This window comes from Phragmites australis, chromosome 5 (assembly GCF_958298935.1).
Source record: "Phragmites australis chromosome 5, lpPhrAust1.1, whole genome shotgun sequence".
NCBI lineage: Eukaryota > Viridiplantae > Streptophyta > Magnoliopsida > Poales > Poaceae > Phragmites > Phragmites australis.
Window position 1 is genome coordinate 13,321,325 of NC_084925.1, and position 144,179 is coordinate 13,465,503.

The following is a 144,179-nucleotide window of genomic DNA, read 5'->3' on the forward strand; positions in this document are numbered from 1 at the left end:
CGGGGTCCCGACACCGTGCATGCCAGCTCCAACAGGCTCCGGAGCATATCGCCACCGCCAGTACACCATCAACCTTGGGCCTCGCCATCGACGCCCACGGTTCCCGACAAAAAAACTTCTTACGAACAGGGAATTGCCATCGGGCATCCTTGATACTATACCAGGTTGGAGTTGGTTTTCCTCTATATCATCTCCCCCTCCAAAACATCTGGGCCCGAGAATGAGGGGATACTGTTGGGGAAAAATAAACCAGCCTGAGGATAATGGTTGAAGATTACTATCTAGGTCCCTCCGGAGCTTTGATCTTCGGACCCTCAGCTAAAGGCTCGACCTCCGAAGGCATCAGGTTCCTTCGCGTCACCTCTTCGTACCTGCAAAGCCTTCCCTTGGCTTAACCAGCCTGGCCTCCCGAAGGCTCAGCCTTAGCCTCCCAAAGCCCGGCCTCCCGAAGCCTGGCCCCCCGAAACCTCAGTCCCCCGAAGCCTCAGCCTCTCGAAGCCTCGATCCCCCGAAGCTTCAGCCTCCCGAAGCCCCGGCCTTCCGGAGTCCTGCCTCCCGAAGCCTTCACCCCTCGCAGCCATGCCTCCCGAGGCCCCCGTCTCCAGCTGCTCGAGCCGGCTCCCCGGAGGCTACAGGGTGAGTCATCAGGCCTCAGGAAAGATCCGTCAGAAGGGGAGCACCGGTCATACTTTGCCTGCAATTAAGTGACCGGCATTAAATGCTTAGGCTGATGGACGCCGCTCTGACACCCCGGTGTAATAGAGGCTATCCTGACATCCCTGATAGTGCGGCGCCGGGCCGCAGTTGGCGACCGACACACCCCTCATGGTGCAGGCACCGCGATTGTTACTACGATAGATATTTATCTCCCATGTAGGGTAGAAAGTAGTTATTCGGGATAAGGCCTAGTAATTCGGTCAGATCCTAGATATTTGTGCATTGTGATAACTTGTACGGGCTAGAGGGGGCTATACGGCAGAAAGACATAGAGGTGAAAAAACACCAAGTCACGCTGTGATACTCCCCCCGAGATCGATCTATTTTTTTACTATCAATACATTCGTGGTGTTCCTTCCTCTTAAACTTCATCTCTAAGCTTGAGTCTCCTCCTTAGAAGAAACTCTCGCCATACTTGCTGGGACAAGGCGAACTCTTGCTCCAACAATATGGGTACTGCACTTAGCAAACAATATACATCATTGTTTAACATTGTGAGTCACAAAAATACTATAGTGGTGAAGGTAATAAGCACTATACAGCTTCATATATCCTTCTGTAGGTCGATTATAGGAGATAAACTTATAGCATGGTATAGCCTAGTAACCAACCTAGTTAATATACATTTGTCTAAAGAAAGGAATGCCTTTGGATAGAACCTACATACGAATAGACAATTCTCAGCTCAATGTATGTATCAACATATGGCTAGCAAAAGCATATCCTTTCCTAGTAATTTTTTGTGGCAATTAAAACTTTTATTGAAGATAAATATTTTTCTTTGGTATGTGAAGAGAGGTGTTATTCTGACCAAAGATAATTTAGCAGAACGCAATTGCCACAAGAATATCAAATATTCCTTTTGTAATCCAAATAAAAACATACAACACATGTTTTTTGATTGTCATTTCACTAAATCAATTTGCAGTGTTGTCAGAATTACTCTTGATATAAATACATATAGAAATATTATGCATCTGATAGGTGATTGACTTAGGGGTGTTGGGCAAAAGCATAATAATAAAATCTTTGTTGATGAAACAACTTTATATTAACCATACTGGCTCCAACATTAAAGTTTGTTATAGATAGAAGAAAGGGAAGATGAGCATAAGGTATGTCAAAGATTAAAGATGTTGCTATGTAAGTCTTCTCTAATAATAGGTGATGATTTGGTAGATAATATTTCAATTATTATGTAGTTTTTTTTATCTATTTCATATTCAAATATGGTTGCTTGCGTAGCAACTCTCCTTCATGTCCAAGTCTCGCAGTCCTATCCTTCGAAGGCGGTAAACATTCTGCTTTCATTCCAACTTTTCCAGCAGCTGTCCTGGAGCCTATTCCGTACGTAAAAAATGACCTCTCGTAGGTCCTACTCTGTCTATTGGTCTAAGCCGGCTGTGCTTTTCATTTTATTTTATCTTTCCGCGAGGGCCTCTGCTTTCCTCGAGGGAATACGACGAGCACTCATCTCCAGCATTCAGGTGGTCCTAATAATGAATTAAGCTATGTGCACCGTATTAAAGAACGTATTTTAAATCGTCGAAGCATTGCAGTCAACCCAAAGCATCTTGCCCTATTCCGAATTCCAAGCTTTTTCCGAATCCCTTTCTTACTTTACCCCACCCCACAATTCCCGTTCACATTCCCAGTTTCCCACCCCTAAAGTGGCAACACAAACCCTAGACCCGTCCCCCGCACAAACCCCAGCAGCCGGAGCGAGACACCTAGAGCGCGCCATCGAGCGAGCGAGGCGAGAGAGATGGGGCGGCCGTACGCAGTGAAGGGGCGGAAGAAGAAGCGCAAGCTCGACGATGCCGCAGCCTCCGACGCCGCCCCGCCCGCTGAAGAGGCGGAGGAGCTGCCACCGCCGGAGAAGGCCGACGAGGAGAAGGGGAAGGATCAGGAGGAGGTGGTGGAAGAGGAGGTCAGGGCGGCGGCGGAGGGGCTCCCGGTCGTGCCCCGGCCGGTGGACGGGAAGCGGCGGCCCGGCGCGATCTTCGTGCTCGAGAGGGCATGCCTCGAAGTCGGCAAAGTCGGCAAGGTTCGGTGGCTCGGCTGTAGCAATAAATTGCTCTGTTTCTTGTGCTCTTCTACAACGATTTTTTTGGGGCTATGTTAGATGTTTAGGTCCGATTTGGGTTCGGTCTTACGCCTAGAGTGAGGAAAGTTGTTAAGCAATTAGTTTCCTCATGCGTTCTAATACTGTTAAAATTGGGGAAAGCGGAGTAATTTTCGCCTATGAGTGAAATTGAAACGGTTTGTTCGGAGAACCGTATATGTTCGTCACGTGCAACTTGTTTTGCGGAAAAGAGCTCACTTTGATAATTTCGCTTTTCTTGCATGTGGAACTGCATTAGTTAATATTCGAATATTAGTGGAATACGTGTATGCTTTGTATCAGGAGTGCATCTTGTGATTGTGTAACAGTAGAAGATTTTTATAGTTGGACGAAAGAGATTCCTGTTAGGTGTTCGTGACTTGGTGTAGGTGTATTATCAAAAGTTTAATTTGGATTAGACCAATAGTTTTCCTCTGTTTGCAAGGCCCATATGATAGTGAGGCGTCCAGCTTTCTTTGGCATGTGATGGCATCACATCATTGTCGATTTTCGGCTATAAGTTGTGCAAATGTTTTCCCGGAAAAATGATTGATGCTTGCCCAATTAGAATGCCAATGTTAATTGTGTCTTTACCATTCACCTCAGTGTACACTTGGTGTGGTCCATTGTTGACAGATTATTTTATTATGTAAAAAGCATATCTGAACTTCCTGATTTGTTACTCTTGTTGAGCACTGCTAGTAACTTTTATCATTTCAAAGCTTCAGTTTCATTGGAAAAGAAAAGGGTCAAGCAAAACATCTGGATGCTTTCTTTCTAAGCAAATGGTTTTCATAAATGCGTAGTAGTTTTGACAATTCTCTTAACAGTGCAGACTATGCTAATCTTGAACTCAGATGATCATGCTAATTATTTGAGGAAGCAGGAACGCAATCCTGCTGATTACAGGCCTGATATCATTCATCAGGTAATGCAAATTTCTTGTTGTTTTAATGTTCTTGAAACTACTAGCATATGAACTGAAAGATGTCCACTTTATGTTCAATCCTCAAGTCATTGCTTGAAGTAAATGGAAATCTGACTTAATCTTCTGTATGAAATCATCTTGGGGTTTCTATTTACATTTTCCCATTGATCATCCCGTGTCATCTGTTTCTTCTTTTGGGGGGCTTGCCACAGTTCTCTGGGTATCTCATTGTTGTGGTGGCTCCATGGACATAAGTGTCTGAGTGAGGTTACTACACAGAGCTGCTCTTTATGTGATTGCAAAAATAAAAAAATAAAAAAATTGAGTGATCTAAAGGAAAACAGTTGATTATGCCTGCCCAACAATCATTCCTCTCATTCCTTTCGGACATCCTTCCCAACAAGTCTTACATAAGTTGATTTTGTTCAAAATATTGTGCAGGCTCTACTGGCAATATTTGATAGCCCTCTAACTAAGGCTGGAAGGTTACAAGCTGTTTATGTGAGGACTGAAAAGGGAGTGTTGTTTGAAATCAAACCTCATGTTCGCATGCCACGAACATTTAAACGTTTCTGTGGTTTGATGTGTAAGTTACTAATAAAACTCGTATGTCTTGTGTATCTTTTGTGTTTCTATTATTTTGATAATTGTGCTGATGTGCAAGTAACTATATAATATTTCAGCACAACTGTTGCAAAAGCTGAGCATTACAGCAGTTGGGAAGCGTGAGAAACTTCTTAATGTTATTAAAAATCCTGTTACCCGCTATCTCCCTGTTGGTGCACGGAAGATTGGTGAGTTTATTTTGTTCAGTAAAACATGTTTCCGTACCAGGGAGATATGCTAATTGATTTATTTTTTACACTTAGGACTTTCATATAGTGCGGAGAAATCAGTCAACTTGTTTGACTATGTTGCCAAAACCAGTGATGATGAAACCCTTGTGTTTGTGGTGAGTAAAAGCTGTGATAGTGATATTAAGCTAAACTGCTTTTGATCCCCTGCTACTTATGCCTAATCCCATGCTGTCTGCACATTGTTCCAGGTTGGTGCCATGGCCCACGGAAAGATCGACAAGGAATACTCAGATGATTACATACAAAGTAAGTAGCTATCTGCTTGAAACGATAAAAAATGATGAATGCTGAGAACTACTGACTGATCAGGGCAGTATTCCATATTTCTTGCGTTCACTGTGCTTGGTTGTTAATCATGTTAACACTTACCACATGCATATGTGCAGAATTATGCCAAAGGTTTCCTTGCAGCTTTACAATTTTACTGTATGGATAAAGAGGTCCAAAAATTGTCTAGCTCCTCAACTCAGTAGCTATTGGCTAGCAACTTGGAATTATGATTGGCTTGGATTAAATATTATTCCGCTTCTGGCTAGGTTTAAGGCTTTAAGCATGAGCCATTTTTTGCTGGTTCCAACATCTTTTTTTCTAGACGAGGAAACCAGCAAATCGATGTTCACAACCATACACTTCGAAGCTTACCTTGCTTGGACAAAAATATGTTTCTATTATCTTGACTCAAGATGTATTACTCTGTTTTGTTTTCCTTTTCTTCTGATTACAAGCAAACATCTTTTTTGTATATGCTTTTCTATGAACTATATTGACCACTTACCTTGTTCGTGCAGTTTGCAATTACCCTCTCAGTGCTGCCTGCTGTTTAAATCGGATATGCAGTGCCCTGGAGCAGAAGTGGAACATCCAATGAATTTTTCTTTTGAAACAAACAATAGGAACCTTGTTATGTACTCATTAGCTAGTAGCATTGTCCTTTTCTCCATCTTACATGTAATGCCTTATTTTTATCCATACCTCGAGCTCCGGCAGTAAACCGTATCAAAATCATATGTTTTAGTGTGACATTATATCGTGGTTTAGACATCAACTTTGGTATTTACTATTCTTGCCCTAAAGTTGGGCCGGTTTAGTAATTTTGGTGAAAGCTGAACGCTATTTGCTTGAACTTTGAAGCGATCAAAGTAGAACACTTTGAGTTGTGAAAAGTCACGCTTTAGCACCAAATTTTATTCCTGATAATGTTATGTTTGCTGCCTCATTTTACCAAACCAATGTTAAGCAGGTTTGCTTCCCTTTTTTTTCTTTACCTCCAGCCATCAGCTGGTTCTAGTTATAGTTTTTTTTACCAATATAATGGTGGGCGCTCAGGCGTTACCAACAGAAATGGCCACATACGTAAATAATCCAAAGATTTTTTTTACACTGAAATGACCTCCAGTAAGGAACAAGACCGTTTCCGCGGAAGTCTTGTTTCTCTTCCTTTTATTCCTTTTTGAAAACCAGGGAAACCATGTCACCTCATGCCTAAAAAACTTTGGGAATGCGTGCCAGAGTAGAAGACACAAAGGGCACTTCTAGGGTTTGTTACTGCTCTAATTTTAAGGTTCATATTGATTCTAAAGTTTGTATGATAAGATGAAGTTATATAATTTTTTTTATTTTTAATTTAAAATAAAAACTAAATGGTTTAACTAAATATTCTCAATCGTCACAACTTTAGTTCTAAGATTTTTTAGAGTTAAATTTAATTAGCTTAAAAAACTTTAGATCTAAAGCTATGCTAAACGAGACCTTTATCGAACTATGAGAAATTCATTATACAATGCAAAACCAAGCAAACGTTGCGCTTCTCAAAACTAGTCAGCTTTACCGTTTCCAATGTATTGCCTCCATTCTTTCTAACTTGTTGTTCACATAAGATTTATATTTGTCTCAAAGAAATGCTACAACTCCCAAAAAGAATTACACCGTTAAATTGTAATGAATTTTTTTAGATGTAGATTTAGAAAACAAATAAGGTAGATAAATGTGTGCATTGAGATCGGCTAATGTCTTCGACAAATAAAATAGAATGGAGGGGCAATAGGAAATCCCATCCCACCCAGCTGAACTCTACATTATTGTCACTTGTGAAGTTGCTAAATGCTGTATAAACCCACAAGCAAACTGCAAAACAGAAAACAACACATGAAATAACTATAGGCACAGGTCTCAACGAAGGTACACAGAACACAACTGAGATTTTTGACTGGACTGGGATCTTCCTTGTTATATTCACAAACTATTCATGAGAAATGTGAAGGTTTCGAACAACCCAAGCTCAATTTTGGAGTATAGACTGCTAAAAATATTTACAACTGGATGCAAACGAAAAACTACATCCGTAATTAAAACTTTCTAACTTGACAGCATGCTATCAAGGTGACTGTCCATGATCTTGATAAGGTCTCTAAGAACTTCTAGCTGGTTTCTGGAAGGACACCATCCTCTGCTTCCCCAATGAGGGCCTCAATTTCAGATTCTAGCTTCACAGTTTCCCTGCACATGATGCTGCCAATGTCGTAAGGAGTGAGGCCTCTCTATGCGCCCTTCTTCAGAAGCATAGTACTAACACGCAGAACACGAGCACACTGAGACAACTCCCACCCATGGAACTTGAGGATGGCACTGTCTTTTTCACCGTCGAGTGATCTGATGTATGCTACAGCTTCGGCACTGAAGGGCTCGCGGGCTTGGCGCCAATAGAGCCGCTCAAAGGTACAATCTTCAAACTATGTTGGATAAAGGCAGTAGAACTTTCTTTAATCCGATAAAAATGTATTGTTTTAAGTAAGCCAAGTTAACATAAAAAAGAACTAGGACGTCAACAATGCTCAGCTAACAATTTTTTTAACTGAGACTAAAATTAGGAAAGAATGAACAACAGAATCACAGTCGTCAGGGGTGGTATGCATATGAAAAAAAAAAGTACTACAGGCAGGCTAGATATTAGGATAGTAATCAAATGACGTCTAACAGGAAAGAAACATCCAGCACATAGGTAAATGAGTTGCAGATTAACAAATGAAACTGTTGTCTATACAGCTTGCTATGCTGAACAGGAGGAGAGCAGAGTATGGTTTGGTAATTCGAGCCAGAATAGCAAAACACATAAGATCAATGATCACCTACCTCCTCTGGGAAGCATTATCCATGATCAATTGGAACCAGCTCAGGTGATCTCCATCTTGGCACACTAGGATGTTCCCTGCAATTCGATCAACATTGGCTAACCTGATATCCACCAGGCAATTTTGTGAACCTCCTTGAAAAGCTTGAGAATCCACATCCTCACAGCTTCTATTATTCTTCACAAGTTTTGGCAAAAGCTACATGAGTCTATGGATACAAAGTTGAACTCCAATTTCGCCTACCACCCTCAAACCGATGGTCAAACTGAGAAAGTCAATCAGATATTGGAGGATATGTTACGAGCTTGTGCTCTAAGGTACGGTAAAAATTAGGATAAGAGTCTGTCGCAGAGTTCTCATACAACAATAGTTATCAGGCCAGTCTTCAAATGTCTCCGTTTGAAGCACTGTATGGAAAAAAAGTGCAAAACACCGCTATTCTGGAATGAGACCGGGGAAAGTCAAGTCTTTGGCCCAGAGGTTCTATGAAATGTAGAGAAGCAAGTTCAGATAATTCGGGAGAATCTAAGGATTGAACAATCAAGGCAGAAAAGTTACGCTGATAACAGACGAAGAGAATTGGTTTTTGAAATTAGAGATTTTGTTTATCTCAAAGTTTCACCACTCAAAGGTCTTCGAAGATTCAAAGTCAAAGGGAAGTTGTCACCAAGATTACCTTTCAAAATAATAGAGAAAAGAGGGGAAGTAGCTTATCAGCTAGAGTTACCACCTTAGATAGTAGATGTGCATGATGTCTTTCACATGTCTCAGTTGAAGAAGTGTCTTCGAGTGACTGAGAACAGTTGTCAATGGAAGAGCTAGATGTTTAGGAAGATCTCTCCTATACAGAGTATACTGTAAAGATTCTTGAGAGATTAGAAAGAGTGACTAAAACCAAAATAATACCAATGTGTAAAGTGCAATGGAGTCACCACTCGGAAGATGAGGCGACATGTGAAAGAGAAGAAGACCTGAAGACCGAGTTTCCTCATCTTTTCTCCAATCTGTCCGAATCTCAAAGGCGAGATTCATTTCAAGGGGCTAGGTTTGTAACACCCTAAATTTCCACTTTTGTAATTTCTTAAAATTTGCTAGAGTTTAAAATTGAGTTTAAATATTTGAAAAAGGCAAAACCCTATTTTATAAAAAGAAAAACTAATTTGACATAGGATATACTTGAATATTGTGCATCCATTCCTTAGGCATGTAGGGCTTTTCTTTGTGTGGTATAGTCTTTGTTTGAGTGAATTTGATTCAAATTTCAACTTCAAATGAATTTAGAAAATCAAATTAAAAAGGGAAAGACTAAACCTTACCTGGGCCGCCTCCTCTTCTTTCTGGCCCACCTCCAGCGCCAGCCCGCTCTTTCCCCTTTCCCTGGGCCGCGCCGCGCGCCTACGCTCCGTCGAAGACGCCTACACCAAAGCTGTCACCGCCCGAGCTGCTGCCAGTGGGACCCCCGCATCGGATTCATCGTCTCTAGTCCGGTCTCTCGCCGCCGAGTCCGAGTCCGAGTCCGAGTCGAGTACGCCGCCGCCCCTGAGAGACCCGAGCTGCCTATATATGTAGCCCCACCCCTCCTCGGTTTTTCCCCAAGCCAATTCGCCGAGTTCCATCGTATCTCGCTGAAACCCAAGCTCCCCGCCGCCATTAACGCCACCGCTCGATTGCCCTCGCCGCTACGCCGTTCCAGTGCCACTTTGCCTCCATCTAGCCGCCTCCGAGCAACACAGCCGCCCACCGGAGCTCAAGCCGCCATCACCCTCGCTGATTGGTCGCCAGAGCCGCCGCCCATCGAGCTCCAGAGCCACTCCGCTGTTTCTGCAGTCGCCGATGCCCTTCCCGAGTCAATCTATCCCCAGTAAGCCCCACACTGAGTTCCTGTAAGCTTGCAACCGTGTTCCACCGCTCACCGAAGTTCCTAGGTCACCGGAGCGTCGTCCGGCATGTTCTTCAGTCGTCCACAGCCGTGAGCCCCTCGGTCGCCGCCGAGAACCTCCCCCTCCGACCGTCGATCTCCTTTGAGCCGTCGGATCCAAAGCCAGCGGTCCATATTAGAACATCCCGTACCCCTTCAGCACCCAATCAAACATCCCCATGTGTCATATGCTTAAACCCAGTCAGTCGCCTTTGCCACGTCACCATGCCACCTCAGCTGCCACCTCAATCTTCTTGCCTATGTGTCAAGTCAGTCAGCAGCCACGTATTAAAAGAGATTTTTCAATCTAAAAATAATTCCAGATAATTCCTTTAATTGGTAACCGTCTAGCCCCTGAACTGTTCTATAATTACAAAAAGAACTCTATCTTTTTACACTTAGGTCCCTAAACTTTTCTAAAATTGTATATAGGTCCTTATATTTTTACAAAAAGGTCCCTAAACTTTCTGTTAATTACAATTAAGTCCTTTTCTTAATTAAAATAAACCCTAAACTTGTTTTTAGCATATCTTTTTCGTCGTAGCCCCGTTTTAAACGATTTTTGTACCGTTAGATTCGTTTTTCAGTACTCTTTCTTTCTAGATAGGTTTATCTTGTTGTTCTTTTATTTTGTTCTCTGTTCTTAGTGTATCTTGTTTGTATGTTTGCTAGTTATTGTACGATTAGTCGACAACGCCCCGGATCAATTTAGGAACATCAAGACCAGGAGCAAGAATACACTGTGCAGCAGCAAGGAGAAGGCAAGTGTCCTTGATCATATTGAACCTATGTTTTTAAATGTTTTATTTTTTACAAAATTGCATGCAGTGTCAATATAATGGTAGTCACCTATGTTAGGATTTTTCCTTATCATCCCTTGGAACCTAGATGGTTTACGGTTAGGTATTCTTGTTGGGTAGATTGCTTAGCCATGCTTTTTGGGATACTAGAAAGTGTCATAATCTTGACTAATGAACATATGCAACAATAGTGATTAATTTGTTAATGGTATAGCGACATGGAATCTTAGGCCTTGAGCAAAGTGGTTTTGATAGTTGTCATAGTTATGATGTTGGTTTAGTGTTTGCTCAAGTAACCTAAGTAAGGATCGGTTCGTGGAGCGACAACCTAAGAAGTAACGTACCAACCACGAGGCTGGTATAGGTAAGGTGTGACATACTAATTAGAGTCTATCCAGTGTGTGTTGTGTTAGCACAGAAGGGGGCTTCTGGGTAGGAGTTTAGCTTGCGTAAATCCTGGCGATGAAATCTAGTGGGCAGACACATACTGGATTAGTCTCTGGTTAGTGGCAGATGTCATTCAGTGATTCTTGGTGGCACACTACTGGCGTGTGTTAAGTGTTTCGCGAACACGGCAACATAGAATTCACTGACTCGTGGGGAAAGGTGGACAACCTCTGCAGAGTGTAAAACTATTATAACAGCCGTGCTCATGGTTATAAGAGACTTGGATCCTCACATGATTAGTGGGTTGTGGTTATGGTTCTGGTACAGGGAGTACTAGGTGGTTGTGGTTTTGGTTATAGTACAGGGAGTATTAGATGGTTATGGTATGCAAGGTGGGGAGCCTTGTATGCTGGGTGATGAACTATTTGGGTTACATTTACATAATAATTGTTTATTGCTATTGAGTTGAAATATGTTTTCCTTACTCGCGTTTAAGCAAATACACTATGTGTTAGCCTATTCTTGGTATAAGCCTGCATATCATTACTTTCCCACACTTGTTGAGTACTCTATGTGCTCACCTTTGCTATCTCTTACAAATCATATGCTGCCCAAAGGAAGACTTTGGAGATTTCCAAGATGACGACCTGGCGTTCTAGGAGCGTATCTTCCGGTCGATGCTTGTGGAGTGCTTGGTCGCCGATGCTTTCACCCCGCTGCCATCGTTTAGATGCTGTCATTTAGCTTTTGAAGTTGTTTAGGTGAAGTCTTTATTGTAAGAAGTGAACGATTATAAGTTAAAGTATTGCTTTTGTTACTTCACCTATGACGTCCTTATGTGTGTTAAACTTCCTGGGCACACATAAGCCGCACTTAGTTTTATCCGTTAAAACCTGGTGCGACAAAGGTGGTATCAGTGCCATACTGACTGTAGGATCGCAAGTCTAGATAGAATGGTTGTCCTAAGGATTTTCCTAGTACATCTAAACCCATTAGAGCCTTTCCATTAGTTCTCATACTTGTCTCTTGCTATCCATAAGTTTATTTCTTATATCCCATCTCTTCCTTTTTAGATGGTTCGTCAACTACTTACTGCCCGCAAGTCAACCGGAGGACGTCCACCCATTCTTCAACGTGTTCCAACTGAAGAGGAGATTGATGACCCCACTTTCCGGAGTATGGACCCCGTTCCCGACGTCTATGAAAGTGATGGTCTTCATGCTGGACACCTTCCTCGCTTACTGTGGGGGATACTTTCTGAACTTGGACATACACAGAAGCCAGTCTACAGGGGAGTTAAGAAACAACACTCTGGATATGTAGAATGGAAGTTGAAGTCACTATGTATGATTACGAGCAAATCCAAGATGAAGGTTTGGAGGTTCGTCGAGTGGTGGGCATTCACTTAGCAATGGTCCCAAGAGCAACTTTCACCGCCGGTGTTCGAGATGCAGCTCATCAAGCCATATCCCGTGTTCGAGATCAATATAACAGCAAGATGGACAACTCTCCTTATACATACTATTCCCGGAGAACTCGTGGAAGTAATGAACCGTTCGTGAAGAGTCCCTTTGGAGAAAACCCCAAGCTATGTGAACAAGTTTCCCTCACTATGGCCTTGGAAGATGAACTGCACTTTATGGGAGTTGGGAGAAGTTTGCCAATGCCTTGCCTTCGTCTCCACATTTCTTGAGGACGAACATGATGCCAACCAAAAAGGATCTGAAGATGACGAAGAAGACTTGTCTATCCCCTCACCCCCGTGCAAGAGGATCTGCCTCAACACCCCCGCCATATTTGAAGATGGATTAGTTGATTCCTCCCCCTCAGGGTCCCGTACTAGAGAGGAGTCCCAATAGTATGGTCTTTTTATAGATAGTCTTAGCGTTGTTAGAGTCGAGCGTCGATGTAATCGTTAAAGATGATAATATTGTTAGTGTGAGCTTTATTATGGTGCTAAGTGTGTAAGTTGGATCTTTTATTTGAGTGCCAATGTGAGCTGTGGAATGCTTTGGCACCTTGTCCATAGATGCATTTTTATTTCTATATAATATACTATAGATGGGTTTCCTTAGTTAAATTATTTCCAGACTTGCTTACCTACTCCTGTTCCCCTTTCCAACCCTAATCAGATGGTTAGCACAAGGAGGAGTATTAATACCCAAGAAGAGAACAACAATAACCAGAATCCACCCTCGCCCCCTCCAATGACCTTGGAACAACAAATGGCTATGCAAACTCAGATCTTGCAAGCTCTAGCCCAAACCATGGTGCAGATGCAGCAGCAGCAACCAAATCATGTTCCTCAACCGCGTCAACCATCAAGACTTGGAGAATTCAAAAGAACTCAACCCCTAGTCTTTAGCCATGCAGTGGAACCTATGGATGCAGACGATTGGTTGAAGGATATAGAAAGGAAGCTACAAGTTGCTCAGTGCAATGATAGAGAGATGGTTCTCTATGCCTCACATCAACTCACTGGTCAAGCCCTATACTGGTGGGAAACATACTGTGCTGCACATGAAAATCTAGTAGCTATCACTTGGATGGCGTTTAAATCCAGTTTCCGTACTCATCACCTGTCGTCAGGAGATGTCCGTCTGAAGAAGAAGGAGTTCATGAGCCTAAAGCAAGGACCAATGACTGTAAGGGAGTACGTGACCAAGTTTACTTAGCTATCTAGGTATGCTCCTAATGAAGTGGATACAAATGAGAAGAAGCAGGAACGTTTTCTGGAAGGTCTGAATGATGCCATAGAATATGCTCTACCTCCACAAGAGTTTCCCAATTTCCAAGCAATGGTAAACAAAGCTTTGATGGTTGAACACAAGCGCCGTCAGCTGGATGAGAAGAAGAGGAAGATGTCTTTCCAAGGACAAGGAAGCAACACACATTCCCGTGGGGCAACACAGATGTCTCCATAAGGCCCTATGTTCTGTTCCAACGTTCAGTACCGGACTCAATCGCAAATCCCTATTCAGCGCTCCAACTATCAGACACCCGATCAACTCCACCAGCTACTCCTCAAGTCAAGAACAGCCCAGCTACTCCTGGCTCAAACAAAGGATGTTTCTACTGTGGTGAGGAAGGGCACTATGTGAGTAAATGCCTTAAGAGGGTGCAGGATCAGGCCAAAACCCATAACACACCAAGGTCAACTCCAGCCCCAGCACAGTCATGCAGTGGGAGTCAGAACCTCGATCAGAACAACCGTGGACAACAGAATTACGTTCATGGGAAAGTCAACCATGTCACAGCAGAGGAAGCTCGCGATGCTCAGGATGTGGTGTGCGGTATGTTCCTCGTTAACTCCCGACCTGCATCTGTTTTGTTTGATTTTGGAGCTTCATATTCCTTTATAACTACTCAATATGTTGCAAAGCATGGTTTTTCTATGGTTATGATGAAGAATATTATGCTTATTAGCTCTCCTGGAGGAGGATTGAAGGCAAAGTATATATGCCTTAGGATAAGACTAAAATAAGAGGGGTAGACTTCCCAGCGAATCTCATAGTCTTAGAAACTAAGGGCATATATGTTATCCTTGGAATGGATTGGTTAGCCAAGTATGATGGAGTAATAGAGTGTGCCAGAAGGGCAGTTCGTCTAACAAATGGAGATGGAACCAAGGTCGAGTTCGTAGCTACCATACCAGCAATAGAGGATTGTTCTCTCAACCTACTGGAAGGAGCACCCATTGATCAGATCAAAGTGGTTTGCGAGTTTCCCGATGTTTTCCCTGATAAATTGCCAGGTATGCCACCAGATCGAGACATTGAATTTGTTATAGAATTGGTACCCGGTATGGCTTCTATAGCCAAAAGGCCATATAGAATGTCCGCTAATGACTTAGCTGAGTTAAAGAAACAAATTCAAGAACAATTAGATAAAGGTTTTATCAGACCAAGTGCGTCACCTTGGGGAGCCCCAGTTCTTTTCGTAGATAAGAAAGATGGTACCCGACGAATGTGTTAGATTATAGAGCACTCAATGACGTGACCATTAAGAACAAGTATCTGTTGCCCCGGATTGAGGATTTGTTTGATCAGATAAGAGGAGCCCGAGTGTTCTCCAAGATTGATCTAAGGTCTGGATACTATCAATTAAAGATTCGACCGTCAGATGTGCCCAAGACTGCCTTTAGTAATCGATATGGATTATATGAGTATACCATCATATCCTTTGGATTGACCAATGCACCAGCCTATTTCATGAACCTTATGAACAAAGTATTTATGGACTACTTGGATAAATTTGTGGTAGTATTTATTGATGACATTTTGGTATTCTCTAAGAGTGAGGAAGAACATGAAGAGCATTTGAGAATGGTGTTACAGACACTCAGGGAGCATGAGTTGTATGCTAAGCTTAGTAAGTGTGATTTTTGGTTAGATCAAGTTGGCTTCCTCGGACATATTATAATGGCTGGAGGTGTAGCAGTAGATCCAAGTAAAGTAAAGGATGTGTTGAATTAGTTACCACCTACCAATGTGTCAGAGATCAGGAGTTTTCTTGGATTAGCAAGATACTATCGCCGCTTTATAGAAGGGTTCTCTAAGATAGCTCAACCTCTTACCTCCCTACTTCAGAAAACTTGGTTTTTAAGTGGAGCCCTGCTTGTCAAGCAAGTTTTGAAGAGTTGAAGAATAGATTGACTACAGCCCCAGTGCTAGTTCTACCAGACATTAGCAAGAATTTCGATATCTACTGTGATGTTTCGCGATAAGGACTTGGAAGTGTTCTCATGCAAGAAGGTCGAGTCGTGGCCTATGCGTCAAGACAGTTAAGGAAGCATGAGGAACACTACCCTACGCATGATCTGGAATTAGCAGCTGTGGTTCATCCATTGAAGATTTGCAAACATCACCGAAGCTTTCGCCCCGCTACCATCGTTTAGATACTGTCGTTTAGCTTTTGAAGTTGTTTAGGTGAAGTCTTTATTGTAAGAAGTGAACGATTATAAGTTAAAGTATTGCTTTTGTTACTTCACCTATGACGTCCTTATGTGTGTTAAACTTCCTGGGCACACATAATCCGCACTTGGTTTTGTCCGTTAAAACCGGGTGTGAAAAATCACCTCCTCGAGAAACCACCACGCCTAATGACTCGGTAAGAGAGGTAACTCATAACAAGTTAGCCTCTTTACATTGGTCAATTCTTTGAGGATTTACTCGATAAGTCCATAATGATGATGAGTCATTGTGGGATAATTTTTTGCAGACAATGGCTTTCTTAACTTCTTCAAACTCCCAAGTTATCCCTTGAACACAACCAGCCCTAGCTATTGGCATGATGAAGAAGAAAGTCACCATTAAGAGCTAGAAGTCGAACATTGTTTCGCGTATCCCAATCGCCAAAAGGTTTTGCTCGAACTATTATATTGTCTTGCAGCCTTCCTTTTCCTTTCTCACCCTATTAATTGCAGGTCGTTCTCCCAACAGAAGCTAAAAGAACAGATGACAAGTGATCCAACCAACCAGCTAATTCTGTCTTCCCCAGTGACATTGCCTTCGCCTCCTCAAGTAGAGAAAACTCCCACAAACACACTTGATACAAGCCTACAAACTAAGAGAGTTGAGACCCCAACTGATAATCCTTGGACATAAATAGAGAATCTCTTCAAGATTGCAGGTGTTAAGATTGCTGGCGCTAAGGCTCGGTACTCGGAGACCGACCATAGCAATTGCTAGAAGGAACTGACTGCCAGCTAAGAAAGAATTGACCGTAAGTCTGTCCCTAGATCACTAGCTTATGATTTGATTATCGGACAACTAATAATTATTGATTGTTGCTTGCTTTTTCAGTTCTCAAGTCCTTTGTTAGAAAAAAATGAGGCTATCATCGATGAAGCAATGAAGACTATCAACAATAATTCCAAATATCAGGAAAAACTCATAGGCGACCTGAAGACAGCAAAAGTCGACCGAAAGGCCATGGCTGCCAACAAGACAGTATGGCTGCTAAACAGGACGCCATTACAAGTGCTCAAGATGCAATGGCTGCCAAGCGGGATGCCATTGTAGCCGCATGAGACGCTATGGAAGCCGAGCGAGACACCGCGGTCATCACGCTCCAAAAGCTGAAGGATTAGACCTTAGACCGCATGAACCAGTCGACCTTTGTAAGCGCTGAGACAATGCTTGGGCTCCTCAAAAGCTACAACCCCAACCTCGACATATCAGTTGTGATGTAGGGGTTTGATTGTTTAGAAGAGGTGGCAGCAAATTTCATCCAAAGCGTCAAGCCTCTGATCCCTGCCTTCGTCGAGTCCCTAGGGCTCAGCCTGCCTGATGAAGAAAGTGAGGGTAGTCTTTTTGGCTAATTATCCACAGTTCTCAACTCGAAACACTTGAAACTTGCTCCATGGGTTAGGGATATATGTAAACATCTTTATTATTTTGCTTGTCCAGTATGATCTTACCACTATTCCTTTGTTGATGAAATAGAGTTAGCATAAGTAGATGTAAAAACCGAATAGTACATGCTAAAACCATCCTCAAAACCTACTTATCAAATATCCGTTGATACATGAAAGCTCAATTGAACATTTTATTAAATGCATTGGACCTTGAGTGACCACTCGAAGTACCCTCAATAACAAGAAAAAGACTAGTATAAAACTAGAAAGAAAAGAAATAACATGATGGTTTTTGTAAACTTTTAGCCGATTCACGTATTTGACCAGTGGGTGAACATGAACTTGATAGAGAAGACATATGAAATCAACTAGAACTTCAGAACCTTGTTGGCCATTAAGCGTGACATGTCTGACAATCTCTTGTGTTGTTATGCCATATGAGGTATATTTGTTTGTCATCGACCCAACACATGCCTCTATTGATTCTATCCAATGCAGTCAACTCAGAGTGAATTCGAACAGTCGGGATGGTGAGAATTAAAAACTCACTCCTATTCGTGCTTGTTTTCACTGCAACCTATGATTTAACGTGACATAATGATGCAACATCCTTCTGCACAGAGACTGGACGCACCATAATTCCTTGATGATGTCTCGGCTTCTGTCCAACGTGTTAGCCTTGAATTACCATGCACTCGAGGTGGCCTCAGAAATTCAACTGTCATTATCGCATCTTGATGGCTCCAAACCTTTCTGTTTGACCCATTCCATGACTATAAATAGGGGGAACCTGAAGCCATTCATTTCCCAATGTACTTTCACTCTTCCTCGCACATTGCTCGGTAGCATTTGGTAGAACTTGAAACTATGGCCTCCACTCCACCGTCGTCTCTCGAGCAATATCTAGAAAATGAAGAAGTGGAATCTCTCACCCTAAAACCTCTCGCCATTATTCCAACAAAAGTCATCATTGTTTCTGTCACACCTGGTTTTATAAAGGGACAAAACCATATGTAAACCATATGTATGCCAGGATCAAGTTTCATATATGCAACAACTTCATCAGTGTATCATACATAGTGCCATTATTACAACGTTTAACTTAAATAAAATAGAAAGACCTCAAAGTCTTTAACTAAAACATAGTAGCAAAACACAGCGAAACTCCCATCTTCTACAGGCAAATGACCAAGGGTCCACCAACCTAGCAATCTTCATCTTCATTGATATAGTAGTCTGGTTCCCCTTCATTGTCTGAGCAATGTTTGATGTACATTTGGATGGAAATAGCAAGTGTGAGTACACGTCGTACTCCGCAAGTGTAGAAAGTAAATGACATACAAGCTTAAATAAAAAAACAGGCTATAACATGTTAAATTTGCATAAATACCAACTATGCTATCGTAGAGTTATAGAAGCATCATATTTAATTATGTGATTCATCACTAGACTTTCATCTCCTAAAAACAACTCCACATGTTTCCCAACTACCTAAAAATCACTTCAGGTTCCCAAACCATTTGACTTGATACCATCCACAGGCAACCAAGAATCATCCAACCAAACCACTAATCTGAACTAACTAATCATGTGAGGATCTAAGTCTCTCATGACCTTGAGAATGACTGATATATCAGATTTTACACTCTGCATAGGTTGTCCAGCTTTACCCACAAGTCGTGTTTTTCTTGTTGCCATGTCCACAAAACACTTAACACACGCCCATGGTGTGTCACTCGAAAAATCAATACAAGGTCATTACAAAGTTTCATCTAGTATGTACACGCCCGCTAGGTTTCACCACTGTCAAAGTGGTATTCATGCCACCCAAAAGCCCCATTTTGCACTTTGTAGCTCCAACAAGATTTCACTCTTCCCTTCCACTACACATCCCATACCATTAACCAAATGGTTCTGGCCTTAGCCATCCCCACACATCCACTCTTGCGGTTTGGCACGCACAACACTTAAATCCAATAATTAATAGGTCAAGCCTGGCCCATACCAGATCTCGTAGTTGGTATGATACTTTTTGGGTTGTCACTCCACGAACCGATCCTTACTTAGGTCACTTGAGAAATTTTCCAAACCAACAACATAACTATAACCAACATCACTAGCACCTCTTTGCTCAAGACCTAAGGTTCCATATTGCTATACCATTACCAAAATTTCCAAACTCATAGTTGCATAAATCATTAGTTATATTTAACTGACTACTCATCCATACCTTTGTGCAAAGCTAAGCATAAGCTATCCAACATAGCCACTACTGACAACTAGGTGATAAGGAATTTATGGAACATAGTACTATAAGTAAATAGGATTCAGAATTAACAGCATGTATGTTTAAAATAAAGAACAAATTTAAAAAGCTAGGATCAGAATGTTCAAGGACACTTGCATCTTCCAACTTGCTGCTCAGACTCTTCAAAGATTTGGTCATAGAGCTCAAACTACTCCTTGTCTGCTCTTGAAACACACCAGAAATACACACAATAAAACTAACTAAGAATAATACACCAAACAATAACTAACATCTATGAAAAAGGTACTAAAAGATAGTAAACGCCGCTGCAAACGCGAGAGCGTGAAAATCATCTAAATCGGTGCTAGAACGAGAAAGTTATGCTAAAAACAAGTTTATGGTTAAATCTGAAAAAAGGACTTGTTTTGGAAAACAAAAAGTTTAGGGGCTTTTTGGTAAAAATAGAGGGACCTATCTACAAATATGAGAAGTTTAGGGTCTAAGATGTAAAAAGATAGGGCTTTTAGGTAAATATAGGAAAGTCTAGGGGCTAAAGTGTAAAATTTGCCCCTGATGATGTGGCTTGACACGTCGGCTCATCTGCTGACGTGGCCGATGAAGTGGATGATGATGTGGTGATGATGTGGATGCTGACTGGGATTATGAAGGGGACAAGTGGCGTCAAGCGATTGGGTGGCGAAGGGGTATTCTAGATCTAATCTGGGTTATTCAACATGGGTCGGACGACTAAGATGTTTGGGAGGGGCTTAGCCCACCGACAATGAGGACAGACGGCGGCGGTGGCCAAGGCACGGCGGCAATCTCACTGAAACTCGATGAAAAGAATGTCGCCGGCTACGGATCACGACGACAAGCGGCAGAGCATGTAGAGGGAAGCACAATGAACTCACCTAGGGAGTCGGGTGGCTTTCGGAGGTGGCGAGATGTGCTGGCGGCGAGAAGGGCAGTGTTGGCTCTCGGTTCCTCATCAATGATGGCATTCCGGCTTCAGAGAGGCAACAATAAGCAACGGGATTGGCTCCTCATGAGCAAGCAGTCCCAAAGATGCGCTAAGATGCGGCAGAGAGGCGGTGAGAGCGACGACAACAATGGTGGGTGGCGGCGGATCTCGGGGCAGCTCGGTTTCAGGAGGGGGTGCATACTTACATAGGCAGGGAACAGATAAACACGGAGAGCAGCTCGGATTTGGTTGGAAGTTGTTGGGATTCGAGCTTGGTGAACGACGGCGGTGTCGTGCTCATCTTGGACTCTACCGATATGAGGGAGACATGCACTCGAAGGTGGGTTTCGGCTAGGGTGCCAGTAGAGAGGTGGGGAGGAGCGGGTTGCCTGCTTAGCCAGGCAATAGCCCATATGGGAGGCAGGGGAAGGAGGGGAGAGAAATGGGCTCAGCCCAGGAGGGAAAGAAGAGTGTGCTGCCGAAAGGAAGAGGAGAAAAAAAAAAGAAGAGGGAAGGGAGATTAGGTCCAAGGGAGGAAAAAGAAAATTTCTTTTTATGAAAACATTTTTCAAACTTTTTTCCGAAAATTCAAACGGCACGCCTCGATGTTTTAAAAAAATTCCTTTTTCACACAATAAAACCATAATGCTTCTATTCTCAGCATGAATGCACTTAAACCAAGATATAACCTATATCAATATTAAATTTATTTTAGAAAATAGGTTTTATCCTATTCTATTTATGTAAACCCTAATTAAATTCTAGAATTTTTTAAGAAATTATGAAATTAATAACCAAGGTGTTACAAACCTACCCCCCCCCCCCCCCTAAATGAATCTCGCTCTCAATAATTCGGAAGGTCAGAGAAGAGCTGCGGAAACTTGAGTTTCAGATCTGATTCTCTTTCCCATGTCGCTTCTTCTTTGGAATGGTGTCTCCACTGCACCTTGACCATATAGATTCTTCGGTTCTTGGTGATTCACTCTGACATCTCTAGAATCTTGATAGGATACTCTAGGTAGGTGAGATATTCTTCAACTTCTATTTCCTATAGGGGCATTTACTCTTCAGGGACTCGTAGGCATTTCTCCAACTGTGACATGTGGAAAACATCATGAACATCTGCTAGCTAAGGCAGTAGCTCCAATTGATGTGCTACTTCTCCATGTTTTTCCAATACCTTGAAAGGTCCTATAAACTTGGGTGCAAGTTTTCATTTGACTTTAAATCTATGAAAACCTCTGATCGGTGAAACTCATAGATATATGAAGTCACCTGCTTCAAAAGTCAATTCACGACGTTGATGATCAGCATAACTCTTCTGTCATGTTTGAGCTGTTCTCAAATTTTCCCTAATCTATTTTACTTGCCTTCCTGCTTCTCTCAGAATTTCTAGGCCAAACACTTTGTTTTCACCGATTTCATTCCAGTACAATGATGTCCTACATTTTCTTCCATACAAACCTTCAAATGGCAACATCTTCAAGCTAGCTTGATTACTATTATTGTAGGAGAACTCTACATAGGGAATATTTTTATCCCAACTAGTCTAGTTTTTCAAGGCACAAGCTCTCAACATATCTTCCAGAATTTGATTTACCCTCTCGGTCTGACCATCGGTCTGCGGATGATATGCCGAACTAAAGATTGACCTGGTATCCAATGATTCATGTAGCTTTTGCTAAAACCTGGAGGTAAACTGGCTTCCTCTATCAGACACTATCCTCTTGGTTACTCCATGCAAACATACAATTCAGGCTATATACAACTCAGCATTTTAGGTCCTAAGTATGTGGTCTTGACAGGAATAAAATGAGCAATTTTCATCAAGCGATTCACTATAACCCAAATAGAATCATATCCAGATTGAGTTCTGGGAAATCCAACAATTAAATCCATACTAATTTCTTCCTATTTCCATTCTGGTATCTTCAAAGGTCAAAGCAGTCCAGCAGGTCTCTGATGTTGAGCTTTGACTCTCTAACATATATCACATGATGCTACATACTCTGCAATCTATCTCTTCATACCATACCACCAATACCAATCTTTAAGATCTTGATACATCTTGGTGCTTCCAGGATGAATAGAATATGCATACTCATGCGCTTCTCGATGTATAGTTTCCTTGATAGGATTGATATCTGGGACGTAGATACACTTCTCAAACCACATCGTTCCATTCTCATCCTCTGGGAAGACATCTGGAAATTCACTGACCACTCTGTTATCTTTCATTGCATTGGCCTTGTTGAGACTAGCGTTGATAGCTGACTCTATCGTGGCTTAGAATTCCACCTTGGTTCCATCTATGTGTGTCAATGTACTGACTTTGTAGCACATCCAATGATTCCATTGTACTTGGTCAACCAGTCCATTCTCAATATGATATCAATTCCCTTGGAATCCAGAATGATGAGGTTGGCAAGAAAGTCTACCCCCTTATGCATATACTTATTTTAGGGCATACATACCTTGATTCTATTTCTCCTCCAGGAGAACTAACTAGCACCCGATTTTTCATTAATGCTCTAGGCAATTTATATGTATTCACAAACTGAGATGATATGAAAGAATACGAAGCTCTAGAATCGAATAAAACTGTAGCAGGGTGAGAGTTTGCAAAAAACATACCCAGCACTACATCAGGAGCATCATGGGCTTCTTCCATTGCGACGTGATTGACTCGACCATGCATCGCATTCTGCCGAGGCTGCTGCTGCTAATTGTAGTTGCCTTGGGCCTGTGTTTGGTCCTACTGCTTCTTGGGACACTTGTTGGCAAGGTGCCCGAAGTTGCCATAACTGAAACATGGGCTAATGTTGCCTGATCCTTGACTGGTGCGATTTTGCTACTGGGGCTGGTTGTTGTTGGGTCGCTGTTGCTGAAAGTTGGGGCGAGATTGTTGCTGTTACTGCTGCACTAGCTGCACTGGCGGCTTGTATGACCCTGCAACTTGATTAGGCATCTTCTATGGTGGCCTCTGTTGCTGATTCTGCCCTTCATGGCGGAATATTGAACCTGTGGCAGGAGGGTTGAAGCGGGGACGGGTGTTGCTGTCAAAAGACTGACCTTGCAGACTACGTTGGTGTTCTTCTCCCAGATTCTGGCGCTTCTTCTCCATGATGAAAGCTCTATCCACTAGCTTCTGGAAACTGGGGTACTCGTTGGCTGAGAGGGCATACTGTAAGCCAGTGTTGAGACCCTCCAGGAAATAATCTTGTTTCTTTTCATCAGTATCTACATCATTGGGGCGTAGCGAGAGAGCTAGGTGAACTTGGTGAGGTATTCCCTTACTGACATGGGTCCTTTTTTCAGACTAAGGAACTCCTACCTCTTCAGCTTCACTTCACCTGCGGGGACATGGTGTGCATGGATGCTATTCCGGAACTCTGCCCAAGTGATCTCCTGGGGATCCTTGTGGGCGGCAGTGTAAGTTGTTCACCATTCTTGAGTTGGACCAATCAATGATGAGATGCGAAAAGAACTTTCTCCCTTCCAGTACACTGAGCTATCTGCAACTTACTCTCTTTTATCTTCAGCCAATCATCAGCCTCCATTGTCTCAACTGCCTAAGAGAAGGTGGGTGGCTAAGTGCTCAAGAAAGTTCTGAGCCTGGACTGTGGCTATTGCGGCGGTGCTTGCTAGTCTTGGTGTTGCTGGTTGATAGGCTGGACTAAGTCTTGGAGAATGGTCATCACTTGATTGGCGTCCATCAGAGGGGGCAGGGGTGGAAGATTGCGTTGGTTGTTGGCTTTGTCGTTGATGTTGTCATTGACGTTGTTGTTGTTGCCATGCCTGGTGTTCACTATCTATTGGTAGCCAAGGTTCGAGCGAGGGACATAGGGGAAAAGCAAGGGCGGATAAACAAGACAAGAACAAAAAAGAATAGATAAGCACAAAAGAAAGAAAGAAAGAAAGGGACTCCCAATTATTATTATATTATTAACTGATGCAGTGTAGAGGGGGAAACCCTCATATTACACCAACACTCATGCAGAGATCCAACTCAAAACAAGGTTCATACTACAGACACAAGCACAAACAACACAAGACAACTAGAACACATGAGACTAAACAATTTATTCAGCTAGGGACATCCTCCTAGCTCAACTCTACTCCTCGCCTGCTACATTTGCCAAACGAAGCCATCAAATGAGGTCGTCGTCCTTCCTCAGTGCTGATATGCTAATCATCGGAGCCCCACGCCCACTGTAGCGACGACTCCGTCTCCTCCGGCCATGCGCTACCGCACCTGATCTCCGCCACCAACGTCGCTCCTTCTCCGGCCAAGCTGAGGCCACCTTCGGCTTCATGCACTACTATAGGCTAGTGGATGAGGCTACACCTGGGCATGTCGCATCCCTGCTGTACCGCTGCCTCGCTGCCATGCATCGCCGGCAGCCGCGCGCAAACCACGGCCTCGTGCCGCTGCGTGTTGCACGCCCTGCCGTCCGATGCCGCCCTTCGGAGGAGATCGCCAAGGAAATCACCGCCGAGCCCCCCACCCCTCCTCTCTGCTGGTTGGCTGAAGCACCGCTGGCTGGAGCTCATCACTGCAGCCATGGCAGCATGCATGCTATGCGTGCATGTGTAATCTGAAGGTAGAAGAAAGGTATTTTCCAGCATAACCCCCTGCAAGTTGTTATGTACACAAAATAGCCCTCCCACCTCATGAAGTTTCTTAGAAAACCCCCTCTATTTTCTTTGTTTCTTATTTCCTTTGATTATTGCTTATCATTCTTTTAAGCTAGCCCCTACATTGTAGCTTTAATTCTGTTTCAGTCCAATCAGCATAAATACAACTTCACCTATTCAGATTATTTTCATCGAATTTTGATCCAAATTGCTATCTCATTCATTCATGCAACACTTATAGTTATCCCCTGAAATATTTATACTCCTAGTTGGTAGTTTTTGGCTATGCAATTGATAGGCATTGTCTAAATAAATAACTTCATATTTGATTGCCTTGACAGATAGGTCCACGTTTAAACCAAGCGGACCCACATGTCATTGCACAATATGAAATTATTGTATTAAAACATTGTATTAGGTTGCAGCCTAGCGTTTCTTTAGTTGATATCCTTTTGTGACATTTAGATCTCGCAAATGCTATGCATTGTTTTAGTAGTTAGACTCATGAGCATTGCCATGTAAGATAATAGCTCATGCTTTGAACCCATCTGCTCGTATTTGGGTCTTACGCGTCATGTCTCGATATGGATCTAAAATACTAAAATAAATAGTATCGTGAGATCATAGGTGTCATCAGTCAACCAGTCCTCCGTCGTTTCCCGTACAAGGGTCCAAATCAACCCCGTTCATCATGATTGACCTATTCTTACCAGCATTTCGTGTGAGTGATTATTCCTTTTCACTAGGTTCTTCTCCATGCAAACTCATCTACATTCATGTTATCCACAATATCCAGTCCTATATGTTCATTAGCATTTAGGCCCCTATAAAATTAAGATATTGTTTAACAACTGAATTCACATTAGCATGCAATGACATGTGGGCCACATGTCATCGCATAGCAAATTATGGATTCAATATATTGAACAATATTTTAGCTTTTGGATCTCATTCAACAGTCGATTTGTTAATCTTTTTATCATTGTATACGAACCCTAATTCTATCGCTTCATTCTTCCCTGTACGATTTCCAATCATTTCAATTCAAATACAAGTTATCATTTCAAATCTTGTTCAGTGAATTTCATTCAAATCCAAGCAGCACTCTGTGAATTCGTCTAATCTCGTATCCTATCGAACAACAGAGTTTTTATGGTGTGATGCCTCTATTTGATGTACTGTTCTTAGTTGTTTGTGTTTTCTCTTTTGTCGGTTGTTCCTGCGAGTAGACGACTATATTCCGAAGCAGTACGAGGATCTCCAAGAGCAACAATTCAAGGTTCGATGAGCTACAAGGTCGAGACTTGGAGATATGCCAGAACCGAGTTTACGAAGATAACTGAGCAGCAGTCATGCAAGTGTCCTTGCTTATTTTGCACCTAACTTAGAGTTTTATGATAGCTGTTTATCCTTCATTGCATGCTTGTCTAATATGGAATCCCATGATAGGGTTTACTAGCAATTGTCTGATTATCCTTGTCGCCGTTGATCAAATCATGAGAAATAAAGGGTAGATATGCTAGTCGCTGTCATAGTTGGATTATGAGTTAAACTTGACTAATGTTTATGCAACATGAATTGGATGTGGTATCTTTTATAGCAACATGGTATAGGGATCCTAACAAGATGGTTTGTTTGAGGATGGTGCAAGAAGACGTATGTGTTGTGCTACATGGTGGGAATATGTATGTTACTGTGTGGGGTCCTAAGGACCGGTTCTAGAAGCATGTAACCTGGCTAAATAGCGCAACCACGAGGCCTATATGAGTATGGCCTGACCAATTAATTAGCCACCCCTTTGATTCTGTTTGCACCAGTGGACGGTTGAGTGGCACAAGAGGGGGCTTCTGCAGCGATGGAATCGTCTGTTAGCGGTGAAACCTCACTGGGTGCCTACGGATCGGCGGGAGCTTTGTAAAGGCCTTGTAGTGATCTCCTGGAAGCGCATCATAGGAAGTGTGCAAGTGCTTGATCAACACGGCAACACGAAGACTGTCACCTGGTAATGCGGGTGATGAAATCACGACTCGTGGGTAAAGTGTGCAAACTCTGCAGAGTATCAAACTGATCAATCAGCCGTGCTCACGGTCAAGAATGGCTTGGACTTCTTCTTGAGTAGTTGGGATTAGGGTTCGGGTATGAATAGTCGAGTAGCCAAGTAATGGGATTACCTAGTGAGTTTTGGTAGCCGGATATGGAATATCTGGTGAGTTTGGTAGTCAGGTGGAATCCGATGAGTTGTTCCTCTTATTTAGGTTGTGTCTTCACACTTAGTAAATAGGATGCTTGTTTCTTGAAGTTATAAGGTTGCTTAGTGTAGTAAACTAATGTCTAACATTTTCTTGACGTAAGCCCTCATGTCATACTTTCCTACACTTGCAGAGTATGATATGTACTCACACTTGCTGTTTTCAATAATAAATATTGCTCTGTTGGAGAAGACTATGTGAAGATCAAGAAAGCTGAAGACTACAATGAAGACGGAGCGTCCAAGGTCGAGTTGCCCCCAGTCGATTGCATGTGGTGTGCCTTGAAGCTTTTGTTGGAGTTTCCTCTTATTCTTCCGCTGTTGTTTAAAAACTCTGGCATTTATTTCAATAAATTTGTTTTTGCTCGATATAGAATTGTATGTCATTGATTATATCACCGCATGTATCATAAAACTGATCCTGGCATATATGTGAAAAATGCACTTAGTTATTCTTTTAAAAAACCGGGTGTGACACTAAAACTAGGTTAAAAAAACCCTATAAAAAGATTTTACACGTCGCTATGAACATTTGAGCGTGAAAATCGCCTAAAACGAAGCTACGAGCAAAAAGTTATAAGCTTTTGAAGTTTTAGTGGCTAATCTACAAATTTTACCTGATTTTCGAGAATAAACTGAATTGATTTTATACCAAAGTTCTATTTATGACATCATGAAACAAAACCAATTTATTTTTTTCTATTCGAAAAGCGCATGAAAAAATGCCCATAGACCTGTGGACCACGGCCATAGGGTCGGTCCACAGTGGACCGAAATCATAAACGAAGGGGTATGCAATGGTAGCCGTCGGATCTTGATCGGGCAGCCAGGGATCAAAGGAACTCGGCCATGTGGCGCAAACATGACTGGTGGCCAAGCCAACGGCGGTAGGTGATCGGAACCTTGCCAGAGTGGTGCAAACGGCAATGGATCACGACGAAACAAAACGCAAAAGGAAGAGGAGCACTACACCTTCTTTCTCAAGCAAACCTCTACTCCTCCCATCTGTTCTTCGATTTCATCTGTTCTTCTCATCTATCTCTATGTTGTAGGCCTGGCAACGGGGCGGGTTGGGGCCCGGTGCAGCCAGAACGTACCCGACCCGAAACCCAAATAAAAAAACCCGACCCGAACCCGAATAACATGTCGGGTGCAAAAATGAACCTGACCCCGAACCCTGCGGGGACCCGAAACCCGACAGGGACCCAAAACCCGACGCGGACGTGACGCGGGCCGGGCGTGCAGGCCTGCAAGGCTGCAACGTAAATGGGCTGTCGGCTACCTCCACAGACGTGACGCGGTGACGGACCACATACTGCTTCGAGCCCCGTGGAAGCTCCACGGGTGATAATTTATCCTCGAACCCAACCCGAACCCATTTCAAGGACCCGACCCGCAACCCCCGACCCCCGCGGGTCCAATTTCGTCCCCGCCCTCGCCCCTGCCGGGTCTAAAACCCACGGGGCCCCAACCCAACCCGTTGCCGGGCCTACTATGTTGTGCTAACACACCCACCAGGTGGTCTAGTGGTGTTGCTAATGGACAGATCAGAGTAAAAACAAATACGAGAGGCACATCAAAATTAAAAAGAAAATAACAAGTTTTGGATTATTTTGAACCCTGTAAGCGCAGCCAAGCAGCTGCCAACAATTCTTTCGACGGATCAAAGAATCAAGACAAAGTGCTTGTGGCTAAATACAGGTGAAAATGAAATAACTCGAATACTTGTGCCAAAACATCCCAGTCATAGCCAGCCAACAGCAGGCAACAAATTTATACAATGCCATTTCACAGGTTTCTCTCTACAAAATCCCAGATCCTCTCCTCCATGTAGATCCGGTCACAGAGCCGGCGTGGCATATGCCTTTCGTCAGGGAAGAGGAGGATCTCATAGGGCTTGCCCCCCGCCATCAGCGAGTTGATGAGCCTCGCCGTGTGCCTAAAATGCACGTTCTCGTCGATCATCCCATGGATGAGGAGCAACTTCCCTTTCAGGGTTTTCACATGGTGCATGATCGACCCATATTCGTAGGCATCACCATGCTCCGAGGGCAGGCCCATGTACTTCTCAGTGTAAAAGGTATCGTACCCATCCCATGCTGTCACCGGAGCACCGGATACCGCACAGCAGAACATTTCAGGAAACCTTGCAAGGCACATTGCTGAGAGAAAGCCACCATAACTCCAGCCGTACAGGCCAATATGGCCAGGTTTTGCAAGGCCTTGCTTTATTAGCCAGTCGGCGCCCATTAATTGATCTTCCGCATCAACACGGCCAATATTATACTTCAGCTGTCCCTCAAAATGCATCCCTCGCCTTGCAGATCCTCGATTATCCATCTGCAAGAGAAAGAGTGTCAGCCAGGAAGTACTAAACAAACTTATTGCATGAACCCAGCATAAATCCAAATAAATGCCAGAACTCATGTTATATGTACCTAAAGTTTGCAAGATACATGTGAATTATGGCTGCACTACAACTGTGACCACTTGGCTTAGTTTGTTTAAACAGCTGCACCAACAAAGTTTTGACAGAATATGGAGTGCAACAGTAGAAAACAACTCAAACTATATTTGTTTTATACCCAACTGCTAGCCAGCTGAGTAAATTTCCTTTCTGTACAGGTACCAACAATCAGTTAACACAATATTTGTTTATTCCACACATGCATGTCAACCTGTAAAAAAATGTGTACTTTTAGCCTATGTTCGGGGTCCAACGTGGTACCGGCGTATCATGAAATGTAGTTCTCTTATTAAATCTTTGGGGTCCAATGTGGAAATGGTGTATCATGAATTTAAATTGCATATTTCTACATGCCCATATTCCATGATTTGTGGGTAATAAAATTCTATCAGCTCAGTGGAACTTGCGTTTCTAAGTCAAGATAACCTCTAGGAAATGTATTAACTCAAGATTAAGGGCATTTATCAACACATCGATTCATAGCCGACAATTTCCTTTGGATTGTCACTTGGGTCTAGTGCAATTCTTTTCATCCCTTCTAATACTATGGTCTATACACATTTCCACTCTAAGTAATGTGTTGGCACACAGTCCCATGAAGAAACATGATGCTCAACCCCCAAAAGAAGCAAGAGCAGAATATTTACCTTCCAAACTAATATACCCTTACTTCGTAGGTATTGAGCTCTCATGTCAACTGTACTTATCCATGAATCACTAACAAGCTGGACACTGGGGCCACCATAAACGTTAATAAGCGTTTTGTAGGGAGGTGGCCCATATTTTCTCTCATCAGGAAGGTAGAGAGTGCCATATAAAGCTGTCCCATCCATCGCTGTAATTTGGACTATCTCTGGAGACAGCTGCTGAAACTTTTTAAGTGGTGGAACTGTTAATGGCTGCTCAAACAGAGGCATAATTACACTTCCATCAAGCAAAGAACACAGCAAGATCACAGGTGGAGATTTTATCGAGTCATACACATCAATAAACCTTAGCAACTGATGATCAAGAATTACTGAATGCCGTCCAGTTCCATGAGTCAGCCTTTTAGGGGGTTGCAAGGGAAGGCTCCAATCTGGAAAGAGATTGCTGTGGTACAGATTTGTCTCCAATGGTCCATCCAGCGTACCAGTGAAATATATAAGACCAGAACTCTCATTGACACCAGCAATTTGCTCGACCATCCAATCACCTTGTGTAAGGGGTCCCAAGCACACGCCGTCCTTGTCATGAACATACAAGTGTCTAAATCCTGTCTTCTCACTGGCCCAAATAAAGCCACCTGGATGTTTACTATTCACTCTGTCTAGAGGGGTGAAACAATCATGCATTGTGATCCATATATCATGCTCTTCTTCTAGTAAGACTTCCCTTTTACCCGTGGCAATATCAAACTTAAGTAGTTTAAGTTTTGTGTGGGTTCTGTGGAGAACTTGAACGGCAAGAGCATTATTATGTATCCAGTTGACTCTAGCTAGGTATTCTTCGTCACCGTGGGCACCATTTGGGTCTCCACAAAGGAGATCCATCCAAGTTATTTCTCCTCCATGGGAAGGAACAACACCAAGTCGTACTTTAACATTAGTTGCTCCCGCAAAGGGGTATGCATGGTCTTCTTGAGCATCTGGATCAACAGAACTTTTGCCCTGATGCATAATTCTATATAGTGGAATATCAGATGAATCCACTTCAGTAAACGCAAGGTGTTTGCTATCAGGAGACCACCAGAATCCCATCTTCCTTTCCATCTCTTCCTAAAATGAGAAAATGCAAAATATTAGCTAGGAGCGGCCAAAATAACTTTCATACCAATGATAATGGACCATCATGAGCACCTGTGCAATATACTCGGCAAGCCCGTGGATCTGAAAAGATAAAATAAACATAATGTCAGGTTCTAAAGTAGCAAGAATAATATCATGTAATGCGAGCCTTTTTTAAATCACCAACTACTAAGTGCAACTCAGTTGTTCTGACTGTTATAGAAATAAATTGACATGAGAACATACATGTTACATAGCATAGGTAAGTTCAACAAAGAAAAAAAATTATTAGGAAGGGGTGATATAGGCCTATTTAGCAGCTTTTTGGATGTACTAACCTATTGGGCTCATAGCATAGATGGCTATAAGGCAGCTAGCTAGAAACCTAGAATAAACTCGAAAGCTGTTTCATACTGGTAAACCTTTACAGACTTTCTGAGCACCACAGGCCACCAACAGTAGATTCAGCTTCCCTATAGAAGGCAAGTTAAAGCTTTCAATTAAAAACAACATAATCCATCTGTTTGGATCTGGATTATGTTTATATTGGTGACTGAACAAAGATTAAATAGGGTCAACCAGGCCCTCAGTAGTTAGTACCAGTAGAATAGCTCACTTGGTGGTTTAATTCTGAAACACTACAGATGAAGTACAAAGAATCATGTGTTATGATAAAAAGACAAAATAAATTTGCAGTTTGAATGATAGCTATGTTGGATTAAATGCCAAAAACAAAGCATCCAGAAGCTTCTAGAAAGTCAACAAGATATGGAATTTTGCAACCTGCTGGCCAAAACATTATTATGAAATAACAATAGCAAATAACATTGTTTGATAAAGAATTGAAGATATTGTCAGCAAGACAGCAAAAAAACTACCTTCCCACTTTCTCTTGCACCATAGGTCAATTGCCTAGTTTCTCCATTAGAAAAACCCAAGGTATGCAGCTCATCGTCCCTAACATATGCAATCATGTCCCCATTTGGAGATAGATGAGGGTCAATGATTGGGGACGTGGGAGAATTTTGCAGCTTGAGTACCGGTTCGGACCCAGACAAATCCTGGAAGTAAACCTATTGAAAAAGGAAAAGTTATGTCAAATATCTCTGATGAAGTATAGCATATATGTGTTAATGGTATTATAGTCAAGGGTATTAGAGTAATCTCCTAGTCCTAGGGTTTCCCTCGTGTACTCTATATATTGCCCCCATGGGGCTATTATTCAATACAAGTTGCTATTCCTAACATGGTATTAGGGCTAGGTTTTCTTTTGAGACGCAACAACTCGTCCCAACCCTAGACCACCCGTTGTCGGTTTCTCTCCAGTCCGCCGACTTCTTCTCACCATCCGAGGAAGCCCTTGACAGAGAAGGTGTTCTCCGGGTCGAGCACAAACTGGTGCTTGGCGATCTTCCCCACGAGTCGCTCCCTAGACTTGGTGTAGGCGATGATGGAGTTGGTGGTGCCTGGTGTGCTAGGTTGTGCTTTGGTGCTATGAGTCCTTTTGTTTGAGTTTATCTTCAACTCCTCTTGCATCTAGCTTTAGTATTTGTTTTCCGTTGCGTCCACATCCAAGTCTCAGTCTCCTTGTCCTTAGCATGGACAACACTCAATATCTCGCAGCGGCGTCTATACCATGTGAGTCCATATATTCCTTCATTGGTCAGCTGATTTCTTTTCAGAAGTTTTTGTGGGAATTTTTTCTCCAGAGGACCTTAACAAGTCTGGGCAATAGTTAGTTACAGTACATTATCAAATTTCAGCCACTGACCCTAGCTAACTCAAAATAATACCCATGTTACAAACTGCCAAGTTCCCCCCACAAGGGACAACTGATAGCTATGCGAAACAAGGGGTGGTTGAGGCACTGTACCTCACCAGCTCTGTGAGGAAGGGAGAGGGAGAGAGAGGTCAAGGAAATAGATGGGTTCTTATTATTTGATTTCCAATCAAACAGATTATACCCTTTACATAGAGGTAACCTCCTAAAAAATTTTATCCGAACAAACCAAACTAATTGACAGGTAGCAATCTAATTTAAATGGAAACTTATCACCTAAGAAAATGTGACTCATGTGGGGGAAGCACTTTGGCTGGCCAGCCCTAGGCGTGCACCACAGCAAGCATATGTGCATTCCCACTTGCCACTGATATATTAACTGGAAGCGCTTAATGACACAATGTTCAGAGGTAAAGGGGCTTAACTGAACAAAGGCAAATAGTAGAGGACCACAAGTCAAAAAAACAACTTGATGGGCGATTGCACAAACAGAATAGTAAAGGGGCTCACATCAACAACTCCTGAGTCTACTGATTTCGTAAGCGTAATTACACATGTTGACATAGTTTAGGGGCTTATAGTGCAATTACCAGCTATATTTTCTACCACACACAGCAGACAAATGTACAAGTTATCAAGTTTGTTCTCCCCCTGAAATGTCGATCAAGAGAGCACTGTAAGAAAATTCAGACAAAAGCATCTAACTATTTTCTACACCCTGCTGGTATTTTTATAGTTGGACACATGAGCAAGCAATATGACCTTTGAAGCTTTGACGCCTTTTTCAATTTCTTAATCCACCAATACACGATGCAGTACTAATATACTTATAACATGAATGCAATAACACAGACACAAATCTGCAGACATCAGTTCACTTTACTTCATGTCAGTAGATACTAGAGAGCAAACCCTCACGGCTCATATCCCACAACATCAGAATATACACAATTAGGGATGGCACAGGGTGAGAACCACATTAAACCTCAAGGGCAGATTCACACAACGGAGAACTAACATTAAGAGCTTCTGAAGAATTTACTAACCCCGGAAAGGAGCGGCACGACAATGCCGGCGCGAGAAGAGGGCACACCAGAATGACGAGCGCGCCACTCGTAACGAGTGACCCCAAGGCCGCGCTCCCGAGCGCGCTCGCGCCTCAACCGCTCCTCGGCGGAGAGGTTGCCCTCTTCGAGCCCGCCGCCGTCGGGGGCCCCGAATAGCAGCTCTTGGCGGCGCTGCGCCGGGTCGAAGGTGAACACCTTCCGGTGGAGCGTGCCGTCGGGGCTGTACAGGTAGGCCACCCGCCGGTCGTCGGGGCTGAAGCTGAGCGCCACCGGCGCCCCGTAGCCCGGCAGCGGGTGCTGCACAATCTCCTCCACCGCCATGTTGGCGCACTCGACACCCGCCTCGCCCTCCGCACCACCGCCGCCGCTGCCGCCGGCCACCACGGCGTACGCGAGCGGCATCCCAGTCTCCAGGCGCGGCTTCTTGCGGTTGTGCTGATCCGACCTCTCCACCCCCGCCGCGTCGACCGATCGCATCGACCACGAAGCAGCCGCCGTTGCCTTTCTTGGGGGGCTGTCCTCTCCCGAAAACCAAGAAAGGCGCGATCTTTCCGCCGGAGACCGGGAAAGCCAGGATCTTTCGGCCTGAGGGCAGACCGGGTAGCGGCCCCGGGGGCCGTGAGGAGTGGCCGGAACGGCGTCGGAGGCGGGGGAAGAGATCGGAAGCCGCCGCTTCGTGAAGGGGATGGGGTGGGCTTGCGTTGGGGTTTGGTTGTTAATGGCCGTTTGTTTTAGCTTTAATCGTGAGAATGCAGTCTAATACGTAGAATTTATGAAAGTTTTTCTCATTAGATTATAAAGATCGTGAATTTTAATAGTACAACTTGATTTTTTAGGTAATGGATACAGTTCTGAATTTTTCATTTTTTGGCCAATATTCATTATTACATCGTTTCAAGAAAACAAGAGAAAAATAAAAAATACTATTAACCATATAGCCTTCATAATTTCTTCACTTTGTGTTTCCTTTTATAGCAACCTTTAGAAACACACCCAATAGATTTCTCTAAAAATTCGCTACATCAAAATCATAATAAGTTTTCTTGTTAAAATAATATTATTATGATAGAGCTATATAGACAAAAACAAATAGCAGCCGCCCCTACTAGAAGTCGTGATCTTAGTAGTAGCCCTTTTGTCATTAGCCAATTTCCCATTATATAGCACATATTATTAGTTTTTTATTTCTAAAGTAATAGTGATTATATGCTAAATAGATCTAGCAAAATGACATAAAAATAGATGCTACATGTTTTTTTTTATTTTACAAAAGCAACATTTTAAATTACTATTCTAATTTTTTTACCAAGTTATCCTTGATCAAAATAACACTCTACATAAGTACCATAAGAAAACTTTGATCTTAAGTAGAAGCTTAAGCTTCATAGACCTGCTACTGGGATAGATATAGGTTGTTTTACCATTTGGATGTATATAGAATGAACCGAAAATTTTGCATTCGCATGCAACCCCTAATTTGGACACCATATTATGCTAAGTAATTTGTTTATCCCTAATAATTGGTCTACATAATGAAAGGTTTAGCATTATGGATTTCATGATTTTGGTCATTGTGGTTTGTTTTCTTCTAACCACATTATACCATGATGGATACTATTCACTCAGAGTGGAATTACCCAACCAAGTATATTCTAGAATTTAGTCTAGCATCCATCCTTAATCTAGAAAGATCCTCATCTAAGGAATTCATATTTCACTTTCATGAGTCCAGACCAAAAGTGAGAATCTCCTGGTTTTCCCTTTACCTGTGTGAAAAATTTGTAGGTATTTATTTTAGAGCAGTTGTTGTCATACCCCATCCTCATTAAGCAGTCTATAAAGCCACTTACTGAGGAGGCAAATATTCTTAACTAAGAGATTAATAATACCTAATCCACTTGATCTTTTAGTTGGCATAGGATGTCCCATCGAGCTGGTCGATATTTCTTTTTATGGTTATTCCCTTATAAAAGAAACTTGGACCAAAGATAATCCAATTTTTTTAGCACACCCCTGAGGATTTCAAAGAAGAACATCATGAAAACAGAGAGACAACTTAGCACTGAGTTTATAAGTACCAATTGACATCTAGCAGATATAAGTTTCCCCTTCCAACGGCTCAGTTAACTCAAAATCTTTTCTTCAACCCCCTTCCAATCACTATTTGTTAGTTTCCTATGAATCATCAGAATGCCAAGATATATGAAGTGTAAAGACATAATATCACATCTAAATAATTATGTGTACTGGTCTTGACATGTTTCAGCAGTCCTATAGCAAAAGATTTCACTTTTATGAAAGTTAATCTTAAGCTCATATGGTTGTTCAAACACACATAGCAAGAGTTTCATATTTTTTGTTTGCTCAAGGTTATGATCCATGAAAATGATGGTGTCATCTACATATTACATAATAGATAAACTATCATATGCAAGGTGTGGAACAACTAAAGTGATTTTTCTATCCCTTTTTGCTCTAGATATCAGTACTGCAAGTATATCTGCTACAATATTGAAAAGGATGAGCGATGGGGGTCTCCTTGTCTCAATCCTTTTTGTGTTTAAAAATAAGGTCCAATTTCATCATTGACCTTCATTCCTACATATCCTATAGGCACAAAACTTTGGATCTAGTCACACACACACCATTGTGCTAAAAGTCCTTCTATTCTCAATATATGTTATAGAAAGAACCATTTAACCTTATCAGATGCTAGGCAACTCATGAATGGTCTCATGGAGTATTATCACTCCTTCCATTATGTTTCGACAAAACATGAATGCAGTTTGTGTAGAGCTAATTTTTTTTCAGCAACTGTACCTATACCTGTTCAAAGGCCGGGTCGGGCCAGACTTTGAAAAGGCCAACTGGGAAACCACAAATCTGATCCCGGCCTGACAACGGTTTTTTTGGCCGAACTCGTGCTTTTCCGAGATTTTTCGGGTTTTGGACCTATTTTTGAAGCATAAGCCTGGCCCTGTGCATTGGTCGGGTCCGGTTTACCGGGCTAGGCTACCCAGGAACAGGCCTAACTATACCGATCCAATTAGTGACAACTTTAGTAAAAATTTTAAAGCTAACATTAAGGAGCCATAGCAGACGATATTTTTTAATCTTTAATGCATTACTCTTTTTAGGAATATGGATAATGACACCAGAGTTCAGACTGGAAATAGGCAATTTCCCTTGGTGAAAGTCCTTGAATAAGGCCCTGAGATCGCCTCTGATGATTTCCTAGAACACTTGGTAAAATTCAGTAGGAAATCCATCGGGGTTTGGAGCTTTATTATGCTCCATTTGGAAAATTGCCCTCTTTACTTTCTCTACAAAATGGGCGGTAAGGATCTCATTTTTGCTTTCACTCACTTGAGGAGTATCACTAATTAATGGTTCATGCATCGCAAAATTATTATGCTTTAGTTTGCCAAATAGGCCTTTATAATACTTTGTGCTATATTTTTTAAGATTGGCCTCTCCGATTACAGGACTATCCTCTTGTTCCAACTTGTATATTCTTATCTTTCTATTTTTACCATTGGCCATTAGATGGAAATATTTGGTATTATTATCTCCCTCCAGTAGCAGTTTGGCTTTAACTCTTTTGTACCCTTTGAGCTCTTCTTCTCTTAGCATATGAGCTAAAATTTCATTAAGGTATTGCTTCAATGTTACCTCATTAGGCGTTAAAGGATTATTTTCTGCCCTTTTATCTAGCTCATCTATCATTATGGTGAGCTATTGATTTTCTTTCATGAGAATGCTAGAACTATGTTTGGTCCAATCTCTCAAGTACTATCGAAGGGTTTTAATTTTCTTTTGCCATTTTTCAATGGCATTATTCCCTCTATGCTCATTTTGCCATATGTTTGTCACAAGTCAACCACCCGAATTCGAATTTGAATAGGGATTGTGTACCATAATGAGGACAAGCCCCTGTGCTGAGGAATAAAGGGGTATGATCAAATCGGGACTAATCAAGTGCCTCAACCTTGAATTTTGGGTACTTGGATTCCCACTCAGTGCTCATAAGAACATAATCAGGTTTCTCAAAAGTTGGTGAATCCAGTTCATTTGCCCATGCATATTGTCTTCCAGTCATTTCAATCTCCTATAAATCCAACATGTCTATTATTACATTGATCAAAATTATCATTATTCTTGTTCTCAGGGCATCTCATAATGTTGAAATCCTCCTATGATCATTGGGTTGGTTTTCAAATTACATACATGAGCCATTTCAATGAGAAATTCCGCTTTAGATTCCTCTTGGACTCGTCCGTACACCGCATATAGTGCCCAAGTGAATCCATCTTCTCTGTTCTTTAAAAAGAATTTAGAGTAAAAATCCCCTTTAACTATGGAGCCAATGTCAAAAACAAAAGCATTAACACCAATAATCATTCCCCCCAATCTTCCTCACGGTGGCATAACATGCAACAGATAATCCAAACCACCATATAAGTGATTAAAAGTTCAAGCAGGAAAAGTGCTTTTACCTGTTTTCATAATATTGAGGAATTGAGATGTTGTTCTTTTACTATGTCTGAAATATAATTTTGTTTAGCCAAGTCTCCAAGATCTTTGTTATTTCAAAAGATACCTTTCATCAGATATGTATTTTGGACAGAGTATTTGGCTTCTTAGGTAGGTGAGGAACCTTACCTTTGTTCTTAGGGGAAGTAGACTTTTTCTTTCTAGGGACCATGTTTAGATTATCACAAATATGGTCCAAATCCTCATCATCGAGGACCTCAGTTAAATCACGGCATATATGACTGAGGGTAGCATCAAGTCCATCAATATCATCAACGTCCTCTAAATTATAAGGATCCGGAGTTTTGCTATCTTGTTTTATTCTACCTCTAGAACTAGGTGTTTTGGCTACCACCGATAAATGATCAATCTCTATGTTTTTAATAGAAATAATAGATTACTTAATAACCCCATCATCTCTACTCATGGACACACCTAAATTCTTAATATTTGAAGAAACAACATCATTAGATAAAGAAAGGAATGACGAATTATGTGCACCTCCATCTAGGTTGCGCTTTGCTACAAGTCGCTTCACCTTGGTCATTGAGTCTTCATCTCCCAGAGCTAGTAGCTTGCTACTGGTGGAATGCCGTGTGGCCATGGTAGCCCCTAGGACTGTGAATATATCCCCAGGGGCCACCCCTTCCTGAGCTGCTACGCCTATCTTGGCATATACATCCTCTAAGCCGTCCATCATTGGGAGCGCCACCAAAGCCTCAATCATCTCAATATTTCTCAAGTGGGCCCTCACCCCATTTTGCTTGCACAAATGCGATAGCTGTTGCCTTGAGAAAGTATTAAAAATAGCCCTCATGTGCATCATCTTATCAACGGTCGTATTATTATTAGTAGCTGATAATTTATTCTTGTCCTCTATCATTGTTTCTGCATCTTGCATGGGATCATGGTCAGCAAGTATGCATGATGCAGGAGTTGCAGGCTTGGGTCCAAGCATGTGGTCCCCCATTGTGACATTCTCACCATCGCTAGTAGTTACAGTTCCATGCACAATATCATGCGCTATAGGGTCATGCACAACCTGGAGGTGAGCATCAGTGGCCTCGTTAGCCATAGCTACGCGGTGAATGACTTGAAGTAGCATGCCCTAGACCACAGTTAGGCAAGACCATGCTCCTGAGGCTCGCGTCCTGACATCCAACGTGTCCACACTATCAGCATCTAGCTCGTCGCCTTGAGCGACCACACTGACATCCACCGACTCGCTGTGAGCGGAGTCCTTGGCGGCTAGCGACAACACACCATTAGTGACATCAATCGCCAGCTCTAGCACGTCATCAGCATCGTTAGCTAGGACACCATCAGCCTCTGGCGCTAGTGTATCACCAACCATGGCAACACCAACTGCTGGTTCATCATCTCCTCCCTTCGCCACTAGTTGTCATTGCGTGTTGTAGACCGTCATGACCCATTCCATCATCTGAGCCGCATCAGGGAGGATAGGGGTGACCTCGCATGCATTGCAAGCTGCAACTACAGGTGCATGTAGAGTGAACATTAGTGTAGCTCGTGGTCCTGTCTAGCGCTTCAAGTCGCCTCCACTCCATGTCCTGCTGTAGACCGTCATCGCCAAGCTGTTGCTACCGTTTTGGATGCTTGACAACCTGTCATGCGAGTTCACCGTCATTTGGTTGTCATGTTCCGCCGCTCGCTGGAGCTCCGCGATCACTTGCGTGCTGAACCACCACCACTCCGACCGTGTGCCACCATGCCCAGCTCACCGTGTGTGATATCCAAGACGGAGCCGAGCTAGGTTAACTCGCGTCGTTCGATCAACTTTGAGCGACTGCGATTGTAAGTTCTCATACCCCTTTGATGCATTAGATCTCTGTCATGCCAGGTTTTTCAAAAGAAAAACCCGGTGCATTCCACATGTATGCCAGGATCAGTTTCATCATATATGCGATGACATAACAAGTAATATACAGTTCTATATCAAACAAAATAACTTTATTGAAATAATTACCAGAGTTTTGAAGACAGCAACAGAAGAACACAAGAGGACTCCTAAGGATCTTCTGGGCACACCACAAGCAATCGACTGGGGGCAACGCGACCCAGAATGCTCCGTCTTTATATAGCCTTCAGCTTCATTGATCTTGGTGAGGTCTTCTCTAACTGATCAACATTTATTATCAGAAATAGCAAGTGTGAGTACTTATCGTACTCCACAAGTGTAGGAAAAATATGACATAAGGGCTTATGACAAGAAAAGGTTAGACACTGGTTTACTGCACTAAGCAACCTTAACATATGACTCCAGCAACAAGTATCCTGTTTACTAAGTGTGAAGACACAACTTAAATAAGAGGAACATCTCATCGGACCCCATCGGACTACCAAGCTCACCAGATATCCTATATCCGGCTACCAAAACTCACAAGATAATCTCATTACCTGGCTACCTGACCATCCAAACTAGGACCCTGATCCCAACTAATCAAGAGGAAGTCCAAGTTCGCTCTTGTCTGTGAGCATGGCTGATCGACCAGATTGAAACTGTACAGAGTCTGCATAGCTTTCCCCACGAGTCGTGATTCCTGTGTTGCTTCATACATCCGGGGTGTAGAGTCGGGGTCTCACTACAAGGCCTTTATAAAGCTCCCACCAACTTGCAGGCACCCACTGAGGTTTCACCGCTAACAGATGATTACATCGCTGTAGAAATATGTCCAACGGTGCTCATAGAGTCAGAGTGGTGACTAATTAGTTGGCTAGGTCGTACCCATATAGGCCTCGTGGTTGTGCGGATTAACTTGGTTACATGTTCAAGAACTGGTCCGTAGGATCCCACACAGGAACAACCACAAACCTGTCGTGCAGCACAATCTCAAACCAACCATCCTGTTAGGATCCCTATACCATGTGCTACAATTGATTACCACTCCCAATTCATGTTAAATAATCATTAGTCTAGTTTAACATTTACCCCAACCATGACAGCAACTAGCGTATGTACCCTTCCATTTCCCATGACTCATCAAGGATGACAAGGGTAATCATACAAAACCTAGTAAACCCTAATCATAGGCTTCCATTTTAGACAACTGCTGAGCCCCTGTGGGGACCACCGGCGAAGGACTTCTTAGGCCATCGGGGAACTGTGAGTGCTCAGGGGCTACTGGATTCAGAGCCCCGAGCACTCTCTCCCGGATATGCCCTTTCTTGGTCCTCAGGGAACTCAGGTGCTCAGGGACCACTATTCATGGCCCTGAGCGCCCTCTCCCGGAACTTGACTACTCGGGTCCTCGGGGAACTCAGGTGCTCGGGGACCACTATTCATGGCCCCGAGCACCCTCTCCCGAAACTGTGACTTCTCTTGTCATCGGGGAACTCGGGTGCTCGGGGACCACTATTCATGGTCCCGAGCACCCTCACCCGGAACTTGGCTTTCTTGCGTCGTCAGAGAAATAATCCCCGAGGGAGGGCGCCACATGGCACTCTGTTGTCCTAGCCTCGGGACTCGGGGACCCCTAGTTCCCATATCACCGATAATTTCCCTACTACCCTGACCGGTTTTGTTCGGTCTTGGTTGATGAATCTCCCCTGCGGGTCGGTTCACTCCTGGGAGGACATGTGCGAACAGTTTGTCACCAACTTCCAGGGAACCTACGCCCTACCAGGGGTCAAGGACGACCTATATCAAGTCTGACAGCGACAAGACAAGTCATTACAAGACTACATCTGACACTTCACTGAGCGCCGAAACACCATTCCAAGGATCATAGGAGAATCCTTGGTCATAGCGTTCAAGAGGGGGGGGGTCAAGGACCAGATAATGGTCGAGAAGCTGGCCACCCGGGTAATTCAAAACACTACTGAGCTCCTTGAGCTTGCGAACAAATTCGCATAGGCCATCAAGACCCGGAAGCGGCAGATCGACTCCAAGTCATGCCTGACATTCAACTGGCCTACCTCTTCCAAAGGAGCCAACCGGAAAAACAAGAAGAGCAAGCGGAAGGCCGAACCTCCAGAGGTCTTGGTAGTCGAAAAAGGGTCAGGGCTATTGCCCGATCCACCGTACAAATGCCCACGATCTAACCGAATGCAAGGTCGTACGAGGCATCATCGACCAGGAGCTCGGAGAGCACAAGAGCAAATGCGGCGACACTGATGATGACCAGCTGCCCCAACTAGTCGGCACTAGGGTACCAACAGGCCGATCACATGGTCCATCACATCTTTGGAGGGGCCGCGACATATTTATCTAATAGGAAATACAAGTTGGTGGTCCGGGAAGTGTGGGTAACCGCATCAGACCCGAGCTCATGCTTCAAGTGGTCAGAGGTCCTGCTCACCTTCAGCCAGGCCAACAATCCGGCATGCGTCAGATGCCCTGGTCGCTACCCCATCATAGTCAAACCCACAGTACAGAACATCCGGCTAGGCCGCATGCTCGTCAATGATGGGAGCTCGATCAACCTTCTCTTCACCAATGCACTGGACGCCCTGCAAATTCCAAGAACCTCATTAAAGCCATCCCCACCATTCTTCGGGATCACCTCAGACTCCTCGGCCAAGCCGCTAGGACAAACCGAGCTACCAATCACCTTCGGCTCGCCGGACAATTTCAGGACTAAAAAAGTCCTCTTCGTTGTGGCTGACTTCAGGACTGCGTATAACGCGATCCTCGGGCGACCGGCAATGGCCCAGTTCATGATCGTTGCTCACTACTCATACCAGGCAATCAAGATCCCTAGGCCAACAGGGGCCATCACCATTGCTGGCAACGCCAAGACAACCTTGCACTGCGACAAGAGGAGCCTCAACATGGTCAAGCTAACTCCCGGGTCACAGCCCGAGACCGCTGAACCCAGTTGACGGCCAGTAAAAGTCTAGGTCATCGGCAACCCAGACGATCGACTCAAAGCAGTAAGCTTGGACGACACCAACCCGACTAAGACAGTCCAGATTGGGGCCTCGCTGGACCCCAAATAGGAACTCACGCTCATCACCTTCCTTCGGGTGAACGCGGATGTCTTTTCATGTGGTCCGTCTGATATGCCCGAAGTCCCCAGGAATGTGATCAAGCATAAGCTGTCTATATGGTCAGATGCTTGACCCGTCAGGCAAAAGGTGCGTTGGCTCATGGCCGACCGGAAGGAAGCACTTCGACAAGAGATCGACAAGCTCCTGAAGGCAAGCTTTATCCGGGAGGTGCAGTACCCAGAATGGCTGGCTAACCCAGTCATGGTATTAAAGCACAATGGTAAATAGAGGATGTGCGTCGACTTCACCGACCTGAACAAGGCATGCTCGAAAGATCTTTTTCCCCTTCCCCAAATCGACCAACTGGTTGACTCAACTGCCGGCAGCAAGCTGTTATGCTTCTTAGATGCCTCATCGGGGTACCATCAGATTAGCATGTGTAGGGGGGATGAAGAAAAAACAGCTTTTGTTACACCCTTTGGGGTCTTTTGTTATGTAAAAATACCTTTTGGCCTGAAAAGCGCCAGCGCCACTTACCAACGGTGCATTCAACTCATTCTCCGATCACAGCTCAGGAGAAACGTCGAGGCATACGTGGACGATGTTGTCGTCAAAAGTCAGATCAAGACGGACATGGTCGCCAATCTCCAAGAAACATTTGATAATCTCCAGAAGTACTGCATGAAGCTGAACCCGAAGAAGTGTGCGTTCGGGGTTCCGTCAGGAAAGCTGCTGGGATTCCTCATATCTCATCGGGGGATTGAGGTGAACCCTGACAAAATCAGAGCCATTGACCAGATGCGGCTGCCGACTAGGTTAAAGGAAGTTCAGAAACTAACGGGATGCATTGCTGCTTTGAGCAGGTTCATCTCAAGGCTGAGGGAAAAGGGACTGCCACTCTTCAAACTCCTGAAGAAAAACGACCACTTCCTTTGGACAGCGGAGGTGAAAACAGCATTCCAAGAACTCAAAAGGTACCTCTCCACCCCCTCCCATACTAACCGCACCTCGGTCCAATGAGGAGCTCTTGCTCTATATTGTCGTGACACCATAGGTCGCAAGTGCGGTTCTGATCGCTAAGTGAGAGGGCCTCTAGCGACCAGTATACTATGTTAGCGAAGTCTTACATGACGCCAAGGCTTGGTACCCATAGGCTCAGAAACTGCTGTACGTCATAATGATAGCCTCTCGCAAGCTCAAACACTACTTCCAGGCTTACAAAATCAAGGTGATTTCCTCATTTCCAATTAGGGAAATTCTCCATAATAGAGATGCAACAGGGAGAACAGCAAAGTGAGCAGTAGAGCTCGAGGGATTCGACCTCCAGTTCGTCCCCCGAACTTCTATCAAGTTCCAAGCGCTGGCTGATTTTGTAGCCGAATGGTCGTCCTTAGAGCCCGAGCAGGTGCAGCGACCGGAGGCGAACGAGCATTGGACCATGCATTTCGACGGGTCATTCATGCTAAAGGGAGCCAGATCTGGTGTGGTTTTGACCTCACCCACTGGTGACATCCGCAGGTACGTCGTTCATATATATTTTCTAGCCACTAATAACACTGTTGAATAACCAGGTGCAAAAGGAGTTTTAGTGCTTTGACCCGACAATGGTGGCATACCTCACTGAAGTGAGAAAACTAGAGCGACGCTTCATCAGCTTTGAGGTCAAGCACGTCCCTCGCAAGGACAACTTACTAGCTAATGAGCTAGCCCATCTAGCTTCTCACATTCCACCTCCTTTCCGCCTCTACGTCTCTCCTCTAAGCCCAGATTGCCCATCTCCTCTCCCCGCCCTTCCTCTTTCTGGGCTATGTGAGCAGTGTTTGTCAAGGCAATGAGGTTAACACTGAGAAGAAAAAGCAATTTGGAAAGCGAGAAGAAAACTTGAAGATCAAGATCCTTTATCTCATTTTTCGATCTGCCCGAATCTCGGGGGCGAGATTCCTTTAAGGAGGTAGATTTGTAACACCTTGATTTTCAGATTTCTCAAATTTTTAAAATTTTCCAAGAGTATTGAATAGCTTCACTAGTAGTATAGGTTTAAAACCTATTTTCTTAATTAATCAATCAATATAGGTTATTATTTTCTGTGCATTGCATGCTGAGTTTTGTTAGAAACCAGGAAAATGCATTAGAGTTCTTCTTTTTCTTTCTCTTTGGTGTTTTGAGTGAAAAAGATTTCGAAAAGGTTTTTACAAAACTCAGTAGTGAATAAGTTAAGGATCTTAATGGTTGGAATTCAAAATCCTTGAATTCATCATCTATTCAATCCTTGACTATACCTGATCCTTCTCCAGGTCAATTCAAATCTTATCCAAATCTTTGTTTAAAGTCAATATCTCCACTTTCTCAAAATTCTACCCAAAATCTAAATTCAAATTCCTTATCTAGTCCTATTCTTGTTCAACCTCATCTTTTTTCGTTTCTCTTAAATTCACTCCGAACTCAATTCAAATTCAAACCCTATTCAAATTTCTCTGCAAAAGTTTTTTTTCTAAACCCTAGATATATCTAAAGTGTCTTTGGGCTCAATCTTGCTCAAGTCCAAACCCTTAGCCAAGTCATCTAGAAGGCCCAACAAAGGATCCACGAAATCTGTAAATTTTCGCGGAGTCCTAGACTGCCTCATCTTCTCATAATGTTTCGGAGTTCAAAACGGCCTCAAATGCAAATCTTGACAATACCAAAGTTGTAGGTCTTGTCTAGAGCTTCGATTTGAACCTATGGAAGTCCCATTTTGGATAATGAAGCTAGGAGTTATGGCCCCCGAAATCAGTGCAGCGCAGAGAAGTCCGAATTCAAACAGTTTATCTTGTGATGCATTTTTGGAAATCAAGATGACATTTTCAGAAGTTCCAATGACTACCAAAGTTAAGATCTTTTCGAGTACCACAATTTAGAATCAAGAAATGTCTAATTTGGAGTCCGGACGATGGAGATATCATCCTCGGAATACAGAGCTGCGAAAAAGTAAATCGTAACCGACTCAAACTCTAATCCAATTCGTCTTTGGTTTGGACTCTACCTCAACCAGCCACCCCTAGATCTATATATATCAGTTGCACGCCCTCTCCTACCTCTATTCCACACCCCCAAGCCCTAGAAGTTGTTGCTGCCCTGCCCGTGCGTCGCCGGAGCCGTCGCCACCACCGCCCGTGATGCGCTACGTTGTCTTCTCCGTGAATCCTTCTTCCTCGACCACCAAAGCAAAGTGAGGACCTCTTCTTCTCCTCCCTTACTACTATTTTAGAATCATACTAAGTCCCTAGCCCCGGCCAAAGCCCGATCTACGCCACCACAGTCATCACCGTCGCGGACAGCCGCAGGACAGCCGCGCTGTAGCTGATTGGCATCGATATTCTCGACCGACCAGAGGTCAAATCACCAAGTTCTTTCACCGGTGCATGCCCCATGATGTTCCCCACGCCCTCACCAACCAGGTCGGCCAGTAGATTAGCCAAACTATCGAAATCAAGGTCGACATACCCGCTGTCCGGTTTTTGGACGCATTCTGCGCGCGCACCAGATTTGCATTCGCGTTCCCCGTCAATCCGAAAGCCATATGGATGGACCAACCGTGTCATGGCGTGTCCCATGGAGTCTTCTACATGACCCTAGGAGCCCATCCCCGTTTGTGCAGCGACATGACCAGGACGCCATTGCCAACCACAGCACATCGCAGTCATCACCCATCTCATCTATGCTGATCATTCTTCCTCTCAGTGGATGATCTACCAAAAACTATGCCATAGCATTGTGTTCCCGGGTTATATGAACATCTTTGTTCAAACGGTTTCTCAAATTTGATAGCCAATCTCCTAGAACGTGAGTGTCTTCATTCCTACATTTGTTCGTGGTCACCACCAAACCTAGCATCAGTCATCGCTGTTTTGCCATTACCTCGGATGACCCCTTCAAAAACCAACCATACCGCTAAGTTAGTATTTCCGCGTTCTACGCTATGCTTCCCTCGTTTCACTGAAACACCACTGAAGCCGACATCGATATCTGTGGCCACATTCCCGGTCGCCATCTCCGACGAAACCCGAACCACCACCGCTACATAAAGTCACAAGTAGTATCCTTAACCTAGAAGCGCATCCTTCGCCCTTTTTTATCCATCATATGTGGTTGAGACTAGACCTTAGTGTATCCCTTCTTTAATCCCAGATGGTACTTGCATAGCATGCCAAGTCAGCGCCACATCATTCTTCTTAGCCTAGTCAGCGAAGTCTAGTCTGCCCTACACTTCTTGAATCTTGCGCAATAATATTGTCAAGCCTGACACAGTGATTGTGCAATAAACTAATCGCCAAAATCAGTATTTCCTTTTTAGTCTAATCCATCTCTCGAAAGCTCATTCTCTTTTCATCTTAACTCCGATTTCGGCGATTGATGCGTCTAAATATTTCTAAAATCATCCCTATCCAACCATAGTGTTTTAAAAGTGTTTTGATGATATTTGGTATGTTGTTCTTAGTGTTTTTCTTTGTGTTATTTATCGGTAGTTCTCGCGATTAGTTGATAACGTTCCACAGCAGTTCAAGACCAAGATTTCGACAATACTGAGCAGCATTGGGAAAAAGGCAAGTGTCCTTGATCATATTGAACCTATGTTTTTAAATATTTTATTTTACAAAATTGCATGCAGAGTCAATATGATGGGTAGTTACCAATGTTAGGGTTTTCCCTAGATTTTCCCTTATCATCCCTTGGAACCTAGATGGTTTATGGTTAGGTGTCATTTGTGGGTAGATTACTTAGCCATGCTTTTGGGATGTTAAGAAGTGTCATGATCTTGACTAATGAACATATACAACATTGATGGTTAATTTGTTAATGGTCTAGCAACATGGAACCTTAGGCCTTGAGCAAAGTAGTTTTGATGGTTGTCATGGTTATGATGTTGGTTTAGTGTTTGCTCAAGTAACCTAAGTAAGGACCGGTTCGTGGAGCGACAACCTAAGAAGTAACGTACCAACCATGAGGCTGATATGACTAAGGCGTGACATACTGATTAGAGTCTATCTAGTGTATGTTGGGTCAGCACAAAAGGGGGCTTCTGGGTAGGAGCTTTGCTTGCGTAAAGTTTGGCGGTGAAACCTAGTGGGCAAACACATACTGGATTAGTCTCTGGTTGGTGGCAAGTATCATACAGTGATTCTTGGTGGCACACAACTGGCGTGTGTTAAGTGTTTCGCCAACACGGCAACATGGAATTCACTGACTTGTGGGGAAAGCTGGATAACCTCTGCAGAGTGTAAAACTGTTATAACAGCCGTGCTCACAGATATGAGAGACTTGGATCCTCACATGATTAGTGGGTTGTGGTTATGGTTCTAGTACAGGGAGTACTAGATAGTTGTGGTTATAGTTCTGGTACAGGGAGTACTAGATAGTTATGGTTATAGTTCTAGTACAGGGAGTACTAGATGGTTGTGGTTTTGGTTATAGTATAGGGAGTACTAGACGGTTATGGTATGCAAGGTGGGGAGCCTTGTATGCTGTGTGTTGGACTATATGGGTTACATTCACTTAATAATTGTTTAATACTTTTGAGTCCAAATATGTTTTCATTACTCTTATTTACGCAAATATACCATGTGTTAGCCTATTCTTGATATAAGCCTGCATATCATTACTTTCCCCCACTTGCTGAGTACTCTATATGCTCACACTTGCTATTTTCCCTACACCATGCGACATGTATGCTGCTGCTCAGTGAGTGAAGATATTGAAGACTATCAAGACATGGTTGTGATGTTCTAGGCGCGTGTCTCCCGGTCAGTTGCCTGTGGTGTTGTTGGGCACCAGTGCTTCTATTCCGCTGCAGATATCTTCATAGAAGACAATATATGTCAATTGCTGTAAGAGTTTAACGTTATTTAATAAAAGTATTGCTTTTGTTACTTCACCTGTGACGTCCTTATGTGTGTTGAACATCCTGGACACACATAAGCTGCATCTGGTTTTGGCCGTTAAAACCGGGTGTGACACCCAGCCACTCCTCTTCTCCCTCCCTCTCATTCTCCGCTCTTTCTGGGTTGTGATGCCAAGCCCCGGCCCACTTCGTTTCGCGTCAGGACAATGTTGTCACTATCCTGCGCCTTCGTCAACCTCGCATAAGGGACTATTTTCCATCCAAATCTGACTCAGTGCCGTTGAGCCAAGCCGACGAATTAGACCTAGAGTTCTCTAGGAGACCACCAAATCTAGATCCTGGGACCTCGATGATCCTCTGGTCCATGTTAATTTTGGTTAGGCGCGTTCAAATGAGGAAATCCATCTTAGACATGACCCTACCACCGCACAAAGTTCTTTCAAATTCAATTGAATTCGGGATGGAATCCAGCTAGAATCTTGTTTGTTAGACTCCATGTGTTGTTTGATAACCTTTGCCCACCTTATCCCCTCTAGTGTTCGGTTCAAACTTGGAAAACCGAGTTCAAAACTAGCCGGCCACCGCCAAACCCTAACCGTAATGAAGCCGGACTCCCTGAGCCCTGGATCCATAAATAGAGGCCCCTGCGCTCTTCCGATACCATCCCAAGGTTTTTTCCCAAGTTTTTGTCGAGGGAGAGGCACTAAGACGCCTTGTCCGAGGAGCTCTGAAGACCTTCGCTGCTTTCGCCGAGCACCTGTGAAGTCGTCCGATTGCCTCGGATTTCCCCAATTGTGTTTGCCGTCGCATGGTCGTCGATATCTACCACTCATCGGATTATATCGAGCAGCGTGAGGCGGTTTTGGCGAATCTCCGGCCAAGCGCCGCCGCGAAGCAAGGAGTCATTGTTGTCTCCTACACTAGAAGCAAGCAAGGTGAGCTACCACCATTAGATCCCGAGCGTGTGGTCTACATTAGAAACTTGGATACACCTTTGTCCGATTGAATCTGTGCCATCCGATTTAGATCTGGTGGTTTGGAATTAAAGAGGTCACGCCTAGTCAGCCCTGCCATATCAACACATCTTGCCTGCATTTAGTCCATGTGTCAATGCCAAGTCAGTTTGTTTGCACATGGAAACTAGGTGTCAACCACGTATCAGATCCAATCAGACATGTTTTCCCTTTTTTCACTTAAACATGTCGTTGATGTCATAATTAGTAATAATAATGAAATAAAATAGTTTTTAGTATAAAAATAATTATGTTAGTTAGTTTATTTTGATAATAGTTTTTATAATGTTTATTAATTTTGTTTAATGTTTTTATAGGGTTAAATAAGTCCAATAATTTCTAATAAATTCCAAAAAATCCTAGAAAATCATATATTGATCTAGAAAATCCTAGAAAAATTCATAATCACATAGTCTTACATGTAGTTCATCTTTTGCCACATTTTAATCTTTCAAAAGCCATAACTTGTCAACCATAGATCTTATTTGATCTATTCTTTTGCCAAAATTTCCAGAAAAACCAAATCTATTGAGTAATTCTGATTGTAGGGTTTTTAGGGTGAATCCTATCTCAACCAATCATTAGATGGCGTGAGGCGACCGACTGCTCCCTTTTAATGTTGCGCTGGACCACTAGGGACCGAAACCTTGAGTCAGTTTAGTCACCCCTGAACAGGGCACATAGTAGAGTCAGACTCCCTTAGGAAATGAAATAAAACACCAAGGCAAGGTTAGCCCAAGATCACACCAACTTTCTCCCCCTTGATTATAAGGCTAACATCATAAGCCCACTCTTAATGAAATAGAACACCAAGGCAAAGTGTTGCAGCGGCTAATAAAATACCATTGAAACCCAAATACCTATAGTACACTACATCTCAAAATGGAAATTCGTTATGCTTAATGGGAGTTGGTTTGCTTAATGGTCCTCTTAATTCAGAATCATAGTCTTTCCAATAACCCCATGCCAGCAACATGATCATGAAAGATATGGGGTGGTAAGTCTTTAGTGAGCGGATTCGTAAGCATTGACTTAGTACTTATATGCTTGACACTTATTGTTTGATCGTGGATTCTATCTTTCACAACATGATACTTAATGTTGATGTGTTTGGCAGCACAATTTGACTTGTTGTTACTCGTATAGAAAACTACGGGTTAATTATCGTAGTATAATGTAAGTGGCTTTGAAATACTATCGACTACTCTTAATCCCAGGATAAAATTCTTTAGCCATACAGCCTACCCAGTAGCCTCATAATATGCTACAAACTCAGCTTGCATCATTGACAATACCTTCAGTGTCTGTTTGGAGCTTTTCCACAAGATAACTCCTCCAGCGAGGGTGAAGATATAACCTGACATGAATTTTTTAGTATCCACACACCCCGCAAAGTCTACATCCAAATAGCCAATAGCTTTGAGGTTATCAGATTTTCTAAATATGAGCATGTAATTCTTAGTGCATTGCAAATAGCGAAGGACTTTCTTAACGGCTTTCTAGTGGTCCAGTCTTGGATTTGACTGATATCTGCCAAGCATCCTGGTCACAAAAGGCTAAGTCAAGGCGCCTACATACTTGATCATACATAATGCTTACGACAATTGAAACATAAGTAACCAACTTCATCTGATTAGTTTCATACTGGTTCCTTGAACATTGAAATGTCCCGAACTTATCGCCTTTAACAATAGGAGTAGGCATGGAAGAGTACTTATGCATATTGTATTTCTTTAGTATTCTATCAATGTATGCCTTTTGAGACAAACCTAATACTCCTTTGGACCAATCTCAATGAATCTCAATGCCAAGAATGTAAGAAACTTTATCGAGATCCTTCGTATCAAAATTAGTGGAAAGAAATATCTTGGTCTCAAACAGCATATCCTTATCATTGCTGGCTAATAAGATATCATTCACATAAAGAACTAAGATTGTGAATTCCCCCCTTTAAAATTTACATAAATGCATTTATCAACTTTATTTTCTTTAAAGCCAAAAGTTTTAATAACTTTATCAAACTTGAGATACCACTGCCTCGATACTTGCTTTAGACCATAAATTGATTTTTTAAGGTAACATCCCAAATGTTCCTTGCCTTCCATGACAACACATTCTGGTTCAGTCATGTAAACATTTTCTTTCAAGTCACCATTAAGAAATGTCATCTTTACATCCATCTGATACAACTAAATCATAATGCACTACAAGTGCCATAATTATTCTGAAAGAATCTTTACTTGATACTAGAGAGAAATTTTCATTATAGTCGATCCCTTCTCTTTACGAGAAGCCCTTAGCTACGAGCCTGGTTTTGAACCTTTCGATGTTCTTCTTAGAGTCATGCTTAGTTTTGTAGACACATTTACAGACTACTGTTTTGGCTTCGTCAGGGATTTCTACTAGGTCATATACATCATTATCACTCATAGACTTCAATTCATCCTTCATGGAATTAAACCACTCAGGCAAATGCTCACTCATCATTGTCTCTTTATATGAGTTAGGATCTTCTTCCTTCCCTATGTCATTAATATCCTCATTCATGTAGACAACATAATTATTTGACATGGTAGGTCTCTCATGCTGTGATCTCCTAATCAATTCGTTAGGCACTATAGGACCAGGACTGGGTACTGTAGGGACTATTGAGGCTCATCCTTAGGTGCATCATTAGGAATTTCAGAGGCCTCAACAGGGGTGCACTGACATTAGTTTCTATGGAAGGTACAACGACCTAGGGCAAAGGGATGTAGGGCTCTTGGATCAGTGGTGTAGAAACATAAAACCGCTATTTCTCGAGATCAACTTCCCTAGGCTCTAGATCCCCATTCTCAAGAAATACAGTGTGTCTTGTTTCAACGAATTTAGTGATCCTACCTGGACAGTAAAAGCGATACCCATTCGATCTCTCGGAATACCTGATAAAGTAACAACTAACTATCTTAGAATCTAATTTCCTAATATGTGGATTCAAAACTTTAGCTTCAGCTACACAGACCCACACACAAAAATACTTCAAAGAGGGCTTTCTACCAATCCATAATCCGTAAGGTGCTTTTACAACTGATTTATTGGGAACCCTATTAAGAATGTGCAAGACTATCTTAAGTGCATCTATCCACAGTCTAACTGGTAAACTAGAATAGTTGAGCATACTTCACACTATGTCTATAAGCATGCAGTTGCATCGCTAAACTATCCCGTTCTATTGAGGTTCACCAGGTGTAGAATATTAGGCTACTATGTCATTTTCTGAAGGAATCTGGCAAAGGGACCATATGTCATTTTCTGAAGGAATCTGGCAAAGGGACCAAGAGTTTTCCTGTAAGGGGCATGTCTCCCATAATACTCTCCCCCATGATCTGATCTCACTATTTTAATCTTTAGGTTGTGCTAATTTTCTACTTCAGCCTTAAATATTTTGAATTTGTCGAGAAACTCAGATCGATCTTTAATATGGTAGATATAGTAGTAAGGAGAGAAGTCGTCAGTGAAGGTAATGAATGAATCAAAACCATCCACTCATATCACTCGAAAAGGACCACATATATCTGTGTGAATTAATTCTAATAATTTTGTGCTCCGAGTGGCCCCCTTCTTTATTTGTTTAACATATTTTTCTTTAATGTAATCTATGCAGTGGTCAGAATCGGAGAAGTCTAAGGGTTGGAGAATCTCTTCCTTAATAAGATGCTCCATTCTCACCCTCAAAATGTGGCCTAAACAACAATGCCGTAGTTTCGAAGAAGTCACATTAAATGCACTTCTCTTTTTCATATGGACACAGAAGATTTATTAAGAGGAAGAATATAAAGTTTGTCTTGTCAGATGGCAAGACCAATAACATCTGAATTAAACTTAAGAATACACTTATTGTCTCCAAAATTACAGAGAAACCCATCATCATCTAACATCGAAACTGAAATGAGATTCTTCCTCATGGAAGGAACATAAACTACATTATTCTGTTTAAGAGTGAAGCCACTATCAAAAACTAATGGAAGGGATCCAACAGCTTCAACTTTAACTTCCTTCCCATTGGCTACTCTAAGACTTTGCTCTCCCTTTTCTAATGTTCTCGCGGTAAGGAATCCCTGTAAGGAGTTGGTAACATACATAGTGGCACCAAAGTCAATCCACCATGAATTAAGGGAGAAATCAACATAATGAGATTCATCAATGAAAGTTATTAATTATTACCCTTCGTTGCGAGCCACTTCAGGAAACCAACGCATTCTTTCTGGTAGGTCCTTCTTGTGGCAGAAGTGGCATCCGTCATCCTTAGGTTCTTGAGAGGCAGGAGCAGAAGGAGCAGTGCCTTGGGTGCCCCTTGCGCTGCTTTGTTGTGCTTAACGATAAAATGCAACTTCTTCTTAGAGTTGAAATCTCCTTGAAATTTCCATTTGTTCCTAGGGCTGCTAACTTGATTAACAAAATGTTTCTTTACAGCCCTCATCCTCTCTTCCTCTTGGGCACACATCGCGACCAAGTCGCTCATGATCAATTTCTCCTTCTAAGTATTATAGTTAATCTTAAAGGGAGAAAACTCAGGAGGGAGATATGTCGTAATGAAATGGACAAGGAAACCATCAGAGATTTTTATTTTCATGCTCTTTAGTTTGGCAGCCATGTAGTCATCATCTTGATGTGTTCTCTTATGCCACCAGACCCATAATTGTATTTAGTGTTGAAGAGCTTCTAAATCAATGTACCGGCATAAATCTTGGAGGTGCCTTTGAATTTCTCCTTGACGGATATCAAGTACGCCTTAGATTTTTCTGAAGTTGGGATTGCTCCCATTATAGCTTCCGATATCGAGTTCCTCATTATCATAAGAGACAAGCGGTTGGACCGCTCCCACTTCTTAGAAAGTCATCATAAGTTTTCTTTAGTTCATCATAATTCTTCACGCCAATGGTGGGATCAGTGGGAGCATCAACTCTAAGTGCATAGTCAAGATCCAAAACTACAAGGACAACAGTCACCTTAGCTTTCCAAGCGAGAAAGTTATTCACTGTAAGTTGCTCTATATCGTCAATTGTGATGGCAACAGAGAAAGTGTTAAGTGCTGAAAAGAAAAGTTTGTCCAGATTAGAAATTTATCATGAATAAATTTGCACGAAAATAACCCTACATTGGTTTAATTAAAATCATGCAAAAATTAAAATTAAAACTCTAATCTGCATCATCATTGGGTAGAAAATGAAAAAGAATTGAAACTAACACATAAAATAATGCATAATTACAGTCAACTTTGATTAGAAAGTAATTATGAACCTACATAAATTGATCATAAAATTCTTTGAAAAATCTTCCCATTGGTTCCAATTCATCTAGAGAATTAATCGTATAAGGCTATAATCCAGTGCATAAATAGTTAAACATTAAAAATTCATTGGATAAACATTAGAAAATGTAAAAGCCCAAAACTTAAAAAAATGGCCCAATCAGCCTATTCAGTTGCCTGGCCCAGAAATTTGCGCACACTTGTGCGTGGCCCACAACGCGAATGGTGGTCCGAAGCCAGCCCAGTCTACCAGCTCGAACGTTGCACGATCCCAGTCGTTCACCGCGATTGACGGCTTGCCGTGCTCCTCACTGGAACAAAACTGCGCCGGCCACAAAAACCTAACCCTAAGCTTCAATCCTCTCCATCTCCTCTGAGAAATCCGCGCAATTGGGAGAGGAAAAGCGACCGTGGGTCCGAGAGCACCGGCGACACTCATCGCTAGCAAGAGAGAGAGAGAGAGAGAGAGAGAGAGAGAGAGAGAGAGAGAGAGAGAGATTGAAGAGAGGAAATAAGAAAAGGGTGATGCTATAAGCCTACCTGCCAAAGCGCGCCACGATCGGTTGGAGCTGTGGTGTTGCCCGTGTTGATGACGTGCGTGGCAAGAAGAAGTGCTTGGCGCTAAAGCCCTGACATGCACATACAAGATAGAGACGTGAGCTTCTGAGGAAGATCCGTATGCAAGGAGATGGCTGAGACGGAGGATCCGCGCGCGACCAAGGGATAGGAGGGGTGATCTCGCTACAGAAGAAGAGCATGAAGCGCCGATGGGTGTGATAGCGATGAAGTGCGCCCCAAAAACCGTGAGTCCCCCATTCTATCTTGATTTAGGGTTCCAATAGGTTTTTCAGTTTAGGCTTTTAGGATTGTGGTAAAGGGCTCAGATTTTGGATTGGGGAATTTTTCTTAGGTTTTTCATTAGGGTTCTTTCGGATTTCCCAAATTTCCCTTCTTTTAAGTGCTACCCGAGACTTATACATGCCCTAAGGCCCTCAAACCAATCCGAATAGCACACATGAACACACATATAAGCAAAAATTACATCTAATTCGAGCCTTAAAACCCGCAATTCATGAACTTGTGATCTAATTCGACACTAATTGGGGCTAAGTAAGATTAAAAATTGGTCAAACCGAGACATAAACACCCCGAAGACATAATCCGAGCCTAATGTGAACTTAAAACACATAATTGATAGCTATTGATGTGAACCGAAACTAATTAGGCCCATTTGATCATAAAATGACCTCAACCAAACACAATCTAACATAATTAAGGTCTAATGGGCTTGATTAGAGACAGGTTAGGCTCTGATACCGAATGTTAGACTTAGGTGTTCATCAATTCACAAGCTCTAACATCAAGCACCCATTATTGTGGAAACATGAGGTGTACCTGCGTTCGGTGAGGCCATCTTGGTGATCAGTGAGGAGATGTAGTCGGTCTAGGCGTAGATGAGTTGGTGTAGATCGTCGATGATGTCATCACCATCATGATATAGATGTACGTGTTGGTAAAGTTACGGTGGAGCCTTAGAGATCACCGGTCGTCATCCTGCAAGAGAGGCGTCAGCCTTCCCATGGCCTCTCAGCACTAGATCGATCAAGCGAATAGGGTTTTTAGGGAGAATCTTATCTTAGCCAATCATTAGATGGTGTGAGACAGTCGGCTCCTCGCTTTTAATGTTGCATGCGCTGGGCCACAGTGGACTGAAACCACGAGTCGGTTTAGTCACCCCTGATCGATCAGGCGCGTAGTGGAGTCAAACTCTCTCAGGAATAGGGCATTGGTTAGCCCGAGATCAACACCAACACCGGCATTATCTCTAGCAGTGGCTCTGAGCTGGTCTGTTCTCCCATCACCCCATAAACATGATGCCTAGCTTTATTTGGCAGAATTGTCTTGATATTTTGTTGAGAATCTGTTTGGATGACTTGAAATCCTTGGTTCAGATCACGGCATTCTGTTATTGATTTGTGGTTTGCTCACTTCAGTTTGGTCCTTAATTCAGTGCTGCTGACGCCATTTTTGGTTTGTGCTCTAGGGGATGCATGTGTCGCTGACCCAACAGGTGCAGCAGGTCGAGGACACATACGAGCAGCTGTCACTGGCTCTCGGGGAGGCGGCGGCAGCCAACCTGTTCAGCAGGTCGGTGTTTTTTGTCTCGATCGGGAGAAACAACTTCATCCATTACCATCTGCGCAATGTGTCGGGTGTCCAGATGCGTTACCTACAACGGGAGTTCAATCAGCTCCTTGTCAACACAGTGAGGCAGGAAATCAAGGTGTGCTTCTTGTTCTCTAGTTAGTTTAACTTGATGTTACGGTTTAACTTGGTGGAGCTACACCATTTATAGTTAGGGATCTTGACGCATGAAGTACTTTTACTTGCAATTGGTTCATAATGATTTCGTGCTTTAAGGGGTTGCTCCCACAGTTACCTATTATCTATTGCAGTTCTAAAGTCTGAACCAAGGAGTGAACGGAGAGTTCTCTGTAGTTAGGGCTTGTGTTTGAGGAACATACTTGTCCATGTGGGAACTGTATGCATTTGTAATTCTAGAAAGCAAACCAATCTGACCACAGGAAAGGGATTAACCTAATAGATATTAATATATCTTGATTTGTAGCAGTTCTGGGATGTAAGTTCTTTACCTTTTCTTGTGTATATCACTGGTTCTTATTTTCAAATTTGAGTTTGTGCTCAAGTAAGCACCATTAGTTTTGCACATGTTCATCTTAAGTTTTATGGCAATTGAATAGGTACTAGAATGCAAATATATCAAACTGTCGTCAGTTGGAGCACTTTGATCAAATAATAAATTCAATTGATTGAAACAGTTATCCTGAGTATGCTAGTGGTAACGACCTATAATTGATACCGATTATGTCTTGGACTAAATGCGTGTTTGATTCACTGAAGTGCTCACTTATATTTGGAGAAGTTGTACTGCCTTCCAGTTTGGAAGTCCACGTTAAATGTATTCTACTTTGAGCTCAACTGGTGGAAGGTGGAAGAGCTTGCACATCTATCATTCTGTACTCATGACATGACTATGACATAGCACGATTCTCTAAATTCATGTTCATGTTTAATTTGATTCTCAATGCCTAGTTTGTCTCCATCGATGAATCTTAAACTAAACATGTGATGACATGTGTTGATTGTAGATGTGCATGCCATGAAACTTGTGTATTGTCTAACATCAAAGAGTAAAAATGTAAATGCCGATACAAGTGGCAGTTAATTGCTTCATTTTTAAGATTATAAAACATTCATAGATTAACGGGAACTATGCATTTTTGAAACTTTATCTTATGTTCTCGACTTGTTACATTATCTGAGTAACTTATGATATACTCCATCCATTTCTAAATAGATGTCGTTTTAGGAATTTAGTTTTGTTCTTAAATAGATGTTGTTTTAGGTTTTCTAGGTGGTGTTTTTCTAAAGAGCTCCTATTAAAAGCTATTAAAAGTTGGAGTTGAAAGTGAATGAGTTTGGTGGATTGTGTGCTATTAATTGAAAGTGATGGAAGTGGGAGAATTAATTGTCATCTTGTTTTGTGTGTTGGAGGCAAAACAATCAAAAAAGAACAGAGGGAGTATAGTAATATAGAGTAGTTGTATATCGGCTGCTCTCTTCTAACAATGATGATATTATCCAGAACTTGTACAACATCAATGTTCGCAAGGTCATACTGATGGACCTACCTCCTGTTGGTTGTGCACCTCATTTCCTCGAGGAGTATGGCAGTCAAAATGGAGAATGCATTGATTATATCAACAATGTTGTGATTGAGTTCAACCATACCCTGAGTTACATGTCCAGCGAGTTCATCCGCCATCACCCGGATTCTATGATCAGTTATTGCGATACTTTCGAGGGGTCTGTGGACATACTAAATAATCGTGACCGCTATGGTGAGCAAATGCATCATTAGTACGTTTAGATTACTTGCTGTCCTTAGACAAGCAGCTACATAATAATTAAGTTGCTACAATGTTCAGGTTTTGTCACCACTACTTATGCTTGTCGTGGGCTGGGCAAGTATGGAGGCTTGATCATGTGTATTCTTCCATAGATGGCATGCAATGACGCATCAAGCCATGTCTGGTGGGACGAATTCCACCCAACAGATGCTGTCAACTGAATCCTGGCAGATAATGTGTGGTCTGGTAAGCACACCAAGATGTGCTATCCTATAGACATGCAGGAGATGATAAAACTGAAGCTGTAGGACCAACTTGAATCTCCATTGCAGTTACTTGCTCAACATACGTGTTTCTTGACAAAGGACCTGTGGGGGTTACACATTGAAATGCATGGCTTGTGAATTACAAAGGTTTATACAGATGGACTTGTCAGTTTTATATAGCTCACGTTACATGCAAGTGCGTGCTTGTTCTATGTAAATGCACTGTAAAAGATCTGTATGGTCATACTGGACATATGCACTGGTGATAATGTGTGGTGAACATGGGAGATGTCAGAAAGGATAGTTCAGTTTTGGACCTGACATGTTTCATTTCTGAATATATTCTGACAAAAACTGTCGTCGACTGTAGCTTCTGCTATTGTGCAAAACTGTGCTGGCAAAATATACAACTTTGTACAGTCAACGCAAAGTTGGCCATGGGACTCCGGTGACTAGAAGTTTGTTCAAACTAGTGCTCAATGTTACTCAGGTCTGTTTAGTTAGGCTAAGATTTTTTACCTTTCGGTTAAAAAGCTACTTTTCTCTTTCTGGCTATTGACTTTTGCAACAAATTTTTAGCTTCTTAGCATATAAAAAGCTAGAAAAACTCATCTCAACCAGCTTCTCAGCTCTTATAGCCTGTTTGTTTCAGACTGCTTTTGGTTTCTGCTTCTGTCAGAAGCGTAGAAGCTAAAAACTCAAACAGACGGATTTGCTGAAAAATGATATTTGAAAAAGTCAGAAACCTGCTTCTAAGAAAATAAACTAGAAGCTAGCTGAGAGTAGCTTTTCTGAGAAATTGTGTGCTGAGAAACCAAAAAATTATTATAAAAGTCAAAGGCTAAATTCAAAAACAGCTTTTCAGAAAATCAAAAGCACAACTTTTCAAAAAAGATAAAAGCAGAAACTCAAACAAATAGACCCTTAGTTTATTTCCTCGTAAGTCAATTTTTCAACTTTTTAAAAACCAGCTCACCAACTAGGTTATTTGGTTTGACTTCCGACTTCCAAGAAACACAAGCCAAAATAAACCAAACCAAACACAGCCTTAATAATCAGCCACTTCAGATGCCAGTTTTATAACCTCAAGAACCAAAGCAAAAAAACAAAAAGAGGAAGGCCTAGCACTCATCATTCTGACCCTTACAACCATGTCCTCAAGTGAACCACCAGCTTACAGTATCCTTATGGTTTGTTTCGATGCTAATTTGCGCGCTGTCCTTTGATGTGGGGGCTCTTCAAAATCCCAGGAGGTTGCTGTTGCTGTACGTCTGAGACTTAGTCATCAGATGCTTTGTGCTGATGAGTAGCAACCTGAGCTAGCAGTGTCCTCACAGCCTGTCCATGCCCACAGTGAGCAATATAGGATAGAGCATAGGGCGCTTGCAAGGGTGCTACAATTCTTCATCACAAACTTCAGAGGTCAGAACAAAGCTAGGAAATGCCATGGTTATGTCCCTGCAAAGGAGATGCGCAATGCATCGCAACACGTCCGAGTTTACTATACTTGATAGATAAAGTCGTGCAGGTAGCTGAAGTGTCACAGCGTGAAGTTTTTCAGGGAAGCACCAAGCATATTTCACATGATGAAAATACCAGACATACTTACTTTAGGTATGGAAGCGTCATATTCTTCAGTAAACCTAGGTTTTTACTTGCAAAAGCCCTCCATTCATCGGGATCTATCTTCCCGTCACCGTTCAGGTCTGCTTGCTTGAACGTCTGCCAAAACTTGAGTTAGCATATCATGAATCCATGTGTTGGCTGGCAGCCACATAAGTTGAACACTTCTTGCGCCACAAGCAGTGAATTCAAATGCAACCTATGACAAATTTTGTGAAGGAATTGGACTGAAAGCTACCAGGCACTTCGGTTTGCCAGCGAAAAGTCAGGTGTGAAGGCAATTTAGAGCAAACAAACGTTTCACACACTACACTTTAAGTTGAGTGGTAGTCATATGTGGACCAAGCAAGCTGTACGGATGAGCTGAAAGGGACGGTTCGTCTTGATGTACTCTACCTGATCCACAATTTGTTCGACAGCGTCATCAGAAAGAAGCAAATCTGATTCATTCAGAATGGCAAGCACCATTTCCTTCAACTGCATGTATCGATCAAAGATAAAGTCTCAGTTAATCTAGGATTTTCAGAGTTAAAAGAAGTAAGATGGTTTTCATACTGGTATTAGTGCAAAAAAAAAATGGAATAAGGGAGTAATGTTCTATTTTGTTCAACTGTGGTTTAATTTCTTGCACGAAGAAGAAAGGTGCTGTCAGTACTGAATACTGAAGGCTAGGTTATGCATCGAAATTGCAGTATGTGGTAGTATTTCCAGAATATTACACAAGTCCTTCCATGGAAGGAATTGTAATAAGAATAATTAAATGATTCAAATACTGTCATCTACATGTTAAAATTATGTGCATACATGAAAGTACTACTATTTTTCCCATAATTAAATGAATGTGTTAAATATTGATAAATTCATAAATAAATATTGAGATATCTAAAATTGGTGAACCTAATTTTTTTAGTCTTCTTTTGTTATACTATATGCAAAAAAAAATGGGCGTAGCATAGGCGTGCCAATCCGCCTAGTTTAGTGTAATCATGATTTTCCTTAGTGCAATCAAGAACTTATTTTATAATTTCCTTCTTAATCTAAATTTTGCACTTCCAAACTTAGTGTCTTATTAATCAAAGATGCATACCTCTTCGTGCTCAATGTATCCAGTACTTCTCAGATCATATAACCGAAATGCAACTGCAAGAAGGAATTCCTTCAGATGCAGACATAGAAGCAGCATATGAACAAAACACAAAAGAGAGAGAATGCTTAGTTACAGATAATTACAGGAGATTAATAAATATCACAACAAAATTTCAAGATCACTGGTGTTGCTTTGTGCACTAAATGTTCTTTACGGCTTCACGTTTTCCTCTATCTTCTAGAACTGCCTAATTGCCAGAAAATTGTGTTTCTGCTGTAGATTTTCGGTGAGTAAAAAGAGGTAAAAAAAAGCTGCAATACTGCTACTAGAACTTGACCCATTTTTCATCACAAAGCCATATCCTAAACACTACAATGACGTAGTGGGCAATAAGTAGCTTAGACCATATACACCAGGAGGTGTGAGCTGGAATTGGCATTTGGGATTCTTACAGGCAATCTTTTCAGCCATAGGCGTATCGGGGTGGAAAATGTTGAGGGACCGAACAAACTCCCCGAAATCAATCACCCCATTGCGCTTCAGATCAAACAGATCAAATATCTGTACATATTAGAGAACACAGTGTCATACATCTCAACAGATTTTACAGTTCAAGTAACACCAGATGTTCCTAGAAAAGTTTTTGCATGAATATAACAAACTAATCAGAAAGTGGCCAGGTAAGATTTCAGTAGGAAAATCTGGAAATATACATGTTTTAGCAACATAATTAAAGGGCACCGAAATGATCCAGGAGATAACTGCTACAATGGAGCAGTATGAATTAGAAACTGACCCGATCGGCGAAGAGATTCTTCTTGTTGCTGTTCCTGAAGAGAGCAAGTTGGAACTCCTCCTGTTCGAGAAAAAGGCAGTTCGGAATTGATGACTTGGAGCTTCAGATCACATATAGCGATAAGTTTGGTGACACTGCAAGCAGACAATACCTTATGAATAAGCCCATCCTTGGATATGGAATGGCTTATCTTCTTGTACAGCTCATAGAGGGCCTCCACTTCATTCACAGAAACTGCAAGAAGCAGGAGCAGGTGAACAACAAGAATTAATAATGATCCTCCATGCTTGAACTAAAACAAGGACTCCAAAAAGAACTTCAATTTTCTCGTGGAGTGCTCAGTATTCTTACATGTAGTCTCCATGGCCAGGATAATAGGATCCTCATATCCCGGAGCTCGCTTGAACTGCTTGGAAGATGCACAGCCCATGCAAACGAACTCTGAAGAGCAACAACCACACCCTTTGTTGAAGTTAACAATCAACCCGCTTTTACCGCAGAAAGTGATCCAAAAGCACCTATGCAAGAGGAGAAAGGCATGGGCATCAACACAGCTAAAGGACAAGCCACAAGCGGAAGTTTCAGGTGAAAAAAAAAAAACTCAACAGACACAGGAAGCAGTTGGGCATCAAAATTCAAACACACAACACGCAAGAGGAGAAAGGCATGGGCATCAACACAGCTAAAGGACAAGCCACAAGCGGAAGTTTCAGGTGAAAAAAAAAAAACTCAACAAACACAGGAAGCAGTTGGGCATCAAAATTCAAACACACACACGCAAGAGGAGAAGAGCTCACCTAGCTAGATGCAACTTTTTCACTACCAGAGATCAGCAAGAGGCTGAGCAGAAGAGGGAGTGTGAAGTGAAGTATCTTCTAAGCTCCAATTTTATGGCAGATACAATGGACATGGAAGAAGAAGTAAACCTATATTTATAGGCACGCATACGGACAACTCACACTATGGCGTTTGATTGGCAAAAAAAAAAAAAAAAACTCACACTGTGGCGCAACACCAAGACATTTCTAGAGAAATATTACTAGTACCGACAGGCCGGGCAAGAGTTGACTTGTACTCGTTCCTTGCAACATGAGCCGCAGATTTTATCTTTATTCAATTCATCACCTGTCATTATTCAAAATTTGAAAATTAAAAAGTGTTGGGATTATATAAACATGGCCTAGTAGTTTACAGTTGTGCCTAGCATTCTAGCCTAGATGCCAGCTATATACACATTAAGTAATCAGCCAAAAGGACAAGGATTTAGGTCTACCAAAGATGTGTCTAAAACGACGTCTTGCGTTTGATACTATCAAGTTTTGTCAACGTCGGGCCTGTATTTTTCGACGGATGCATCCGTTGGTGGTGACGCATGCCGTTCGGTCCGGCTATGAAAGGAAACCGAAGAAATCTTGGAGGAGGCTTGACGTTGCAGCAATGCGAGCCTTGCTTCAAAAAGAAAATTGCAGCGTACAGTCAGGGTCGGTTCCCTCAGGTGTGTCGCGAGCTAGATATCATCGAGGCAACTGACGAACTGACGACGGCGGCGGCCGTTGGCTACAGCACGAGGTGGCCCGAGGCAGCCTGAGCGGCTGCGGGCTGCTGCTGAGGGGCGCCAGCGGCCTGGTGCGGGCGGCGCAGGCGAGGAAGCGAACCGAGGAGGACTGTGCGGGCGCGTGAGGTCGGGTCCAAGCGTGATTCGGCTTCGTGCTGGACTTCTGTGCCGGACACGGGGCGCGTGAGGTCGGCTCGGTCGGGAGTCCAGGTAGGATGCGTGGCGCAGAGAGGCTGCGGAGTTCGACTCTGAGTCGGTTTGCAATACCGACGGCCAGTGACATAAATAGCGCAGATGGTGTCGATAGGCCGAGGCGCAGTAACAGATCCGATCAGAGGCGAAAAAAAAAAGTCTATGGGGATTGGAAAAAAAATTGCAATCGGATTGTTCATGAACCAGTGCTTGTAACGGTTGGTGGTAAAAAACGGGCTCAAGCGGGTCGGTTTTGTTATGTGTAAGCGGTGTGATTGTCAAGGAGGCTCGTTTGTGCGGGACCAAAGAGATTCGGTAGTATACGGCAATAAGTAGATGGCAATGGCGTCCAAATTCAATGTGATGAGGTTTGACGGAACTGGCAATTTTGGTCTTTGGTAGACGAGAGTTAAGAACCTACTGGCACAGTAGGGTATCCTGAAGGCTCTGCAGGTGATGAAGTTGGCCACGGTAAATAATGATAAGTGGAAGGAGATGTAAACACAAGCAGCGGCATCAATCAGGTTGTGTCTCTCTGATCAGACCATGTAATATATCATGGATGAGTCATCACCTAAGAAAATTTGGAATAAATTGGCCGATCAATTCCTGTCCAAACATGGACTCAGAAGTTATATCTGATGCAAAAAATTGTATTGGCCGAAGATGCATGAGGGGTCGAAGCTTGTTGAGCACATAAACATTTTCAATCAAAATGTAGCTAACCTTGTGAAGGTGGAGGTGAAAATTGATGATAAAGATACGGCAATTATTCTTTTGTGTTCCTTGCCAAATTGTTATGAGCAATTGGTCACAACATTGGCGTACGGCAAAAAGGCAGTCAAAGTTGATATTCTTGCAACATTGTTTACTCATTAACAAAGAAGAAAGAACAATGCAGGTGATGGTTTATCAGGATACGCTTGCTGGTCAGGGTGATTGAGATAGGAAGACTGACAAGAAAAAGAAGAAGGGGCTATAATGATATAAATGCGATGATTGTGGACATATGAAGAAATATTGTCTAGAACTGAAAAAGCGCGTGGTAAATATTATGGTTTTAAAGAAAGATGGTTCGGAGAGAGATAGTGATCACATTCTCATAATATCAAGTGAAAAGTCTTGTGATGAAGAATGGCTATTAAATTCTTCAAGTTCCTATCATACAACATCTAAGAAGGAGTGGTTCTCTTTATACACTGAAAGTGATCTTGGTATTGCTCACTTGGGAGGTAACATAGGCTACCGTATTATGAGAGTTGGTAACATCAGGTTGAATATGTAGACATAAAGTACTACTCGAGAGTGTGCGGCACATGTCAGGATTTAGGGGGAATCTGATCTCACTTGAAATTATGCATGAAGAAGATTGATTGTATCAAGCGGTGCCATATAAGAAGACCTTGAAGGTGATGCAGGATGGCAAGACCATGATGATAGGTGCAGAAGAGGGAGTTCATGGGTACAAACTCAAAGGTGAAGTCATGGAGGAGGGAGCTGCAGACTTTGCAAAATTCAGTCCTGCGAGGCATCCTTGTCGGGCTGCTCGATGTCAGCAGCGTAACTAGACGACTCAAATCTGGATACACGGAGGTTCACACATGATGACTTCAAGGTTTGTATGCATATTCATTCAAGGTGGAGTTTGTTGGGATATATCTTGAATATGTGTACAAGAATCGGTTACGGATAGACTTGAGTTTCAATTGGGCAGCATTAGGGATAGAGTTGTTGTTAAACTCCTATTTTTGAGCCTATAAATATTAAGCACCACCGTGTAACCACAAACAATGACAAACAGATGAATATAGTGAGGAGCGTCTATAGTCATGCCCGAAGATATAGGCAAGATGGTCGAACTTTGTTAAAAAACATTGTGTTGAAGCAAGAGTTCATCTTGCCCTAGCAAGTACGGCGAGAGTTTCTTCTAAGGAGGAGACTCAAGCTTGGAGACGAAGTTTGAGAGAAAGGAACACCACGAATATATTGATGGTAGAAAAATATATCACTTTGAGAGGAGTATCACAGCGTTCGCTGTCTTGCTTGTTCTCCCCGCTGTGTCTGTCCATGGCCTCCTATTTATAGATCCATGCGTAGCTTGGCGTACAAGTTATCATAATGTATAAATATCTGGGATCCGGCCAAATTACTGGACCTTATCCCGGATAAATATCCATCATGGTAATTATCGTGGTGCCTACCCCCTGAAGGGGGCGAGCCGGTCGCCGATTGCGGCCCGACGCCACACTGTTAGGGGTGTCAGGATAGCCTTCATCACGCCGGGGTATCAGAGTGACGTCCATTAGTCTAGGCCTTTAATGCCGGTCACTTCCTTGCAGGCAAAGCACGACCGGTGCTCCCCTTTCGGCAGATCTTTCCTAAGGCCTGCTGACTCACCCCGTTGCCTTCGGGAACGCGGCCCGATTAGCCCGAGGCGGGGGCTTCAGGAGGCATAGAACCGGGAGGTGAAGGCTTTAGGAAGCGGGACCCCGGAGGGCCGGGGCTTCGAGAGGCCGAAGCTTCGGAGGACCGAGGCTTCGGGAGGTCGTGTTTTGAGGAGGCTTCGGGAGGTTGTGTTTTGAAGAGGCTTTGGGAGGTCGAGCCGGTGGAGCCAAGGGAAGGTTTCGTAGGTCCAAAGGGGTACCGTGAAAGGATCTGATGATATTAGAAATCGAGTTTTTAACAGAGGGTTCGGAGATCAAAGCTCCGGAGGGACCTAGGTGGTGATCTTCAACCATTATCCTCAGACTGGTTTATTTTCCCCCCAACATATTGTATTTTAGTGTGTTGATCTTTTACTTGGTTTGATGATATTGGTGATGCTTCCGCTAAACCATAACAATTACGATGGCGTGACTGCGACTAGACTGACTTTCAAGACTAGCAACTCCCCCTATTGTTCCTCAAATTTTCTTCAATTTTTCATACTCTATATATTACCATTTTTGTATAAACATATACAAGTTTTATCTGGGTAATTTGCATTTTTTTAATGCTACATAAACATGATATGCATATAGAGAGAGGAATTCCTGACATTTGGGAATTATTTCTCTTGGTAAATCAATGGATGGAGTTACAGCATAACTGTTAGAATAAGATGTACCAATGCAAGAAAGATCGCACGGTATCATTAATGAATTCCACATTGTATCTTTTTTTCCTTTTCTTTTTTCAAAAAGGAGTTGACAGGAGGAAGCATCTCGCGTGGGATACCTTTACAAACCTTACCATAAATTTTACACAAATTTGCGATGGTTACACACAACAAAAACATTGATATTTTTTTTTGGGTTAAGTGATATATGTCTTGATATGTCGCTTCCAAAATATGTGACTCGTTCACGAAGCCCTTTTGTTTAAATAGTGAGGTTATTTTAAATGATATCTGGTGTCATATAATTATGTGGGAAAATGATGATTCATAGATCATATGTATTGATTGATGATCATATTTCACAGATAATAGGTATAAAAATATCAAATTAATAATATGGACATATGTTAGAAAATATGGTGTTAGATACACCAATCTCGAGATACTATTAGGATTATTATATAATATGCTATCAGTTGTAATCTCCATTGGTGTACCTGCAGAATCTTTAGATCTAAGATTATTATTGATTCCCAAGATGTGTAATAACACACTTAAAGGCTACCAAACACTATTCCGTAACTGGATATTTATTAAGGTAGATTTCGGATTTGTCATGAAACATGTCAAGAGATGTGAGCAATCAAGATAGAATTATCTCCTCCTTGATAATAGAAGAGATATCTCTAGGTCACTCAATGTGGTTAGATTAGTAAATACATGACCATTCCAATATGATTAAAGAGTTAATCATGAGTTTAGTACTCTACTATAAGGTTGAGTAAATAGTTGAGCTATTACAAGGATGTCGCGTGTCTCGCCTTGAGCTTGAACGGTATCATGAGGCAAAGGGATTTGTGTATATGTATATTAAGGTTCAGCCGATATGATCTTTATATATATTTGTGACTCAATATGTCTTGCTAGGGACAGCTATTAATTTCGATTCGAAAAAGGGTTTTCGAGTTGTGGCCATTTATACATGAACCTAATAGATCACACACTTAATTGATTGGAACAATATATATGGATTGGATCCATTAGTGGATTTAGTTGGATTGTGATTCATGAGGGATTAAAGTCCTAATGAGCTACCAACGTGGAAGCCCATTAGTTGGCTCTATATAAAGGGAGGCATAAGGTGAGCGTGTGGATCGTTCAGCTACTCCAAACCCTAGTTGTACCCCTCCACTCGACCTTTAAAAATCCTAGACACACATCTGGTGCTAGCACACTTGCGCAAAATGTTCCACCCCAGAATATGTGGATACCGTACAGGTGCTGTTGCAACTGCAGCACTGATCAGCATGGCAACTAGAACTTGAAGTTGATGGTGATTTGACTCCTGATCGTTTTCAAGTTAGAAGTCGAAACACTCCTGATAAGGAATTCAAAGCATTCCAAACTAGGAAGTAAACTAGGAAGTCAATAGTATACATCTACTCGAGGAGAAAATCGTGTAGCAGGAACGACCACCCTGCTAAGTTTGGTTACTTCCTCTATAGTGGCGTGCATGACATTGGACCTGACTGCTCTAACTTTTCTTTTGATACACTATGCGTCTAGTGGTAACAATTCATGATCCTCTACTCGTACGATTTCCTGGTTGACCATAGTAGAATTTTTTATTTCATGCTAGTGTAGCCAACAAACGGCTCAGCCTAGCCCACACATGAAACGACAATGATGTCACCTAGAGGGGGGTGAATATGTATTTTTACAAAAATTTGCCCCCTTTTACCGTTGGCCTAAACTTACAGTGGAAACTAAACTAACAAATTTTTCAAAAGTGAAAAACCTAAATATGCTAGACTCAACTAGTGCAAAATCACCCTAAATAAGTGTAAACGTTACAATCCTAGGGTGACAAAGATTATTCAAAACTAGCGAAAGATATGCAAGAAAATTCTAATTGAAAATCCTTAAAACATTGTTCATCGAATACTTCGAGTTGACCCGAAACCTCCAGATTCAAAGCTGATTGTATATTATTCAGAGTATCCGGGTTAAATCCAGACACCTCAACTAGAGGTTCCTATGTCTTCTTTAAAGGGCTCGGTCATATTTGAGTCGGATCTCTCTCAACCATTTTCCTCGCCAAGCTCGGTCACAGTTGAGCTTGGGTTTTCACTCTTGATTTCTTCCCTTTCGGAGGCAAAATCAAAGCCTTCACAAATTTCCTGCGACACACCACAACCTTGGGTGCTCGCCGGCGATGCCTAGTCGCCTAGGAGCCTCATGCTCCAAGAGTAACAAATGCTTTGCAAACTTCTTGTTGATGAACTCGAGTGCTCAAGATGGGAGATACACTCACTTGCACTCAAAGATGCAATCTCTCAACCCAATTCACTCTTAAATCACACACTAGATTAGAGTGGGAGGGAGTTCTTTTGGCTCTAGAGATGTTCTTTTTTGTGCTATTGCCACAACAACAAAGGATGGAGGTGAGAGGGTATATATATACCCAACCCCCCAAAACTAGACATTACATAGCCTCATCTGGAGGGTCCGAAACCTGGAAAATCTGGATTTCACCCGAAACCTTCGAGTTCAATAGAACTGACCCCGGAAAAATAGCGATAACTTTTAATCTTAAAGTCTGATTTCAATGATTTTGGACTCTATAGAAAGTTTAGTCAAAGGTCTACACATCCCAACTAAATTCATGACCTCAAAAACGATGGATCGAACTAGAAACACTCTGAAATCTAATTTAGACACTTCCACACTTTCTACACCAGGCTCCTTAAGCTAACTCTCACTTTGAGTTAGTTAGAAAACTCTTGAGCACTGAGACACAATAATTACTTCTACGTTACATCCCTCTTAATAGTGCGGCATACTTGTACTTAATTTCAAATGTAAAACTCGTCTGAACCAATTTGAGCATTTGAATACTTTCAAGTACCGCTTCTTTCTTTCAAATCTTGAGGTTTGCCAACTTCTATATAATCTTCACTCCATCTCTTCTTGATTCTTCATATGATTGATGCGAGTCACCCATAGCTTCCTATGGCCTCACACAGTCTATTGGCACAAAGCCTTCACTCGCTGTTCATCATCGCCTTGGCCTTTCGGCGCCAAGCCATTTGCTTGCCCTTCACCACTGAATGATCCATCGCAATCGAGTCTTACTTTCCCTTCACCGTCTTGCCATAGAAAAATATTTTGTATCCGACATCATCAATAAATTCACTTTATCATATATGGAGTGCAATCTTGTTCTTCACTCTTAGCATATATGATTTCAATTCAACTTATGCCTTCTTATGGATCATAACCCCAACTCACTCTCAAGTATAAAGCACATAGGTTAGTCCATAAAACTCTATTGATATTAGCATAAATTTAGTTACTTGACCTCCACAAGTAACTTAGCTTTCATTCTTCAAACTTCTTCTTCTTCTTATGAACAGCACTAAGATCTCAATAATTTTAATGCAATTCTTTGAACTCATGGCATTTCTTAATGAATCCATACTTCATTTCTTCTACATCTCCTATGAAATAACCTAATAACAATTCTCAATATCATTGTTAGTCTATAGGTATTGTCATCATTTACCTGAGCATCACCTATAGCTCATTGATCTTGATGCATATCTCTCCTCTATGCATCACCTATGAAACATCATACTAACAATTCTCAACAACATAGTATTGTCATTAATTACCAAAATCACATATAAGAGCTAGATGCACTTTCAATACCTCCTCTTACCTTGTTGCCACGTCATCGACTGGGGAGAAGAGGATTCAGGTCCCCTCTCTCTCCCATCAGGGTGGGTGTGGGTAGAGAGGGATGGCAGCAGTGGCACAACCCTCTACCCACCCTAGCTGGATGCATGTGTGTGCTGCTTGGGCATGGGTGACAGTGTTGCTCCCCTCCCCTCTCCTATTTGAGGGACTAGATACTTTTCCCTCATCTCACATCACAACGACGCACTCCTCCACCCACATCTTTGTCTCTCTCTCATTGCCAACAAAGCTCCAATCCCTCTCATCCTCCTCATGGATCCATGACGGATGTCGTTGCGGACCATATGTGGCACATGTGTCCACATTCATGGATTAGGACAGAAACCCTAGTGGGCAACAATGGATCGGTGGGTGACTTCAGCAAGCTCCACATCGGCTTGTCTGTCGTGCTCGACTTTGGTGAAGCCTGTTTTGGTGGTGCGAATGTGGTCACGTTTGGTGTCGTCCCTTGATGCCACTGACCTTGTCCCAATCTTCTATCTTGAATGCTTCTAGTATTGTGGCCAACGATGCTTAGGTGGGGTTTGGCTAGTGGGCTCGTGCGTTCTAACCGACTTTGTTGTGCTTGTGCGTTGCTGTGATGGTTGTTGGTGTGTTAGCAGCAAGTTCTATGTTTTCACGCCCTTCATGGTAGCTCTGTTCAAGTTGTTGTCCAACCTAGCTTGAAGCTTGGGCCCCTGTGCTCAGTGATGATAGCGGCGCAATGAGGCATATCGCGATAGTCCATAGGCTTTACTAGGGTTTTAGAGTGTTGTTTAATTCACCATTATTCAATTAATTGCTTATTTCTATCATTTGCTCTGTTAGCATATTATCTATGTAGGGATGCTTTTATATATTATTTTAATTGTGGTTAATATTAATTCAAATCCCTAGAAATATTGCTTATGATTTAGGCTTTTAATTGTTAGTCTAAAACCCTTATTTTGATAAGATAAGGGTGGTTATATTAGTCTTGGAAGACTTCCTAGAGCAATTAACCATTATTCTGTGAGCAAAACATTAATTAAATAACCATGATAATGATGTTTTTCTATCTAAGTTGTATAATTGCCATATTTAAAATAAGGGAGATCAAAGCTCTGTTAAAAGCTGGTGCAACCAACAAGCTTCAGCAACACCATTGGCCATAGCACGATACTTGGCCTCTGCACTGGATCTGGAAATAGTATGTTGTCACTTAGATGACCAGGAAACCAGATTGTCACCCAAGAAGACACCGTAGCCCAAGGTGGACTTGTGCGTATCGGGACAACCAGCCCAATCAGCATCGGAGTAGACAACAAACTCAGTCGGAGTTGTGCGGTAGAGAAGGAGGCCATGATCCAAATTGCCAAAGGGCCCTGAATATAGCAGAGGATGCGCTTGGCAGCAAGGAGATTTTTCTTCTATTTTTCTCTTATTTTTTTCTTACCTCAGCAGCACTAAATGAAAAATGAAACAAGGTTGTGAGAAAAAAAGGAAAAAAATGTAGAGTTGTATGTTGTACTCGTAACACCTAGCATTTGTCAAACACTTAAGATACTTATTTTTGTTAATTTTTATTAATTGGATTGGAGTTGATTATTTATTTTATCCTAGTTTTTAATTGATTGGATTGGATTCATTATTGTTCCTTTTGATTAATCAAGACTACCTACATCTGAAGAACATTTTGATTAATCAAGACTACCTACATCTGAAGAAAGAAAGTCAAACTAATTAGATTTACATAGCCTTTCAGTTTAGAATAGATGGAATGCAATAGGCTATTCAAAAATATTTTTTATTTTTCTCTTATTTTTCCCCATCTTACCAGCACTATTATATGAACCATTGTACATTTCTGCTTAAGTTTGATATAAGAGATGGCAGCTATAGACACAAACGCATGTTCCGAAAATGGTGCAGAAACTTCAGGGTGAGAACTTAATCTTCCAGGTTGAATTTGCCCTTAAAAATTTTTCCGAACCCGACAAAGCTAGGGATAAACAGATGTAGATTTTTCTATAGATATCCGTAAAATACAAAAATATCAAAATTAGAGTCCGTATGCAAAAGTTATACCCGTTTTATTGAAGACACTCTAGATCACCTATCAAATTGCAATCGTTTGCATGAGATATTTAGAAATTCATAAAAAATTAATACAAATTTGAATGAAGAAAATTTTTATATAAATTATAATCCTTGATGAAATTTGGCAAAATCAGTCATCAGTGATGGGTCAATATTACAACCCGTTACTAATATTCAGTCATTAGTAATAGTTTAAGATTACGATCCGTCACTAATGTTCAGTCATTAGTGACGGGTCATGGTTCTGACCTGTCACTATTCTATCTTGGATATTTTATCCTTTTAATCTTCTTTGCTGAAAGTCATTTATGACGGGTCATGACCCATCACCAACAACATTCAGAAAAGAAGATTAAAAGGATAAAATATTCATTTTCTATCACAACTACGTGATAGGAGAGGTGGTAAGATGCTACACGCGTAAGGGGAGGTCGCCGGTTCGATTCCCACATAATGTAGACTGAAAATAGTCTAAAAATTAGCATGGCATTTGGGGTACGTACGATGGGCCTGCGTTGAGATGGCTCAAGTGAAAAAAATTAATTTTTTTGACTTTTTTCGTTTCATAAAAACACGTAAAATATTTATCAATCATTAGTGACAGGATAAGATTATGACCGACCACTAATATTCAATAATTAGTGACGGATCACGATTACGACCTGTCACTAATGACCTCGTTAGTGCTGAGTCGTAATCCGTCACTAACGATACCTCATTAGTAACATGATCGAGGTGACGAGTGTAGAATCTATCACTAAAAGACTTTTTTCATATAGTGATTTAAACAGAATTTTCGCACAGAGTTGAACGACTAAATTGGGGTGATGACTAATTATTGAACTGTAGATATGGTGATGGATTAGAAGAAAGGGAGAGGGGGTGGGGGCGCTTGCTTCTCTTCTGAAAACGTCTTATAGCGAGAGCACAAGGATGAGACGACAACAACCCTATTTGACACAGCTTCTAAGAGTGCTAACAAATAGCAGGATTCTGCAAAAAAACTTATGAGTATGCAGAAGCGGACATTGTCTTGATAATAAGATAACACTTTATCATCGTATCCCACAAGTAGCATTATGCACAAGCAAAAACTTTGCTAAATGGGGCTTTTGTTGGGTGGTTTTGCGTTGCCCTTGAATTGAAGTCGGTATCTAGTGTGGCTGGATGTAAAAAAATCAGTTGGTGGGAGTCGGTATCTAATGTGGGTGGATGTAAAAAATCAGTTGGGGTTAGTGTATCACTTTCTTTAGTAATCTTTATTCTTTTCCGTTAAAAAATCATCTATAAACTCTAAATGCAGACTGTCCCTACAAGAATGCATGCCATCCAAACATGAGTAACATATAAACTCAGCTGCAAACACATTAACACCGAAAAAAAGTGACCAGCTGTGTACAATTCGGCCATCAATCGAAAAGAAGGAAATATTCCATTCCAAGAATAACTGAGCACATGACCGTGGAGCCCTAGCTTTTAAACCTCGATGCTCCTCTACGTCGAGAACGAAAAGTTTGCGACCGATCGCAATCAATTGTGAGCTATGACTGTGCTCCAAAAAGATGAGGCATGTATCTTGGGGGCGACGTGACATCGTCCTTGCTCTTTGTGGATAAATTCTTTTGACTTTGCAATTGCAACAGCTGACGGTGCTCTCGCTTTCTTTCGATTTTCAAAGTAAAAGATTGAGCAGGAGCAGCCCTTCCTCCAGAAGATTTTCAAAGCGTTTGGTGGTGCAGAGCTCCGATCCGGACCTGTTTGAAATGCAGAAATTTCATAGAAATGCGATATAAATTCAAAATGAGGTCCCAACAACCGATCACTCGTGCTTTAATAAGCCAATATGATTATGCAAAATTTGTCAAACCTTAAAACAGTAAAACCAAAAGAAACTAAACATTTATGTGGCTGATTTGGATTCGCCGGTGGAATCAGCGTATTCCTCGGTCAAGTCATTTGGAATTTAACAGCAAGTTGAAGATTATTTTTTGGCATGAATTACTTTATTTGCAATGACATTTGCATGAAAAGTAAGGTTGTTTATCTTGGCAAGTAAACACACGTATCAGCTTGTCCTAAGTGTCAACCACATTATACAGTAGATAGATAATGCGAAACATGAAAACGAGATTCAGGGGAATTTGACATTTGAGGAGAAACGATGACCTGAAAATAAAAAAAATATAAATTAGGTTTCCGAAAGATCTCTAATCGATTATTCTAATCAATATAATATGCAGATAAATATTGTGGATAACGCTACTTGACCGTGGCCGCGTGACAAGGTACCAATTCAGTGTTACGTTTGAGGCTTCTGCTCCATAGGATTGTGGCAAATCTTTGTTCTGCAGCTGCAAGCAGACAAAACAATAGTTTTCTAAAAATGCAGCACAATTTGAAGAAACGGACACACCCACCTCTCGATCTTTGTTGTGGCTTGACACAAGTAGTGTAGCAGTAGACATCAGCACCAACCAGGTATCATCAGATCATTCAGCCCAACCATGTCGATCCAGAAACATTTGCTTTACTGTAAAGAAACTGTAACAGCCCATTTTTCCTAGAAAATACCAATGAATTTTTTTCCAAAGAATTAAATAATAAATTGATCTTGTTGTCTTTGATCAGGGTCTCCTAGTCAATTAAATACATTAAATCAAAAGCAAAAGTTAATTAGAGGAAAGAATAAAAGAAATATCAAAGAATACATGTGTTGATGATAAGATTTGGTATTTCCGACTGGTACCGTGACTAGATTCTTATTTCCAACAAGATTTGGCTTAATGGACGACTAGATGAACAGTCCCGTGATCGGATGAACATTACCGCAACCAGATGAACAATGCTATGATCAGATGAACCGTAATTTCTGAGTGATGAACAGTGCTCCGACCAGATGACCTGTGGTTGTAAAGCCGACTTGTGATAATCGGCTCAATGGCATGATGTATCAATGAGTAGAGATAGAAATTTAGAATGGTTGCACAAGCGTATAAAGCAATATGAGTTAGATAAGAACGATATTTGTGAGGTCATTGAGGATTTAGATGAGTTAGATAAGTTGGGTCAAGATTTTTTATCGGCCGATCTATTAGAAAAAGTTGATATATGTGATGGTAGTATTCCAATGCCGATGTTTGTAAATAAGAATATGAAAGCCGATTACAAGGCTAAAGTAATCGAGTTACTTAAAGAGTACATAGATTGTTTTACTTGAGAATATCATGAGATGTCGGGACTTAACCGAGGGTTAGTAGAACATCGGTTACCTATCAAAACAGGATTTAAGCCTTATAAACAGCCCCTTAGAAGGTTTAATTCTAATATGTATGATCGGATCAAGGAAGAAATAGACCGATTATTGAAAGCATAGTTTATTAGGCCATGTAGATATGCTGATTAGATTTCAAACACCGTCCCAGTGGAGAAGAAGAGTAGCAGTAAGTTACAAGTTTGCATAGATTTTAGATATTTGAATAAAGCTACTCCTAAAGATGAATATCCTATGCCTATAGCCGACATGTTAATCAATGATACTTCAGGACATAGAATAATTAGTTTTCTTGATGGTAATGCTGGGTATAATCAAATTTTCATAGCCGAGGAAGATATGTCTAAAACAGCTTTTCGTTGTCCTAGTTTTGTTGGTTTATTTGAGTGGGTGGTTATGACATTTGGGTTGAAAAATGCCAGTGCTACTTATCAAAGGGCTATGAACTTAATTTTTCTTGATTTCCTTGGTGTCATATTAGAAGTATATATTGATGACATAGTTGTTAAATCGGATGGTAATGATTCTCATTTAGCTGATTTACATTTAACCTTTGAAAGGATGTGTCGATATGGTCTGAAAATAAAACCACTCAAATGTGCTTTTGGTGTGTCGGCTAGAAAGTTTTTAGGCTTTATTATACATGAGAAAGGCATAGAGATAGATCCTAATAAAATACAAGCTATACAAAAGGTTCAGGCGCCTACTTGTAAAAGGGATATGAAGAAATTTCTAGGCAAGGTGAATTACGTGAGAAGATTTATATCAAACATGTCCGGAAAAGCAGTGCTTTTTCACCTATACTTTGGTTGAAAAATGAGATCGAATTTACTTGGGAGTAGAGCAGCAGCATGCATTTGATAAGATTAAGAAATATTTATCTACTCCTTCGGTGCTTCGGGCGCCTAAAGCCGGATTACCTTTTTGGCTATATATTGTTGTGGGAGATAATGTGATTGGTGCTGTTTTGGTAGAAGAAGTTGATGGTAAAGAGCATGCAATCACTTATTTGAGCCGATGCCTTTTGGAAGCGGAGACAAGGTATGTCTTTATTGAAAAATTATTCTTATCGCTACATTATGCTTGCACAAAGTTATGGCATTATTTTCTATTCAGTACTTGTGTAGTAGCATGTCAAGCCGATGTGGTGAAATATATGCTGCAAAAGCCAATTTTGAGTGGTAGAATTGGTAAATGAGCTTATGCACTTATAGAATATGATTTAGCTTATGAATCTTTGAAATCTATGAAAGGCCGAATTGTAGCTAATTTTATTGTTGACCATCGGATCGATGATAAGCATAATTTAGATATCGGCTTTATATCTGTTAAACCATGGAAGCTTTATTTTGATGGTTCGGCTTGCGAGGTTGGATAAGGTGTTGGTATTGTTTTTGTGTCACCTAGAGGTGCTGTTTTTGAATATCTTGTCGTCTAGAATCTTTTTTAACCAATAATCAAGAAGCTCTCTTGTTAGGATTAAAAAATTTAAGCTCTATGTGTGTGAAGAACATAGAGGTTTTTGGTGATTCGTTGCTAGCTGTGCAGCAAGTTTCTGGTAATTATCAATGTTTCGACGGATTACTAAATAGTTATCTTAATAAGTGTCTAGATATTATTGCTATTTTAGATGATTTTACTATCAATCATGTGTCTAGAGGTAATAATTTCAGAGGTAATGATTTAGCATAACAAGCATCCGGTTATCAAGTTGGTAGAGGTAAATTCTTTGTGATTGAAAAACCGATGCTTGAAAGTGTTGATCTTTGTATAGCCAAACATGAATTTTTGGGTTCGATTGTATCTTCTTCATTGGGAGAGAATGTTGAAGTTGCTAAAATTCAAGACTGGAGAAAGCATTTCATTGATTACTTGAAAGGTAAGAGTGTCGATAGAAAGATTCGGCGGCAAGCTTTCAAGTATACATTATTGAATGATGATTTGTATCACTGGACTGTGGATGATGTACTTCTCAAATACTTGGATTCTGATGAAGCTAGGATTGCTATGGGAGAAGTGCATGAAGGCATATGTGGCACGCATCAATTAATACGTAAGATGAAGTGGTTATTGAAGAGAGCTAGTTTTTATTGGCCTACTATGCTTAATGATTGCTTCAGGTATTATAAAGGATGCGAGGTATGTCAAAAGTTTGATGATATCCAATTAGTTCCTGCTGCTATGATGCATCCTATTATCAAACCATGGCGGTTCCGAGGTTGGGGTTTGGATTTCATCGGCCAAATACATCCTCCATCGTCTAAAGGTCATCGCTTTATTTTGGTGGCTACTTATTATTTTACTAAGTGGACTGAAGTTGTTCCTCTCAAGAACATGACACATAAGGAGATAATTGACTTTATTTTGGAGCATATTGTTCATAAATTCGGCATTCCGCAGACTTTAACTACGGATCAAGGTACTTCATTCATGTCGCACCAGGTACGTGAATTTGTCAAATCATTGAAAATTAAGCTTCTTAATTCATCTCCTTATTATGTTCAGGCCAATGGTCAGGCCGAGTCTAGTAATAAAATTTTGATTAAGCTTATCATGAAGAAAATAGAGGAACATTCCAGGAGATAGCATGATGTTCTATCGGAGGCTTTGTGGGCAAATCGTATATCTAGACATGGTGCCACTACAGTAACGCTGGATGAACTTGTTTATGGACAAGAAGCCGTTTTACCTGTTGAAGTGAATCTTAATGCTTTGAGATTGGCCGAGCAGAATAACCTGTCGGCTATGGATTATTATGATCTAATGATGGACATGATTGATGAAGTGATGGATGAAAGGTTAAAGGCTTTGAGAGAGATCAAGAAAGACAAGTTGAGGGTAGCCAAACCTACAATAGGAAGGTAAAAGCAAAGTCATTTCAGATTAGTGATCTTGTGTGGAAAACTATTTTGCCTATAAAATCGAAGGACAACAAGTTTGGCAAATGGTCTTCAAGTTGGGAAGGTCCATACAGAGTTGTAGGTATCGTCTCTGGAAATTCTTGTTTGCTAGAAAGTTTGCAAGAAGAGAAACTGCCTAAAGCTATTAATGGACGGTATTTGAAGAAAATTTATCCGAGTGTATGGCAAGATGCTTATGAGAAATATGGCCGATGTATTGGTTACCATCATCCTAAGGGGTATTCATGGCCGATATCTTGATCATTGTCCTAAGAAAGTTAGAAGGGAGATGATATGTTTTTCAGTGAGCAAGCTTCACCAAAAAACAGAGGGGCATATGTTGATGACAAAATTTGGCATTTTCGACTGGTACCATGACTAGATTCTTATTTTTGACAAGATTTGGCTTAATGGGCGACCAGATGAATAGTCCCGCGACCAGAAAAATAGTATCGCACACAGATAAATAGTGCTCCGACCAGATAAACAGTAATTTCTGACTGATAAACAGTAACTTTCGGCCGATGGTCACGGCCAATGACCAGGCAACCAGTGATCATGGTTTGTTCCTGCAGTTGGTCTTCGGACGAATGGAAGAGTTGGTCGAATTTAAAGAAGTTTGAACTATATTAAAGCGTATTCGGGTAGATATATGGGAGTTTTATGTGTTCAAATAGGAAATATATGTTTGTTACAGAAAGTTTGGAGATCAGGTAGACATAGCTGAATTATATCTGTAAGTCTTGTTCAGTTTGAATTAGGAGTCCTAATCTCTTACAGCTAAGACCTGTTACCCTTTAAATATGAGAGGGCCATGGCCGATTGAGGATATCAACCAATCGATCAAACACAATTTACATTATCTTTCGTCTTTGCCTAGCTCCCGTAGTCCCGTTCTTTTTTCCCATTTATATTGCTTCCTGTTCTTGATCTCGACAACCAAAGACAAGCCATCAGCCATCCGCGCTTCGACGGGGTCCCTCCCGAGCGTGGGTGACGATGAAGGTCCGACGATACAGTGTCACAACCAGGGTATCCTGGGTACTGCTCGCCGGATATTGTACACGAGGTGCTCAGTGTGTTGGCATGCCATGTTTTTGCGTCAACAATAGGAAAAAAACAGAAAGAAAAAAGATAACCCCCAGGCTGAAATTCTTTTCCTCGGTCCATCTCTCCTCTCCCTTGCCTAGTACCCCGCCCGGCCTACCTCCTTTTTCCTCCCCCTTCGGGAGGCGTAGTTGTCACCACCTGAGCCAAAATGCTGCCTCGGCCCTGGTGCGCCGCCCCGACACACTTCCCCCTCTCCCCACGCGCGCCCCTGCTCCCCCTCTGATGGGCTGATGCCACCTTTGGTCCAACTCCGTGCTCGCTCCCCTCTCCCTCTATCACGTGCTCACACGGTGCCTACCTATCAGCGCCGTCATCTACCTCCTGATCCCCTTCCTTATTCCACCTGCACATTCCAAATCTCCATTGATCTCGCGCACTGAGTGAAGGAATTAAATTGCCAATTGAAGTTGAATATAGAAACCGCAGGCAACACAATTACTACCAACCATTTCTGTGACGAACTCGAACAACATGCATGTAAACCTCCGCATGACCACTTGAGCTTCACTAAAATCTAGCCTGTCTCGGATCCACTCCTTAGCCTATAATCCCCTGACCCTTATCGAGAACCATGTCACTCTTGTAATAAAAAATATTTACATTAAATTAATAATATTATATTATATTATCATCAATAAAATCTTCATATATTAGAATTGATTCCTAACTCAATACATGATAAAGAGACCAGGCATTTGTACATAAACAAATGGCCTACATGATGCGAGGTCAGCCGCATCCGTACATTATTGAACTCATCACGAGGACATTTGTACACATGACTTCTGACAAAAGCAATAATATCTATACTAGTCAAACGAGTTACAACACTATCGAGCCCCTCAAATAGCTCATCACAAGGATATTTTCACACATATATGACTTCTGATAAAAAGCAATGATATCTAAACTAGTCACACGAGTTACAACACTGTTAGAATATTTGAGACGTGGAGACTTTCCCAATCTGTAAATGAAAAAGACAGGCAAAACTAAGTGAAAGCTACATCGAGTATATCACATGCTACAATCGCTTTGCACTGTGTAAAGTTACAACAATCTGCATTTCATCTATGAAGTATTGCCCTTCTCCACTTCTAGCAATGGTGAAGGGCTCAGCTGTAATGATGCCTGTAGTTCCACCCTAATGTCCCATCATAAGGCTCATGCAATCAGTAGAAATGTTAAACCCCAATATTCTGATGACCGAAACCTAATGGTATTTATCCTTGATTATCTTCACTATCTCTTCAACTCTCTTGATGATTTTAGGGTTCATCAAGTCTCTTGCCAGCCTAAGAAGAGTGCCTTCTCTGCTGTTACAATATGCATGAACTATAGCTCTTGCCCAAGTGTGCAACACCTCTGGACTCCTGCAACCTGCCAGGCAACAAGCGACATGATGGCAGCTTAAGAGTTCACATGCTTGCTGAATGCTATAATAATTTTACCTCAAATTTTGTGATGTCAGTGCCCTTTGCAGCTGACCAAGCTTTCAAAAGCATTAACACTAATGCAGAATCTAGTTCCTTCTTCTCAGCCAAGTCAATCTTTCTACAAGCAGCATCTACCGAAGGTGAACTAAGTATATATTTTAACTTCAATTCAGCAGCATTCAAAGCTTCAAGACTCCCAGATGTATCATCGTGGGCTTGTAGAGCATCTACACAATCATTTCCAAGCCTTGCCAACTCTACAAGCAAATAATGCAATATGTATAAAATCATGAATCAGGAGGATTCAATAGGCGAACAGCGCAAAGTAAAATCTTTATCTTCAGATTACACAACTCATGAGACTGAAGGTACCATAACAATTCTTGAAACCGAAAACTAAAAAAATGCCAACAAATTCTTCAATAATCCAGAGAAAAAGAGAAGGATATATAACGTTAATTTGGTGGGGCCTAATTATATAGGTTAATCAAATAATTTCTAGAGATGAATACTAATTCAGGTGTTAAGATTGTACAATGGACGCAACTCAAACTCCTTCAGGTGTTAAGAGTTGTACAACATGCACAACTCTATTTCATCTACGAAATAAGATATGTCCTGTCGCACCAAAAGCATCAAGAATAAACAGATAGTGTCATTGTCTCCATTCTATTTATATTATTAGGAATTAGCACACTACTAAAGCCTCATGTTGGTATTATCGGTGTATCAGGAACCAGGGGTCCCTGAATCCCGAGGCCAGACCAGCAATCCGCCACATAGCGCCATCCCGCGGAGTCTCTCCCGCAAGGTGAAAAAGATCGAGTCCCGGAAGAGGGCGCTCGGGGCCACAGTCGGTGGCCCTTGAAATACCCCAGTTCCCCGATGATCCACGGAATCTAAGTACCGAGAAGAAAGTGCTCGAGAAGGTGTACGGTAACCTCCGAGTACCCTAGTCCCCCGACGACCAGGAGAGCTAAGTACCGGGAGAAACGTGCCCGGAGCCGCTAGCGGTGGCCCCTGGGCATCCAAGTATCCCGAGGACCCACTGAAGGAAGTTCTGGGAGAGAGTGCTCGGGGTTACGTGCAACAGCCCCCGAGCACTCGGTTCCCCAAGGATCCGTACAAGTGTGCCTGGGAGAGAGTGCTCGGGGAGGTGAACAGTACCCCCGAGCACTCGGTTCCTCGAGGACAAGAAAGGGCACTCTCGGGAGAGAGTGCTCGGGGAGGTGAACAGTACCCCCCGAGCACTCGGTACCTCGACGACCCAGGGAGCCCCCTTGGCAGTGGCCCCCGAGGGGCCCACCGATAAGGTGTCAGCCAGTCAAAGGCCCAATGCCGCATTTAAAGAGCGTGCGTGGCCTGTCACCTCCAACTGCTCCCGCCGCGCTCAGCGTCAGTTGCTGCCACGTTCTGGCAGAGAGGCGTGGGGTTATTAATTGCACGGGTTCCATCCTGTGCCAATCGGCCCTTCTCGGGATAATGTCGTAAGAGCCGAGGCGTTCCGTCTGCCGCGCTGCTGTGGCAGGGGAACAAGATAGGGCGGGCACACCGGCCCGCTCTGCAGCTGCCCGGTGGGCCCCCTCCATGGCGCCCGTTGCCAGTGCATTTATGGTGACAGATGACCGGGCGTGCGACGCATTTTCCACCCCCGGTCACTTCGCCCAGAGGAAATGATGACGCCCGTCGTAAGGGCCGAGGCGTTCCGTCTGCCGCGCTGCTGTGGCAGGGGAACAAGACAGGGCGGGCACGCTGGGCCGCTCTGCGGCTGCCCGGTGGGCCCTCTCCACGGTGCCCGTTGCCAGTGCATTTATGGTGATGGATGACCGGACGTGCGACGCATTTTTCACCCCCGGTCACTTCGCCCAGAGGAAATGATGACGCCCTTTCCATTTATGGTGTCTCGAAACTCGTGCCCCCCTCCTGTTCGGGGCACGTTGCTGCCGGCGGGTATTTAAAGCAGCCGGCGGCACAGAAGAAAGCAAGTGCGAAAGAAAGCAAGTGTGGAACAAAGTGAGGCAAAAAGAGGACACACAAACACAGACAAGAACACAGCACAAGAGAAACAACGGCTGAGAAGTGAACAACACGAGACAGGCCGAAGAACAAAGAGCCCCAGGTTCTGAGATAGACCAACATTCTTGTAACCAGCAACTTCCTTGAGGGACTTCCTCAGGGCATTTATAGTATCCATACAGGAGTAGGGTGTTACGCCCCCGTGCGGCCCGAACCTGTCTAAACTCCAGTGCATTTACTCCTTTCCGCATCAGATCACCCCGCACCGCCGCCCATCGCATTCATACCCCTTTATTTCTCAGGCGAACATATTCAGGATCATCCTCCCGGCCGAATCTCTAAAAAGGGGTCTCCCAGGATCCCTGTGACAGGAGTTCACTCTCCGACAGCTGGCGCACCAGGTAGGGGGGAAGCATCCCTGAATCTGTTTGTTTATTTTCTTCCGCAGAAAAAATGGCCGATGGTCATCGCCTCCAGCGTTCCGGCTCCAGTTCCAGCGGGGAAATGCAGCCCCTCGCACAGGAGGCCCCAGTCGCTGCTGCGTCCCAGCAGCAGCCGCGATCTGCACGCGCGGCGTTCCCCTCCCAAGGGGACCAGGGTGCTGGGCCCAGTAGGGCCGCCGCCGCCGTCGCCGATGCACCATCCAACCCCCTGCCGGTAGCCGAAACTCCAGCCGCCAGGTCCGCGTCCGGGCGGCGCCGGGTGTCGCTCCGGCGTAGGCTCGCCTTCGGCGAGGCCAGCCCAGGGAGTGCACTGCTTGCGGCGCACTCTCTCCTCAGGCATCCGCCAGTCCAGGCAGTGGGGGAAACCTCAGAGGGCCGCTGGCTCCAGGAAGTCGTTGCCCTGGTCGGCACTGCCCGCCGTCAGGTGTTGGCCGAGAGTTCCCGCGCCACCGCCTAGCGTGGCACCGCTGGGACCGGCCCATCGTCAGGTGGCATTCGCGCTGGCCGGGGTGCCTCCAGGCGGAGCGCCGTCCCCCTGGCCGCTTCCGGAACCCAGGACCTCCGCTTACACCTCAATGAGCGGAGGGGCATCGAAGACGCGCGTGTCACTCTCGAGCGCCAGCGGGAGACCCGGCAGGAGGCTGAAGCTGAGGATCAAGCTTCCTCTTTGCCGGCCTATGATCACCGGGGCTCCCCAGCTCGCCAGCGTTCACCACCCAAGGGCGCCGCCCGCGCCACAGGGCACGGCACCGGTTGCCGTGCCTTCACTAGTGAGCTCCGCCGAGTCAAATGGCCCACCAAGTTCCACCCCGAGCTGCTAGAGAAGTACGACGGGTCCATCGACCCCGTCGAGTTCCTCCAGATATACACCACCGTTGTCCAGGCGGCTGGTGGCAGCGAAAAGGTGATGGCTAATTACTTTCATGTTGCCTTGAAGGGCTCTGCCCGCTCTTAGCTTATGAACTTACCCCTAGGGTCTATTAGCTCCTGAGCACCAAGAGTTCGTCCGGGAGCAGGTCAGCAAGCTCCTTGACGCCGGATTTATCCGAGAGGTCCTCTACCCCGAGTGGTTGGAAAACCCAGTTATCGTCCCGAAGGCCAACGGCAAGCTCCGCATGTGCGTGGACTACACCAATCTAAACAAGGCTTGCCCCAAATATCCTTTTCCTTTGCCCCGCATAGATCAAATTGTAGATGCAACTGCGGGATGTGATCTTTTGTGTTTTTTAGATGCAAACTCTGGTTATCATCAGATTCGCATGGCCATAGAGGATGAAGAAAAAACTGCTTTTACCACCCCGGTGGGGATTTATTGCTATGTGTCGATGTCTTTTGGTTTGCGCAACGCTAGGTCTTCTTTCCAGCGCGCTATCCGCATCACCCTTGATTCGCAGGTTGGCCGCAACGTCGAGGCCTACATCTACGATCTCGTGGTCAAGTCTCGAGACCGCGCCACCCTGCTCGAAGACCTTGCCGAGACTTTCAATAGTCTCCGCACTACCCGCCTGAAGCTCAACCCCGAGAAGTGTGTCTTTGTGGTACCTGCGGGCAAGCTCCTCGATTTCTTGGTTTCCAGCCGAGGGATCGAGACTAATCCAGAGAAGATCCGGGCCATCGAGCAGATGCGACCCCCGGCTCGACTCAAGGAGGTTCGGCGTCTCGCCGGCTGCATGGCGGCCCTCGGGCGCTTCATCTCCAAACTCGGGGAGTGGAGGCTCCCCCTCTTCAAGCTTCTGAAGAAGGCCGGTCGTTTCGACTGGACGCCGGAGGCCGAGCAGGCCTTCCGCAATCTGAAGAAGTATCTCACCTCACCACCCGTGCTGGTGGCCCCGTCCGAAGGCGAGCCACTGCTGCTCTACGTGTCGGCCACCCCTCAGGTTGTGAGCATGATGCTGGTGGTGGAGCGCGATGAGTGCACAGGGTCAGGTGCTGGGTCCCAGCTCCCGGCCGCCCCCAAGCACTCCCCCGTCCTCGCGGCTCCCCCTGAGCAGGGGGTCGAGCCCGAGCGCTCGGTTCCCCCCGAGCAGGGGGATGAATCCGAGCACTTGGCTCCTCCCGACCAGGGAGTTGAGCCCGAGCACCCGGTCAGCCCCGACCACGTCGCCGAGCCCGGGGGCTGTAGCAGGCCCTCAGGTGAGGCCGCAGTCCGGGCCCGCCGGGTACAGCGACCGGTGTACTTCGTTAGTGAAGTCCTCCGGGAGGCCAAGACAAGGTACCCCCAGGCTCAGAAGCTGCTCTACGTCGTGCTCATCGCTTCCCGGAAGCTGCGCCACTACTTCCAAGTGCACAAGGTCTCGGTGGATAGCACGTACCCATTGAGGCCCATCCTCCAAAACCAAGAAGGCACCGGGCGTGTAGTCAAGTGGGCGGTGGAACTGGCGGAGTTCGACCTGCACTTTGTCAGCCGCTAGGCGATCAAAAGCCAGGCGCTCTCCGACTTCGTGGCAGAATGCACGCCCGTCCCTGAGGTCGTTCCAGAAGAAATCTCCACATATCCCGGGCACGATGCGCCCAGGTATTGGATTATGCATTTCGACGGTTCCATCACGCTGAAAGGCGCGGGGGCCGGAGTGGTTCTCACCTCCCCAACGGGTGAAGAACTCCGGTACATCGTGCAGCTGCAGTTCTGCGCATCCAACAACATGACGGAATATGAGGGCCTCATCGCCGGCCTCCGAGCTACGGTGGGCCTCGGGATTCGTCGCCTCCTAGTCAAGGGAGACTCCCAGCTGGTGGTTAACCATGTGTCTAAAGAGTACCAGTGCACGGATCCTCAAATGGCGGCGTACGTGGCGACAGTCAGGAAGCTGGAGAAGCGCTTCGACGGCCTGGAGCTGCGGTACATCCCTCGCTGCGACAACGCTCTGGCCGACGACCTCTCCCGCTTGGCCTCCTCCCATGCGCGCGTCCCTGCCGGAGTCTTTGAAGAAAGACTCACACGGCCTTCCGTCCTGCCTGCCGAACAGGACAAAGGGGAAACCTCGAGCTCAATTCAGGGGACCCCGGCGGCGCCCTCAGTGGGAAGCCCTGACAGGGTGCCGCCGTCTGGCGAGTGCGCTGCGCTTGCTGATTGTTCTCAAGATGCTTCGTGGATGGACGAGATCCGAGGGTACTTGAAGGAAAAGTTCCTCCCCGGGGATGAGGCTTCTGCCGAAAGAGTTGCTCGGCAGTCCAAACGCTATGCCATAGTAGATGGGGATCTCTACCGGCGTAGCGCAGGCGGCATTCTCCTGAAATGCATCTCCCAGGCAGAAGGCGGTGAGCTTCTCACTGAGGTTCACGAGGGCGAGTGCGGTGGCCATGCATCGTTCCGCACGTTGGTCGAGAAGGCCTTCCGGCAAGGTTTCTACTGGCCTACAGCCCTCCAGGATGCTTCCGAGCTGGTTCGGCGTTGCAGAGCGTGCCAGTTCCACGCAAAACAGATTCACCAGCCAGCTCAGGCTCTTCAAACCATCCCCCTGTCATGGCCTTTCGCGATCTGGGGGCTGGACATTCTGGGTCCATTCCCCCGAGCAATCGGGGGCTATGAGTACCTCTACGTCGCCATCGACAAATTCACCAAGTGGCCGGAGTCGGTTCCAGTCATCAAGGTGACCAAGAACACGGCGCTCCAGTTTATCCATGGTATCATCAGTCGCTTTGGTGTCCCGAACCGGGTCATCACCGACAATGGCACGCAGTTCACAAGTGCCCTGTTCGGGAACTACTGTGAAGACCTCAGCATCAAGCCCTGCTTCGCCTCTGTCGCTCATCCTCGGAGCAATGGGCAGGTCGAGCGCGCCAACACGAAGATACTGAAGGGGCTCAAAACCCAGACCTACAACGTGCTCGCAAAGCACGGGAAAGGGTGGATCGATGAGCTGCCAGCCGTGCTATAGGCCAACTGGACCACGCCAAGTCGCGCTATCGGGGAGACTCCTTTCTTCCTTGTGTATGGCGCTGAGGCGGTCCTCCCCTCCGAGCTCACTCTAGGCTCCCCTCGGGTGCATGCCTACTCTGAAGGCGAACAGGAGCAGCAAAGGCGTGATGACGTCGACTACTTGGAAGAGCGCCGGCGGCGTGCCGCCGTCCGGGCAACTCGCTACCAGCAAAGCTTGCGGCGCTACCATCAGCGCCACGTCCGGGCCCGGTCTCTCGAGGTGGGGGATCTAGTTCTCCGATGCGTCCAATCACGCGAAGGAAGGAATAAACTGTCCCCTATGTGGGAAGGCCCCTTTACCGTGATCGGTGTCCCGCGAGAAGGCTCCTTCCGGCTGGCTGCAGAAGATGGGCAACCGCTCCCCAACCCGTGGAACATCAAGCACCTGCGCAAGTTCTTCCTGTAGATGGCCATGTTTGCAGGCTCAAGTCAATCAGGCCGGGGGCTTCCCCCCTCCCAAATTGACCGGGGGCTACCACTAACTGGGTAAGTCACCCAACCTTGCAAAAAAATTGTCAATACAATATGTATATCAATGTGCAATCCTTATGTCAAATTTCATTTTTCGGGATTCCATATGTTTAATCTGTCTGGTGAGATGCTCGATTGTGCGAGAAAAATTCGCTCTCATTTTTCCCGTTGATAAAAGAATCCCAATCGGTATGCACGCAGACAGTTGCCGCTGACTTACGTCTGTTGTGGTAGGCTGTGGTGTTCAGTGTCGTGACAGTCTCCCGGGCACTACCGAGTCCCTGGGGTTCTCGGGTAATCCTATCGCTCGAGCTGCTCGAGTAGTCCGGAGCCTAGGCCCCAGGGGCGGGCTGTCGATGCTCGGTCTGTTCTGTCATACCCGGGCGCCACCGAACCATAGGACCTCTGGGTTATGCCTCTGCCTGCTCTTGTCTGCCGGTCTGGGCATTCGAGAGGTCTCGGATCAAAAACGAGAGCAGTCTATAATGAGTACCACGCTAACAGAGCACACCAAGCAAAGAATTTCTCTATTTTTTCTCAAGTCACAGATCGACAATCAAAAGCAAAAGCAGCTCGACCGCGAGGGCCTCAGTGCCCAGGTCGCTGCTCGGCCCTGAGGGACCTCGGGTGGTCCTACCGCTCAGGCGTGAGTGGTCAGGATCGCCTGATCCCGGGCTCCTCATGCGCCCCTTGGTGCTCGGGCGCCCCGGCCGTGGGAACCAAGCTCCCGGGCACCCCGAGCTCGGAGCGCATACCCCTCCTGGATCGGTTGGCCAAAAAGCTGACAGCTGTCCGGTGAGTGGTTAAATTCAGACGAATTTACATTCAGTAATATTTTGTTCCCGAGTCGTCCTAGGGGGGCCCTCGTACTCTAATCTGTTCGGCGAGATGGTCTCCTCGCGCACAAAACCCTGCCACGTGTCCACTTTTTCCTAGAATGACAGAACGATCCGTAGAAAGGTGTACGGTACGTACGGTAATGTCCGATCGAAGTCTTTCATGGTGGTCGTGGTGTTCGGTCCGCTTAAAAGGCCCCGAGCACTACCGAGTCCCTGGGGTTCTCGGGTAATCCTATCGCTCGAGCCGCTCGAGTAGTCCGGAGCCTAGGCCCCAGGGACGGGTTGTCGGTGCTCGGTTCGGTCCGTCCTAAGCCCGGGCACCACCGAACCGTGGGGACTCTTGGTCGCATTCCCGCCCGCACGTGTCTCCAGTCTACTTGCTGAGTGGTCACAAAGTGGAGAAGTGTTCACCGGTCATGGCGTGCTCCGTGCTGGATCGATCTATCTCCCGAGCAAGGAAGTTCGTGCCTTTGTCTTTTGACCCAGCCGTCGTGGACTTGCGAGGGCTCGGGGGCTGAACGCGCCGAGAAGGACAGTTCTCCTCGGGGAAGGAAAGGTCGGGTTCGGTCCGACTGAGTACTCCTCGGGGCATCAAGTGAAAATAGCAGAAACTTCATCAAGCACTCAGAAGAATACTGGAGTTGCGACCCCAAAGAAAGGCTTCCATTATATTCAAAAAAAGGACAGCTATTTTGAGGGATCACTCCCATATTTACATCAAGACAAAGAAAAAGAAAAACTACAAAAGCCTACTCTAAGTCGGAGCCCTCGCCGCTGCTCCCCAGGTCTGGAGTCGACGGTGCCTCTCGCGTAAAGCAGGCCGCCACTTCGGCGGCGGTGCCCTGAACTGCCTCCCGGGCGACCTCCTCCTCGGCTTCAACCACCCCTTCCCGAGCTGGTTCTAGCGGGAAGTTCGGGTCCTGGCTTCGGTAGCAGGCCAGGACATGTTCGGCCACTGCCTGGGCCAAACCACGCCCTTCCCGGGCGGCGAGTTCCTGGACGGCCTGGGGCAGCGCCTCGAGGCACTAGCTGATCCTCTGAAAGCCAAGGGCAACCCGGCCGAGGCCAATCCCCTTCACCTCCACGTCGACTCGCCCGAGCCCAGCCACCCTCACGGACCACTGCATCTGCCGGAGGATGTCTTCCATCATCCACTTCACATTGGCTCGTTCGGTCTCGGCGGCCTCGAGCTCCTCCGTCGCGCGCCGCAGCTGCTCCTCGAAGCCCTGTCCCCCGGCCGCGCCGAACGCCTGGGCTTCAGCCCGCTTCACCTGCTCTGCAAGGGCAGAGAGAGCCTGCTCACGGGCGGTCAGCTCGGACTCCCACTTGGCGGCCTGCTCCTCCCGAGCGGCCACGGCCAGCACTGCCTCAGCGGCCTCCGTCTCCCGGAGAATCAGCAGTTCCTCCCGGGCTTCCAGGTCCGCCGTCGTAATGCCGACGTCGGTCTTCCTGATGGCGATTCCCTCCTCCCGACTCTGGAGCTCCTCCTCCCGGTGTTGGAGTTCGGCGCGGACCTGGTCAGCCTCGCCTTTCAGGCGGGCCAATTCAGCCTGGGAGGCTTCCGCCGCCCTCTCGCGGGCCAGAACCGTCTCCTCCTGCGCCTGCGCCTGCCTCTCCCTGGCAAGCGCCTCGGCAGCCTGCTGCCGCGATGCCTCGACCAGGCGGGCGGCTTCCTCCCGTTCCTGCGCGGCATCCGCGTGGGAGCCCTCTAGGGCCTTCCGCTCCTCCTCCTGGGCGCGCCACTCGCCCTCGTTGGCGGCGCGCGCCGCAGCGACGTGAGCCTCAAAAAGGCGCCAGCCCGCGACAAGCTGCGCTCTCTCCGCAGCAAGGGCGGTGCGGTCCGCCTCAAGCTGCGTCATCTCCCCCACCACGGCTGCCTTCAGCCGCCCGATCACCTCCCGGGCGCTTCCCAGCACGACTGGGAGGGGGTCGGCGGGCTGGCTGGGCGACGGCTGGGCGCTGGGTCCCCTGCGAGCCTCCTCCGAGGGGCTTGGGGTCCCCGAAAATTGCCATGCAGGCACCGCCCACGACGAAGTTGACCGCCCCACGCTCGATGGCTCTGGCTCCGCCTGCACCGGTGAAAGGGCTTGGTGATTTGACCTCTGGTCGGTCGGGAACGTCGATGCCAATGGGCTACAACGCGGCTGTCTCGCGGCTGTCCGCGACGGCGACGACCGTGGCGGCGTAGATCGGGCTTTGGCTAGGGACTTAGTATGATGCTAAAATAGTAGTAAGGGAGGAGAAGAAGGGGTCCTCACATTGCTTTGGTGGTCGAGGAAGAAGGATTCGCGGAGAAGACGACGTAGCGCATCACGGGCGGCAGCGGCGGCGGCTCCGGCGAACGGCGGCGCTCCGGCGACGCTTGGGCAGGGCAGCAGCGACTTCTAGGGCTTGGGGGCATGGAATAGGGATAGGAGAGGGCGTGCAACTCATATATATATAGGGTTAGGGGCGCCTGGATGAGGTGGAGTCCAAACCGAACACGATTCGGATTCGAGTTCGAGTCGGTTACGATTTCCTTTTTCGTAGCTCTGTATTGCGAGGATGATATCTCCATCGTCCGGACTCCAAATTGGATGTTTCTTGATTCTAAATTGTAGTACTCGAAAAGATCTACAACTTTGGTAGTCATTGGTACTTCAGAAAACGTCATATTGATTTCCAAAAGTGCACCACAAGATAAACTGTTTGAACTCGGACTTCTCTATACAGTACTGATTTTCGGGGGCCATAACTCCCAGTTCCATTATCCAAAAGGAGAATTCCATAGGTTCAAATCGAAACTCTCGACGAGACCTGCAACTTTGGTATTGTCAAGATTTACATTTGAGGCCGTTTTGAACTCTGAAATGTCATAAGAAGATGAGGCTGTCCAGGACTCCGCGAAAATTAACAGATTTCGTGGATCCTTTGTTGGGCCATCTAGAAGACTTGGGTAAGGGTTTGGACTTGAGCAAGATTAAGCCCAAAGACAATTTAGGTATATCTAGGGTTTAGAAAAGAAATTTTTGTAGAGAAATTTGAATAGGATTTGAACTTGAATTGATCTTGAAATGAATTTGAGAGAAACCAAAAGATAAGGTTGAACGAGAATAGGAGTAGATGAGGAATTTGAATTTAGATTTGGGTAGAATTTGAGAAAGAGAAGAGATTGACTTTAAACAAGGATTTGGATAAGATTTGAATTGACCTGGAGAAGGATCAGATATGATCAAGGATTGAATAGATGATGAATTCAAAGATTTTGAATTCCAACCATTAAGATTCTTAACTTATTCATTATTGAGTTTTGTAAAAACCTTTTCAAAATCTTTTTCACTCAAAATACCAAAGAGAAGGAAAAGGAAAAAGAACTCTAATGCATTTACCTGGCTCTTAGCAAAACTCAGCATGCAATGCACACAAAATAATAACCTATATTCATTGATTGATTAAGAAAATAGGTTTTAAACCTATACTACTGTTGAAGCTATTCAACAATCTTGGAAGATTTTAGAAATTTGAGAAATCTGAAAATCAGGGTGTTACAGATACTGACGTGGGTGGCTGAATTAGATTAAGCTTCATTAAATCTTGATTTCTGATTTTGAATTGAACGGCTGAGATTGATCTATACCGAAGGGGTATGAGGACTTAATCTCTACTGCACAAAACAAAATGAATGACTAAGAGCTCACTATGCACTTCTTTGGTAGTACGACATCAATGGTGCTCCTGCTCATGGTGGTGCACAACCGGCCTTTAGGTGTTATTGCGCTGTAGTGGATGGCAGGCTTCCGTGAGTGGTGGAAGGCAGTTTAGGGACATAGACAAGCTCATTTGACGAGGAATTGGGCATCACAAGCCCTCGCTCCAGTGGTAGGTACTCAATGAGGATGCCACAAGGGTATTTCTCATGAGATTGCGATGTAGTAGAGCCCCTTGGTGGCGTCAAACCTCCTTTGATAGTGGAGATGGGTCATAGCGGAGCTCCTCAATGGTGATGAGGAAGATGAGGTCCCGAACGGCACTAGAGAGGTGTTTAGGTGGTTGATCAAGAGAGATGAGGGGCAGAAGGCCTTTGAGGAGCACCTGTGAGGGTTAGGAATCCACCTTTTATAGGGTGAGAAGGAGAGAGAGGTCATGGTCATGTTGTTCTAGGTTCCTTGTGTTGAGACTAGATTCTTCGCGCAATTGATCGCGAGGATTAAAGTGTATCCCATTGATTGCTCAGGTGTTTTCCTTAACTCTAGGTTGAATTAGGCAGGTATTCTGTCTCCGAGTCAGGCAAAGAAGAAGGAAGGCAATCTCCCATGGAAGATGATTATTAGTAGTGGGTCCCACACTGCAGGGAGTGAGAGAGGGAGTAGAGGAAGGGGAGCGTGGTTAGCTCGCTAGTTTGGCAGTGGTTCCAGCCCAACATGGGGGGGAGGGGGGAAAGGGACATGCATGTGGAAAGAGTGAGCCACGACATGGGGAAGGGATCAATGACGTCCTAAGAGTGGGAGTGTGAATTAGGACACATGAACTATTTTAGATCCAAAAACAACACAAGATAAACCTATATCAATTTCTATTTAAATGTGCTCTAGATTTATCTAGTGTGTCTACTCTACCGATCAAAGCACTTACAACCTATCTAAGAAGGTAAATTGTAAGAATGTAAAAATGGAAATGCAAATAAGGTAGAGAGAGCAAACTTGGCACAAGAGATTTTTTCCTATGGTATCGATGGCACGAATGCCACTCCTAGTCCACGTTAGAGCTCCAAAAAGGATGTGCTCCTGGTCTGCACCCGGTCATAGCTCTTGAGCCACCAAGTCACAAAGACAAGGTCTCCACCCTGATAAGCCACCAAGCCACCAAGGCAAGGTCTCACCACTAGCCACTCTTCCGGTTCTTTGCCGCCGTGATCACTTCAAAGCTTAAGCCACCAAGACAAGAGTCTCCGTATTCCCGCACAATCGCCTTACCACCGCTCCACACCAAGTCGGAGGGTCAACAAGCTTACCGGCGAGTCACCAAGATTCCAACGTGCGGGCGTACCACTTGGTACAAGGTTGGATCACTCCTTGATCCACTCTCTAGGAAGAAATCACCTAGCAACACTCTCTCTAGGCCTATAAGCACTAAACACTATCTAATCTTGTATTTAATCACCTTGGGTTATCACTTTAAGCACTTAGGTGGCATGGATGTATTCTCAGGTATATATGAACTTTTCTAGATTCCAGCATCTTCAAATGGCTGAGTGGGTGCATATTTATAGCCTCAAACTCGCGCACTACCCGTTAACCCAGCGGCTCTGAAAATTTGTTAACACCAAATGATACGATGAGAATAATAGTACTAACACCGGATCATCTGGTGAGTAAACTCTCACAAACTAGCCGTTGAAACTCCACTCAAGGCTTTGTGAACACTGAACACTCTGGTGTATACTTTATCTTCATCACTGGACAATCCAGTGAGTTATCTTTCCTCTTCAATGTGTAAATTACTCTGGTGTATGCATCCGGTGCACATCACTTCATCACCGTACTATCGGGTGAGTTGACTTTATCCAACCGAGCCAATGCAACCCTCTCTAGAAATAATGCTCCAGTGTGCATAACGTTCATCGCTAGACCTTCCGTTGCATTGAACTTCATTCTGCCTCTTTGCACTGTTCATTGTCTGGTGTTCATTCCATTTACACTGGACCATCCGATGGGTTAAACCTTCGATCTTCAATGGTTGTATCCTTCTCTGATAATAATACTTCAATGCATTCATCCTTCTCAACACCGGACCATCTGGTGGGTTGAGCTTTCTTTTCTTTTCTCTAGAAATGCTCCGGTGCAACTCTCACTGATCTCTGGGTTATCCGGTGAGGCTTAACCTTCATTCTTCAGCACAACACCTTCTCTGTTCAAACACCAAACCTTCCGTTGAGGTCTTCAAGCCCCTCACCCATTTGATAAATATACTCCGGTGAGTTCAAACACCTAAAGCACTGGACCATCTGGTGAGACAAATCTTCCTGGGACTTCTCCAATTCAGTCCAACTTTATCACGGCTATAGTGGCTTCTTCATATATTGCATCCATGAGACCTACTAATATATTATTGAAAAATATGTTAGTCCCATTGACTATGCTGCCATTATTCACCAAAATCACAATCATAGCCTAATGCGGCCATTTTCGCTACAAACGGAGCATAAGCTAGGTGGAGAGAAAGGGGCCAAGATGTTCGAGAAGAAATGGGCTTCGACCCAGAAAGAGAAAAGAAAGGGAGATGGGCTGGGTTTAGGCTTAGGAATTTTATATTTTTTACATCAAAAAGTTGCAAATATATGCATCCATATTGAAAATTTGCAAGTATATACTCTTGTCGCCCGTTGGATGGGCGACAGAAGGATATCACTATGGGTAGGAGACATGTACATGTCACCCTTCATCACGCAGCATGTAGCTGCAATTATTTAATTTTAAATAAAATTAGGAATGATTATGAAAGAGAATTTCTAATTTTTTAAATTGTTGTGAATCTATTACAGAGATATTTTAAAATATGGATTAATCAGTAATTTGATTCGCAACATAAACATTTACGATTAATACAAAGTTTGCTATACATGCATGGTTGTAAATACTAGGATAGAAAGCACGCAATGTTGCGTCCGTCTTGTTTGGGTTGTCTAGTCGTGTATGTTTGTTAATGGTCGTGTATGTTTGGTAATGTTTGTCATGCATTAGAGAGTTAGAGATTGATGGGGGTCATTGTTAAGGACCCCTGGCAGCCCCATGGCTCAGCTAGCCTATGCCCATGGAGTCATGTCTCCCGAAGCCTCCATCTCCAAGAGCCATGACTCCAAAGCCTCCATCTCCGGAGCCATACCTCCCGAAGTCTCCATCTCCCTGAACCATGCCTCCCGAAACCTCCATCCCTCGGAGCCATGCCTCCCCCGAAGCCTCCATCCCCCGGAGCCCCCATCTCCAGGGCTCAGGCAGGCTTCCCAAAGGCTACAGGGTGAGTCATCAAGCCTTAAGAAAGATCGACCAGAAGGGGAACGCTGGTCATCCTTTGCCTGCAAGGAGGTGACCAGCGTTAAATACCTAGGCTAGTGGACGCCATCCTGACACCCAGTAAAATGGAGGTTATCCTGACACCCCTGACAGCGCGGCGCCGGGCCACAATTGGTGACCGGCTCACCCCTCAAGGTGCAGGTACCACAATAGTTACTATAGTAGATATTTATCCTCTATGTAGGGTAAAAAGTAGTTATCCTAGATAAGGTCCAGTAATTCAGTCAAGTCCTAGATATTTGTACATCATGATAACTTGTACACTAAGCTATGTACCATCATATAAATAGGGGTCATGGTCATCTGGGGGGAGGAGGTCACATGGAGAATGCTCAAGGCAACACACAGAACACAGAGGTGCCCAAACACTAAATCACGCTGTGATACTCCTCCCCAGTCCGATCCATTTTTCTACTATAAATATATTCATGGTGTTCCTTTGTCTCAAACTTCGTCTTCAAGCTTGAGCCTCCTCCATATAAGAAACTCTCGCCGTACTTGCTGGGACAAAATGATATTTTGCTCCAACAGCGCGTCGTCCATGGGGACTTGAACACAGAAGTTCTAAGATAGGTAGGATGCCACCCAAGAAGAAGGCCACCAAGGCCACAGCAATGGCGGCTGACCCCCCGGTCACACCCGTGCGATAGTCCAGGTGACTAAACACAGGCTGCGCTGATGACGGCCCCCCAACAGGGGAAACGAGGGCCTTAAGGCCACTATCGACCTAGCCATGACCATAACTACGGCCGGCACTGAAGGGCCCTCTACCCGAGAGACCCAGTAGCAAGGCGAGGCCCCCGCTGCGCCCTTATGGGCACCAGCCGGCGCCACTGCCATAAACACCATTCCAACCGAGCATCAATCACACTTGGTGGTGCTCCTGACCCATATGGAGGAACTGCAAACGACCCTGCGGGTCGAGCAGCAAGCTACTCACACGACCACTGCGGCCCCTGTGACGATCGGCGCTATTCCAACCCAAGCCCTACGGGCCGATAAACTCTTCGACACCAGGAACTTACACGTTCGGCCTCCGGAGCCTCGGGGCTAGTGTCGCGAGGATCCCCTACAAGACTACGACTCTCCCCTGCAAGTCGACCTGCAGACTACGTCCTTCCCAAAGGGCTTTCAGACCCCAAAGCTACATAAGTTCAAGGGTGATTCGGACGGTTTTATGGTCCCTCCGCACCACTGTCACACAAGCCACTGGGTTCACCCCCTTCCACCTCCTATATGGCGATGAGGCCATGACCCCCACTGAGATCAAGGGATGCTCACTCAGAGTGCAACTTCCACAAACTACTAGAGAAAGAGAGCTCTCCCTCGATCTCACCGAAGGCACGCGATTCCATGCCATCCAGAATCTTGATCACTACATCAAGAAAACCAAGGCCTAGTATGATCCTAAGGTTGCACCACGAAGCTTCGAGCCCAGTGACCTAGTACTTCGACGTGCCCTAGCTTCGGAAAAACTACGCAACAAATGGGAGGGCCCATACCTAGTCCTCAGGTCTAACAGGCCCAGCTCCTACCACCTGGCTGATACAAAAGGGACCCCCCTCGAGCACAGTTGGAACGCGGAGACCCTATGCAAATACTATGTATAGACAACCCTAGCCTCAGTCCTCTCCAAAGATCCAGAACAATAAAAAAACTATAGGTTTACACACCCACAAATAGCCACCAAACCTAGAGGTGTTACCTCCCAAAAAAATTAGAGAGCCCTTACCCCACAAAACAACCTCACACAAAACCTATGAAGACCCTCCGGCATCTTGAAGGCACCACCTCAGTGCCAAAGAGGTAAAAACCTTCAGCATCTTGAAGGCAGTGCCTCCGTGCCGAAGAGGTTAAAACCTTCGGTATCTTGAAGGTAGTGCCTCTGCCATCTTTAATTCCTGGCTGACCTACATGGTGGAGAGGCAAAGACCGCTCCAGCATCTTGAAGGCTTAGCCTCCATGCTAGACAAGCATATATCCCTTCGCTATTTTTAAGGTCTAGCTAACCTACATGGTAGAGAGGCAAAGACCACTCCAACATCTTGAAGGCATTGCCTCCATACCGGACAGGCATAAGACCCTTCGTCATCTTTAAGGCCTGGCTGACCTACATGGCGGAGGGATAACCTCCCCGACATCTTGAAGGCCTAGCCTCCATGCCAAAAAGGATTCATACAAAGTAAGGATCCTCCGACACCTTGAAGACTAAAAGTCTCTGTGCTAAAATCATCCGATCCCTCCGGTATCTTGAAGGCCTAGCCTCCGTACTACAAGGCGTCACACATCGAAACATTAGTAAACGATATGTTCTTCCCTACTCACACCTAACGCAACGTAGTATCCCTCGGATCTCGCACCTCGCGACCGCTAACAGCCGCAGAATACGAAGGGGCTGAGATAGAGGACATAGGCGAAGCGTTGATACGATAACGAAGCATTGATACAATAAATTATAAACACCAAAAAACCAAAGCTAACACAAACGCAAGTTTATTAATACATCACATACAAAGAGTTTGCATTCAGCTAACCATTGTACATCGAATCTATGCCTAGCAAACTTGCTAGCCTGTTACGCCTCCCTAAAGTACTACGGGAGGACGAGGGCACTTGACCACCACACCTCCTAGAAATACTGTGGGACCTGGAGAATTGACCCCAGTAACTACGCATAGGGGGTCGACGGGAATCCCCTCCACGGAGGGAGCTACTGCCTAAAACAAAGCCCCCTCGGCCTCGGGAAGACGAAGGATCCGTTGGGAAGGGATATGAGTCGAAGGCCGAGAAATCCAGCTCTTCCCCCAACTCCTCCAGTGGGGACTCCGCAGCCTGTACCTCCTCCACCTTCACTTCGGCTAGAATAGGCTCAAGGATTTCCGAAGGCACCCTTCCGTCAGAATCCCAGGGGAGGACAAGGCATTGAAAGAAGCATGAGCCGATAACCTCTCGAACTGTTCGGGCTGCACACCAGTCATCCTTTGCAGAAAAATAGACATCTGGAGCAGACGCAAGGGGGCCCTTTGGCTCGATCTTGACCAAGACATTGGTGGCCACCTTCAGATCCACGCGCCCCTCAGAATCGCGAGGCATAACGAAATGACTCCGCCGTCGGATGGACGGAGTAGCCCCAGACACTCTCGATCCCTCCCCGGAGGCACCATTCCAGATACGAGAAAGGCTCCCTCCAGTTTCGGGCCTTCGCACCTATATACACAGATCGAATTCCAGTTAGCCTAAATCTTTCTCAAATTTTTCTCAAACATGGATAAAAAAAAATACACACACAATATGTTTAGCAACCAACTAGATCCCCATGATGTGCTCCCTTACAATCACGAAAATGCGGCCTGAGAGCTCCCTCGTCCCCAATCTTTCTCAAATTTCTTCTAATGTAGGAAGAAACTATACCGAAAAGAAAGTGTTTGAACATCCAATTCTATGGTCAATGCTTACAATTGTAGTTCCATGTATCCATGTTTGCCCCTTACTCGCCCCAACTACATGAACCCAATAAATAAATTTGCCTCTCAAATCGAACACTTAATGTTCCATGCCCCTCCTTCCTCTTACTCATCTGTCAGCCGCTGCGGCTCACAATACATAGCTTCTTCATACCTGATCATGCAAGACAAACACTCACATGCAGCTCTCTATAGGAAAGTGTAGGGCCAACAAAAACCTAATCAAAGATACCGCAGTTGCTGTTCAACTGATGTAAGTGCAGACGCGAACAATACACCAAAACAAACACTGCACGCACAAAATTACAGCCATCATCTCAAATTGATACGATACACCTATCAATCGAGAAAATTGCTTATCATGTGATTCATGAGAACCAGTCACAGCCCACAAGCGGCACTCGCATTTTCATGATCTTCCCAACAATACGCCTTATAGCTAATTTAGGGCAGGCCGCAATGGTAGCTTGGCAGGACAATAAAAATAACAAAGCTCAAATTACAGAGAAACACACAAGCACATCGGCCGTATCGATATACACCTGGATCAATCTTGTTATTGAGTTCAGCTGAATAGATTAGGAATGCAGGCTCCCGAGTCGGGATTCAGCTGTTCCTTCCAGATACGGCCTGTGACCCGCAGTTTCAACTCTTTCCTTTCTCCACATGAGAAGAAGAGAGCCATGTTGCGCGGAATTATTAGGCCGTCATGGCTGTCCCTAACCTTCCGGTGGCTGTCCCGGATGCTACGGGGAGTGCCCTCCCATATCATCTTCCTACCATTTGCCCCAACCTCAAGGCTATAGCTGTAGTTCCTTGCGTCATTTTCATCGCCCATAAAACGGAGGAAAGCCATGTACACTGGTGCCATTCCAAGCTGGAAGGCCTCAAAGTGCAAGCAGAAGTACTGTCCAAAACAATGAAAAACCTAGAGACAGAGAAGATAGTATTAGATTAATCACTTGATTCAAAAGCATGGATAAAGCATAACTTTCTTCTATCATGTAAGTAGAAAGAATGATGGGAGAACTTGATTTCTTAGGTGCATGCATTGAACAAGCTTTTTAACTCCACTATTTTTGACGAGAGATGATGGAAATCACTAAAGGTGGGATGAGTAAACATCTGCACTAACATAAATCTGATAAATCAAGAGATAAATAAAGCCTAGCAGTAAAATTGCATAATCAAGGAAACCAAAACCATAACATAAGTGGGTACTTACAGTTAACATCCAGGTTGCATTTTCGACCTCCCTTGGGTTGGACTTGACATAGCGATGATTAAATGTGCACCCAGAGTGCATGTCAACTTTATGATCATCTCTTAGATGCGCAACAAGAAAAGGAATATCCCCAACAATTGAGCATTCAGAGCCTGCATATGGGCAATTGTATGGCCTAAAATTGCACTGCGATTCATGCTTGAGTTTGCTGTAGTATGGGAAGACCTCTGGACAACCAAGAGAGTAGTATTTGCACAGCAGTTCAACTGATTCAGCTACTTTTTCTAATGCCAGACACCTGATGTCACCGAGCTCTTGCCGACAGGTTGGGCATCGGTTGTGCACCCGGGTTTTGCAGGTTGAACACAGAGTGTGACCATTTTGGCACTGTAAAATAGAAAAATATTAGCCGATTACAAAGTTGAATCATGACATACAAATGCTAAACCTAGAAAAATAAAAGTAAGTTACAATAAATAGGATGTATGGTTTCACTTACACAATTTCTATACTGGAACAAAGGCAAGAACGAAAAACAGTTTCATCAATAAACATATCATTCAATGTGCTAAGATAAAACAGGATTAAAGATACAATAACAGTAAAAAAAGGAGAAAAGTTGTACCAAATCAATGTGTCTGATGAGTGGTGATACCACACATATGAAACCCACAGCTTCATTTCTAAAAGCTTTCTGTACTATATTATGAACTTCTGACCACACAGCAAAATTTTATAGGTACTTAATTTTAACTTTTAACTGGTGTACAGAACAGATTGCTTGACTTGAGAATTCTGAAGGTTTCAAGCAAGCCAACTATCAGCAAAGCAAAGCACACCACATAAATTCAATGCTTTTACCCGGATATGCAACTAGACAACATTTTTTATATGTAGACTCTATCGTGTCACATCCTTAATACAATGAAATCCTTTGGGTCATCTGGCATGTCATCACTAAATTTTCAAATCCTCACATCGTCATGATACTCTAAGTGTTAGGAATAGCAACTTGTATTCAATAATAGCCCATGGGGACAATATATAGAGTGCATGAGGAGTACAGGATAAGGACTCCAGTACCCTAACCTATACGTAATGGATAAGGACTCTATATTCCTAACCTCTCCCCTCCCTCCCTCTCAAATGCAAGACGTATGCAATAGCGTTGTATTCGGAAGAGGTGACACTAAGTAATAAACTTAGACTAATACATTAAAAAATTGTCTCTTCAAAGCCGTCGTAGAGTGAAATCTTGTAATCCTGTCGAATCAAGCCGAAGAAATGCATAGCAAAGCACATGAGCAGAGTCGTGATGATGATAGTGAAGAATGTCCTTGGTTAAGAATCGTAACAAAGCGACGATGAGTAGCAAGACACAAAATAGGTTGTCACTAAAACTACAGAAAGACCAAGATAACACAAGAACGCCTTAGATCAAGAATTGCGAACAAAGCAATGGCAAGTAGCGAGACAACATATGAAGTTGTAACTAAAGCTATGGAAAGATCTAGATAGCTAAGTTGCATCAATAATGACTGGAAAGAAATCGACTAAGTGACGAAAGAATATTTGGACTCGCACGGCATAGACGAACTCAAAGTGAGACTAAAACTTGGGTAGACGCAACGGAATTGCAAAGATGCTAATACAAGACTAAGACACAAGCAGGCAGAAGCAACAAAGCAAAATCCTAGCACTACAACATGCCACCACACCTAAGAGGCAAATGAAGCTAGCAATAGTAGACACCGAGGGTATCACCATCACGCATAGAACCGTAGATCACAACCAGCAATGCGCCAAGCATGATGTAGTGTGCAGAGGAGGGAAGCACAAATTGAAACACGATGCTGAGGAAACCCGACAATGGGCTAACCCGATGCAGGGAAGATATGCAAGCAGTGACGGCCTCCAATGAGCTCCGCCGAGAAACACCTTGATCCATGAGTAGCCATGCGTACGGAGCGGAGCAGTGGAGCGGAGAGGTGGTCAGTGCGGGTAGGGGTGAGGCGTGGGACGCCGCGCACAACAGGGCCGACGGGCAACGGATCCGGTCGAGGCCAGAACAAGGCGGAGCCGGGGCGGCCCAACACGGGAGGTAGCCGACGAGGGAGTCATCATGGCGATGATGGCCTGAGCGCCAGATCTAGATGGATTAGAGGCGTGGGTGGCGCAACAGGATCCGTCGTTGAAGAAACTCAGCACCTAGTCCTGTCTAAACCCGCCTGGAGTAGCCGGCCTCCCGCTCCACCCGGTGGTCAGGGACGAACAATGAACTAGCCAGAGCTGCCGAATGCAGAGTCGAACTGGGAGGCGGTGACTCGGTGGAAAGGTGGCCTGACCCTAAAGCGGTCCTAACGAAACCACAGGAGGACACAGGCAGCTGACTCGACGTCTGCTTGGCCGAGGGCAGTGGGCGTAGCCAAGTCGAGGGCGGGCAGATCGGGAGATCAGCAGGGCCGAGCAGATCAGAGAAGGGGAATCGATGGCAGATAGAAGATCGATTAGGGGCAATCGATCTGAGAGTATGAGATGACATAGGAGAGCTGACGAGAAAGAGATCAGAAAGAATAGATCTAGATTTTGGGACGAGTTGCTGCGCCCCAGGGAAAACCTAGCTGTGCTACCTTGTAGGGAAGAGCAACTTATATTCAATAGTAGCCCATATAGGCAATAATATAGAGTACATGATGAGTACAGGATAATGACTCTAGTAATCTAACCTATACGTAATGGATAAGGACTCTATATTCCTAATACTGAGTATATTCAAATGCACAAAACATTCATAAACAGATCTCAGTAAAGGAGCTCAACAATAAAATTTGCACTAAATAAACAGATGCATGATCAGCAGCCAAACTACAGAAGGGAACATAATAAGGCAACAGAAAACTACAAATCAACATTTTCACTGATAAATTCTGACCTAACATAGCAATACTGGAGCACCATGGCTGAAATGTAGTCGAATTAGTGCCTCAGGAAAAACATAAAACATAATTGGCATCGTGGCGTCAAATGTAGTCGAATTAGTGCCTTAGGAAAAGTAAAAGCATGCATAAAACCTGAAACTGCAATACTTCAAGATTACTGTCTTAATGCACTCTTCGTGGTATGTGGAAGGAGTAAAGTAAATTATGTCAAGAATATTTGTTTACAAAATTTCCTATTTTGGAAAAAGATAAGATTTGATGAAAAAACTACAAGCTATCCATTAGAAGTACTGCAACATATAATTTTGTTACCTATAGAAACTCATAACAATAAATTGTGCCATATAGCAAAAGGCATAACAGTAAATAAAAGAACAATTGATAAAATTTAACTAAAAGGCCTTTTGCAGGTCCCAAACTTTACCCTCCACTTGTGCCTGGGCATGAAAGCATGAAAAGAGGACATCCTTCAGGATTAAATTTAGAAATGCAAACCTTTTGTTAGTAGATATAGATATAGAAGGGCACAGATGTTGAGATGAACAATTCTAAAGATCCCAGCATTTTGCAAACGTCTGCCTTAAGAACCAGCATCTTGCAAACATCTGCCTTAAGAACCATTCTTACTTCCCGTTGTTAGCTTCCACTACCAAGTATATAATACTATGAATGAGGCTATATCAATCCTAGTCATTGGTTAATGCTCTACCGCACATACCGATTACAGCACAAGCACAAATCAACAAAAAAGAGAAAGAGAGATAGGGTACCTAATTTGGTTCTCAAACGACACAACATCAACTAAACACGTTGCATTAACAAAAAGAAGGCAATACACGCAGGGGGCAAGTGCTGTGTCAGAGGACAGAGTCGTTCTACTAATGATGCCCCTTTGTCAGATTTTGCATCTACAGTTTTGTAAAAGCAGTGTTGATGGTGCACGGTTCGAGGGAACTAGGATAGTTTCATAGCAGTTTTTTGCTTATGCATGTCTGACCTGTTTAAGTCGTTTTCGGATGGGGTAGCATGTGCAGAGCTGATTCCCCTGAAAAAACTTACACTGATGTACTGTGATACAGAGGCAGAACCCGTATCTGGTTTCGTATCAATGAAACTAGGGAGAAAACCTCCTTTTATTCTAAATGAAAAAGAGAAGGTAATACATTTGTCTATCACAATAACAGTTATCACCTCAAAGGCAACATTGTGGAAATCCCGTAATCCATAAAACTCTATATCTAAGCTGCATTACACAGTAAGCTAAAAAGAATTGGTGGACTCGAGCATCACAAGAGCTCCGGGCCACGCACTTCTACTAGTTCAAGAAGCAAAGTCATTCCCCCAATTCAAATGTACCGATTACGCCATGCCGTTTGGCAGAAAGATTCTGCCGGATTAAGCGCCCATGTCCACCCGGAGCAAGATGCAAAACAGGCGCAACAAAGATCCTATATTGCGAGCACCAGATCACGCAACGATATCGGCCCCAAGACTAGGCCAAGATCCTGAAAAGAAGGCAAGGAATGAATCGGAGCAGCGCGGACCTGGTGGATGGGCGGATACATGGAGTTGGTGCAGACGGGGCACTCGAGCAGCTCGTGCACGCCTGTGGCCGGCGATATCAGCGGCCCGATTCCCGACCCGGAGCCCCCGCCGCGGTCGGAGACGACGACCACTTTCACGGCCGCCGCCGCACTACCAGCGGTGGACGACTTGAGGAACGGGCGAGGGAGCTGGGGCGTCACCGCTGGGGCGTCGTCGTCGTCGTCCATGCCGTCGGAGTAGGACACGCACTCGATGCTGTCCAGCTCCATGGCTCTCAGGCGCAGCAGATCGAGCCGAATCTTGCCGGGCCTCGGTCAAACCCCGGACTCGGCTAGCCCCCGGCGCCCTCGCTCCTTCTAGCCAGTTACCTCCCCTGCCTCGCGTGGGCTCGGGTTATCGGAGAAGCCGCACCTCGACAAGGATCTGCTGACGTCGCGCCGTTGCTGACGCGTGGGACCGGATCAAGGCCCCAAGAACTGATGGCGATGGCGATGGCGGGGAGGAAACGGGAGAGAAGACAGAGGCAGGATCCGTCCCCTCTGACGTGCCGAATCCCATCATTACATCGTATCAACCATATTTGCTTCATTTCATTCTCTTTTCGATTCTTTTTCTTATTCTTATTTTTTTATTTTCTCTTATCTCTAACAACTTCTTTTTAAGAGGAATCGTGAAGAAAAAAAAAATCCTATTTGAAAAAAAATAACCTTAAAAATCTCATCGTAAAGGGAAACTGTTGTAGTGCTGAAGGGAACGAAAATCTCTTCACGACAGAATTTTAGTCCCCGAAGAGAATTCGTTGGGGCCGGCCATAGCTTCCTCTGGTACTATGTAAATAATAGTTATAATATTTCTGCTACAGTATTTTATTCATAATGATCTGCTACAAATTAGTCTTTACTGTAGAATACTGTTTGCAGTCGATTGTGAGGGTTGCAGCTAGGAGTGGAAATGGATGGCAGGAAATCCGAATTATCTGATTCTGTATCCGTTAAAATACGAATATGGATATCCGTATCCGTATTCGTTTCTGAAATAGATACTAAAATGGATATATCCGAATTCGTTTTCGAGATTCGGATTCAAATGTGGATATCCGAATTCGAGATATATCTGATTCGTATCCGTATCCACCAACCAGGGAACCAAATTTTGCTAAAGTTTTAGAAATTTCAGATATGAACGAAATTCCAACCCAATCAAATTGGAACAAATTTCAATCAAATTTGATCAAATTTCAGTTAAATTTGATCAAAAATTTAAATTTCCAACAAGAATTTTGAACAAAATTTCTAAAATTATGGCCCAATCAAATTAGAACAAATTTCAGTCGAATTTTATCAAATTTTAGTCAAATTTTTTCAAAAATTTAAATTTTCGACCTGAATTTCGAAGATCGAATAGATATCCGAATGCGGATTCGTATTCGAACTATCCGATTCATATTCTATTCAGGGATATCCGGATCCGTATTCGCATTCGGATTAAAATATAGTAAATCGTACTATCCGAATTCGATTTCATGCGTATTCGATTCATTTTCATCCCTAGTTACAGCGGCGGTGGTGAGCGCAATTGATTGTGCTATTCTTTGGTAGGGTACATGTGTTTTTGATGCGTTTTTTATTACGTACAGAGGGCAGAGGTGATAGTACAGTACATGTTCAAATTTCCCTCTCTGGATCGGTAGGGTTTGAGCCTCAGCCAGACTGGTCACGTCACCCTCTTTATTCGTCCGTTCGGCCTGGATTGTGCGTCCTTGGTACTCTGGTTGCTAGTGTTCCCTGCTCTGTGTATTGCTTGCATTAAGATTCTTGCAGGCTGGTGATGACGGACTGGAGATGCAGCTTGCTAACTTTGGAACAGCTAAGGTCATCCATCACCATGAAATCCTTTCTGTGGAGCCTTCTATTACAAGGTGATCTGCGCAATAGTTCTGCCTTTTATATTTTCTCTTTGTTGGTGTTTGCAATGGTTAATTTATTATATTGCTCGGGTTTGTTGATAAGTGCATATTGAGTGTGTGGCACATTCTTAAGTTGTGCACTGCAAAATATTTCGAGTTTTGTTTGAGGTAAAGTAAACAAAAAATCTATGGTGGATTGTTCAACTGGCAAGAGCCATGTATTTCTCTGCAAACAAGCATCAATCCTCCTCTTGTGAGCATTTTGTCTAGCTTCATGTGGTTAAGTGGTTCGCCCCTCCTTTATAGCAGCCTTATAACAGACCAAGAAAAGTAGCATGCTAAGCCTGCTAGGATTTTAAGGAGCAATTCATCTATTTTTGTACAGATAATAACTAATAAGTAGGTTTTGGATCTCTGTAACTTTTGGAAGGAAAAGGATAAACTGCTATTGGTTTTTCATTTTGCAGACTTATTTCAATCGTGTGGCTTCTATTTCTTTTTTTTTTCCCAACAAACTGATTTCAATCGTTTGCTTATGTGTGGTGAGCTATTGAATCGTTCCTTGAAAAAAAAAATGACCTAATTCTCAAGTATCGATGTTTAGTGTTATTTTTCAAATTAGAGTCAGTGTTATGTTTATTTCCTTTGTGGAATTTTAGTTCAGTTATATAATTTTTTCCTGTTCGGCTTAACAGTGTCCCTGCTCCACAATTGTTGTTCTTCTCTTTGCATGTTCCTAGATTCAGAGCAGCATGGTAAAGAATAAAAAAAAATGTATTGCATTTGGATCCTTTTGGAGATAGCTTGATACAAAAGGTAAAGGTTGGAGTGCTGAACTACTAAGACCATATTTCCTGTTCCTGCCTATATCCAAATATTCAACACTCTCATTGATTGTTATCTGATTTTTCATAAGTGCACATACCTATAATACCCCACTAGTCATAATTTCTTAAACATTTGCTATTAGTTTTTGAAAGAAAATAGTATGGGTCCTTAGGCACTGCTGTCTGTGAGTGTTTCACATTCCTACCATGAATGAAAATCCTCCGTCTTCTGCATTTTACTTTGGAATAGGCCAGTGTGGGTGAAGGAATTATTTCATTTTGTCTTGTGATCCAAATGATTTAAATTAATTGGTTTTGAGTTGAGTGGTTAATTTGGTTAGTATTACAGAAAATGATATCACTTATGGAATCTTACATGATACATACATACATATATATATATACATAGTAGCACTATTCTACATCTAGGGTGTGGAATAGTTATTCTACACCGGCCTGCCTGCGTCCGTCGTGCCTTGAGATGTACGAGATGTCGTTTAGAGGGGGGATGAATTTGCGATTCTTGCAATTTAAAAACTTGACAGCGGATAACTAGATCCGGATACTCCGGGTTAATCTGGAGACTCCGGGTTATACAGAACTCGGATACTCCGGCCTTATCCGGATTATACAAGAAAACGAAACTAAAGAACTGTTGAGAAAATCTAAATGATTCTAAAGGTTACCACAGGTTCTAGAGGAGGTCTAAGTACCTTATCACCAACACCCTGCAGTCACAAGCACACTAACAAGTAGATCGAAAAATCCCCAAATATTAATTGAAGCAAGTTAATGTGCAACAAAATGAAATATACAAGAATTTATTCCCGAAGTTTGGCCACTTCACAAAGAGGTGCCTACGTCTTCGTTGAGGAGCTCACAAAGAGCCAGATCTTTTCCAACCCTTTCCGGTCCCAAGCGACCACAAAAATCAAGCGAGGGTTCTTACTCAAATCAACGAGAGTAACACAAACTTTTCGAGCCACTCCACAAATTTGGGTGCTCTCCGAGTGACTCCTTGCCGTCTAGGAGCTCACAACTCCAAGAGAAAAGAATGCGAATCAAAAGCTCGTTGATGACCTCAAGTGCTCAAAAGTGGAATTTTTGCTTTCTAGCACTCAAACTCACTTCCCAAACCCTAATCTCCAGACCTTGCACAAATTTGAGCTCTAGAGGAGTTGGGAGGGCTATTGAATGGCTTTGAGAGTATGTGTCCGCGAGTTGGTTCAACAGCACCCCAACAAAGGGGGTGAGGGGTATATATAGCTCACTTCAAAAAACTAGTAGTTATAGTCTATTTTGAACTGACCCGGAGTATCCGAGTTCACCCGAAGACTTCGGTGTAACATCCTAATTTTCAGAATTTACAACTTTTTATAATTTTCCAAGATTATTGAATAGCTTCACCAGTAGAATAGGTTAGAACTTATTTTTTTAATTAATCAATCAATATAGGTTATTATTTTATGTGCATTGCATATTGAGTTTTGCTAGGTGCCAGGTAAATGCATTAGAGTTCTTTTTCTTTTTGGCATTTTGAGTGAAAATTTTTTTGAAAAGGTTTTTACAAAACTCAGTAGTGAATAAGTTAAGGATCTTAATGGTTGGAATTCAAAATCTTTGAATTCATCATCTATCCAATCATTGATTATACCTAATCCTTCTCTAGTTCAATTCAAATCTTATCTAAATCTTTGTTTAAAGCCAATCTCTCCTCTTTCTCAAATTCTACCTAAATTCAAATTCAAATTCCTTATCTACTCCTATTCTTGTTCAACCTCATTTTTCGTTTCTCTTAAATTCACTCCAAGCTCAATTCAAATTCAAACCATATTCAAATTTCTCTGCAAAAGTTTCTTTTCTAAATCCTAGATATACTCAAAGTGTCTTTAGGCTCAATCTTGCTCAAGTCCAAACCCTTAGCCAAGTCTTCTAGATGGCCCAACAAAGGATCCATGAAATCTGTAAATTTTCACGGAGTTCTGGACAGCCTCATCTTCTTATGAAGTTTCGGAGTTCAAAACAGCCTCAAATGCAAATCTTGAAAATATCAAAGTTGTAGGTGTCGTCGAGACCTTCGATTTGAACCTATGGAAGTCCCCTTTTGGATAATGGACCTAGAAGTTATGTCCCTTGAAATCAGTGCTGCGCAGATAAGTCCAAGTTCAAATAGTTTATCTATGGCGCATTTTTGAAAATCAAGATTACGTTTTCAGAAGTTAGAATGACTACTAAAGTTGTAGATCTTTTCGATTAATACAATTTAGAATCAAGAAACGTAAATTTGGAGTCCAGACGACATAGATATCATCCTCAGAATAGAGAGCTATGAAAAAGAAAATCGTAACCGACTCGAACTCGAATCCGATTCGTGTACGACTTGGACTCCACCTCAACCAGACAGCCCTTAGCCTAGTCAGCGGAGTCTAGTCTGCCCTACATTTCTTGAATCTTGCACAATAATATTGTCAAGCCTGACATAATAATTGTGCAATAAACTTTTTTCCCATAGGAAGATAACTCCAGTAAACTGTTCTCTCTTTATCTTAACTCCGATTTCAAATAGTTTATCTATCTCTCAAAAACTGTTCTCTCTTTATCTTAACTCCGATTTAGACGATTCTTGCATCTAAATGTTTCTAAAATCTTCCCTATCTAACTATAGTATTTTTAAAGTATTTTGATGATGTTTGGTATGTTGTTCTTAGTGTTTTCCTTTGTGTTGTTTGTCGAAAGTTCTCGCGATTAGTCGATAATGTTCCGGAGCAGTTCGAGGGACTTCAAGACCAAGATTTTGACAACACTGAGCAGCATTGAGAAAAAGACAAGTGTCCTTGATCATATTGAACCTATGTTTTTAAACTATTTTGTTTTACAAATTGCATGCAGTGTGTGTCAATATGATGGGTAGTCACCAATGTTAGGGTTTTTTTCTAGATTTTCCCTTATCATCCCTTGGAACTAAGATGGTTTATAGTTAGATATCTTTGGTGGGTAAATTGCTTAGCCATGCTTTTGGGATATTGGGAATTGTCATAATCTTGACTAATGAACATATGCAATATTGGTGGTTAATTTGTTAATTGTCTAGCAACATGGAACCTTAAGCCTTGAGCAAAGTGGTTTTGATGTTTGTCATGGTTATGATATTGGTTTAGTGTTTGCTCAAGTAACCTAAGTAAGAACCGGTTCATGGAGTGACAACCTAAGAAATATCGTACCAACCACGAGACCAGGTATTGGACAGGCCTAGCCTATTAATTAGTGGATTTCAGTTTTTGTGCGTGCCAAACGGAAGAGTGGATGTGTGGGGACGGCAAAGGCCAAAACCATTTAGTTAGTGCATACGGCAAAGGGCGCTTTTGGTGTGGAGCCTAAGGGCATACGGCTCCATATTCTTTTGTTGTATAGGTTTTTCTTCCGCTGCTTAGCTGTTGTTGTTCCTCTTTTGTTGTAAATTGTGGAAGCAGTTGCATGTTTAATAGTGGTAATCCAGTTTAATTATTTGCTCTCTATTAAACTGTGTTGTGATATTTGAGTTGGAAGGCATGTGTTCCGATCCTGGGCACAAAACACGTGCCGGGACTACCGGAATGGTATTCTGGTTAATCGTCGAGGTTGTGATTATGAATAATGATCCTCCTGATGATTAATTAGAATACTATTTGGACGGTTCCTCATATTTGGATAATGGACCTAGGAGTTATGACCCCCGAAATTAGTGCTACGCAGATAAGTCCGAGTTCAAATAGTTTATCTGTGGCGCATTTTTGGAAATCAAGATGACGTTTTCAGAAGTTCCAATGACTACCAAAGTTGTAGATCTTTCGAGTACTACAATTTAGAATCAAGAAGCATCTAATTTGGAGTCTGGACGATGGAGATATCATCCTCGGAATAGAGAGCTGCGAAAAAGGAAATCGTAACCGACTCGAACTCGAATCTGATTCGTGTTCGGCTTGGACTCAACCTCAACCAGCCGTCCCTAGCCCTATAAATATGAGTTGCACACCTTCTCCTACCCCTATTCCATGCCATAAACCCTAGAAGTCGCTGCTGCCCTATCCGTGTGCCGCCGTTCATGGGAGCTGCCGCTGCCGCTGTCCGTGATGCGCTACCTCGTCGTCTTCTCCGCAAATCCTCCTTCTTTGACCACCAGAGAAAGGTGAGGAGCCCTTCTTCTCCTCCCTTACTACTGTTTTAGCATCATACTAAGTCTCTAGCCAAGCCCTAGTCCCGGCCAAAGCCCGATCTACACTGCCACGGTCGTTGCCGTCACGGACAGCCGCGCTGTAGCTCATTAGCATCGATGTTCCCGATCGAACAGTGGTCAAATCACTAAGCCCTTTCATCGGTGCATGTCCCACGATGTTTCACATGCCCTCACCCACCAGGTCAGCCAGTAGAGTAGTAAAACTACCGTAATCAAGGTCAACATACTCGCTGTCAACATACCGGATTTGCATTCGTGTTCCCCATCAATCCGAAAGCTATATGGATGCACCAACTGCGTCACAGCGTGTCCCATCAAGTCTTCTACATGACCTTAGGAGCTCATCCCTGTTTGTGCAGTGACACAACCAGGACACTATTGTCAACCACAGCATGTCACAGTCATCACCCGTCTCATCTCCGCTGATCGTTCTTCCTCTCAGTGGATGATCTACCCAAAACTATGCTGTAGCATTTTGTTCCCAGGATATATGAACATCTTTGTTCAAGCGGTTTTTCAAATTTCATAGCCAATCTCTGGGAACGCGAGCGTCTTCATTCCTGCATCTGTTCATGGTCACCACCAAACCTAGCAGCAGTCATCACTGTTTTGCCGCTACCTTGGATGACCCCTTCCAAAACCAACCATACCACTGAGTTAGTCTTTCCGCGTTCTACGCTATGCTTCCTGCGTTTCACTGAAACACCATTGAAGCCTGACATCGATGTTTGTGGCCACGCGCTCGATCGCTATCCCGCTGAAACCCAAACCACCACCGCTACATAGAGTAACCCGTAGTATCCTTAACCTAGAAGCACAACCCCAACTATTTGATCGTGGGTGGTCGATACTAGATCTCAGTGTATCCCTTCTTTAATCCAAAATGATACTTACATAGCATGCCAAGTCAACACCACATCTTTCTCCTTAGCCTAGTCAGGGAAGTTTGATCTGCCCTACACTTCTTGAATCTTGCGCAATAATGATGTTAAGCCTGACACAATGATTGTGTAATAAACTTTTTTCCCATAGGAATATAACTCCAGTAAACTAGTCTTTCCTTTCAGTCCAATCCATCTCTCAAAAGTTGTTCTTTTTTCATCTTAACTCCGATTTAGACAATTCTTGCATCTAAATGTTTCTAAAATCTTCCCTATCCAACCATAGTATTTTTAAAGTGTTTTGATGATGTTTGGTATGATGTTCTTAGTATTTTCCTTTATGTTGTTTATCAGTAGTTCTCGCGATTAGTCGATAATGTTCCGGAGCAGTTCGAGGGACTTCAAGACTAAGATTTCGACAACACTGAGCAGCATTGGGAAAAAGGCAAGTGTCCTTGATCATATTGAACCTATGTTTTTAAACTGTTTTGTTTTACAATTTGCATGCAGTGTGTGTCAATATGATGGGTAGTCACCTATGTCAGGGTTTTCCCTAGATTTTCCCTTATCATCCCTTGGAACCAAGATGGTTTATGGTTAGATATCTTTGGTGGGTAAATTGCATAGCCATGCTTTTGGGATATTGGGAAGTGTCATAATCTTGACTAATGAACATATGCAATATTGGTGGTTAATTTGTTAATAGTCTAGCAACATGGAACCTTAGGCCTTGAGCAAAGTGGTTTTGATGGTTGTCATGGTTATGATGTTGGTTTAGTGTTTACTCAAGTAACCTAAGTAAGGACCAGTTCGTGGAGCGACAACCCAAGAAATATCGTACGAACCACGAGACCTGGTAAGTCATAGGCCTAACCTATTAATTAGTGGATTCCAGTTTTTGTGCGTGCCAAACGGAAGAGTGGATGTGTGGGGACGGCAAAGGCCAAAACCATTTAGTTAGTGGTATAAGATGTGTAGTGGAAGGGAGGGGTGAAAACTTCCTGGAGCTACAAGGCGCAAAAGGGGCTTCTCGGTGGTGTGAATGCCACTTTGACGGCGGTGAAGCCTAGCGGGCATGCACATGCTGGATGAAACTTTATAACGACTTTGAAGTGACTTTCCCGATGACACACCACTGGTGTGTGTTAAGTGTCTAGCTAACACGGCAACAAGGAAATCACGACTTGTGAGGAAAGCTGGACAACCTCTGCAGAGTATAAAAATTGTTATAACAGCTGTGCTCATGGTTAGGGGAGAATTGGATTCTCACATGATTAGTGGGTTGTGATTATGGGTTGTGGTTATGAGTTTGGTTCTAGTTTTGGTTATAGTACAGGGAGTACTAGACTGTTATGGTATGCAAGGTGTGGAGCCTTGTATGCTAGGTGTTGCATTGTATGGGTTACATTCAGTTAATAATTGTTTAATGCTTTTTGAGTCCAAATATGTCTTCATTACTCGCATTTACGTAAATATATCATGTGTTAGCCTATTGTTGATATAAGCTTGCATATCATTATTTTTTCCACACTTGCTGAGCGCATCATGTGCTCACACTTGCTATTTTCCCTATGCCATGGGACATGTGTGCTGCTGCTTAGTGAGTGAAGGTGTTGAAGTCTATCAAGACGAGGTTGTGATGTTCTAGGCACGTGTCTCCCGGTCGGTTGCCTGCAAAGTTGTTGGGCACCAGTGCTTCTGTTCCGCTGCAGATATCTTTATAGAAGACAATATATGTCAATTGTTGTAGGAGTTTAACGTTTATTCTATAAAAGTATTGCTTTTGTTACTTCACCTGTGACGTCCTTATGTGTGTTGAACATCCTGGGCACATATAATCCACATCCTCGGCCTCCCGAAGCCCGCCCTCCCAAAGCCCGGCCTCTTGAAGCCCGCCCCCCCCCCCCCGAAACCTCGGTCTCCCGAAGTGTCACACCCTGATTTTCATGTTTCTCAATTTTCTAAAATTTTCCAAGATTTGATTATAGGTTGAATAATTAAAATAGGAAAAAACCCTATTTTCTGAATTCAAATTCAAATTTGAATTAAGGTTATTAATTGTTTGTATGCATTCATGCTGATTAATAGGCATTTAGGTTTTATTGGATCTTATTAGATTTTATTTGAGCTTCTTTGGATTTATTTGAATTTGTTTGTGTTAAAATGATTTCCAAAATGAATTCCAAAATGTTTTCATAAGCTCAAAATATTTTGTTTTGTTTTCAAAATGTTTTCTTGAGCTTGTTGGATTTTCCTAGAAATTTTTAGGCTTTATTTGGTGCTTTCTTTGAGTTGTATTGTCTTCTTCCTTTTTCTGAAATTACTAAAACAAAATCCCAAAAAAAAAAAGAATATGTTAGACCCAGCCCATTCCCTCCCCTCTCTCTCCAGCCCAACCCGCCAGCCGACCCAACTTCCCTTCTCCCTTCTCTTTTCCTTCTCATCTGGGCCCCACTTTAGCCCAGCGAACCCGTTGGCCCGAGCCAGCCGCACACTGCCTTGGCCCAGAGCCACGTTGCTCGCGCTCGTTGGCGCCCCGCGCCGAAGCCGCCTTCACCCCGCGTCGCCGCCACGTGGGCCCGCGCCACGCCATCGTCCTCCAACCAGACTTCGCTGCCGAGTCCGAGACCATTGCGTCGCCGCCCTCTTTCTTGGCGTGCGTGCCACGGACTCCACGATCCCGTCGCCTATATATACCACCCGACGCCCCTCCGTCCCATCTCGCCAAAAGCCGCTGCCTCCCGTGCTCTATTTCGCCGAATCACCGAGAGCCTGCCGCCGCCACCATTAGAGCCGACCGAGCTCGCCAGCTCGCCGATTTTGTCGCACTTTGCCGCCGACTAGCCGCCCAGAAGCTCCTCCATCGACCTCCGAACTCGCCGGTACCTTTGTCTTCGCTTCCCGGCCGCCGAAGACCCCTTCCTGACGAGCTTCCGTGCGCTGCCGCCTTCCTCACCGCCGTGGGGCCTCTCCCGTGCCGCGCCACCCGAGGAAAGACCTCAATCGGAAGTCCCTTACCCTCCTGAAGCTTATCTGCCGCTCGCCGTCGAGGATCGACGCCGGCGACGAGGTCTACGCCGATCTCCGACGAGATCGCCGCCGTGATCCCCTCGGATTCATCCTCTCAGGAGCCCCTCCCTCTCTGAGCCATTAGATCCAAGACGCACGGCCCAGATTAGATCATCATTATACCCCTTCGGCCACCAATCCCATACCGCCACCTATCCGCTTAACCCAGTCAGCAATATCTTGCCACCTCATCTTGCCACGTCGACATATATACTGATGTGTCATCCCTGTCATCGTGCCACATCAGCCATGCTAGCTCAGTCAACAATTCAGGCTTTTCCAGTACAAAGATAATTCCAAAAATTCCGGATAATTCCTTTAGTTGGTAATTTTGCAGAAAGACCCCTAGACTTTTCTGTAATAACAAAAGAGCCCTATCATTTTACAGATTAGTCCCTAGACTTTTTCATAATTACAATTAGGTCTCTCTTTTTTCTACAAAAAGGTCCCTAAACTTTCTGTTTTATTCAAAATAAGTCCTTTTCTTTTTCAGATTAAACCCTAGAATTGTTTTAGCCATATCTTCTTCGTTTTAGCTCCGATTTGAGTGATTCTTGCGCTCAAATTTTTCTAAAAATATGATCTATCTATCCATGCTAGTTTTAAGTATCAATTCTCATATCTTTATAGTAGTTTTTCCTTAGTAACACCTAGATCTCTACAACCATACCTTTTTCCCCAGAATAATTTCAGTCAATCTTTTCTATCTTCCCATGTGAAACTTTAACCCTAGTTCCCATCCCTTAAACTTTCGTCGATAGTGGTCCAGTCAATTCTGTTCTCCTTGTTTAGCCCAATCCAAGATCTCAGTTTATCATTCTGTTTCTTTTGGAGTTTATTGGGTGTTTATTCGATGGTGTCTTTGTTTGTCGATAGAATTCACGATTAGTTGACAACGCTTCGGATCTGTTCGAAGGACTTCAAGACCAAGAGTTCGACAACACTGAGCAGCATTGGGTAAAAGGCAAGTGTCCTTGATCATATTGAACCTATGTTTTTAAATGCTTTATTTTACAAAACTGCATGCAATGTCTGTCAATATGATGGGTAGTCACCTATGTTAGGGTTTTCCCTAGATTTTCCCTTATCATCCCTTGGAACCTAGATGGTTTATTGGTTAGGAGTCTTTTATGGGTAGATTGCTTAGCCATGCTTTTGGGATATTGGGAAGTGTCATAATCTTGACTAATGAACATATGCAGCAATGATGGTTAATATGTTAATGGTCTAGCAACATGGAACATTAGGTCTTGAGCAAAGTAGTTTTGATGGTGGTCATGGTTATGATGTTGGTTTAGTTTTTGCTCAAGTAACCTAAGTAAGGACCGGTTCGTGGAGCGACAACCCAAGAAGTAACGTACCAACCACGAGGCTGATATGGGTAAGGCGTGACATACTGATTAGAGTCTGTCCAGTGTACGTTGGGTCAGCACAAAAGGGGGCTTCTGGGTAGGAGCTTTGCTTGCGTAAATCTTGGCGGTGAAACCTAGTGGGCAGACACATACTGGATTAGTCTCTGGTTAATGGAAAGTATCATACAGTGATTCTTGGCGGCACACCACTGGCGTGTGTTAAGTGTCTTACAAACACGGCAACATAGAATTCACTGACTCGTGGGGAAAGCTGAATAACCTCTGCAGAGTGTAAAACTGTTATAACAGCCGTGCTCACGGACATGAGAGACTTGGATCCTCACATGATTAGAGGGTGGATGGTTTTGGTTCTGGTACAGGGAGTGCCAGATGGTGTGGTTTTGGTCATAGTACAGGGAGTACTAGACGGTTGTGGTATGCAGGGTGGGGAACCTTGTATACTAGTTGATGGATTGTTTGGGTTACATTCATTTAATACTTGTTTAATGCTTTTGAGTCCAAATGTGTTTTAATTACTCGCATTTACGCAAATATTACCATGTGTTAGCCTATTCTTGATATAAGCCTGCATATCATTACTTTCCCCCACTTGTTGAGTACTCTATGTGCTCACACTTGCTATTTTCCGTATACCATGCGACATGTGTGCTGCTGCTCAGTGAGTGAAGATGTTGAAGATTATCAAGACGAGATTGTGATGTTCTAGGCGCGTGTCTCCTGGTCAGTTGCCTGCGGTGTTGTTGGGCACCAGTGCTTCTGTTCCGCTGCAGATATCTTCATAGAAGACAATATATGTCAATTGTTGTAAGAGTTTAACGTTTATTTAATAAAAGTATTGCTTTTGTTACTTCACCTTGTGACGTCCTTATGTGTGTTGAACATCCTGAGCAAACATAAGCCGCATATGGTTTTGGCCATTAAAATCAGGTGTGACACGAAGCCTCGGCCTCCCGAAGCCCTAGCCTTCCGGAGCCCTACCTCCCGAAGCCTTCACCTCCCGGAGCCATGCCTCCCGAGGCCCCCATCTCCAGTTGCTCAGGCCAGCTTCCCGGAGGCTATAGGGAGAGTCATCAGGCCTCAGGAAAGATCTGCCAGAAGGGGAGCACCGGTCATACTTTGCCTGCAAGGGAGTGACTGGCATTAAATTCCTAGGCTGGTGGACGCCGTTCTGACACCCTGGCGTAATGGAGGTTATCCTGACACCCCTGATAGTTCGGCGTCGGACCGTAGTTGGCAACCGACTCAACCCTCAGGGTGCAGGCACCGCGATGGTTACTACGGTAGATATTTATCTCCCGTGTAGGCTAGAAAGTAGTTATCCGGGATAAGCCCCAGTAATTCAATCAGATCCCAGATATTTGTACATTATGATAACTTGTACGCGAAGCTACGCACGACCCTATAAATAGGAGCCCTGGTCACCTGGGCAAGGGACGGTAGAAAGACATAGAGGTGAAAAAACACCAAGTCAAGCTGTGATACTCTCCCCAGATCGATCCATTTTTTCTACCATCAATACAGTCATGGTGTTCCTTTCTCTTAATCTTCGTCTCCAAGCTTGAGTCTCCTCCTTAGAAGAAACTCTCAACGTACTTGCTAGGGTAAGATGAACTCTTGCTCCAACAACTGGTTTACTGGAGTTATCTTCCTATAGGAAAAGATTTTATTGTGCAATCATTGCATCAAGCTTGATAACGTCATTGTGAAAGGTTCAAGAAGTATAGAGTTGACTAGAAGGAGGATGATGTGGTGCTGACTTGGCATGCTATGCAAACATCAACTTGGATTAAATAAGAGGTACACTGAGGTCCAGTCTTGATAACCCATTATCAAATGACTGGGGGTTGCGCTTCTAGGTTAAGGATACTAGCGATAAGTCTGCATAGCGGCGGCAGCTTAGGTTTCATCGAAGACAGCGATCGGACATGTGGCCACTGACATTGATATTGAGTATTGGTGGTATTTCAGCAAAATGAGGGAAGCATGGTGTAAAACATGAAAAGGCTAACTTAAAGGCATGGTCGATTTTGGAAGGGGTCATCCGAGGTAGCAGCAAAATAGTGACGACTACTGCTAGGTTTGGTGGTGACAGTGAACAGATGCAGCAACAAAAGATGCTTCCGTTCCCGTAGATTGGCTACAAATTTTGGGGAACTGTTTGAACAGAGACGTTCATATTTCTCGGGAACACAATGCTTTAGCACGGTTTTGGGCATATCATCCTCTAAGAGAAAGAACGATCAATAGAGATGAGACAGATGACAACTGCGACATCCTGCAGTGGGCAACCACGTTTCAGTCGTGTTGCTCCTCAAATGGTGAAGCACTCCTAGGGTCACGTAGGAGATGCCATGGGACACATCGTGATGCTGATGTCACATCCATACAACTTTTGGATTGAGGGGAACACGAATGCAAATTTGGTGTGCATGCAAAACGCGTCTAGACTGGGGCAACGGGTATGGTGATCGCGTTCCCAGGGGCGTCAGTGCTTTAATAGATGATGTAGTTGGTGAGGGTGTGGGAAACATCCTGGAGGCACGAGCTGGACAAAGCTTATAGTTATTCGACCTATGGTTGGCTGGAAACGTTGTTGCCAATTGGTGATGGCGTAGCTATCCACGATGGCGACGATCGTGCCGGCATAGATCGGGCTTTCACCGGGGCTAATGCTTAGCTAGGGACTTAATATGATGGTAAAACAGGAGTAAGGGAGGAGAAGGAGGGGTCCTTACATTCTTCGATGGTTGAGGAAGGAGGATTCACTGAGATGACGATGTAGCGCATCATGGGTGGTGACGGCGTCGGCACCAATGAACGGTGGTGCACGGGCAGGGCAGCGGCGGCGGCTAGGGCTTGGGGGCATGGAATAGGGGCAGGAGAAGTCATGAAACTCCTATTTATAGGGCTAGGGGTGGCTGGTTGAGGTTGAGTCCAAGCCGGACATGACTCGGGTTCGAGTTCGAATCAGTTACGGTTTTATTTTTCGCAACCTTCTATTCTAATGATGATATCTCCACTGTCCGAACTCAAAATTGAATATTTCTAGACTCTATCTTATAGTACTCAAAAATATCCACAACTTTTATATTCATTGGAACTTCTTAAAATGCTATCTTTATTTCTAAAAATGCATCACAAGATACACTGTTTGAACTCAAACTTATTTGCACAACATTGATTTCGAGGGCCATAACTCCTAGCTCCATTATCCAAAAGAGTACTTCCATAAGTTCAAATCGAAGCTCTCGACGAGACCTACAACTTTAGTATTGTCAAGATTTATATTTAATGTCGTCCTAAACTTCAAAACTGCATGGGAAAAGGAGGCTATCTAGGACTCCATTAGTATTTATAGATTTCATGGATCCTTTTTGTTAGGCCTTCTAGAAGATTTGGCCAAGAGTTTGGACTTGAGCAAGATGGAGCCTAAGGACACTTTAGGTATATCTAAGGTTTTAGATAATAAACTTTTGCAAAGAAATTTGAATTGAACTAGAGAGGTATTAGATATGATTAATGATTGAATAGATGATGAATTAAAGAATTTTAAATTCCAACCATTAAGATTCTTAACTTATTCACTATTGAGTTTTGCAAAAATCTTGCCGAATCTTTTTTCACTCAAACACCAAAGAGAAAGAAAGAGAAAATGGACTCTAATGCATTTACCTAGCTCCTAATAAAACTCAACATACAATGCATACAAAATAATAATCTATATTGATTGGAAAATTTTAAAAAATTGCAAATTCTGAAAATTAGGGTGTTATAGCTACCTTCATGCATGATATCATTTAAACTTCCTACCTCTACTTATTGTCTAGTTATGCATATATTGCTATATTACTACAAGTGATATTTATAAGTGGGTCTCAACACACATATAGGGGGGTTTAGATTATATCATATGAGTTTTATGAATTATTATCCTTGCTTGTCTTTTTCAATTGATATCAAAGTCTCATATCCTTATAATTGGTATTTGTTTTCAATTGGTATCAATTTCTCATAATTCGTTATAAGTGGTATCATTTCTATGGATCATGTTTTATGAAGCTCTCTCCCAAATGCACTAATGTTTTCCCTTGAGTTCAACATGTGTTTGTAGACTTTTTGAGATTGTTGACAAAGAGGAAGAATTTTGAGACCAAAGCAAGATGCAAGAGAAGCAAGCAAGATGCAAGGGAGAAGCAAGATGTAAGAACTATCTTGTGTAGATTATTGACAAAGGGGGATGCATCACCGGTTGACAAAGGTGAAGAAACTCTTGCATGGGTCGATTGAGGGAGATAGTAGTAATGGAGAAAAAGAAGAACTATCTATATGGCAGACACAACTAAAAAGAGGACATAATGTTGAGCGAAATTTTAGTTAAAAGGGAGATATAATATTGGTAAGAACATGATTATCTTTATAATTGGTATCATAATTTGTTCTTACCATGCATCCAAGCAAAGATGCATGCCCTTGTTAACTTTTGAAATTATGTGTTATCTTAATTGGTATTATTTGCCTCTTGCTTTGTTTGTGTTGTCATCAATAACCAAAAATGGAGAGATTGTAGCAAAAATGACCCTATTATGCCATAATCGTGATTTTGGTGATTAATGATAATATAATCAATGAGACTAACATGTTTATCAAGAATATATGTTAGTAGGTCTCATGGATGCAAAATTTGGATTGAATTGGACAAGGCTCAGGAAAAATAAATACACCAGATAGTCCAGTGCTCAGAACTTTGTACACATCAGAGGATTCCTCCCGGATGTGTTATATTCACCATATGGTTCAATGCTTAGAGGGCTACACATAGGAGTATTTTCACTCAAAAGAGGAAAATGAAGACCTCACCGGATGGTTCGGTAATTAGAGTACTACACACCGGATGCCTACACCAGAGTATTTAACAGAAGCTGTGCAAATGAGGGAAGGAAAAATTTCAGCACAGCAGATGGCTCGGTGATGAAGAAGCCAAAACACCGGAGTGTTTTCCAGGAAGATGTCAAAGAAGATGAAGGTTAACACACCGAAAGGTCTGATGATCAGAGCGTCTACACACTGAACTAATTGGACAGAAAAGAATTGGCTCGGCTTGATGTAAGAGAACACATCGGATAGTCCGATGATGGAAGTGAAGGATAACCGGACAATCCGATGTTCAAAATGTATTTTAGTGGGGTTCCAATGGCTTCTTATTGATGCTGTACTCACCGGATGGTCCGGTGCTTACTACTATTATCATCGAATCATCTGGTGTTCATAGTGAAGTTGAGCCATTGAAGCAACAACTAGCCCACAGGTTTGAGGCTATAAATACCCCTTCACTCAGTCATTTGAAGTTGTCGGAGTTCAGAGAATCTCATACACATATGAGAAGACATCCAAGCTCATCCAAGTGCTTAAAGTATTCATCTAAGGCGATTAAGCACACCATTAGAGAATAATTAGTGTTTATAGGCCTAGAGAGAAGTATTGTTAGATGTTGCAACATAGAGAGTGGACTAAGGAGTGATCCAACCATGTACCGAGAGTTACACCGACGTCTTGGAGTCTTGGTGACTCAATGGCAACTTGTTGACCCTCTGACTTGGTGTGGAGCAGTGACAAGAAGATTGTGTGGGGACGTGGATGCCCTTGTCTTTGTGAATAAAGCTCCTGTTGGGGATGATCTCCTGCCCCCCCTTCGGAGGATAGTTCGAAGTCTGCAGGAGGTTTCGCATTCTTGTCACTGCATGTTTATTTCAGGGACTGCAGGTGAAGGTAGCGAAGATCAGAAAGTTCCCTCGGTCGAAGGATGTAGGTGCGCCCACAGTCCTGGCTTCCCACGTCGGCAAAGGCGGTGGTGAGCCTTCGGCCGAAAGCCGAAGTCCACGCCAGTGGTTCTGATTGACTGGAGTGGGCGAAGGTAGCAGCTGGTCTTCGACCTGGAGCCAAAGACCAGCTCATGGCGACGGAGTGGAGAAGACTTCGGCAGATTTCTGGAGCCGAAGACCATGACTGGATAGCGGGGCCTGCTTTTAACTGCCCGGGGCAGAGTTGTGATTATGTAAATATGCTTAATTGTACCATAATGTCCCTGAATATTCCAAGAATGTAGCAGGTAAGGGGGTAGGAACTGTAAACCACGTTTGGAGTGGTTGAGTACGGGCTATAATAGGGCCATACTGTATCCGAGAGGTGAATCGAAACAGTTCTACCACAAGCACGTCTCACCCCAAGGACCCTTCGACATTTCCGTAAGCGAAGGTCCACCTTGTCTGGGATTTTGGTCCCAACAGTTGGCGCCGTCCGTGGGATTCGAACCCATCGAAGCCATGCCACCTAAGAAGAAGATGAAGCCAACCGGTACAGTGGAGCGTTACCGGAACCTTCGGCTACGGCCAAGGCTTCTGTCGGAAGACCCCCTTTGGCGCTACCAGGGTCGAGCAATGCTTCGGTCGGAGGAGCTCCGGGTGGACGCGAGCAATGCTACGGCGTTGAAGTAGCGGCACCAGGAAACAATGATGACAGACATAGAGAAGCCATCTAGATAAATGCGGAACCAGTGCGGATCACGGAAACAAGTGATCGCGCACACTTTGAGCCTTCGGCAAAAGAAGGAGGGAAGGTGCCAGACAAAGAGTGGGAAGACCTGGATGACTTCGCAGAATATGAAGACGAAGACAAAACACAGGAGGAAAGGACAGCTAGGCTAGAGGCCAAAGAGCTGGAAAGGCAGATTGCGTAGAAGAAGCGCATGTTAGACAGCCTGGCAGCGAGCCGAAAAGCTGCAGAATATCGCAGACGGTAGAGGAAGCTAGGAAAACATTGGAAAAAATGCAAGAGGAAATCGATATGCTACACCATGCGGAGGAAACATCTCACCAAGTGACGCTGTCCGAAAACATGGCTCGACCTTCGTAGGACCTTCAACGGCGGTCATCCGCGGGAGACCCAGAATCTCCGCTAGCCATGGGTTTGCAAAACCAGCCATGGCCAGTGGGCTTCAAGATGCCCAGAGTAGTAATGCTTGACAGGGAGTCAGACCCAAGAGAATTCGTAATGAGCTTCGTAGCAGCGGTCGAGTCTGCCAGAGGAGACGGTGCAACATTGGCGAAGGCCTTCGTGTTGGCTGTAAAAGGGATAGCAAGATCTTGGTACTTTGCGTTGCCCCCGGGATCCATATACTCATGGGAGCAATTGCGTAATGCCCTGTACAGCAACTTCCAGGGAAATTGGGTAGACAAGATCAACGCGAGCGACCTCTTCGCACTGAAGCAACAGCTAACAGAAACATTGCAGAGCTATATGCGCCGCTTTGTGCACATATGTTGCCAAGTGAAGGGGCTGAGCGAATACACAATCATCGATGAGGCAATACAAGGCATCAGAGGGGGACTCATAGCAGGAAAGCTTACAAGAAAAAGACCCGGGAGTGTACAAGAGCTGCTCAATAAGATGGAAGAATACCCGAGATCTGAGCTTGATCATCTTCGAAGGAAAAATGAAATGATAGCCTCAAAAATAGTAAAAACAAATACATCAGCCAGGAAGGCAGGCACTAGCCACCCTTGAGACAGATTGCGGCACGCGAGTAAATCTGAAGCATCTGACTATACAACAAGGCAAAAAGATGTCAATCAGATAGACTCTGGCCCATTTGAAGTCACTCAAGTGGCAGGCGAAGCTCACAGTGTGGCTACTCGCGGAGGCCAAACCAGTAGAGGAAGGGGCCGCGGAGGCTGAGGTGGATGAGTCCCGCAGGACCCGGCCACATTTTACTGCGAGCTACATGGCGAAGAAGCCAACCACAGGACCAAGCAGTGCCCGTAGGTCATGGGCATGAAAGAGAGCTTGGCGAAGCAATCCTTCGATCAAGCAAGAACCATACACCATGCAGCAAATTTTAGGCGAAGCGAAGCGTGGAAAAACCCCAACCTGGGCATGATGTTTGCCAACCAGTGGCGACCGATGCTAGCACCACAATATGCCCCGGCAGCCTTGGCTTAGCTGGATCAAACGAGGCAAATGACCCTCCAAGGGGAGCTACCTCCGTCACCACCAAGGCCTGTGATCGAACCTCCACCAGAGAGCAATAAGTCCGTAAACACAGTAAATCGTGGATACAATGTGGTGTTGGCGAACTTAGGAGGATCTAACCAACAGACAGAATCTAAGAGACAACGGAAAGAATATGTGCGAAGGGTCAACCACGTTGGTGTGGAGCCAACGTACATTCATTCAAGGTGGTCCAACGTGCCCATTACATTCTCGCAAGATGACATGAGGGTCTTAGATTACCCACACATAGATGCCTTCGTTATCACAGCAAACATTTCGGGAAACGAAGTGCATCGAATCTTGATAGATGGAGGAAGCTCAGCGGATATCATCTTCGCGGATGCCTTCGACAAAATGGGTCTACGTCGGAGCGAGCTGAATCAGGCTAGATCCCCATTGCTTGGCTTCGGTGGGAATGCAATCAACGCTCTGGGGAAGACAACAATCCTAGTGTCCTTTGGTGAAGGGATAAATTTTCGGACGGAAGATATAACCTTCGATGTGGTCGACATCAATTACCCATACAATATGATATTTGGTAGGGGAGTCTTGAACACATTCAGAGCAATACCGCACCACGCGTATTTGTGCATGAAGATGCCTGGTCTTGGCGGCGTCATAACGGTGCTTGGAGACGAGCGAGTGGCTCGAAGAATCGAAGTGGGAATCACTCCAGGACGATGAAATGTGCACATGGTGACGAAACCTTCGGCAAATCGAGAGGAGAGCGATATCCAGCCAAAGATGAACAAAGCAGCAAAGGCTGTACCGGAGGGAGCAACCAGAATAGTGCTGTTACATCAAGAAAAACCAGATAAAAAAGTCACCATAGGAGCGGAGGCCCCAGAGGAGGACCAGCAACAACATATAATGTTTGTTCGCAGCAATGAGGATGTCTTCGCTTGGTCTCCGAAGGACCTACAAGGAGTCAGTAGGGAAATCATTGAGCACAACTTAAATGTAGATCCCAGTGCGAAGCCAAGGAAGCAAAAGCTTAGAAAAGCTTTGAGAGAAAGGGAAGAAGCAGCAAATGCTGAGGTAAAAAAGTTGCTTGATGCCGGAGTGATACGTGAAGTGTTGCACTCAGAGTGGCTAGCTAACCCAGTGTTGGTCAAGAAAAGAAACGAGAAGTGGAGAATGTGCGTCAACTTCACAGACTTGAATAGGGCTTGTCCGAAGGATGATTTCCCATTGCCTAGAATCGATCAGCTAGTGGATTCCGTGGCTGGTTACGAGATGTTAAGTTTCCTAGATGCATACTCGGGGTACCACCAGGTCTTGATGGCAAAGGAAGATGAAGAGAAGACAAGTTTTAGGACATCCTTCGGTATATACTGCTTTGTGAGGATGCCCTTCGGACTCCGAAATGCTGGCGCAACCTTCACCAGATTGGTCTAGACAGTGCTAAGCTCACAGATAGGGCAAAATGTCCTAGCATACGTCAATGACATAGTGGTCAAAAGTGCAAGAAGAAGCCAACATCTCGAAGACCTGCGTGAAACCTTCGGAAGCTTGCGAAGGGCGGGACTAAGATTGAATCCAAAAAAATGCACCTTCGGAGTACAGTCCAGAAGGCTATTAGGGTTCTTGGTGTCAAAGAGAGGCATCGAAGTGGAACCCCAAAAGATACAGGTGATAATAGACATGAAACCTCCACAAAATAGAAAGCAAGCACAATGCTTGGCAGGAAGGTTGGCAGCACTAAACAGGTTCATTGCAAAATCTGCAGAATGAAGTCTACCTTTCTTCAAAACGTTGAAAAGCTCCGACCCATTCAGATGGAGCGCGAAGCCTTCGATGAATTGAAAAACTATCTAACGAAGCTCATAGCCTTTTCCAACCCCGATCCAGTGCAGATTTGTTGTTATACATAGCGGCATCCCCTTCAGCAGTGAGCGCTGTACTTGTTCAGGAAAGACACGAAAACAACAAATTACGATAGTTCCCAATATACTATGTGTTAGAAGCTCTCGTAGGCCCGAAGAGGCTCTATACCAAAATGGAAAAAGTAGCATACGCACTTGTCATGGCATCTTGTAAGCTTCGCCATTACTTCACAGCTCACAAGATCACAGTACCAACCTCCCTACCCCTTCGCGACATGTTTGAGAACAGAGAAGCTATAGGAAGAATGGCGAAATGGGTAGCGGAAGTCGCCCCACTCATGATTGTTTTTGTGGCAAGAACAACGATGAAATCACAAGCGTTAGCAGACTTCGTAGTAGAATGGACGCCGCTAACCGAAGCCCTAGAAGAAGACCCGTTAGAACCGGTCCCATCGCATATTGCGATGGGCCATGGGGGGCCACAGGAGCTGGCGTGGAGGCGGTATTATCCTCACCTTCGGGCGTGAAGTTAGGATATGCTGCCAGATTAGAATTTTGGTCTACAAACAATACGCGGAGTATGAAGCCATCCTCCTTGGACTTCTCAAGGTGAAGGCCTTGGGTGCCTGAAGGGTGTTGGTTAAAACAGACTCCAAAGTAATAACAATCCAAATCGACAAAATGTTTCAGGCAAAAGAACCAGAGCTTGTTAAGTATAAGGTAGCAGTCCGAAGTATGGAAAAATAATTCCTAGGGTTCACGGTCAAGAGTATATCAATAAATGACAACTTTGAAGCAAACGAGCTAGCCAAAGCTGCCGCACAAAATCTGCCTATGCCACTAGATGTATTCTACCAAAAGCTGATCATGCCAGCCGTTGACGACATTTCACGACCAGCGCGTTCTGTTGCTATGATCGAAAGCAAAGATTGGCACTCTCTGATAATGGCTTATCTCCATGGTTATCACAAGGGCGAGGATAATGTTGAGGCGAAGCGTATGGCCTAGAGAGCTAGAAATTACAAAATTATGGGAAACAATTTGTACAAGGCCGGAGTTTGTGCACCATGGTTGCGATGCATATCCCAGGAAGAAGGGCAGAATCTGCTAAAAGAAATTCACGGTGGACTATATGGTTCGCATGTGGGTACACGAGCCTTAGTTAGAAAAGTATACAGACATGGCTTCTTTTGGCCGAAGGCGATCAGTGATGCGGATTACATAGTCCGAAGTTGTCAACAGTGTCAATTCTGGGCGAAGGGGTCAAGCCAGCCTTCAGCAAAAACACAGCTAATCCCACCAGTTTGGCCGTTAACACGTTGGGGAATTGACATTGTCAGCCAGCTGCCAACCGCTCCAAGAAATTTGCGATATGCCAACGTTGCGGTGGAGTACTTCTCCAAATGGGTGGAGGCGATGCCGCTCGTAAAAATAACATCGAGAAATATCCAGAAATTCCTGTGGCAGAACGTCATATGCCATTTCGGAGTCCTGCATGTCGTAACAGTAGACAACGGCACCCAATTTGACAGTGCAGGATTCAGACACTTTTGCGAAGGTCTGGGGATCAAAGTCCTTTTCGCATCTGTATACCACCCACGATCTAATGGAGCCATCCAAAGAGAAAATGACATCGTCTTCGCTGGTGTCGTGAAGCGCTTGCAGAGCCTGGAAAAAGGGAAATGGGTCGAAGAGTTGCCCAAAGTCTTATGGTATATAAGAACAACGGTAGCAAGACCAACCGGTTTCACACCATTTCACCTCCTCTTCGGAGAGGAGGCAGTGACCCCAGAAGAATGCAAGAACAAATCATTTAGGGTCATAAATGAACCAGAGCAAGGTGAAGAGTCAACATCAAAGGATGCCCTCGAGGAAGTGAGATCGTAGGCCACCAAAAATCTGAGCAGGTATCAAGAGGAGACAAGAAAGTGGAGAGACAGGAAGATATCCGTAAAGAACTTCGTCCCTCGAGATTTGGTGCTGTGAAGACTCAGCAATGCCTCACCGGTGGGAAAATTACAGAGCAAATGGGATGGTCCCTTCTTAGTAAAAAGGTCGTTAAGACTCGGCTCGTATCACTTGGCTAATATAGAGGGCGAGGAGCTTCCGCATACTTGGAATGCGGATAACCTTCGCAAGTTCTACGCGTAACAGCGGTGAAGGCCTTCATGCATCTCGGCAAAGAGTCTTTGCCAAAACAAAGTTTGTGTAATTTTCTTTATGCAATTTTTCTTTTCAAGTAATCAAATTGTACGGGAACTACACTCTTTTCCTCACAGGGGGAACCCTTCATTAGGGCGTGGGGTTTTTAACGAGACAGGAACCCTTGTAAACATCGATATAATAGAAATACCCCCAGAAAAGATCACTTGTTTTGAGTATTGATAACTTGTCGTCAAAGTGTGTCAGACTATTAGAGCAGGGTGGCACACCAATCGACGAGTGAAGGGCCGAAAATAGACGGCACAACTAGAGGTGCAAAGTGTCAACAAAAAACAACGTACACTTTTGACCTTTAATAATAATAATAATAATAATAATAAAAGCCGAAGTGTCGCTCGACCTAAGAGAAGGCGACGCACTTCGAGCTAAAAAGTCGGGGGCTAAGAGTGCCTGCTCCCGCACCGAAGGAAAAACAAACCTTCAAAAGAAAAAGCTGAAGTGTCGCTCGACCTAAGAGAAGGCGACACACTTTGAGCTAAAAAGTCGGGGGCTAAGAGTGCCTGCTCCCACACCAAAGGAAAAACAAACCTTCGGAAGAAAAAGCTAAAGTGTCGCTTGACCTAAGAGAAGGCGATGCACTTCGAGCTAAAAAGTCGAGGGCTAAGAGTGCCTGCTCCCGCACCGAAGGAAAAACAAACCTTCGGAAGAAAAAGCCAAAGTGTCACTCGACCTAAGAGAAGGCAACGCACTTCGAGCTAAAAAGTCTAGGGCTAAGAGTGCCTGCCCCAACACCGAAGGAAAAAACGAACCTTCAGATGAAAAACTGCCCTAAGAGCGCCCATTCTTGAACAAAAACAATAAATTTCTATCAGCCGAAGATACCTGCAACCAAAAATCAGGGGGGGGGGGGGGGGATGGCGTTCACGGAACAACACTTCTCTAGCAGTCGCAGGTAGCTGCGGCAAAAAATTGGGGGGAAACGGCGCTATCCAATCTTAAAAATTTATCGCTGCGGAAGCGTCGCCCCAAATAAATAATCGAGAATGTCGTTTGCCGAAGAAGACTTCGCTCAAGTAAGTGAGAAAGCGTTCCTATCCGAAAAACATTGCGAAACACCCCAATATCACTTCAAGCGCGGTGACGCCGAAGTAAACACCCAAAAAAGCGAAGTAATAGTAATTGTAAAAGCACCCTTTATTCCGCAAAGCAATCAACGTCAGGACCAATAAAATCCTTATACCATCGACTAAAAACAAATTGAAAGGCTATGCCTTGACTAGCATGAAAATGCATGGTTGGGTCCAGATGGGACCCAACACAAGTCGAAGCCGATGGAGATGCACAAAGGGCATCTCCGCCTTCGGTGTGTTCAACTAATTGCGAAGAGGGCCCACAGCGGTAGCAAAGCTGCGGCTGGTGAGTTGGGAGCCCGTCGTCGTCTTCGGGCTCAATCTTCAGGTCAATGAGCATAGGCGGACGTTCAACGTCTCTGTGCGCGGTACGGCGCAAGTTGCGCTCAGCTCGGCGGTTAACTAACACCAAAGGGCTAAAAGATTTCCAAAATGCCTTGGTCCTATTATTCGTGGCATCGTATTCCTTACACTTCGCATGCCAATGCCGCTCCAACTCAATATCTGGATGACGGCGGTGAAATGATTCCAAGCAAGACCAAGTCACAAAAAAATTGTCCCTCATCATGGTAACAGGGATAGCCTCTTCGGCTACCTGTGCAGTGTCCAAGGGGAGGACCTGCGCAGGGAGCGCAACAAGTCAAGAACATTTCACAACAAATAGAATATTATATATTACATCATCAATGTATGATACATTACCCCAGCATATAAGGAAAACTCAATAAACAAAATGACGCTTCACGCTGAGTCATCTCACCTTTCTGGTTTCTTCGGCCGCTGCGGTTGTAGCTTTAGATGAAGGATCATCCCTTGCCTTCGCCTGCAAAAGAAATATTTCTTAAAAGAGTACACGACCAGGAAGACAGCAAAACCGTTATTATGAAGCAACGTACTCGCTGGCGGTTGATCTCCGCCTCTCGAAGGGCGAACTCATGGCTGTGTCTGCACCAATAATTGGTGGTAAATGATTGGGCAGCGGCCTTCGACGCCCTCGTAACGGCCAAAGTTGACATATCCGTGGGGTACCAGAAGGTGGACTTTTGAAGCGCAGTATGATGGTCGCAACCCGTCATTTCAATCGACTGGACAAGGCTTCAGGCGGCAACCATCGCGCAGAAGTTGACATATAACTGAGCGGCTGGGAGAAGGCTCCCGCTGGTTTCATTAATCCAACTTATAAGACCGCCCAGCCCGACACATCGGATAGTCTGATGATGGAAGTGAAGGATAACCGGACAATCCGATGTTCAAAATGTATTTGAGTGGGGTTCCAATGGCTTCTTGTTAATGCTGTACTCACCGGATGGTCCGGTGCTTACTACTATTGTCATCAAATCATCTGGTGTTCATAGTGAAGTTGAGCCATTGAAGCAACAACTAGCCCACAGGTTTGAGGCTATAAATACCCCTTCACTCAGTCATTTGAAGTTGTCGGAGTTCAGAGAATCTCATACACATATGAGAAGACATCCAAGCTCATCCAAGTGCTTAAAGTATTCATCCAAGGCAATTAAGCACACCATTAGAGAATGATTAGTGTTTATAGGCCTAGAGAGAAGTATTGTTAGATGTTGCAACATAGAGAGTGGACTAAGGAGTGATCCAACCGTGTACCGAGAGTTACACCAGCGCCTTGGAGTCTTGGTGACTCGATGGTAACTTATTGACCCTCCGACTTGGTGTGGAGCAGCGACAAGAAGATTGTATGGGGACGTGGATGCCTTTGTCTTTGTGAATAAAGCTCCGAAGTGAAGACGATATATAAGTAACTGGAAGAGAGGTTAGTCGTGAGACCTCACCTTGGTGGCTTGATGGCTCATCATGCTTGATGTCTTGTCTTGGTGACTTGGTAGTTTAAGAGCCATGACCAGAAGAGACTTGTCGACCAGGAGTATATACTTTGTGGAGTTCTAACATGGACTAGGGGTGGCTTGTGTGCCACAAATACTATGGGGATAAAAATCCCTTTCACCGAGTTTGTCTCTCTACTTTATTTACGTTTTCGCATTTACATACTTACAATTTACCTTGCTAGAGTAGGTTACAATCCTCTTGAGCGGTAGAGTAAACCCACCAGATAAACCTATAGCATGTTTAGATAAAAAAATAAGATAGGTTTATCTTGTTAAGTTTTTGGAGCTATTAGTTTCTAAATGTTCTAATTCACTCTCTCTTTTAGAACATCACCGATCCCTTCAGGGGTCGAGGGTGCTGCGAACAATGGCAGCGTGGAGGCCTAGGGAGGGGTGTGACGGCCCGAGCCAAGGAGGCCATGGGTGGGTGCGGCAGAGGAGGGCGGGCACAGGGGTGACATGTGGCGAGCGCTGGGGCAGGGGCATGCGTGGGCAGGGGCGACACGTGGCGGGCGTGAGTTGGGGCGCGCGGGGCGGGGGTGGGGACACGTGGTGTGCAGGGTTGGCTGGGTTGTGTTGGGCTGACGGGAGTTGCGGTGCGAGTGGGTTGGAGGGGCTCTAGTTGGGTGGGTTGAGTCTTAGATGTAGTATATCGCCTCCGTGTGTGTGTTATATATATATATATATATCCTGGGTGTAGAATAGCGTCACTTTATATATATATATGCATACCAAGACGTAACTTAGTTCATCTCTACGCACACCCTCAATTACGATCCCAAAAGCAGTATAGTTATGATCCAAAAATATATTAATTACTATAAATATATATGATGTAACTCAGATACCTTTTTTTAGTCGTAATTATATATCTTTTATTTTGTGATCTAACTCAACTATTTGTGCTATTGTAACTGACTATATTTTAGTCGTAACTGATTATACTTAATTGCGTGATTACGAATTTGAGACGTTACTTAGCACCATGGTGAGTCTCCCTGAGTGACATGCACTCGACGGCGGCGAGCGGAGCAGCGACGGCAATGGTGGGAGGCGGTGCGTCTGCTGTAGCGGTGGCGCGTTGTGCCCACATCTCCTTCCCCTTTCCCGTGCTGTTGTCTTTTGAGCTACAAAATATTCAGACTTGCAATCCAGTCCAGTGTGGTAAGTCCACATGCTAATTATCTAGGGATAGAGATGAAGAATTTTCATGTGCTACTGGTTTGGTGCTCACGAATTTCATTCTGCTGGTATTTCATCTTTGTATACAGAGATGATGGGAAGTAGATTATGTGGAGATGGTAGGAGGTGGCGGCCATGGGGAGAAGCGATGCGTAACTCCTGGGCCACGAAGAGGAGCTGCTCAACACGATATTGGGGAGATGGAGCACGAAGTCGGCGACGGCATGGAGCATCAGCGCCGAGCCCTGCAGCGCCACGGCTGTCAACATCAACTGCACGTGCACCTTCAACAACGCCGTCTACCACATGACCAGGCTATACATATGCATAGTCTTCCCTCAGTTGCACAACATGTGTTTGAGAAAATGCCTGAAAGAGAGCGGCATTGTCATTGCCACCCAAAGATAAGATGGTGTTGCAAGCGTGAAATGCTCTGAGATCCAGTGATGCTAATGTGGGTTTGGAAACCTGCAAGATCAATCATGTAGTTCAGCAACTAAAGTAGAAAATTTACTAGCTTATTTATGGAGGAGGTATCACTGCTACAGAACAGTACATCACTGTCGGCTCCAAAACCTCCTTCACTGCTGGTTTTGGAGCTGGTAGTGGGTAACAGATAGTGATAGTCGGGGACTATCACTGCCAGGTCTGTGGACCTGCAATGAAAGTGGTTATCACTGCTGACTGAAGATTCAGTCGGCAAGAAAGTGTTTATCACTGCTAGCTGAAGATTCAGTCGGTAGTGATTCCTTGGTATCACTGCCGGTTGGTGGTTTCAGTCGGTAGTGTTGTGCCTCTCCCCCATTCTACTTCGGCCTTGTCCTCCCTCTCTCTTCTCGATCTCTCTGTCTCTCTCCCACTCAATACATGCATATAATGAGACATATGTAATGTAAATTAATAATAAAGGCACATTCATTAATAGATAGTAATTCATGTCACACATATATACATAATAGTTCTCAAAGGTCACCCCCGAAAAGTCGGTCGAGTTGAGCTAGTACAGTATCCATCTACCTCTCCTGCGATGAGGATCGTGTTTCTGCATAGACGGCTAACGGCGTGTGTACGTGCGGGGACACGAGGGGCCAATGGTGGTGGAGCGGAGGACCCTACTACGCCTGATTGACCGTAGCATCGCCTGGGCTCCAGGCTCATCGGCATGTCAGAGACATCGAAGTCCAACTCCTGAATGCTAGTACGCTTTGAGCATTCGGCCTCCTCTGCAGCGCGCTGACGGGCCACCCTCTCGTCCTCTTCCTCTTGGGCACACTCATGAAACGCTGCTTCTTGCTCCTCCGTAGCGTACAACTGACGGGCCAGCCTCTCATCCTCCTCCTCTTGGACGCATTGACGGGCCACGGCTTCTAGCTCCTCCTTCGCATCATCATTGGAAGGCCATTCTGTCGAAGAGTCGTCCGACGATACCAACTCTGAAATACACTTTTATTAATACATAGTAATTAATATTCTTCGTTCATATCCTATATTAATAAATAGTAATTAATATTCTTCATTAAAATGGTGTCATTTGGCGATATATAAGCCATCTAACCCTCCGGTAGACTTCCTCTTTGTCGCATACTCTGTACTAGAAGGCACGGTGTAATATGAAGGTTTGTTACTGGTCGACGGCACGATCGGTTGATAAAACTCACCGTTTGGGTTGATAACATGTTCCATGAAGAACCCGGCGATCTGTTCTTGAAGGGTATTTATTTCTATAGATTGTAACTCTTTTATGCGTAGTTTGGAGTGCTATGTTTGAAGAATCGAAAGAATTAGTCGTTAAACACGTGTAGAAATTGAAAAAAATGCATCCATATGTTATTTCATACCTCAAGATCATTGAACCTGACACGTCTCCGTCCGGCCTGAATCCGTGCATGAAAGTTAGAACATAAAACGCACAGAGATTCTTGCCAGGTGGTTGCCTCATACACTTCAAGAGGAAATGATTCGTCAGTGGAACAAATTGAATCTTTTGATTCAGTAGGAAATGCAAGACATGAATATTATGTGCGTACCGGAAAGTTGGTTTTTACATTATACTCCTTCCTGAATGGAAAGTGAATAACACTCTTTTTTCGATATCTTGTATATGCCCCGTACGTGAATATGAATACCAGTTAAACTTAGATGCAATCATCAAGACGATGAAATGATCAAGTTTACCTATTTAGTATGTCGATAAGGATTTGGTAAGTTGTCTGAGCTCTCTTTTGTGAGTCCAAGACAATGATCTTGCTCAAATCTGGGTGGATGACAAGGAGGATCCAATGAAAGCTGCAAGAATATTATGTCACCATAGCAAATTAGTAGTAGAGTTGAGTTGCCTATAAAAGCAGAACGCCCTGGCGTGCAAGCACGTACTCATAGCTGTAGGGTAAGAGTATGAATTTCTTGTATTGGTGGTAAAGTAGACAATTCAATATATAGTTCTCCGTGAAGTCTGGACTATCCCTTATAAGCGTCTGGTTCACAAGCCCAGGATCGATGAATCCTACTTTATGATCAAATTGTTGTCTACATGCGTGATTCTCCATTCTACGAAATAGAGAAGTTAGCCATGCAATTTCAAGGTACAAGATCATATAACGTGATTCATATGCATAACTAACTTACAGAGTCCATGCTCTGACTATAGCCACATCGAGGGCATCTTCCTTGTACAATTCATACAAGTCCTTGAAATACACCCAGAAGGAGCCGTCCCCATTGAGGAAATATTCTTTTGTGTATCATACGGGGAACATCTGCAAACCATGCTTGGATTGCTCTAAGTACCACTGATGTAATCGGCACATTTGAGTTGTAAGGTTTCTTTTAATATTTGGTTTGACCAAAGGTTTGGTCAACTCAAACGGCCATGTAACATCCAACTTTGCAATATCCGCTCCCATAGTAAGTCATTCTAGTTCATTTACTGATAGTCCAGAAGTAGCCAGGAAGTCCCCAATGCTTGGAGCATCCTGAACGATTGGAGCTGATTTGCTCTTGGCATGCTTCTTACTGATACGTTCATAGTCACTCGGCAGCTTACTTGAAACCGCCCCTATCTGTTTAGATTTGGCCATATTCATGAAAAATTTCATGGTATTTTCAGGTACAACAGGCTTCGGTGGAGGTGGTGGAGGATGGAAATGAGTCATGACACTGGCGTCCATAATCTTTTTTATTTCATCAGTAATGAGTGAATAGACATCCTTCAGTTCCGCCAACTTCTTAAATGCTATCGACTTCTTAGATGATGTCATCTGCTTGGATGTTGCAGAACCTGATCTTATTTTCTGAGCTAATGGCTGGCTTGTTGATGGTGTTGGCTTCTTGAGTGGTGGACTTGTTCGATGCGATGGCTGAGGAGGTGGACTTATTTTGGGAGATGGTTAAGGAGAGGGAGATCTTCGAGGCGATGGCAGCCCAGGGCATAGTGGAGAGTAGAGATTCTCGGTAGCTATCCCTGGTGGAAACACTATGTAGGCCTTCTCTCACGCGATGAAGGTGTGCTCGTTCTCTCCTATAGTGTTCGCCCCCTCCTCTGCGGGGCAGTCCACCTCAACATGATGGTACTAGTCAACTGCTTCATCTACTTCAACCACAGCGCAGCCCTCCAGTATCGAATGTTCGTGCAAATGTTCATGGGAGCCACGAAGATAAGCCACGCCGGAAGCTACCTTAATGGTAATGTTCATAGCACCAATGTGCAATTCACACGGTGTTCGTGCTGTGATGACGTCCATGGGATAAGTGATGGTGTCAGCTCCCATAACTCTCGTGGACGCACAGCTACTCCGACGAGCATCGGGGCGCGAAACATTAGGAGATGTTGCAGGCTATTCCCTATCGCTCATAATGGTGACCCATTCACGCATGAGGGCTTGTTGTACCGCTTGTGCTATCTTTTTGTCTGTATGTTCCCTCTCATGTTGTAGTGCTTGTTCAAGCATTTGCATCATCCTAGCTTGTTCTGCCTCTCGTTCTGCATCTCGCTCTGCTTGGGATCTCTTTCGACTCTTGTAATTGTCGACGTTGCTTGGGAATCCATATTTCCAACCCATCATCCCAATGCCTCATGTGTTACCACTATGCTCCTTGTTTCCCAGAGCCAAGGTGAGCTCGTCCCTATCCCTATCTGGCTTGAAAGAGCCTTGTGCAGACTACTCGTGGGCTTCCACAAGCTTTTTTGCAAGAGTTTGCATCACTTCCTGGTCTTTGGAGCTCGTAAAGCATAAGCTTCCATCAGACGAGTAAAAAGCACCCCTCCCAAGAAGGAAGAGCTTCGATCAATCACTTGAGCCCTCCGTCTCAGGTGTGACACCTCTCTCTCGCATTTGATCTAGCTGTTGTTGCCACTACCGTTCTTTCCTCATGTACCCACGACTGCCGACTTTGTGGGGGCAGAGGTTCTTCTTTGAGTTCGCTTTGTTCACCTCACTCAACCTCTATGCTTCTTCCGAGAACTTATACTCCGCAAAGGCTTGCTAATGATCTTCTAGTTGTGGCCACTTACAGAAATCTGACGTTGTACCTTTCTGCACATATGTTTTGTTCAGTGTGTCCTTCCAGTTCTTAAATGAAAGGCCCATGATCATTAGCGTCTTACACTTAACTACTTCCATATATGTCCCTTCAGCGAAGTTGAACTTCTCTAATATCTTGGGCCACAAAATGTCATTCTTGATCAAATCAGGAACCATGTGCAGATCACTACGTTCGCCAGTCCACAATTTGTAGCTGATGGGCATGTGATCCTTAACAACAATCCCACATATTGACTTGTAAGGCCTCAGAACTCTCTCTGGTGCAGTTGGCTCCCCTGCTGGTGAGATCAACATAATCACAAATCATCACGTATGCATCTTTGAGGGATCTCGGACACGATGCCGCTCCTGGGATTGCTCGTTGTCGTGACCCTCCGGAGCATCAAGCATTTGCGCATAAGCGAAAAAACTATTGGGAACCTATACGATAATATGTAGAAAAGATGCATTCATCTACTTATGATTTACCTTATTGCCTCCACAGGTGTCTGTTTGTTTTAGGTTGAGGTAGTGGCTCAGGCTACCTTCTTCAATATTTGACGGTGGCACTACATCTCCTTCTAGCACCTGGCTAGATCGGCAGTTTGTGATGCCATCCCTTCCTAGGAGTTCTGCATACGATGACGACGAGCGATTGAGTACTCTACATATAAAGAGCAGAGGAAGGAGGAAGCTAGAGATAAAGCCGACGAGGGAGGGAGGGAGGTTGTCGAAAGAGTGAGATAACCATGAATGAGTCAATAGATAGAATGTATACAAATATAATATTGTAAATGAGTACGTTACGACCATATTTAACAAAAAAAGGTCACATATTACATAGTAAAATAGGCATAAAGGTACTAACAGTTGACACATTGATCTTACAAGTCACATCATCTTACATAGCAAAATAATGATGATTACAACCAGAACTAGGATTATGACATCTTTACATGTGAAATCACACTTCTTCTTATTTTTGATGTTAGCCAATTTTAGCTCGGCTTGGATAACTTAACTGTTGTATGCCGCAACAGCTTCATGTTTGGACTTGCATCCTTTGTAATATGCTCCTTTGAATCCATTAACTTGTGTGTGGCATTCCTCCCAACTGGAGAACACTCGGAGTGCAAATAGTTGTCCATCAGGCCAATACACACAATGAATATCATGAACACATCTAGCACCCAACAGGCAAGAAAATACAGTTGACTTCATGAATTCAATGTGCTATTAAAGATAACTTTCATCTTCCTGTCTATGGCAAAACTTCCATTAAACATGCATAAGTGCACAAAAGCATTCATTCGGGAAATCTATACAAGCAACGACCTGCGGTCTACATCAGTACGAGGTCGCGGAAAACTAATGAACAAGAATAGGAGAGGAAATGAGAGGAGAGGAGACGAGAGGAGGAGGATGGCGGGATATGTCGTCATTAACCTTGGGAGTGGTGAAGGAGAGGATGGCGGGGCTCCGGGATGGGGACGACGGCCTCCGGGGATGGCGGGGCTCCGAGACGGGGAGGCTGTGGCTCCGGGACGAGGACGGCGGTGTCAGGGCTCCGGGATGGGGACGACAGTGTCGGTGAGGGTGCAAGGAAGGGAAAAAATTTCTAAGTGTCAGAGGGCGCGAGGTGTCGAGTAGTATTATAGAGGGAGGACTTTCACTGCCGGCTGAAGAAGTCCATCGGCAGTGAAAGGTGACCTTCACTGCCGGCTCAATAGGACAATCGGCAGTGAAATCCTTTCACTGCCAGTCCAAAGTCCAGCGGCAGTAGAAGGGGTTTCACTGCCAGTCGAATATGTGCACCGGCAGTGAAACCCCTTTCACTGCAGGTACATGCAACAAAAAAAATTTATTTGGCTGCGCGCGCGCTGAGACTTGAACCCACGATTTGCTCCAAGTAAAACTGAACAAACCGCTATGCTACTCGAATGTTTTCAATTGATTTTTTCCTATATGTATTTATTAATATTATGTTAACCTAAAATCCTAATACATATTTATTTAAATTACAAATTGAAGCTTCCATAACATAAGTGAGGTATAATTGCATCTAAAATAAATTCATACATAATAATTAATACAATTTAGCTACTTTGGCTTAACGATTCACCCTTCATTATGATCACGGCGTACATAGTGTGGTTCATCGGTGCCTTCCATGGGACCTAGGTCGACGTTCTCTCTGAAAGGAGGTAGTGCATCGAATTGATTGTGGTCTTCCTCATCAACAACATTCTCCAGTTCGACAGTCCTTCTTTTTCCTTGAAGAACCACATTGTGCTCATCCTTGTTAGTCGGGTCCGGATCCTTTACATAGAAGACTTGCATAACGTCATTCGCAAGTACGAATGGTTCTTCTCTGTATCCAATGAGTTTTTGATCCACTATAGTCATACCATACTTGTCAATCTTCACACCCTCGGGAGTCTGATCCATTGGCATCGGAAAAGAGGAACCTTTAACACTCCATAGTCGAGCTCCCAGATCTCCTCTATGAATCTGTAGTAGGTCTTCCTATTTCCACTGCAGTCGTAGGTATCTATACGGACACCGCTATTTTGGTTGGCGCTCTTATTATCCTAAGCTCTCATATAAAATGTCCATTTATATCGTAACCTTGGAATGTGAGGATTGTAGTTGACAATCCGTGAGCCAACACATTCAATTGAGCACACTCCATCTACTTATTCATCACCTCTCTATGTAACCAGGCGCCAAAATGATCCCGGTACTCTCGTGCAATACAAACATCGAACTTCCCTGGGTTTCTAGTGTGTAGTATGGTCTGGTGTTCTTCGGCATACGGGTCCACTACAACTGATTGTTGTAGAATTGTGAAATGTGCTTGTGTGAATGAAACGGGGTCGTCTGTGCGGAATGATTTTGCACCTATCACCCCTTTCCCCTGTAGCCTCATGGCGATTTTCCTTTGAAAGCCTATTTTCCTTTGGAAGTAATTTCTTCAAGAACAGTGACAACTCTGCGAAGCTTGTATCAGACCACCCATTGCATGCCTTCAATTGGAGAAGTGAAAGCACGGTACGCAACTTTGTGTTCTCCTTCTCACAGCTCACGAACAACGGTGTTTTAAAGTCCTCTACCATACGCTGGAACTTTTGAAACTCTCTTTCATTGGTGAAGTTCCCCTTCCCATTGCGCAACATCTGCTCCAGATCATCGACATTGGTGTTGGCCAACATCTCCTCTAGATCATCATTGGCCAATGTATCGTCGGCAGACGGCATACTGATGTATTCGTCGACTGGTATATTGGTGCACATGTCTTAGTCTTCTCTTCCAATGTATTGCCCTTCCTGTACGATCTCAGCTTCATCGTGCTCGGTCCAACGGGTATAGCCAGGCATAAAGCCCCTTGATATCAAGTGGGAATGTATCTGCTGGGTGGTGGAGAACTCCTTCTTGTTCTCGCAATCGACGCATGTACAACATATGTATTGAGACTGTGTATTTGACTTGTGCGCCGCAGCTGCTACCAAGAAACCCTCCACGCCATTCTTGTACTTTGCGCTCACACGGCTCGCACCGTACATCCAACTTCTATCCATCTACAATTATATCATTATTGTAAATCTAAATTTAAAATACTACAAGATTTTGCGATCAACAACAAATAAATTACCTTGCCATCTCCTACCGGCAATTGGCCCGGGTTGGAGGAGCCACCTTTTTTATGCTTTCGTGTCCGCTTCCGATGAGTATTTGTTGATGCCATCCCTAGAAATTTTCTTTACTATTCAACCCCTTAAAAATGAAAAATAAATACTCTCATACCTAAAAATTCTATATTGAAGGTTGCTAATTAAATAAAATATAAAAAATACAACTGGATCTTGCTACATACCTAAATATCATGGCTAATTTTTCTAATTCATTAAAAATCAAAAATAAATATGCTCATACCTAAAATTTCTATATTGTAGACCTCTAAATTTATTCCTATGGTTCATTAGGATCAATTTTGAAGATTTGCCTAGGTCTCTATAGGGATAAGATCAACTTTGATTTTTCAAGTAACATTTTGAGTTAAAATACTAAATATAGGATTAACCTTGGGGATTTCAACTTACTTGAGCTCAAGAGGCTCCTGATAGATGCTTGCTTGTTGTTGGGGAAAATCTAGAGTTCA

At 44.0% G+C, this 144,179-nt stretch overlaps 5 protein-coding genes, 1 long non-coding RNA gene and 1 pseudogene across 6 annotated transcripts; 2 read left to right on the forward strand and 5 right to left on the reverse strand.

Moving 5' to 3' along the window:
- Positions 1-2,346: 2,346 nt before the first annotated feature.
- Positions 2,347-5,666, forward strand: LOC133918808 (uncharacterized). Its single transcript, XM_062362879.1, has 7 exons — positions 2,347-2,764; positions 3,657-3,749; positions 4,191-4,335; positions 4,433-4,543; positions 4,619-4,701; positions 4,795-4,852; positions 5,395-5,666. Exons 1-7 carry the CDS (start codon positions 2,483-2,485, stop codon positions 5,472-5,474), a joined length of 852 nt encoding a protein of 283 aa, XP_062218863.1. The 5' UTR covers positions 2,347-2,482; the 3' UTR covers positions 5,475-5,666.
- Positions 5,667-6,961: 1,295 nt separating this feature from the next.
- On the reverse strand, positions 6,962-24,972 carry LOC133917828 (phosphatidylinositol 4-kinase gamma 4-like; annotated as a pseudogene).
- A 3,902-nt stretch (positions 24,973-28,874) lies between these two features.
- Positions 28,875-35,098, reverse strand: LOC133918809 (uncharacterized). The gene is made up of 5 exons (XM_062362880.1): positions 34,352-35,098; positions 32,404-32,598; positions 31,598-31,627; positions 30,407-31,516; positions 28,875-29,632 (listed from the first exon to the last, which is right to left on the reverse strand). Exons 1-5 carry the CDS (start codon positions 34,847-34,849, stop codon positions 29,081-29,083), a joined length of 2,385 nt encoding a protein of 794 aa, XP_062218864.1. The 5' UTR covers positions 34,850-35,098; the 3' UTR covers positions 28,875-29,080.
- Positions 35,099-56,368: 21,270 nt separating this feature from the next.
- On the forward strand, positions 56,369-60,792 carry LOC133918810 (GDSL esterase/lipase At1g29660-like). Its single transcript, XM_062362881.1, has 4 exons — positions 56,369-56,839; positions 58,081-58,320; positions 59,704-59,959; positions 60,047-60,792. The coding sequence occupies exons 1-4, from the start codon at positions 56,804-56,806 to the stop codon at positions 60,118-60,120; spliced, it is 606 nt and encodes a 201-aa protein (XP_062218865.1). The 5' UTR covers positions 56,369-56,803; the 3' UTR covers positions 60,121-60,792.
- Positions 60,793-61,142: 350 nt separating this feature from the next.
- Positions 61,143-64,632, reverse strand: LOC133918811 (calcineurin B-like protein 7). Its single transcript, XM_062362882.1, has 9 exons — positions 64,538-64,632; positions 64,092-64,258; positions 63,892-63,974; positions 63,741-63,800; positions 63,397-63,505; positions 62,945-62,997; positions 62,254-62,334; positions 61,844-61,956; positions 61,143-61,692 (listed from the first exon to the last, which is right to left on the reverse strand). Exons 2-9 carry the CDS (start codon positions 64,168-64,170, stop codon positions 61,629-61,631), a joined length of 642 nt encoding a protein of 213 aa, XP_062218866.1. The 5' UTR covers positions 64,171-64,258; positions 64,538-64,632; the 3' UTR covers positions 61,143-61,628.
- Positions 64,633-82,465: 17,833 nt separating this feature from the next.
- Positions 82,466-83,821, reverse strand: LOC133918812 (uncharacterized). The gene is made up of 2 exons (XR_009909843.1): positions 83,134-83,821; positions 82,466-83,062 (listed from the first exon to the last, which is right to left on the reverse strand). It is a non-coding gene; the product is annotated as an uncharacterized LOC133918812 (long non-coding RNA).
- A 17,815-nt stretch (positions 83,822-101,636) lies between these two features.
- Positions 101,637-107,552, reverse strand: LOC133918813 (E3 ubiquitin-protein ligase SINAT5-like). Its single transcript, XM_062362883.1, has 3 exons — positions 107,028-107,552; positions 102,545-102,931; positions 101,637-102,247 (listed from the first exon to the last, which is right to left on the reverse strand). The coding sequence occupies exons 1-3, from the start codon at positions 107,295-107,297 to the stop codon at positions 101,885-101,887; spliced, it is 1,020 nt and encodes a 339-aa protein (XP_062218867.1). The 5' UTR covers positions 107,298-107,552; the 3' UTR covers positions 101,637-101,884.
- Between the last annotated feature and the right edge of the window lie 36,627 nt (positions 107,553-144,179).

Excerpts from the sequence above, each read along its gene's own strand:
- LOC133918813 (XM_062362883.1), bottom strand. The coding sequence starts at position 107,297 with ATGGAGCTGGACAGCATCGAGTGCGTGTCCTACTCCGACGGCATGGAC. Across the intron at positions 102,932-107,027 it reads TGTATCCGCCCATCCACCAG|TGCCAAAATGGTCACACTCT; the intron begins GTCCGCGCTGCT and ends TCTATTTTACAG. Across the intron at positions 102,248-102,544 it reads ATGCAACCTGGATGTTAACT|GTTTTTCATTGTTTTGGACA; the intron begins GTAAGTACCCAC and ends CTCTGTCTCTAG.
- LOC133918810 (XM_062362881.1), top strand. The coding sequence starts at position 56,804 with ATGGGTGTGATAGCGATGAAGTGCGCCCCAAAAACC. Across the intron at positions 56,840-58,080 it reads TGAAGTGCGCCCCAAAAACC|GGGATGCATGTGTCGCTGAC; the intron begins GTGAGTCCCCCA and ends TTTGTGCTCTAG. Across the intron at positions 59,960-60,046 it reads AAATAATCGTGACCGCTATG|GTTTTGTCACCACTACTTAT; the intron begins GTGAGCAAATGC and ends TACAATGTTCAG.
- LOC133918808 (XM_062362879.1), top strand. The coding sequence starts at position 2,483 with ATGGGGCGGCCGTACGCAGTGAAGGGGCGGAAGAAGAAGCGCAAGCTC. Across the intron at positions 3,750-4,190 it reads GGCCTGATATCATTCATCAG|GCTCTACTGGCAATATTTGA; the intron begins GTAATGCAAATT and ends AATATTGTGCAG. Across the intron at positions 4,702-4,794 it reads ATGAAACCCTTGTGTTTGTG|GTTGGTGCCATGGCCCACGG; the intron begins GTGAGTAAAAGC and ends ACATTGTTCCAG.
- LOC133918811 (XM_062362882.1), bottom strand. The coding sequence starts at position 64,170 with ATGGGCTGTGCATCTTCCAAGCAGTTCAAGCGAGCTCCGGGATATGAG. Across the intron at positions 63,975-64,091 it reads CCTGGCCATGGAGACTACAT|TTTCTGTGAATGAAGTGGAG; the intron begins GTAAGAATACTG and ends TGCTTCTTGCAG. Across the intron at positions 61,957-62,253 it reads TCGAACAAATTGTGGATCAG|ACGTTCAAGCAAGCAGACCT; the intron begins GTAGAGTACATC and ends AAGTTTTGGCAG.
- LOC133918809 (XM_062362880.1), bottom strand. The coding sequence starts at position 34,849 with ATGCGATCGGTCGACGCGGCGGGGGTGGAGAGGTCGGATCAGCACAAC. Across the intron at positions 31,628-32,403 it reads GTGCAAGAGAAAGTGGGAAG|ATCCACGGGCTTGCCGAGTA; the intron begins GTAGTTTTTTTG and ends TTATCTTTTCAG. Across the intron at positions 31,517-31,597 it reads TTGCCGAGTATATTGCACAG|GAAGAGATGGAAAGGAAGAT; the intron begins GTGCTCATGATG and ends TTCTCATTTTAG.